We start from the raw sequence: 144,179 nt of genomic DNA, 5'->3' as shown, positions 1-144,179 counted from the left end.
AATTTCCCATACAAAGCAGATGAGAGAGGCACCTGATGGATGAGATAAAAGGAGATCAGCTCCTGTTGCCATGGAGATGCTCCCTGCTCAGTGTTTCACACAGTGGTGTAGCTACCTGAGCAACCGAGTTAGCATCGATATAAGCTTACGGCTATCATGCTAACTCGGTTGCGCACACAAATGTGGCTTTGGCGAAAGTCGGCACTCTACCGAGTGTAGTTCTAGTTCTTGAAATGGATTAGCTGCAGCTCAGACAGGATCGAGCGATTTATTTTAATATCACTTCAACACCAATTCACCTTGAAACACGTGGTTTTGCACCATTGGAGTAAAGCAACCCAGAATAGCGTAAGAAAAATGAGCTGCTTGCTTTTTTGGGGGGGGGGTTTCACTCTGTTGGACTGTCAGTGACTTAGCTGCAAGACGTTATTAAAGGAGCAAGACTTTCCTGGCTCTCAAAAGACTTTGGCTGACTGTTTAATTTATGTTAACACTGCGGCAGTGCAACATAGAGAGAGTGGTACACATACGTCGACTGACATTCTCGGTCGGAGTCGTCCAAGTAGCGAGGATGTTCAAGGCTGCTTGCAGCTTTAATTTGATTTAAACACTTTTTTTTCTACTTGTTGCATTTATTTATGATTTTGTCAGCGTTTAACAAAATGCTGGGTCACTCCATCAGAATACACTGTACCTCCCAAGGTGATCGTCAAAATTTTTGACTGGAATCTCTTACATTAATATTTTCTTTAAAACATCCGTGGAAATGAAATCTATTCAAGCCCACATAACCTTCAACACTCTGCCTTTTCATTAGCCTGCATGTTGCCGACTGAAGCCATGTCCTTGTTATTTTCCGTCCTTCTCTGTCTTGTGTGTTCACACTGTGTGCTAAGAAGGTTGCTGTATGTCAGTATGCTGATGAGCCAGATGGTGGCAGTCTATGAATAATGCAGTTCTGCCTTCAGGCAGACAGGTCCAAACTGATCTGAGGTGAACTGAATGACACAGATTCAGGCTCATGCTGAGTGCTGGGGTCGATCACTCAGGGGTGAACGAGGCCAAGTAACACAAACACACTAATCAGCGCAGTCCATTAAATCGGGCCCCTGTAATTTGCAAGGAAAAAAGTTTAAAACATTTTTACATAAACATTTGAATAGCCCTTTCTATGTAAGTTTTTGTTAAAAAAAGATTTCTGATGAAATCTGCTAAATTAAGAATGCAATGGTTACACTTCAAGTTTACATTTCTGTAATATTAAAAGTTGCACATCTACAAAGAGTACAACTACAATCAAGGTGATTTAAACAATTATTTTCACTGTAAAATGTGTGGGAGGTCTTGCACTCAGTGGCTCTTTAGTTCAATAAATCAATATTTATTATATATAAATATATAACACTGACTTGTTAGTTATAATCCTGTTCTAATTATATTAATGAAAATCAGTCAATCATATGGCTCAACGTATTCAGGTCAAATTGACCAAGGAAGACAACAGGTGTTATATTAAAACAAACATAAATGACCAAATATTGTCATAATTAGTTTAACTAGTAAAGATCATCGTGCAGTATACCATTAGTAGTATCGTAATGAAATTATCGGAAATTGTAGGTATGTCCCAAAAATGTCCCAAACAATTCTTAAATGAATGAATGAATGAATGAAGTCGAACTACACTCGGTAGAGTGTAGACCTTCACCAAGTTAGCATCGCTAGCATGTTAGCCGGTCATATCGATGCTAACTGGCCTGTCGGATAGCAACACCACTGTGTGAAACCCTGAGCAGCGAGCGTCTCCATGGCAACATACGCTGATCTCCTTTCATCTCCTCCGTGAGGTGCCTCGGTCATCCACTTTGTATGGGACAATTTTTTGCAGTTCTTTGGGGATTTATTTGAAAACAGTTACCCGTTAATGTCCTAAAATCTAATTGATCGGTTCTTGGATGATGGCAAGTAATCACTGAAGATTTCATGCAATTCGGTCGAGTAGTTTTTGCGAAAAGTGGGTCAAATACATATAAACAAACCAATAAATAAATAAATGAATAAATAAAGGCAGACAAATACATAGCCTTCCCTCAACTTTCATTGCTGAAGGTAATCAGCTTGAATTGATCCAAAGACATCAGGAGGATTACAAACTGCTCAGCAGGCTTGTTGAGCACCTCCTTTCTGCAGCATGGTTGTCAAAACAAAGAAACATCAGCGGTCCTACAACAGATCTACACATTGATCCACACTGTGATGCTGTGAATCACTTCACTCACAGAGAAAGAGAATTAAAACAATACATCATGGATTGGTTTAATCCATTCATCTATATTTAATAATGCTTGTACAGTCTGTAAAACTTAACTTTAACATAGAATTAAATTCAATGCTAAATCACACCACATTTGTCATTTAGAGAGGGATATTTGAACATTTGATCTCCTGCACGAGGTACCTCTGCCATCTGCTTTGTATGGGAGATTTCTTTTTGCCCTTTTTTACGAAAACCTGCACAAAAAGCACATCACAACGTGCAGCAAATCCAAGGAATGTAGAAGTAAAAATCATACTAGCTTATGTAGTGGTGTCTGGGGTGCTTTGGTGCCTAAAGTGCTTTGGTGCCTAGAGTGGTTTAGTGCCTAGAAAGCTTTATAGGAATAAGCTGTAAGATATAAACAAAGTAATAAATCTGTCAAATCTGTTGGGCACCTGTAACAGGGTGATGGCACAGCTGCCTATGTTGTTGCCTATGTGCTGTATCCATGGTTATGTTTTGGCATAGCTGCTTTTGTTTTGTATTGTATCCATGGCAGTGTTGTTTTTTTTTTTAAATGGGACTCTCTGCCAAAGGGTTCTAATCGTGTCATAAGCAGGTTTGGAAGAAAGGCCAAAAAAGCTGAGTGACCCTCAGGGAGTACGACACCATTAAATCACCCAAAAAAGGAAAAAACCCAGGGGAGGGGCTTTCCAAAATAAATAAAGGCAGGATGCAAAAGAAAATAGAACAGTGTATTTAAGGCAGAATCAAACGCTGTGTAGTCAGTCTTGGACTCGTCGAAGACTCTGAGTTTTGCCTGTACTTGGGAATAAAACTCATTTGCATCAAAGTCCAGCTTCTCATCTGATTTTTGCTTTGAGGATCAGTTATTTTCCAGTAGTGTTGGAGAATTAGAGACAAATGCTCATGGGATCATCTATCAAAACATCTGGTTGGTACCATGACAAGAATAGATTTCCAAATAAATCACAAATAAAATGCAAAAGCAGATGGGAGAGGCACCTCTTTTGGGAGATCAAAGGAGAACAAAGGAGATCAAAGGAATAAGTGTCTGTTGCCACGGAGCTGCATAGGGGAGAGGCAGGCACACAGAATTTCCTCTGGAATTTTTCTAGTTTAAATTAATTTTCAGTTAAGTCAGCTTGGTTCAGTATAGCAGGAAACAGTCAGACAATATGAAAACGTCAGCTCTACTCTTCCTGATCTGCCTTCTGATTGGCTGTCAGTCAGCACCTTCACACTTAAGGTAGATTTTTATCCTACGCACTGCTTGATAGTTGATCGAAGACGGCTGCCGTTAAAAGCAGCTCATCACAGGGCAAACACAGAGAGACACACTCACAGTAACACTGAGTAAACTGGGAGTAAACTGGTTTGTGGGAGAGATCATGCAAACTCCAAAAACTCAGACTCATTAACTTTTGATTGTGAAGCAACAGAGCTAACCACTACCCCACTGTACAGACTGATGCTCAGTGTTGCCAGATTGGGTGATTTTCTGTCAAACTAGGCTTGTTTTGAACATACTGGACGGGAGAAATTGCCATTATACGTCTAAAAAGTGTCAATTGGAACATTTCACTTGTATTATTACTTAATCTCTATAGAAAACACACAAAATTGTCTTCAGTAGCCATAGTTTTTCTACTTTTGTATTCAAACTTGATATGTGAATTATATGGAGCTTTTATGAGGATCAAAGATTTGAGTTGCTACTAATTATATCAATCTAATCTAAACAATATCTTAAAGCAATTTGTTAATTCTTTCAGCTGAATCTCTAACAACATTACTGAGAAGATCCAATCGATTTATTTTTGCTAATAAGGTAATCAAACTATTTAGAAACAGTTGATTAAATGACTTATTGTGTGCCTGTGAAGATAAAAAATATAAAATTCCTTTGCAGGAGTGAAAGTAATTAATTAGCAATACTCACATTATTATATTCAAGATTTGAACATCTGTACATTACAGGTGTACAAATATGAGCTTTTCTCCCCAAATATTTTAAGGAAAAGTTGCATCAATTCAGCACTTAAAGTCCAGTATCTACATAACTAATGCAGTCTCAGTTTTTGCAGCCCATAAGGTAATTCCAATAACAGACAGAATTCCTGATTTATATGAATTTATTTCCCAGATGAATAATTTTATATTTTATTGCTTGTTTTGAATTGAGTACAATATAAGCGATACAACAGTGTTTGTAGATGAGTCCAAATATTCAATTCTCTTGTCATCTGTTAGTGCTGCTGATGATCAGTAATTTCTATGATAATGTCAGTAGGTCAGATTTATCTCATCTTACAGATCAAATGACTACACAGAAGAGTTAAAACTCCTGTTTGACCCGGATCTCTTCAGACAAGATAGAAAACATCTCAGCCTGTTTGATGGTAAGACGATGACCTCTCTCTGCTCGTGAAGGTTGAGGCGACAGAATTTAGGATGTCAATCGTGTAATGATTGTTTTTGGACACCAGACCACGACCTGGCTGAGCTTTCTATTGTTGCAGCTTATGGCCAGAAGCCCCGCCCACTTCCTTTCCTACCTGACGGTGGAAATCCATATCGACCCGACCTGGAGGAGGAATACTACTGAGGAGCAGCACATGTTTGCCTCCAATGGGAAATAAATGAGTTGTGCATCCATCCATCCATCCATTTATTCATTTTCTCACACTTACTCGTTTCCTGGTGGCGGGGGTGGCAGTCTGAGCACCGTCACCCAGATCACATTGCACCGATTAAGAACCTGCAGGTGGTGAGCCCACTGGAAGGTGGCGCCCAGTGTGGGACATGAACCCACTACCTGGAGTATGCGAGTCTCTTGCTCTGCCAAGTTGGCAAGTTGGTGGCTCTTTCAAAAAGATACTCCTAATTATACACTGGAACAAATCAACTTGGATGCAAATAAAGTGTGGGGGGGGGGGGGGGGGGGGGGGAGCCAGACTTAATTAAGTCTTGCTTACCTGGTTTGCAGCTGCAGAAAGAGTAGAATATCCAAGACAAGTGAAGTTTGTAATAAATTTTGACTTTACTAATGTCATTCCACCGAAAACTTTAGAGGGGAGATTTGAGATGATCCAGAGAAAAGGCCGCCGCAGGTCAAATGAAATGTCAACGTAAATGTTTAGGTGGAAGTTAGGTGGAACTTGATCAAACCAAAATACAAATAAAATCAACAACGTGACTTTAGCAGGTAAAAACTGCTGCATTTAGTCATCTGAGAGTTTTACTCAGGTGTCCTTCATCAGGCCTTAAATGACTGCACACACACACACACACACACACACACACACACACACACACACACACACACACACACACACACACACACACACACACACACACACACACACACACACACACACACACACACACACACACACACACACACACAGCAAAAGAGAGGAGGCAACAAACGAACATCACAGAATCAAGAATATACATGAACTTATTTCATGTTTGTTCAGTTAAATGAGCCTTAAATGAGTTCAGTGTTAATCAAATTAACAACTAACATATAGATATAAGTGATGCTGCCATGAAATCCAAACTAGCCTCAAAGCAAGTCTGTCTGCATGAGTGCGTAAACACACCCATACCAGCTTTAGCTTTACATTTCACTGTATTTCTCACTAGGTTTCATTCAAATTGGCTTTCAGTTGAAATTGTCATAAATTTCAGTAGTAATAGTTTGGTTTTGAACAATATCAAAGTTTCATCATGCATACTCTGCACCACAACAAGAAAAGAACTTTCAAGTTTAAACTTAAAGGTTATTATGGCATTATTTTACCGGTCTGACCCGCTAAAGATGAAATTCAGCCCTTCGGCTTTATAAAATGTGTTTGACACTCCTGAATTAGAGGCTTGTAAAGTATAAGACTGCTGAAACAGTAAAAAGAAAAAACACAAATATGTCCTTCAACCAGGTCAGATGTTACACCTTAGCCTATTTTCTAATCTCAATATGTCCTTATTACACTTCCACTTGACTTTCTTCACAAATAAAAGTGACAGGAAAAGTATTTCATTATTGGCTGTTTATGACATGATTGAAGTAGCATTAATTAAAAAATGTGAAAATATAATAATTGCAGCCAATGAGATTAAACTTCAACTTAATGAAAGTTTTTTCTTCAGTTTTTGTGTCGTTGGCTTATCTAATGGAAAGGCAAACTTATAATTCAAGCACACATTTCGTAGCAGTCAATTATGGGTTGTAGTATTTCTGTTGTTTTTTTTACAATTTTACTAAATTAATTGCAAGTTACTGGCTTTATTCAATTCAAAATGGCCAAAATATTATGTTATTGGCCATGATTACATTATTTGAAGTATTCCCAAAATTATTCACTTCTGTGTGTGTAGGTGTGTGTGTGTGTGTGTGTGTGCGTGTGTGTGTTCACACATACAAACTGGTACAGTAATCACAGGACACTGTGCAATTTGCATAAAATTTTTAAATCAAGAATAATTCACAGCTAATAAAAAAAAAAAATTCCCTCAAAAGAATAATTCACATACTACAGGTTGAATCAATACATTGTAATATTTATAATTACAGATATTAAATTATCTATTTATATATGTCATGTCTGTACACCCTATGTATAGCCCCCACGGCAGTCTGCTCTCGAGAAGGGGATTGATATAAAAGTGAGATGGAAACATCATGGCTTCGGGCAACGACACGCGGACTCACTTTTTTTGTTTCGCTCAAGACGTCGACTTTTAAAGGACAAACTGGGGGAAGTGGCTGAATAGAAAATATCCACATCCTTCATTTATTTATTAATCTTTCTTTCACAGACATTTCATCCTCTATTAAATATAGATCAGGTAAATAATCTGTTAAACTCAGCGTTAGCGATAGATGATGATGATGACGATGGAGGAAGAACACTTTGCGTTTCACTGCAGAGCAGCTTAGCTGCACCCATGCTGGCGTTGAGACTTTATGCAGATTAGAGATCACGTATATTTTATTCTGAGCCAAGTTCTGGTTGCAAACGTTCAATTACAAAAAGCTTATTGTCGCCATTATTTTGGCGAGTCAGGTCTGCAATGATCAGTTAACACATTGATTCACCTGCAGCCAAATCAGAGGCAATTCAGTAGTGTGTCTTTGGATCATGGCAGTAAGCTGGAGAAAACAAAAAAAAACCTCAAAAGGCACAGGGAGAACACGCAAACTTCACCGCTTAAATGTGGTTAAAAACGATCCTGAAGTTGTGAAAAGTCTCATTTAGATTTTTAATGATTTTTGCAGTTAAGAAATGAAACTTCATTGTTTCTGCTCTTGCAAACTTGCAGCTACGTCTAATGTGTTAAAATAGAAAGTTCCGTGATTTGGCTTTGTTGTAGTTGGGGTGAAATTAATAACTAAGCATGCATTATTTAAAAAAATAATAATGACCAACACAATATATTCTTATTTTGCGAAAGTAATCAAAAACTACAAGCCGAGTTCCAGGTTAATTTTTCACCTGATTTTCAGTGTGGGACTGGTTATGCTGGGAGCATACCTACAAATATAGCAAAATGTGCGGTAAATTCTGGAGAAGAATGACTTTTCTTTTAAAGATTTGCGAAACCGTTTACGCAAAAACTCTCCAAGAACTGCAGAAATATTCCCATTCAAAAAATTTTTTTGCGAAAAACACTCAAATCGTCACTCTTAATGCCGTGAGGCATTGACACACCACAAACTACAGACTTTATTTACATTTTTGAAAGGTTTCCGCACCTATCCACAAGAATCTACCTGCTCTGAGCTTATCAAAATCTGCATGTCAAAAGATATATAAAATCAGGAAAAAAACCTCTAAAATCGAAAGGTGAAAGTAGTATTATTGTATGAGTAGGTGTGTGTTCTAGCATTTGACTTTACTGTAATATTATGGCAAATCATGCACCATGTGGCAGTCCACAGCTATTGTTAGTGGCACAGAGTCCATTTAGTCTTGGATTTTGATCGAACTGTTCAGAACCAACTGTATTGGTGAATTTTTGTTTCGCGTAAAAAGAGAAAAGCTAAATATTTTCACAGTATGGGTACAACTAAGCCCATTCAGTGCAGTGAAACATACAAGTCACAGCAAAACACTCCTATATTCTTCATTTTGCATTCAAACTTGACACACACTCGATGGCGATCCCTTTAAAGGTTGAGAAGATGTTCGGTGACGAAGGTTACAATGATCCGATGAAAAAGAGGCACTACTAGTGAAGGTCTGAAGACACCAGAGTTTTTTGTTTGTTTGTTTTTGTTGTTGTGGTTCGTTTTAAACTTTTGCTCCCCTGTTAGCACCTGTACTCACTGTACCAAGGATCGGCCTTGTTACCTTTTCTCTGCTACACTGAGAGCGTGTTTCATTTATCTGACCTCGAAACTATGAGGAGCAAGTTTGTAAAACCTGAAGGAGATTCTGTGTGTCGGACGTCATCCTCCACCAACCAACAGCCTAACCGGTCTTATCCCAGATAGACGCTTCTCAGTTAGACGCTTCTCAGTTAGACGCTATATATATATATATATACTGAATTTTTGGTTTTCACTATCTGTAAGCCATAATCAACATTTCAAGAAGTAAAAGCTTGAAATATTTCACCCTATGTGTCATGAGCCTATGTCATATATGGGTTCAACTTTCTCCAATGAGTGACAAAAAATATTGAAAATTTTCATGTTCAACTTTTTGGAGATGTACCTGTACATGTGTATATATATATATTTACAACATATGTTTTTAGTCTTTTCTGTGAAGGTTTGCATCGGACATCGGGACCCGCCTTTTTTTCTTCCCCCCCGTCGGCTGTGATTTCAAACCAATGTTGAGCTACTTTTTCAAAGGAACTGTGTGTTTTTATGTGTAAAAATAAATAAGCATTCATCTTAGGTCACTGAAATGTTACAAATAATGAACTTATTATGATAAGGCATCTATCTGGGATAACACCGCCTAACCGAGCTTTTCCGTTTCCCCCACACCTGAAGAGTTAAAAGGAAGTGTGTCTGGTTTCACACCCGGGAATAAAGGACTGAGGCTTTTCTGGGCGTGTGGCAGGGGCTGGTTAACTTAGCACTATGGTACCGACAGTAAAACACCTGAAAGGTGAAATCCACACTTTTATCTTTCTTTTCTTTGCTCTGAGACGTGATGAACTTTGCATTTCAGTCGATCACTGAATAGTTGTGGTTCACTTCATGTTTTATAGACCTACAGGTGATTGGCAGACGGTGGCATTACCACACTGCGCACAGGTAGCATTAGCATTAACTAAAAAAAAAAATGATTGGGTGGAGGTTATAGCACAGGAGGTTCACCTCCTGGTAGTCCTCTGGCTGGTTTATACTAATGCTAAAGCTTCATTATTTCTTTTAATGTATTTCGTTTATTGATATATTTCCTAAGTCTTTGTAAAGTTTTTCTGTGTTTCCTTCATTTCTTTTATTTCCTTGTAAAACAGTGTAAATTGCCTTGTGTTTGAATGGTGCTCCATAAATAAATTCGCTTCGCCTTGCCTTGCCTATTGCAGGGCCAGAAATTAAAAAAAGAGGTCAATGTGAATCCAGAAGAAGTGATCAAACAAGTAAAGTGAAGCATCTAAAGACGATAACGATGCTACACGATCCACTTCTGCAACTATGACGATGAGGAGGAAGTCAATGCTGACCTGAAGATGGCGCCAAAGCTCTGTACTATGATGAACGGAAACAATGGGTGATCCGAATAGTCCCTCTTATCTCCTTTCCTCTCTACTTTTCCTCAACCCCAGGAAGTGTTTAAGTGGCGGCCATGATGAGGAGCGTTGGAATTCTCTATAAGCTCAGGAAAGGAGGCTCAACGCTTCCTATAGCCTCCTTTAGCCGAGGAAACACTGATGCATTCTTTACCAAAGGAGACCAGATCATGCTGCCCCACAATTCCTTGCGGCGACAACATTTAAAGGGACCCGCTCATCCGAGTGTTCAGGGAAACTCGAAATAATATACCTTGAACAACTTTAAATAATCTAAAACCCAGATCCCAACTATGACTGTTATGTGGAAGTTGTAAAACAAACACAGTAAAGTGTTTGTGCAGCCTGTTCTCAGTTTGATTGGTTATTTATTCACCTGGCAGCCGTTTCACTTTAGTTCCTTGTAGCCTGGTAGCCTCTTTTCCTTTTATTTACATTCAAACCTTGTGATATTTGAGATTCTATCAGCATTTAGAGCCACAGGGGAAAGTGGTAGAAATGCACTTTTCAGAAATGTTTTGTTTTTTCACCACGGCAGACGTCGCTGACCTTCGCCGCCGTCAAGTCACCTAGTGGAAGTGCAGCGCGATCGTCAAAACAATGTGATCACCTTTCACTAACTCCTCAAGGAAGTCTCCTAACACCTTTCCTTAACCCCGTGACGTCCTCCACGGGGTTAAGGAGAAGTGGATAGGAAGGGAGATAGGAGGGACTATTCGGACACCCCCAGAATGGAACAGTGCTTGAATCACAAAAAGTAAAACTGCATGACTCAGTGATCCTTCACTAAAACTAATCACCTGCAATCTTCTTATTTTAAGTTTCGTGGCAGTCTTTCCTAAATCTTTCCACACGAGTAATGCGGATACTTTAAACCTTTACTTTCCATGGTGCCAAGCATCCTAAAGGACTCCAGAAATGCAGAGAACATCACTTCAGCTTCAAAACAGTTTTCACGGGTGGATTTCTGTTTGTTTGCCATTAAAACAATGTGGACATCACCTTTCTGTCATAAAAAGATAATACTCACTGCTCCTAACATGGATGTTTTTTGTTTTTTTTTGTTGTTTTTTTAAATGTCACTTAATGTACATTGCAGTGTGAGGATGTTCTATGGAATATACACCTCCTTCACACTCACACCCAATGTACGTCATGACAAAAGCAACTCAGGCGGATCACAGCTGCTGCGTTTCTTCTCTCCAGTGCAAGTAAGTACAAGGTAGTGCAGTTCAGTCGCTCTCCCGGGCCCCGACCAAGCTACAGGATAACTCACGCTGCTGACAAGATGCAATGTTTGTGCTATTTACCGGCCGCCCACGCTCTCCACCCCCACACTTCATGCCATTTTTGCATATTTTCATCCCGTAAAGACTCTCCTCTTTTGGCTTGTTTCCATCGTCTCCTCCGGCTGCACAAAGCTCTCACCACATCCCATTCCTCATACTTCGTCTTCCAACATGTTACCTTTAAATACATTTTTTTCTGCCTTTTAAATTTTAGATTTGTGAGACCTTCATGCAACATTATATTATTATACAGTGGACTGTACAGGGCTGTGGTTAAAGGCAGGGCTATTCCAGGTATATGTCCTCTGTCGGGCACGAGTACTCCACAAACTCTTTGTAGTACAACTGGAAGGCTTTCCTGAAAGACATAAAAAAAACAAAAAATACAGTTATTTTACTGGAAATTACTAGACTTCAGAGTATTTTCTACTTGATGGGTTACTTTTTATTGGACACAAACCGGCTTTCAGTGCAGAGATTTTAAAACTTAACCAAATGGAACTCAAACGTGGAGGTGTTTTTATCGACGGTTTTGTTTTCTGCATTTAAATTGAAAGAGAATAAATAAATACCCAAGCAAATAACTAAGCCACCACCAAACCAAACTACCACCCAAGCAATATAACGTATTGCTATGTGTATGTGTGGATAGATAGATAGATAGATAGATAGATAGATAGATAGATAGATAGATAGATAGATAGATAGATAGATAGATAGATAGATAGATAGATAGATAGATAGATAGATAGATGGGGAGCGGACCCGGTAAGAACAGACACCCTGTACTGGGGGGACACGTCACTGTGCATGGACACATATTTAACTGTTAACACACCTTAACGAGCGACAACCTGCCTGACGTGAACAACGCAAATTTGAAGCTGATCGGACACTGAAACGGCCAAAATACTTGGGCTGGACCTGATTTTTGGAATATTCAGACATTGTCGTGACAGGAGATTCGTTTTGAGATCTAAATAATCGCCGCTTCCCCGCAGCACGGTGCTGCGCTGTGTGAAGCACCTCTCCGTCAGCCCCTCCATGATTTCCACATTGTGTGTCTGCAGACTGTGCGCAGGTCGCGGGTGCTACATGATTGCCTCCATACCACACTCCTGGTTCACTTCCATGCGCGTTCCATAACATAACGTAACTATCCCTAAAATATCTCCACTTCTGCTGCCCGGCGTTCTCCACCTTTCCTAAAGTAGTTTCTGTTGCACTTCGGGAGTTCTGAGTCGTCTGGTTCTTTATTTGCTTTTAAATTGTGATTGTTCAGACGGGGAGAAGGAGGATCTCCTCACACAAGCGCCCAGTGGGCTCTGGGCGCACAGGTCGCGCAGTCACAAAATTTGGGCTGTGCGGTCGACCGCAGACGGTCGGAGTGGACCCGAGCCCACAAGGGCGTATGACGATTTTGACGTCGAGCTTACTCTGCGCACACAAAGGTTTCACCTTCCCTTAACAGCAGAGAACATAAGAGCCGTGGGCCACAACCGACCCACAAGAATCTCTAATCTGGTCCCAGAAATCCACCAAGCAAGGAGGTTAGATAGGATTTATACGAGTTGTTTTTTTTAACATTTCATTGTATTTTGCACCAGAATGTTTCATTAAATTTGACTTTATGTTGAGATTGTAATAATTTTCAGTACTGTTGGAGTATTTTAACTTGATGTAGACTGCCATTCACAGTTTAAGACAATGGGTTTGCATTCTGCCATGGTTTTCCCTCCATTTTCTACCATGTGGCTTCACTGATACTCGGGAACAATAGGTGTTGATGCGCAAACAAGTACCCACTGCATTCTGGGAAACAGGATCCGCCTCAGAGGACAGGAGTCCATTGTGATTGGCCGGAGTGGTCGAGGGGTCAAGGGTTACAGGGAGGACCCAGACAAGAGGAAGTCCGCCTCTCTTTCATTCAAGAGTCTGTGTTTGTTTTTGAATCACTCGCTTTCAGAGCCTTAAGTTGGTGAGAGCGCGGCTCTCTGTGCTCTGTGCAGCTGAGCATGTGGTGAGAATGTCTTTGTTTGACAAATAATTGTGTTAATCCGTAACAATCTCAGATCTGTTGTTTCCATAGTCAGCCACAGTTGTAGAACATCCAGAGAAAACAGAGATAAAAATAATATCTAATAATAATATCTTGATCTTGCAAAAATGTGGACAATGTCATCACATACACTGTGTGCTACAACAAAGAAAAACTTTCAAGTCTAAATTTAAAAGTTATTATAGCATTTTTTTTACCAGTCTGATCCACTCAGGATGAAACTGGACAGTAATGCGGTCCCTGAAGTAAATTAAATCTTATTTAATAATTATTTTGTACACATCTTATATTCATGTATATGTATTGTATACATGCCTGTATTGGTTCAGTTATGGGCTTTTAAATAACCATAACACATTTGGTGTTTGGTTGTTCAATATGAAAGACTTTTTTTAGTTTGGAGCATAACTAGTAAATCGATTGGTATTTTATAGTATTTCTAAAGAATTCAATATAGTATTTAACATGGTATTTATAGTATGTTATCTGTGTTGTCAAGTTCTAGGATATTACACTCCCAGTATTTCCCTTTAAATTTCCTAAAACCTAAATAACTGATAAAAATCTACATTAAATATCTCAGAACAGAAAATGAATGGAGACATAATCCAACTCACCCCACTGACTCTGCGAGAGGCTTCGTGGAGTTTTCAGACACAAAGACGTGGCAGGCAAATCTCTGGTCCGCCGGGTGCTTCGTGATAAAACCAAAATACCTGCAGAGACAGAGACAGGAAGCACATCGTGACTGACACCAAGAACAAACATCACAAAAATCAACGATGCTTCATTTTGCAGTTAGTGGTGCAGAAGTTCGCTTCCTGTTAGTTGAATGAGGAGTCCATCAGTGTTCAGGGTTGAACGCCATGTTGGACCTCCTGAAAGTCCTTTCTTCACATTGGGTGGAGGATTGGAATTTATTGTTTGTTACGTCACTCCCACAGTCCAGGCGGTCCAGACCCGCTTGAGAGGAACCTTCCTGGGTGTCTATTTTTAAAGTTGGTCCATGTACTTCACTTGGAGGCTCTTTCCTTCACCTTTCTGTCTCTTCTGTTTAGGTTAGTTCCATTAAACGTCTTTTGCAGAGTTTCTTTTATCGCCACCGACCTTGAGCTGCTTTGTGACAGATTGGAGATAATTGAAACCTTTTTGGTTTCAAGGTTAATGTCATCTTTTCATTTTTACAGTAAAGATTGTGTGGTGATCAGGAGTTGCACCTAAGTATTAGTTGCATCTGTCAAAATGTGTGTCATGAAGAGAGGAAAAAAAACACATGAAGAATATCAAAGATACATTTATTTGTCTACCATTTACGTAACAAGAATGTATTTTTAAAAAATTGCTTCACTAATCTGCAAAGATTATTTAGTAATTATTTCTTCTTTTTTTTTTTTTTTGGAATAGACACAAAAAAAGTGTTTCACTTAATGTTAATCAAGGGAAAGGGAGGTTTTTCAGGAGTACTCTAGTGGCATTCTGTTGCCATACAGTGACATCTAGTGTTCCCAGAGGGTATATACTGGAATATCTTTACATATAATGTGGATCTTAACGGAAAAGGCAACCTATAGTATGAATAATACAGTAAATTGACATGTAAGCATTGTTTTAAGGTTTGTGATGTTTGCTTGCAGTCTAGTCAAGCTTCCCTTTATTAGATGTAAATAGGAAGTTAAAGGAGATCGGCTCATTCTGGTAAAATCATGTGCAGCACTCTTAAAAATGGAAACACATCGTGGTAGCTACCATAACATGGCCCTCACAATCACGTGACAGTTTGCTACACCTCTGTGAGAAAAATTATATTAGTGGTTTGTTAGTATGACAATTTAAGTTATATTAAATTCCACAGAAACCTAAACCATGGTGCATAAATAATAACTGTCTGTTTTTCATTTATTGTCCACTAGATGGATTCATTTTTGTGCAATTGTGGAGGTCAGACCCAAAGAAAGATACTATTTCTTTAAAAACAAAAAAACTATTCTTTCTTTGTCTTTTTCAATGAACAGCGGCAAAATGTACAAAAAAACCCCACCCATTACTATTCTTCAGATGTTTTTACTCTAAACTGTAGTGAGATGTTTGACATCTTGGTTGAAAGCAGTGTTTCATACTTACTTGCTATTTTTGGGATGATACCCGCAGAAAGAGACGTTCTTTAATTGGAAAAAGTGACTGCACTCGTTACTCTGTGGATAAGACACACAAAAACCAAAAATACCTGTAAATATGCTTTTAGGGCATGTTGTCATTTATCTATGCTACAATACATTGTGTTTTTCTATAATAAATATCACTGAGAACATAATTTTCTTATAAAAGCGAGAGGGGATGAGCCCGCTCTTAAAGATTTTTTAAAACAACTTTCACGCTAACTCGTAATTCATGGTTTAATTCAGGCAAGGCAAGGCAAGGCAAGGCAAATTTATTTATAGAGCACCATTCAAACACAAGGCACAGTGCTTTACAAAGAAAAAAAATAAATTAAAGAAATACAGAATAAAGAAATACATTAAAGCTTTAGAAGAAATGAAAGACATATATTAAAACAAATAATGAAGAAAAGTATAATAAAAAGGTAAGAGATTTATTAAGATTAGTTTACTAAGTAAGTAGAGTCTATTTATTCTGTGCATATAGGAATGTTTTAAGTCCTGATTCAAAAGAAGTGAGTGTGTCAGCAGTCTTCAGGAAGTTTGTTCCACAGGTGAGGAGGTAGGAACTAAAAGCTGCTTCACCTTGTTTGTTCCTGACTGGAGGAACAGTGAGTACACTTCTTCCTGAGGACCTCAGAGGTCTGGAGGTTTTATATTCTACAAGTAAATCTGAGATGTATTTAGGCCCGAGACCATTCAAAGCTTTATAGAGCAGAAGGAAGATTTTGAAGTCAATCCTTTGGCACACAGGCAGCCAGTGCTGGGATTGGAGCACGGGGGTAATGTGCTCCACCCTCTTTGTGTTGGTGTAATGTGCTCCACCCTCTTTGTGTTGGTGAGGACTCTGGCTGCAGCGTTCTGGATGAGTTGTAGTTGTCTGACAGATTTTTTACTGAGGCCTGTAAACACACCGTTACAATAATCCAACCTACTGAAGATAAATGCATGAACAAGTTTCTCAGAATCTTGTTGCTCAGAAATCTCTGATTCTTGCAATATTTTTCAGATGGTAGGAAGCTGAGCCCCCGGCTAGCTCAGTTGGTAGATCATGAGACTCAAGGTAGTGGGTTTGTGTCCCACGCCAGGCACCCTCTTCCCGTGGGTTCACCACCCGCAGGAAAGGTTCTTAATCGGTGCAATGTGATCTGGGTGACGGTGCATAGACTGCCACCCCCGTGACCCGGAAACGGATAAGTTGGAGAAAATGGATGGATGGATGGATGGATGGATGGATGGATGGATGGATGGATGGATGGATGGATAGTAAGCTGATTTTGTTATTGTCTTAATGTGGCTGTTGAATTTCAGGTTTGAGTCCAGAACTCCACCCAGATTTCTGGCCTGATTTAATGTCCTGAGTGACCTGGAGTCAAGATGAACTCTGGGTTGAGTTGTAAAAATTTCTGACACGTCCACTCATTAATTTCATTTATGCATTTACTCAGCTGGTATAAGGGGTCGTGGTCATTCACTGACACTGATATATAGAGCTGTGTGTCGTCTGCGTAATTATGATAAGAGATGTTGTAATGTTCCATGATCTGAGCCAGCGGGAGCATGGAGATGTTAAATAAAAGGGGCCCAAGGATGGAGCTTTGAGGAACCCCACAAGTGATTTTAATTTGCTCAGATTCATAATCATCTATTGACACAGAATAGTCGCCATCTTGCAAGTAGGATTTAAACCAACTTAGTGCAGTGCCAGAAGTTCCCAACCATTGTTCCAGTGGGTCCAGCAGGATGCTGTGGTCAACTGTGTGGAAAGCAGCACTAAGATCCAGTAACACTAAAACTGAGACTCTGGAACTGTCACTACTCATGTAGATGTCATTCAGCACTTTAATCAGAGTGTTTCAGTGCTCTGACCTCAATCCAGACTGGAAAACATTGAGCTCATTGTTTTGAGCCATAAAAGCATTAAGTTGTGTAAAAACCACCTTTTCAATTAGCTTCCTTAAGAAAGGTTTGATATGGGCCTGGAGTTACTAATTACTGAAGCATCCAGATTACTCTTTTTTAAAAGAGGTTTGATACCGGCTGTCTTTAGAGTAGGGATGTCCCGATCACACTTTTTTGCCCCCGATACCGATCCGATTTTTCAGAAATGAGTATCGGCCGATACCGATACTTTCCCGATCCGATACTCACATTGCTATTGCAAATATACTCAATAGTCTATTTTTGGAGCAACTAAGATGTCTGAAGCTAAAAGCACTATTAGCAGAAGCTTTGTTTAGCTAGAAATTATTGTAAAACTCACTTATTGAATCAAAATTCTTCCCTTTCTCTTTAGTTGTTGTTGTAAACTGAGGGTACATCCACACGACGAAAAAACGATCTTTTTCCTCCCTGGCCTTCTCCCAAAAAAACTCCCGTCCACACCTCACTACACGGCTCAACACGAGGCTTCAGGGCATGTAGTACACATGCCAGACCTTTAGGGGCGCTGTGACTCACCAAACACAATAAAAACGCAGAAGAAGACAGACCACATAGAAATTTAGAAGTAGACTTCTGCACTTAAACACATAAACCACTATATATAACTCTAGTTTTATAGGTCTATGGCCCCGCTCCGCCAGCTTCTAGCTTCTGCAGCTCGACCGGAGCTTCTAGTCCCTGATTGTTGTGGTTATTAGGGGACGTTGCGGACCGCGTTTTTTTATTCATTAATTTTTTTTAGTTCGGCGGGGTGATCGGCTAGATTTGCCGATCCCCGATCACTCACAAATCACTAATATCGGCCCCGATCCAATATCTACCGATCGGATCGGGACATCCCTACTTTAGAGTTTTAGGAAAAACACCCATCTGAAGAGAGCTGTTGACTCTCTGTAGTACATCTGGAGCTAGACAGATAAAAACATCTTTAAAAAACTTTGTGGGCAGAGTGTGGAGGCTGCATGTTGTGGGTTTGAGGTGTTGAACGATGTGGGTTAGTGCTGCTCAGTCTAACAGGTGAAAATCTGCCAGATTAGACAGAATATCTTTGTGTGGAGGTTCAGATGTTACAATCGTAATGCCCGAGGTTGACTGACAGACTCTCAGTCTGATCTTTGTAATTGTATGGGTGAAATAGGATGAAAATCATTATAAGATGCGTCTGATAACAGTTCAGGAGGGACTGATGTTGAGGGATTGATCAGTCTGTCCACGACACTAAACACAGTACGGGTATTATTACTGTGTTTGTTGATCTCAGAGAAGAAAGACTGTCTGGCCCTTTTTAATTCTAGCTTCTACACGCCAAGCCTTTCTTTGTAGATGTCATAATGAAGGTGGAGCTTAGATTTTCTCCACCTGCACTCTGCCTGTCTACACTCTCTTTTTTGGCCTTAACCAGTCTATTATTCCTCCATGGGGCTTTTCTCCTATCACACTCTACTTTAGCTCTGACTGGCGCTATGGTATCAATGAGGTTTATAACTTTATAGCTGAAGCTCTCTACAAGGTGGCTGATAGAAGCTGCAGCAGAGCTGCATGCTGGAGAATGTCTGGCTGAAGACTCAGCGTGTGTTTTCATCAATGTGACGTTTTCTGATCAGCTCTGTTTTACTTCTACTGCTGTCTGCTGAGATACAGACTTTAAATGAAACAAGGTCATGGTCAGAAACAGCCACACCTTTCACCACAACCTCACAAATGTTTAGGCTTTTGGAAAGAACCAAGTCGAAGATGTGTCCCTGGTTGTGTGTGGAATTTGTCACATGCTGGAAAAGTCCAACATTTTCTAGGCTGTTCAGAAGTTCCTTCCTCTCAAAGGTAGTTATATTTAGTCGTGGATGTGAAATGATGATGCTGTACTACTCGGCCTTACTTCCTAATAGAAATATTTTTTGGGGGAAAAAATAATAATAGTTTTTCTATTTCTTACATTGTCATTTAGACTGATCCAGGTTGCGAGGATTGAAAAACAAAACAAAAACAAAACAAAGCCAAACTCTGGTCTTGGAATGTTTCCTGTCAAGTTCTCCAGCATCAAAGTTTCATCAAGGCGCTTTCCCAGCGAGTCGTCATTCAACATGAAAACAAACTGGAAGTTCACTCTCGGAATGTTTGAACTCTTCAAACCTCAAACCGAAAGCAGGCTGTTTGTTCCAAAAGGCTGTTTGTTCTCTCCACCTTTCAGGCCTCACAGAAAAAGGGTTTTCCACCTTTTTAAAGACAAAAACAAAGACAAGCAGGATTCTTACTCTGTCGCAGGCGTAATAATCCTCCTGAACTGCCAGCTTGACGCCTTTCACACTGATTTCCAGGATGCAGGAGGAAGGTGGGTTATACTTGACTGTCATCCTTCTGTTGGTGGCGATCTGGAGGAGGAATCACAGAAGATGAGTGAAACTACAACTTTATGTCAAACATAAGTGCTGTGCGCCCAAACTGGTTCGCAAGAAACTCCAAACCGGCTAAATCACCAAGCAAATGGTAAACATTTCTTGGAAAACATAAATTTTTTTAAAACAATAAGAATTTCGTTTCCGGACTATTGAGCGCACCTGAATATAAGTCAAAACAGCAAAATTAAAAAAAAAAAAAAAAAAAAAAAATAGAAAGAAAGTGGGAGTTACGTGATGGCCTCGAAGGCATCAGCCATGTCATTGTTCAAACCGTGTGGAGAATGTAGAGGCTTATGATCTGGAAACTATGGTAAATGTTTGTTTTTTGTGAAAATATGAACATTTTCATCACGTACTGTATGCTTTGGCCCACAACAACAATAACAAAAACCTTTTAAGTTCAAATTTAAAGGTTATTCTGCCACTATTTTACCTGTCTGGATAAAATGAGTTTGACCCCCCCTGTTGTAGATAATTACATGAGATGAATTCTACTGCTTCTTATACTGAAAAGCAAGTATAACACTCCCAATCCTTTGCCACTAGGGGTCTCTAAACCAAAACCTCCACATAAGACGTGACTTGGCGAGGTTACTTGGTTGCAATGAATCATGGGAGTTGCTGTGTGGGCTGTTAAAAATTCTATTTATAGCATTTCTACACAACAATGATATTATTTAGTTCCCTGCGCTGCTATACTGACCCTGCATGATGGAGCAGTGGTTTGACTCCAGGCTCTTTTGTGTGCCTGTGGATCTTTTTTTTCTCACAGTATACAGTTTGAGGTGTGTTTGAGGTTGATTGCTGACTCTTTTTAAACCTTATTTATCCTTTTATACATGTATTGCACTTTTTTAATGCATTTTATTAGTCCCTTTTAGACTTTCAACCTCTTACATAATCAAAATGTAGCACAATGTGGCATATGTTTATAATGGTTTAAAATATATTCATACTTAATAAACATAATCTCTCTGTGATCTCTCTGCATGCGGTGATGTTGAGTTTTGGCACTTTGGGGGCGAGCATTGCATAGACGGCCTCGTAATCCCCTCTCCTTTCCGATTGGTCACTTTAATCGTGAGTGTTTCCCGGTCAGAGGTACAGTAGGGACTATCAAGGCTGAGCAAGTAAAGGCCCCTGCATATTCCCAGAAGAACCCAAAGAAAAAGAAGAAAAGTAGGGATGTGACGTCAGCCAGCCGCCGGAAAAGAAAAGTCCATACTCCGTGAAGAAGCTGTCGAACTCGCAGGCCACACCCCCTCACGGCAGGCACACATCTGTGAAGCGGCCTTTTAACTTTTCAACTGCACAGCTTATTTCTCGCTTCCATCGTTTTCAGAAATACATTTCTCTGAACGGTTTCAGTAATAAAAGAGAAAGGTTTTGTCTGAGCCGCAATGTTGGTCTGGTTTTTACTGCAGGAGCTGACAGCTTGGAGTGATGCGTTCAGGTGCATCACGTAAAGCCGCCCACCGACATATTAACGAGCTGAGGCTCCGCTCATACAGTAGCGATTTCACATGCTACACATGATTAAAATGGGACTCATTAGTGAGCTGGAACACGCAAACAGTGACTTTTAAAGTGACCAATCAGAAAGGAGAGGGGATTACAAGGCTGTCTATGCAATGCTCGCCCCCAAAGTGCCAAAAGTCAACGTCACCGCGCAGAGAGATCACAGGTGTCACAGCGCATGAGCAGAAAGGCACCGCACACGCGCATAAATACACCGCGTGTGCAGAAAGGGGTCTAACTGTGATCGATGATAGTTTTTATGCGCTTGTGTTTTTGGCACTAATTTGACGCCATAGCTGATCTTCACAGCGCAGCACCGTGCTGCGGGGAAGCTGCAATTATTCACATCTCAAAACGAATCTCCTGACACCACCACGACGTCTGAACATTCCAATCATCGGGTCCAGCCCAAGTATTTTGGCCGTTTTAGTGTCACTCAGCTTGAAATTTGCCAGGAAAACCTGTCCGTTGGCTGCATCAGGCAGGTTGTCCTCATTAAGGTGTGTTAACAGTTAAATATGTGTCCATGCACAGTGACGTGTCCAGTACAGGGTGTCCACTCTTACCGGGTCCGCTCCTCAGAGGTTCTACTATATTAGTAGTTTTTTTTTTGTGACATTATCTAGAGAGCCTTGTTTTTTTTTGTGATGGGGTCGGTGTGAATGAGCTTTTGCTTTAACCTCCACCCTTTCGACTGATTAGTTGGGCAATATAGTGTTTGTTCCGTTTTGTTTTCTGAACACCGCCAAAATGAAAAAATACATATTTAAATTCACAAGCACGGGCGGGCACTTACAACTTCATTGTTTTTAACAATGGCGATAATGTCGATTCTGATTATCTGATTCTAATATTTTCAATCCGGTTTGAATATGACTGTTTGTTATCATTTAACCTCTGAATTACTGGTGGCTGCTTCATGAGGGACCCTGCCTCCACCAATCCAGACTTGGTGACCTTAAAGTTCATCGCTCAAAACAGTTGGTTAATTATATTAGCCAACACTAATTAATAGGCTTTGCTCCCTCTCTCTCGCTCTCCATTTCCCCTCTAAGTGGCTTTAGGAAGTGAGCAGTGAATATCAACGTGAGCGTCGTACCTTCTGCATAGCCGCACACAGAACGTCATTTCCTTTGTGGTAGGGAACTTGAACAGAGCCCAGGAACTTCAGCCGATATCTGTCCATCCATTCACTGCTCTTCACTGCACAGAAATAGAGAGATAATTTAAAACACACACACACACACACACACACACACACACACACACACACACACACACACACACACACACACACACACACACACACACACACACACACACACACACACAAGAAATCAGACTAAGTTTATTTATTGTGGGAATACTGATCAAAGTTCAATGAAAACAAACTGCAGGGGATAATATTGTGCAGCGCTCAGACAAAGCCGGAGGACTTAGAGTGAGATTTTGTGCGAAAAAGGTGTCATTGAACAAAAGGACTCATAATAACTAAAACCAACTGATTTAGAAAGCGCTGGAGCAGAAATCGTGTTGGCTTTGGAGGGAACGAGGTGTGAGGGGATTGTTGCTCGGGGTAAGAAAGGCTTTCCCAAAATCAGTTTTCTCTCAACAAATCACAACCACAATGAAGACATACAGTGCAACTTTTAAAATCCTATGAATTGAGATATTGGTGAAGTTTGATGGACGCCGGTTTTCTTAAACGAGCTGTTTTTGGCCTATGATCCACACGAGGCGGGGTTTCAGGAGCCTGAAAACTGGTTGTTTTTTTAACACGGGTCCCACAGTGGGGAAATTCTAAAAACCCCGGCATGTGCCGTTCAAACCCAGAGGTTAGGACAGCAAACACAACTATCTGTGGAAAAAATATGACGTAGTCGCCTCCTTCTTCCCCCCACAGCGGTCAGTAATGTCATCAAATAACAGCAACAATCACGGACGACAAGCTTCTCCAGTCGAGCTGCAGAAGCTACCGACGCCAGCAGCAGGAGGAGCTATAGACCTATAGAACTCAGAGTTATATAGAAGTTCATGAGCAGGAGTCTACTCTAAATTTCTATGTGCTCCATCTCTTCTTCTGCATTTCTGGTGTGATTTTGGTGAGTCACAGCGCCCCTAAAGGCCTGGCATGTGTACTACATGCCCTGAAGCCTCGTGTTGAGCCGTGTTTATAGTGAACTGTGGACAGAACTTTTTTTGAGAACCCCGGTGAGAAAAAAAGGCTCGTGTGGATGTGGCCTGAATCTGATAGTTGAATACAATCTTACATAATCCCAATACACATAAAAATACAAACAAAATGTGGATGTAAAGCGAGAAATATTCCATTCAAAATCTCTTCACTTCATTTTTCTTTTTGGTGTTTTCTTGCAAACATGAACTAAAACTCATCACTAAATCTCTCAGATGTCATTTGAAAACATCCTCATTGTAATGAAATCCACAGTCACGCTTTACGCGTGTTTCGATGTGCTTCTCTCAGCTTATTTGAACAAACTTTGTAGGTCCTGTCTCATATAATGTGAAATGGTGATTGTTAAGTCACAATGCGAGACGTTATTACCGTCAACTGTTAAGTTGTGTGATCAGACAATGCTATATTGAGTTCAGCGGCGCCGCAACGGGGGAGGCAACACAGGCAATTACCTAGGGCCCCAAGCTGAAGGGTGCCCCGAGGGACGGCTGACATCAGTCAATTTCAATGACAAAATAATGTAACTGCTTTGAGACGCTGCAACGACAGCACATCAAAAATCCCCCGCATGGGGCCCTTTCCAAGTAGCCACTGGCTAGTTGCCAGTAGGGGGCCCCGATAGACGGCAGACATCAGCGACACAACTTGAAACCCCCTGGACACATTACAATGACACATCGGGAACCTCCCTAACGGGGCCCCACTGCTACCCTGCATCAACGTGCAGTCCTTGTTAAACACACCAAAAAAAATGAAGCGGACATATCCCTCAGGGCACATGAAAAGAAAAGAAAAGAAAAGAAAAACAAGAAGAGGATGAAAAGAAATAATGTGACAGTGGTAAGTGAGAATGTGTAAGCTGTGTGTGTTACATTATAAAAGAGTTATTCCCTGTTAGTCCTAGGCACTTTGTCCCAAACTCCCAGTCATCCACCACCATCACCAGAAAAGTTAACTGCACATTTAAGTCTGTGTAAAGTGAATTCAGCCATTTTCTTCTAAACACATTCATAAAATGTGTATTTATGTATATATTAATCCTTCAAATTTAACAGTGTGGTTAACAACACACTTCTGTGATATGACAAACTTATTTCTTCTTACTCTACACCAATTTTAACGGCTTTATTTTAAGAAGTAGTCCAGCTTTGCTTACACAGTATGTCATAAGTCTTGTGTACATACATTCATAGCCACACAATAAGTTCGTCCTTTGCTGCCAATGATATTTTCTCCCAGAATAAAGTGTTTGTTGTCAAATGCTAAAACTGACACCAGCATCAATCCTGCTGTCAGTTTACTCTAGAGTCTAGATTGTGGCTCATTTGTATTTAGGATTGAACGATAATATAGTAATACTGTATATCTATACATTTTCTGCTATAGCCTAAATGTTACATTAAATAAAATGATAACATGAAGCATTAAAGTTGTTACAGCAAATGAATGTTCATTAATTATTCCATACACATCTCAAATGTTGAGTGATTTTGCAGCATGCACAGTTCTTTACTTTACTTTATGCAAGCCAACCAAAGACATTGCACTCTTTTCTTTTTTCTTTCTCCAGGTGCTTTGTTGAAGTTTTTTGGACCACAACAACAGCAGCAGCAGCAGCAGCAGCAGCAGACCTCTATCCATGAAAGCAGAGCAATCGAAGCATTGCATTGCGTCTCCTCTTGACTCTTCCTGTCTCTGTTGCCTCTGGTGAGAGGAGCTCTTCTGCTTTGAAGCTCATCAAAACGTATTTGAGGTCAACCATATGCCAGGAGAGGCTCACAGGACGAGCACTGATTTGCATAGAGAGGGATGTTCGGAGGTCCTTACATATGGAAGACATTGTGGCTGCATTTGCAGAAGCCAAGGCTGGCAAGCAGCAGTTTAAAAAAACTAAACCTTGCACTACAAGTGGACTATAGATATAAGACCAAGGTGTCACGGTTCTTACTTTCCACTTCAGTTCCTTGTTTTTTTGCTTGGTTGCATTTTTCTCATACATAATTTTGCACATTTCAGTTGTGTTTGTTTTTCTGGCATTTATAAATTGTGTGTGAAGTTTGCATTAGGTTTAGATAATTATGTAATTTATTATTTATTTTATATGTTAATTATTTAATAAAGTATTTCTTTACTGACCCGTCGTCCTGGGCTTCATTCATCATCATTCTGGGGCCGAGAGGCCCCATAGTCCTTCTTGCCGTGGGCCCCCAGGGGGTCTAGAAATGCCCCTGATTGAGTTTAATGTCTTTTTTTTGGCTTTTGTTTATTATTAGTTGATTATGAGTTATTATATCTAACTGAAAATTACTCGTCGGATTAGAATCAGTGATTCTAAACTGGATTTTTTTATTTTATTCTCTGCAGCCTTCTATTTATCCGAGCACGTTTAGATAAGGTTGGATAAGACTAAGATGGGTAAATGCAGTCTTGATTCATTGGTTGATGGTTTGGTTTTCCTCTTTATATATTCCTCTTTTCACCCCTCTTTGGGGTGAATGTCCTGTTTAGATTTTATGTCTTTGTTTAATGTAATTTCCGGACTATTGAGCGCACCTGAATATAAGCGGCACCCACCAAATTCGAAAAGGAAAAAAAAGTGCGGAGTTACGTGATGCACCTGAACGCATCACCCCTGTATTGGTGGCATGAAGCTCGTTAATTCGTAAAAAATCCAGAAATTAGCCAAGTCTTTTTTTTTTTTAAAGTGTGTGAAAAAAGTAGTGGCTTATAGTAAATTACATGAATTGTTCCAGCCTCCTGATCACTGTCGAGCGTTATTCATTCATGCATAGTGGCCATGACAAACAGCACAAATGATATAAAAGCAAACAAAAAAATGACAAATTCCACAGTCCACAGTGAATTTGATGGATTTTCATTTCCACTTCCACTAAACAATTTTTGCCATAATTAAGCTCAAACATTTTCCAAATGTGAGCAGTGCCCGTACCTTTGTAGTTCTCTGTGTCTTTGGTCACCTCGATAGCGTAGTATGCCGGGAAGATCCCTCGAGCCCCGGTCCGCATGTTGTAGCCCTCGTACCAATAGTCGTCTGCTTGGACCTCCACCAGCAGTGGGTCGTCCACCTCCAGCTCCAGCTCGTCGTCGTGTCGGGGGACGAACCTGGCCAACGGAGCAGCTCGTCAGCATGTTTGCGCTGCAGACTAACTCAGGTGTTTGGTGTACATTTTTAAAGTTGACAACAAACACTTTACATCACTTTCTAATGGTGATACAGATCCAAATGTCTCTGATGAGAAACTGGAAACTCTGCATGGAAAATGTCCCAGAACATCATATGATCTGCTGTTCTGAGACTTTGTTTACACATGACAGCTCTGTGTTTCACGTTTTTTTCACTGGATTAAAGAATCAGTGTGCCTTTAACGACAGCACTAAAATCCCCCTACCAATTGGAGCATGTCTGTTTTCTGCCATTGAACACATAACTAAACCTACTCTTACTTTTCAATCAACAAGATGATATGTGCTTCCAACGGTTTTTAACCATTTCAACAGTTTTAAGCTGCACGCTCTTTTGCAGTTTAAGTATTTCAGCAATGAGGCTGTCATTGTTTGATGTTCATGGCACAGAAATAATATATATACACTCAAAATCCATAAAGCAGCATAAAGGTACATTTTTTTACAGTTTAAAACTAAGAGGTTTTTTTTCATATATAACAAGTTTGGAAAAAAAAAACCAACATGGACCAAGCATGCAGAGACTTGTATACCTTTGTCAAAGTATACAACTTGGCAACGGGAGTATGGCAGTTTTCTGCCATTGCAAACATAACATTACCTACTTTCTATGTGAATAATTTATCATGGCATAAAAAATGTAAAAAACGAAGAAAAAAAATCATTTCTCTTGTAAATGTTGGAACAACAGCCAGTTTTCTGGTAGTTAACAGTGAATTATAATCATTATGAACTTAATATGGGCTTATTTTGATGAATAAATGGACATCATCATTGCAACATTATGTAGTTTTGGCAACTGGGGAATATTTTGATTCTCACTTTTATGAATAAGGGAAAAAAACATTTTTTTCCTATATTAAATGCAACTTGAGAAGTTTACCAAATCCAGAATTAGTGACAGATAAGCAAAACGATAAAATCTGCATTCATGCCAACATTGTGAAACATTTGGTCGATGTAGAAAGACTAGTTTTTATACAAACCTTAACAAAGCTACACAAACTGGTTAAAGTTGGTGTTTGACTGTTTGAAAAGACGATAAACACCTCGGGTCCAGTTGAAGTCCCCTTTTCATTATTAATAGATAAATAACAAATTTAGGCAAATTAATAATTTTTCATTAATAAATAATTTTTGATAATTTATTAACTTTTAAGTAATTACTCAATTACTTTAAGAGTTGTTAATGAGTAAATGACCATTTACTTCCATTAATAATGAAAATATTTCATAAATTACTTCAGTGATTCATTACTTTCAGTAATCTATTACTTACAGTAATGTAACGCTAATAACCAACCATAAATCCCAACAATGCAATACAATTAAATACAATAATAACACACTAACACTGTAGAGAATGTTGTAATAGTGCAATGAGTTTAAACCTTTTCATTGTCCCAGGAGGACTCCTGTGTTGCCTCTAAGAGAGGCCATGGAAGTGGTACTATTTGTATATTTTATATTTAATCAGATTAAAACAACTTCCAATTCCTTAGATATCAACTGTACAATGACGTGCATGAGGAAGTTCACCTGTAGACCGCTCTGTGGCTCTGACCCTTCTCCTCTCCGTTTATCACACAGGAATATAAGCCGAAGGACTCTGCACCTTGATCACAGAGAAGAAAGGAAGAGAGTCAACATTGTGCAGGGAAAAATATTAATGACGCAGACTTCACACTGCAACAAAAGCATATTATTAGCAAACAGAAAATGCAATTAAGGCGCACTGAGCCTATTCTAATGTAATCTTTATGATCTACGTGTCGCGCTTAAATTAGTCGTGAAAACAGATGAGCGCTGTGTATTTCTACCCGCGCTCCCCTGAGACTTTCACTCCTGCACTCTCCTGATAAAACTACTGTGGCGATTCTAATGAATCTGAAATGTATGGTCACCGTAAGAGGAAATAACCACATGTATTCACAAACTTCGGATAGTTTATCCACATTAAAAAAAAAAACATTTCGAGGGTCAAAGAACAACTGGCTGTATTTGCTATCACTTTCCCAAAGTGGTAAACGGATGAATGAAGGAAAATGCCCCAATTCACTCAACTGGGAGTTCAAGTCTGTACAATGAGAGCACAAAGATACAGTTTAGGAAATAAGCTCTTTCTCATCAGCATTAGGGCATCTACAGAAAATCTCACATTTTGACATATTTTGGATATTAAGCCTTTCAGCCCTTTCACATTTTTATCCTACTAAAGACAGTTTGTTCCACTGTGTGATGGGAATCATACAGCCTGAAAGCCGTCATGTCTGTCCCTTTAGACCTGTCATCATGTCCTAACTGAGACAAAGCTTCCACACACAGTTCATACCAGAGGTCTGTAACCTGCAGCTTTGGAGCCACGCGTGGCTCTTCAGCCCCCTGTAGCGGCTCCCTGACGCTCTCAGAAAACTTGGAAATCAAAATTTTGCTTACATTTATATTTTATTCCCATACCACACTCATTTGTCCACGGTATACAGTATTTACCTTTGCCAATGAAAGTTGGCCGAGAAGGTTATGTTTTTGTCTGTGTGTATTTATTTCCTGGTTTGTATGTATGGATTTGACCAACTTTTCGCTAAAACTTCTCACCCGGACGGCATTCAGAGATGATTTGGCATCACAAGGACCAATCGATCAGACTTTGGGATGTTAACGGCAAACCGTTTCAGAATAAATCCCAAAAAACTGTGAAAAATGTTCCCATACAAAGCAGATGAGAGACGCACCTCATGGAGATCAAAAGAGATCCACATCTGTTGCCATGGAGACGCTCCCCGCTCAATGCTTCACACAGTGATGTTGCTACCTGACCTACCTAGTTAGCATTGATATGAGCTAACGGCTATCATGCTAGCGATGCTAACTCGGTATCGCAAACAAATGTGGCGTTGGCGAAGGCCTGTGCTCTACCGAGTGTAGTTCTAGTTAGTTTTGCAGTCTGTTGAAAATAAATGGAAAAAAAGCTCATCTTATACACGTCTGACTTTCTGTTGCTTTAATCCGGTTGTACCAAACCGTACCGAACTGTACCGAACCATACCGAACTGTACCGAACCGTACTGAGCTGTACCAAACCGTACCGAACTGTACCAAACCATACTGAACTGTACCGAACCATACCGAACTGTACCAAACCATACTGAGCTGTACCATACCATGACATATGTGCACCGTTCCACCCTTATAAGCTACACATTTTTAGCAGTGCTCCTCATTTCAACACTCTGAGACGGCATGTTTTTCGCAGCTTTTCGAACAGCCAGTTTGAAAAAAAACGTTGACCAAGCATGCAGCGGATACTTCTAAAAATACACAATCAAGCCTGAACAATTCCTTTAAGTCACATTTGAATTTACAAATGTAGTCTCAAATGTAAACGGGCGAATTTAAACACGAAGGCATAAATAAATTACCTCCTGGATGGGGATTTAATTATTCTGAGCCACGCTTGCTTTTAAAAAGGCTTTTTCAAAATGTGTTTGGAAAAGAAAAGGGAGACTTAGCGGGTAAATTAGGGAGCAGTTTTTGACCTTAAAGTTCAGCGTCCTGCTGTGTTTGTGCTGCTGTCAGGACGCTGATTAAAAAAAAGATAGATCAAGAAAGCAGCAAATCCTGAAGGTTCTCTGTAGAAACTGTAAAAACACCTAAAACACGCTGAATTAAACTACTACTCTCTGTTCCTTGCAAAACCTTACATTTCTCTTCCACTTTTAAAATCAGTTTAAAGTCAAACTGAAGTGAGTTGTGGTGCAGAGGATCTCGCTGGCCCCAGTTAAAGCAGTCATGTGGATGATTACTGAGGGTTTTTTTCTCCGTGGTTTTGCTTCATCAGCCACCTTTTTCAAGCCTCTAACTCCACGCTGCCAATTTGGCCAGACAGCTTTCACTGCAATGCTTTCGTCTGTTTGAGAGGAATTATAGAACACAAAAGACCTTCATTGTTAATGCGCTCTCTGGATATGACAAAAACATAAATAAAAATATAAGAGGTTAGGTTTATAGATGACCAAGTAAAATTTGTAATAATTTTAATAGAGGTGAATTCATTTTACATTTCCCACCTTGAAATAAACTCAGTAAAACTGTTTTTGAGTAGTTTAGGCCCGATTTCACGACGATCCAAGTCAAAATGTGTCGTTTTTCGAGTTTTTATTTCACAGCAACGTTTTGAAAACGATGTTCAAGTCGGAGCCTTTGCGAAAAGTTGCGTTTTCAGTGGCTCGGATGTGTTTATTACAACATACCCCCTGCATAACACCTGACATGGGCGACCAGTTATCGTCCCAAAAGTGGCATATGTAAACAATAACAGGCGGGTTTATGACATACAAGATATTTTAATAGTGGTTTGTCGAGAGTGAGGATCGTCACTACCGGTCAGTAAACGACGAAGGTCTTTCACTTCTTCACCTCACTGCCACAGACAGTGGCAATTATTCACTGAATGTTAAATAATCAGGCTCTATACAACTGAGGCCCCGTTTACATGACAACGAACTTACGCGTATCCGCAAAACTTTCTTCACTTTTGGGAGGTCCGTTAACACAACACTGGTGTGCGGATCCACTGTATCCATGAAGTTTTCTTACCGACTCCGACGGTGGAATAATTCTTTCACTGTCGCTCTTCCCTCCTGCAGACATGCCGGAGGCTCTGGAGCGCTGTTACTGCACAGGCGCATCTCTCCCCCTCCCTCCCTTCCTGCTTGTGCACTTGTAAACAAACATGGTGGACCCGTAGTGGTGTACCTCACGGTCCGTATTATAATATTATCGTCCATATCAGTAGTTTTATAGTTGAGACTCAACCCTGAGAGCATGCAATGCATCATCAGTCCATATGGATGTCGGGTTCTCGCCATTTTCTTCACGTTTTGTTCTCTGCACACATGTCTGTGTGGTTTCATTAGAAAATCAAGCAACAGCGCCCTCCCATGGCCCGGCATACTAACTGCATTGTTGTCAGTGTGCCCGCTGCTGCAGTGTAAATGCACTCTAAATGACATTGAAAGCCATACTACTCAGACTGATGGTTCTATAAAGTCAGAACTCTGCATATATGCGCCGATTAAGTAATATTATAACAGTCTGTGGGGAAACGGGTCCAAATGGCTTTTTGAGTGTAGAAGGTTGCCGAACCCTGGTCTAAGAAATGTGGTAAATGAATGAAAATACACTGAAAAAAGATGTGAAAGGTATTCTACACGTAAATCTGGAGTGTTATCTTTTTACATGCACTTTTGATCATTCCATCAACTGACCATTATTCAACAGGACTTACTGGAGGAGCTGGAGCGTCCATTCATGAAGACATTCAGGAACTTCTTGGAGAAGTGGAGGTCGGCCTCAGGGGTGGAGTCTTCGGAGAGGCAGGCCGTGGCCTCTCGTCGAACTCCTCCCATCCGAGCGTCCTGCTCATCCTCGTCGTTCTCGTCGTCCTCCTCCCCGATGGCCGACTCGTACGGCGAGGACACACAGTTGTCGTAGACGGTGGCCGAGTCGCTGTCGTCGCTGAAGCCTTGGTAACACTGCCGGAGGCTGATGAGCTCCAGCTGGGCATGTTCGTCCACCACCAGCGTGTATTTGACCGAGTCATACGAAAGGCCGCTGGCCTCCGAGCTCATGGAAGTCCTCGTCGGGACAGATCTGCCGCCACCGCCGCCGCCGCCGTCTTCTCCCTTCCCTCCCCCCTTTCTCATCCTTCCGTCCATTATAATCCTGTCCACGTCCTCGTCGCAGTAGCTGTCGTCCGTGGCGTCGACGTACTCCACCGATGAGCCGCCTCTCAGCATGACGCCGGCTCCCGTCCCCGCCCCCTTCAGGCTGAGGTCCAGAGCCAGAGAGGAGCGAGCGGAGATTGCCATGCTGGGCGGCATGATGAGGGCCTCCATGCAGGAGGCGTACGATGGCGGCTGCACATAGACTTCGTCCTCCTCGTAGATGGAAGCGTTGGTTCGGTCTGGCAGAGGCTGGTAAGGAGGCGGACCTTCGGTGTCGGAGCTGATGGACATGCGGCCCTGCTCAGTCTGCTGGGAGAGGAACGGCCGGTCCTGTGTGCCGGCGGGTTCGAGGGTGTCCGCCGAACGCTGCACGGGAGTCAGATAGATCTCCTCCGTGGGTTCTAGATGAATGTCCGTGTGGTACCGGATCCTCTCCCGGTAGTGCCCTCCGCTATCCACCTTTCCTGTCGGGTAGAGGGGAGCTGGTGTGTAGTTCTGCGGCGCAGGCGGCTTCTCCTGGAGTTTGGACCGGGTGGAGGCCGCCGTGGACGGGCCTTGCGAGTGTCCCGACGTGTGCCCGTGTCTGCAGGGGGCGTCGGTGGACGTCCCGCGGTCTTTGGTCTGCGCTCCCCCGCCCTGCAGCTTGTCCTCGTCACTCAGGCAGCGGTGCTCCCGCGGAGGCGTCAGGTCACCTGCGGGGTGAGCCCAGGCGAGCGCGCACACACAGACACACGCAGACACACACACACAGACACACACGCACACACACACAGACACGCACACACACACGCAGTAAACACCCATGACGCAGGGACGCAGGCATGAGCGACAAACGGAGGAGAGAGACGACATGGTGGCGAGCGCACAGACAAACAAGTAAAGGACAATCAGAAGACAGAGGAGTACAAATGGTTAGGTAACGCATGTCGGGATTATACGGCTCAATCCCCCCATTACTCATCAAATACCAAGCGCTGCCAGGGGAAGGTGATTGACATGTTACGTCATAATCCACTGCCAGGAAAACCATGTATGATGTTTTCACTGTAGACCATGCGGCAGCGACGTCGGAAAGCAGACCCAATGCTCACTAACAGGTGAAGCAGACTTAAAGCAGACTTAACTGTTTGAGTCCGTTTAAACCCATAAAGGGCTGTAAAAACACCCATTAACCCTTCACACCGCAGTCACTGAAATACATGGAAATGGAGAATTTGAAAATTTTCATTCGTGCAAATGAGTGGATTGTGTTGTTTGTGTGGCATTTGTTTTATTCGTCTAAATGTTCATTTTCTTTCTTTCCTTTTCTGTCTGAATGTTCAAAATAAAGATTCATTCACCTTTGCAGAGTTCGCAGAGAAGGTTGTGTTTTCGCATGTGTGTATTCATGCACATCCTGAATTGTTCTTGCAGGGGGATGATTCATTTGTTTCTATTGAGTGATTGACTAATATGACAATTTTTTTCTTTTTACAATTTTGTACAAGGCAGAAGTCAAGAGCGCATAAATGATTAAAAAAAATTATAATTAACACGCTAGACAAACGTCTTCATTTCTGACTGTTGATGAGAAATTCCCACCTAAATGCAGTGTTTAGATTTATTGCTCATCATATCAAAACGTTTTTATTCAGACTGGCTTTTAACACACAGTAATATGGTGACATTTTACTTTATTTTATTTTTGATATAGTGCATGTTTTTACTCTTGTTCTCTTTTTGACTTCTTTCTTTCTCATTTTACTGTCTGATTTTATTGGAAAGCACTTTGGTCCCCTTTAGTTTTGTAAAGGGCTTTCTAAAAAAAATGTTGATTGATCAAATAGTTATTGCGCAATGCTCAACAACATTTCTGAGTGTTTACATGCCATCCTGCAGGGTTTATCAATCAAAAATGACATTGAAAATGTTTTAAATAAAAGAATAAAACTCTAGTTGTGAACCTGAAAATGACAAGTTTGTACCCGATGTATCACTTAACCTGATTTAAGTGTAAATATTGCTAAATAGTTATCCTGCAGACTGTACAGATGTAGCTATAAGTGATATTACACATTATGGCGCTGACAAGATGTATTTTCTGTTTAGCATTTGGCAAAAATTTCAGCTTAATCTGTGGCTGGTAAAGATTTATATCCTGGTGTCTTCTGAAATGTTTTAAATATAGATGTCTTTTGCATATGTGAAGGGTTTTAAGGTTTCATGACCCACCAAAGATACATTTAGGGGTATAAAAACCTCAATCAATGCAAAGCACATATATCAGTGTCGCAGGGTAAAAATTAATCGGAATGTAGGTTAATTTATAGGTGCAGTTATAAGATCGCTGTGACCTGTTGTGTTTATCTCAGTCACACAGCATTAGCATATTATAGCCCAGGGGTGGGCACTCCTGGTCCTCGAGGGCCGCAGTCCTGCATGTTTTCTATGTCTCCCGGCTCAAACACACCTGAGTTGTCATGATGAGGCTCTGCAGAAGGTTTGATAACGAGCCAATAATTGCTGTCAGCTGTGTTGATGTGAGGACACATAGAAACCGTGCAGGGCTGCGGCCCTCCAGACCAGGAGGTCCTACCCCTGATGTAGCCAGATAGGTGAAGCTTCTCATGATTAACTGAGTGAGGCGTTAAATACAAAGTGGGGTAATAATCCTATTTACTAGTGAAGACAGTGAGGCTTTTCTTTGTGGATTTAGATTTGGAAGTCAGACTCATGGAGGATCTGCGGGAAGAAACTACATTAATTTGCTTTTTTTGACCAGTGATCTTTGTTTTAATGTCAGACTTTATTTTAGTTATTCATCCATGCAAAATAGGGTCATTCGAGGCCGGAGCTGATCTCATTTGACTGTGGGTGACGGCAGGGTGAATACTGCACAGGTCGTATCCTATTACATCTTAATATTATTGTTCAAGCGTTTGGGTCTCACATAAAAGGGTTGCATATATAGCTCAAAATTTAGCAACTTCTTACGTTTAAAGCTTTACACTTTTGCATTACGAATTATTTTAGTTTGAATTGGCTTTATATTTCACACTACACACATTGCATAACGCCTGGGGGATTCAAAAAGTGGGAGGTTGAGTTCCCCCTCACAGAGATTAAACATAATGCCAGAAATTTAGTCTCATGCCAAGTTTTAAATTACTCTTGTGTTTACAGATTTACAACAGATTTTCAGATTATGGGATTTTATAGTTAACAGCGATAAAATGTATGACTCTATCAAGCTTCTAAACAGAAATCGTGTTTGTCTTTTAATACAGTCTGTTGTTGCATGCATTGGTTTGCACTTATTTCACAATTACAACTCATCTCCTCTATAATTCTGTCATATTTACTTTTATAAATGTGTGTGTCAACAAAATATAGAATAGTAATATTCCCCAATGTATCGATTAGGTTCAGGATTCACTTAGTCGTTCTTGTTATCTTGATTTCCTCTTTAATATATGAAGAAGAAACAGGTTTTTCCTCTTCCTCGACGTCCACAGTGAAAACAGTAGCAATGAGCTCTGGCAGCACCCGGTTACTCACACTGGGTTCAGCATATTGGACAAAGCAGCTAATCTAAGCTTCCACACCGATTCTCAGGATCAGGAAGACAGGGTGCCAAGATCAATACACGTCACACACACACACAGAGGAACAATAATCTGGTCTGCACACACATTAGGAAATATCCAGATGGTTCAAGTCAAAGGGAGGTGAACTCACCTGTTTTGAGAGGCGACGACGAACCCGAAACCTTCTCCTGCCAGCTGTACTTCTTCCCCAGTGAGTTGTTGTTCAGTGTGTCCTGAAGGGAGGGAAGCAGGAGGAAGTGATGACAAGTAAAGTACAGCGAGAAAAAAAACCCCAACGTGTGATTCGATTCAGTCAGTGTGTTCTGGATCCTGAAAAGCACACAACGTTTGTGTATCTTTCTCTCGCTCTGAGCTGCCACACACACACACACACACACACACACACACACACACACACACACACACACACACACACACACACACACACACACACACACACACACACACACACAACACACACACTTTTTATTCAGCTGAATGAGCAGGGATTCTTTTGTCCGTGCTCCGTGGTGTGCATTTAAAGGGACCAGACGCTTCACCAAAGCTATACCGAGAAACACACACACACACACACACACACACACAATTATATATGCTTACAGGGATAAAAAGGAATAATTTATGAAGGATTTTCGATCTAGTAATTGCCCATAATAAATCATCAAGACATCTTTCTTTTTTAACCTAAAGACATGAATGACGGTAATGTGAGACAGATTTAAAAGTTAGCCTGAATAGCTATTATTATATTATATTATATTATATTATATTATATTATATTATTATATCAACTTACTATTATTATTTTTCCCTCAGGCTGTTAGCCTGCTGAACCTAGAAAAATAGACCCAGCAAATGACCTTGGTACTGTTTATTTGCATTAGTCAACACTGGCGGAAATATGTGATCTATTTATCTGTTATCTTCCGTGTGCCTTCATTTTCTTTAATATTATTAATGTCATATAGTGTGCTACTTTCATTATTGTGTCTTCTAGATTTTTATTTTTATTCTTGCATCCCATAAAAACTGTTGATTCGGTGCGGGACATGTACTTAAACCATTTCACTGCACATTATGCTATGAATAATTGTTGTGTGTGATGAATAAAAGACTTGACTTGGAATAAAACAGTAAGCAAACTGTAAAAAAAAAAAAGGGGGATCTTCGTTTTGGCTTTGAAAACCTCCACAGGTGGACTTTTCCTGAAAGCTGGTGCTTGAGGCACTGACCGCTGTCGTTCACATATTCCACATTCACTATCTTTCATCTGCCTTTTGGGAAGAAACGTACCGAGATGCAGAACCAGATGAGACGGTGCAATTTAATTTATTATTTTCTAGCTGAGCTAAAAGACTTTGAAATCTGATCCTGAGCAGCGAGGCCAGCACAGGGGGTAACGTTCTCATATTTACTCACTCCGGTCTGAACGAGAGCTGCTGCAGTCTGTACAACCTCCACATCTCAAAAAAGTAATATTTTTTTGGGGGGGGGCAAATCTGATAGGAGCTCGCTGCAATAATCAGTGTGAGACATGATAAAAGCTTGAATTAAAATCTCAGTGTCTAAATGTCACAGAATATGTTTAATCTAGAATAAGAAAGACAACAATTAACTTTATTCAGAAAGAGAGAAAAAAGACACGCAAGATATTTTGCAAAACGCTGTACATTATGTTGACGTGTCATTATATTAATGTTTAATACTCGTTGAAAGAGTTGTGGGTGTTTTTGAAGCGTGTAAAGTACTTATTTACTTTTGTTATTTAAATTGGTAAGCTTTTAAAATCAGTGCACAATAACAGCAATATTATTTACATAAAATCAAATGTGTAAAACTGAAAAAGATAAATTAAATCATGTATTTGTAGCCCAAAAGAATCTTTAAATTAAATAAACATGAGTCTAACATGAGTTCTGTGTGTGTGTGTGTGTGTGTGTGTGTGTGTGTGTGTGTGTGTGTGTGTGTGTGTGTGTGTGTGTGTGTGTGTGTGTGTGTGTGTGTGTGTGTGTGTGTGTGTGTGTGTATATAGATATAGATATATATAAATAAGCCAGCCTACATGTGACCTGCATTAGATTTATATCTAAATATTGTGTCACAACTGAGTTTTACTCTGACATACGCTCAAGCACAGTTTTTAATACACTTTCATATCTGTATTTTCAAGATAAAAGCTTGAAGGAGGCGCAGTGTTACATTGAGGAGTGTAAATCGACAGAATACAGGAATGTTTCACTTGTTACGCAAAGTCGAAACAGGAAATTACATATCTTGTCACACACAAGCAACATTTATCTCAATGATGAGGTATCTATGGCAATGTAGTGTTTTTTGTGACGATAATCAATTTACTGTTTTTACCAAATCTGGTCACTCGCAGGAAAAAGGGTTAAAACTTATCAAACACAAAACAGCATTTTGTGAATCAGGGCTGCATATAAGATGGCCTCAGAGGAAAAACAGAGATTATTTCTCCATGTCTGGATGAGACGAGGCCAAAATGAAAAAGAAAAGGCAGATTTTAACATGCTGGAAGGAGAACTGGAAACTCCTGTGACGACAATGACTCCAAAAATAAGATGTTGTCCTTCCTCCTCCTCCTCTTCTTGTCCACCCACCACACATGACTCACTTTCCATCGACGTGGACCGGGCTTAGATGGAGCCGTTGCCATGGTAACGTGTGAATCAGCAGGTGGGAAACAGCAGCGTTGAGCTGCGTTTTCCGCCGAAGTGACAAAAAGATCGCTGCTCGGGGCACCAAATTATAAAGTGTGAGAGGATTAATAACTGAGATTTACATGGATGTGAGTCTACGATCTCCACAATTAAATAGGAGAGCGAAATAACATCACACAATATTTATACTCAACAAAAACATAAACGCAACGCTTTTGTTTTTGCACCATTTTTCATGAGCTGAACTCAAAGATCTAAAACATTTTCTATAAACACAAGAGACCTATTTCTCTCAAATATTGTTCACAAATCTGTCTAAATCTGTGTTAAGGCCTCTTCATACTCCATAAGAACAAGACGAAAGTTCGGCAGTGCGGGGTCCTGTTTTAACAAAATGACGTAATTTCCTTCGGCCAGTTCCCTCTGGCCGAACAAATTAGTTTGGGCTGTGCCAACCACCCTGGCCGAACTGTGTAGGAGCCGCACTGCCGAAACTTCTGCACTGCCGTGTGCTGCGCATGCGTGTTCTAGTTCGCTCATGACTATCGATAATATTTTAATCATATTCAGCTTGTAACATCGCTACTGTACGAGCGCCGCAGCTCGTTAAAATGTCGGAGTGTAGGCTGACGTGATGCACCTGAACGCATCACGAACAGCTGTCAGCTCATGCAGTTAAAACTGGACTAACATGGCGCTCGGACAAAAACTTTTTTATAACTGAAAAAGTTCAGAGAAATGTATTTCTGAAAGCACTGGAGACCAGAAATAAACTGTGCTGTTGAAAAGTTTAAACGCCGCTTCACAGACTTGTGCCTGCTGCGAGGGGGCGTGGCCTGCGAGTTCGGCAGCTTCTTATCGGAGTATGAACAGTCCTGCCGAAAAAGCTTTTTTTTTCAGTAGCTGGCTGACGTCACTGCCGAATTTTCTTCTTGTTCTTATGGGTTCAAAAAGGGAGTATGCAGGGGCCTTTAGTGAGCACTTCTCCTTTGCTGAGATAATCCATCCCTCCTCACAGGTGCGGCATATCAAGATGCTGATTAGACAGCATGAATACTGCACAGGTGTGCCTTAGGGTGGCCACAATAAAAGGCCACTCTGAAATGTGCAGTTTGATCACACAGCACAATGCCACAGATATCGCAGGTTTTGAGGGAGTGTACACTTGGCATGCGGACTGCAGGAATGTCCACCAGAGCTGTTGCCCGTGAACTGAATGTTCATTTCTCTACTATAAGCCGTCTCCAAAGGCTTTTCAGAGAATTTGGCAGTACATCCAACTGGCCTCACAACCGCAGACCACACCGGCCCAGGACCTCCACATCCCGCATGATCAGCTCCATGATCGTCTGAGACCAGCCACCCGGACAGCTGCTGCAACACTTGGTTTGCATAACCAAAGAATTTCTGCACAAACGGTCTCAGGGAAGCTCATCTGCACGCTCGTCGTCCTCATCAAGGTTTCGACGTGACTGCAGTTTTCGTCGTAGCCGACTTCAGTGGGCAAATGCTCACATTCGATGGCACGTTTGTGTAAATAGAGTTCAGCTGAGTTCAGATAAAATGAGAAAATGAGTTCAGCTTATGAAAAATGGGAGCAAAAACAAAAGTGTTGCGTTTAATTGTTTTGTTCAGTGTGTATACATGGGCGCTCATCTTCCTACACAATCTGCTAAAGCTGCACAATATTAGGAGAACCTGAGATTAGCGACGATGACGCTTTAGTTTAACGGCAATTTTTTTGTAAATCAATTGTAATTAAATTCTCTTGTATTTAAAATTCTGTTATTTGGAATCTGCAGAGCATGAATGCACAGTGCATGGAAAAATTATTTATCCCTGTTCAGTTAATCTTTTTACAAATGTTTATTATGCGCGTTGATGTTGCGATAAAGATAATTTATCTGGTGAAACATAATGCCATGTTTCACCAGATAATATACTTAAAAGCATGTGACGCTGTATAAAAGGGAAAGAAATCATCCATTACGTGTGTAAAATTGCAATATGTCTGTGTATCTATGGGCTACTTTGTGTAGAGGAAATTAAAATTCCTACCAATAATACTAGTTGTATAAAATATGTAGGGATTTCTTACCTCACAATAATCACTTGGTACCATTTATGTAGTGCAGTCCACACACGGAGTACCATTTATGTTGCGTTTTGGTAGTTTGACTATCGATAATGATTAATAATTGTCAAAGATAGTTATTAATTATGTTATTGAAACTTTAATCTGATCTGTATCAGATACCTCGGGAGCACCACCTGATGATAGCCAATTCAGTTATATCAGTCTCATAAAATACACTAAATAGTTAACTTGGAATTTTAATTAATAGTTAAATTAATTACAATTACCACAATTAACAGTAAAGCTTGAAGGATTTTGGAGTTCTTGACACAGAAGAGGTCGACATTTCATTCACCTTTGTGCTCATTAATAAGACAGCAAGTATGATTCCAAAAATTATATTTGTTCACAATGAAAACAAATAAAAACACAGATTCTAACTGCCTATATACAGCTTGGTGTGTCCAGGTGCACTCGGTAAACGCGGTTAGATAAACCCACACACCTAGTCACAAGTTCGCAACCAAACTGCTAACTTTTGCCGCCGGATACAGTCACCAGATTTCTAACTGCATGCTCCAACATAAAGTTAAAACTCAAGCATTCAGAACCACGTCGACAAAGCTGTCCGGTCGTCAGGTGACCCCGGGAAGCATCTTCCTATTGCCACGGCAACTCGGCTTTGTGCCGCCATTTAGTCTCTGAGACAACCCCACACCAGCCGCCATCTTGGATGAGTTTCCCAACTCATCGATCACCCGGTGGACATTCGAGGTCATTTCACCCATTCACCCTCATCACCCTAAACCTCCTGAAGTCTGCCTCCACCTGGTGGACGTTCGAGGACATTACATCCACACTCAGACTCCACACACACACACACACACACACACACACACTCTTTGTACATAGTGTTTGCTGTTTAGTAGATTAGATCTCCATGTTAGATGACGTTTGCTACTTGGATGTGTTGATTTATGAGATGATTGTTAATAAACGCCTGTTAGCTGAATCGAACGATCCCTAGTGATTATTGTGTTTGTACTGTTGACATTCGCTTGTGTGTAACAGTCTGTGCTCGGATCTCCCGCCTTCCCTTTTATTTAAGATTGTTATATTTGGACACAGAAATATTTACGAACTTTTCCAACGAGACTGATATTTTGGTAATTAGCTATTCCCAGATTCTCTGGTGGTGCCCCTTTTATTATTAATGAATAATCAACAAATTTATTCAAATTAAACATTTTTTATTAATACATTATTTTTGACAATTTATTAACTTTTAACTTATTAACTGAGTAAATGACAGTTTACTTCCATTAATAATTAAAATTTTTCATACTTCCAGTGATTTACTACTTTCAGTAATCTATTACTTACAGTAATTTAATGCTTATAACTAACCATAAATCCCAACATATGTTTCTTAAATCTTAAAGTGAGTGAAGGCAGTGCTAATCTAATCTGCCTGTTCCGTCTATTCAATAAAGTTTTGTTATGAGAGATTGTGAGATTATCAAATGTAAATGTATTGCTTTTAAACAGAAAAGCAGCAGTGATCCAGAGATTATCAGTGTCACAAGGAGTTTTATTAGGACTAATAAAACTTGCAGACTGAATTATGCAGAGCTACATGTGTCTTTTGATTTTTTCAGTTTGTTTATCCACTTACTTTGAAACAGTCACCATGAGATTTCTCTTTTTTCTCTATTTCTTTTTAGAGCTCTCACTCAGTATTGAAAAATCTATCTAAATCTAATCTAAAATCAAAGATCTTACAAAATCTCAGCCTTCACTGTCATCACTGGGTATTTTGGATGAGTGTCTAATTTATCTGAGTACTAGACAGGAAACCGCCACAAAAAGGAAAAAGTGACTATCCTCTTTATTATCTTTCAGTGAGGCTACAAATTACTTAAAAAAAAAAAAAAGGCACCTTAAGGATATTTTGAAAAGTAAAACGATTGTAAATTGTGCGAAGCCACGTCAATAATGTAGATTGTTTTCATTATATTAATGTTGTTGTTTTTTTATGTCTGCAGCAATCTCATCAATCAATGATTAATCTATTCTATACATTGCTACTTTTTAAAGTTCCTTAAGCAGTGATCATAGCAAAACACAAGTCCCCTTCAATTGATGAATTTATCTTAATAATATGCAGTTGTTTTTCTTTACCTTTGCAGTTCATGCAAAGATAATATCAAAGGAATCCTTCAGATTTGTTTCCCTGAGCTGCAGAAGGAACGTTAACAACTTCCCAGTAGACCGGAAGACCTCCCAAGAATAAAACAAAACGTTTGAGAGCAATTATTTCCTTTACATGATCCTGTTCTGACAGCTCAGACCACACACACACACACACACACACACACACACACACACACACACACACACACACACACACACACACACACACACACACACACACACACACACACACACACACAGAGTATAGTGGGGATGTTTCCACCTCATGGAGGCTGCGTAAAGAACAAAGCGCGGATATTTAGAGTGGCTCGGTTGATCATGTTGACAGGCTGCCCTGCAGCGGACTGCATGTATGTTCGAGTCTTGGACAATTCAGCGGCTTACTTGCATAAGACACTTCAAGGTATGGGTGAGAATGTGATATTTGTGTGAACATGAAAAAAATCTTGAATAATGAAAATGCACGGATTTTCTCTGGAAATGCATTAGTATTATGGTAAAAAAAAAAAAAAGGTCTACTTCCACATGAAAGCAACAAAAATGGTCCTTTTTAATCCTTCATTGTATTTTTTTGATGATTTATGCCCTCAAACATGTAAAATTTTGAATTTTTCCCCGACAAAATTTTCGGTACTTGAAAACTAAAGTGTGTATGTTCTTCAAATCAACTTAAAATAAGTATTAATATTGGTTGTTTTTTTTATTAACAATTTTTGGTGGTTGAGTCTAGCACATATACATAATTAAGTATTCAGTTTTACAATGAGTAAAGTCCTGGTTGTCCAGTAGAGTTTGTTGGGGTCAGCGTTTGTTCAGAATATGCAAATTACCATTGTGATAAGCTACCAGAAGGTTCTGAACCACATTCATCAATCCACATGATCTCCAACATGGCTGCTGGTTTGAGGTCATTCCCCTCTTGGTGTAAGGAGTGATAAAATATCTAATCACATTTTTCCAGTTATTTTCTCTCCAAGTCAAAGCTAATATTGGTTTATTGATAACTATTAACAATTTAAGGAATTCCAGCTCAAAGTCTGTCTTTGATGAGACCACATATAAAGGCTACAACAAGTTTATATTATTTAGGCCCAATTTGTTGATCACAACGCTGATTGAGGTTGTTGTTTTTTTTTGCATTTTGGCGTATTTCACCTAACTATGTATGCTGGTGCTGACCTGAACTCCATTGGGCTCATGGGGACTCATGTCATTGTGGGGACATAAATTAAGGAAGTCTTCAGGAAATCAATGGGAATTATGTGAAGGCCTGGTTTAGGGTCCGGCTATGGTTGAGGTTGGGTTGAGGTTAAAGTAAAGGTTAGGGTTCAGTAAATAGGTCCAGAGCAAGCGTGCAATGAATTGTTACTTTTCCATTTCCAGCTGAAAATTTGTGTGAAATCAACTCTGTGTCCCGGATTAGGTTAAGACGGACGGGATTTTTTACTTGGATCCTGATTACAAACGCCCTTTAGTAAAATTCTGTAACTTCCAAACCAATACAAGATTTTGACTTTATTTTTAGATTCCTGAGAAAATTTTGCATAAGGATCAACTTTCAAACGAGAAACTTGATTTTTCACCCAAATATCACACTTATCTTAGGCTACTCAAAGTTTGAAGCTCGTCATAAGGGTATTTAGCAGATATGCATTTACTGTGAGTACTTCTATGCAAACTGAGATATGAAACTGTCTATTTGTTTGCAAAATGCAGTGAAATGTTGAAAGAACTTAGTTGTTGGATTATGCACGTTTTTACAAACTCACCTTGACAGCATGACGTTGAGGTTAGTTTGCATTTTTTGCGAGGGGGTAGCCATCATTTATGACAGCATCACTGATCCCTCAGCTCGGGTCTCATTGTTGTGTTCTTGCTGCAAAACCTGTACGATTTCCTTGGTGGTTTGGCCAGACTGGAGCCTCTTGCCGGCCGGTTTTGACCCGTGGACCTTATGTTTGACACCCCTGATTAAATCTGTTCCTCTTAAAAAACACATTTATGCCATCAATTAAAAAAAGTTATTAAGGTACGGTGACAATTCCTGTTTTCATGGGTTTTATGAGCTGGAAGCCCAAATTATGTCAAAATAAACAAATAAATACTTGAAATCGTTTGAATTGTGGGCCCTGAATCTGTAATCTATGAAAGTTTAACTTTTTGAATGGCATTATGGAAAGAAATAAACTTTTCTATGATATTCAATTTTTCTTGAAAGGGTCTGTATATAGAAGTTTATGAGCAGGAGTCTACTTCTAAATTTCTATGTGCTCTGTCTTCTTCTGTGTTTTTTGGTGTGTTTGGTGAGTCACAGCACCCCTAAAGGCCTGGCATGTGTACTACATGCCCTGAAGCCTCGTGCTGAGCCGTGTTCATAGTGACTTATGGACAGAATGTTTTTTGAGAACCTCAGGGAGAAAAAAGATTGTTTTGGCTAAGATTTAATTTATTTGAATCAACCAAGGGTCACAAGACCACAAGAAAAATACACAGGCAGCTCATCTAATCCAAAGATTTTTTTTTTTCATTGATAATTGAGATGGTTTCGGTTCTACAGTTACTCTGTTCCTGTTTATATTTACTGACTTAAACTGTTTTCTACTTGATATTCTATATAATTGATCCTGATGAGCACAGCATGAACCCGTTGACCTGCATTAAAGGGCCAGTAGAAGCCAGTGGAGCTAAAAGCATAAGGTGTAGCCACAAATGAGCTGCCAGATGTCTGCCAGCTTAAACTTTTCAACCTACAAAGGTCACACAATTTAAAAGACTGATTGAATTAATTTCTTTTGAGAAAAAAAAAGAGGACCTTAAACTCTACATCTGTCTTTCTTATAGCAACACTGTCTATAAGTGCTGCGAGGCAACATATGTTGAAGTCCAAGCTTCAAAGCCCTTTAGCTGACCTGGTAACTGTTACAGGTGGAAGGAAAGCAGATAGAAAGAGGGAGAAGGAAGACACTCAACGGCCAAGGGCTCCTGGTGAAAGGTAAACACACTGCATGGTCGCTGTACCATGATGTGTGTGTGTGTGAATAAGAGACCAAAATTTGTAAAAATCTGAAAATTCAATATGCTCTATAAGTGCAGCACAACTATTAAATTGTGTTTTGGGAAAGACATTTGTTCACATCAAGGGACTGAGCTTCATTTCAAAGAGGTACAGTTTAACAGGCACACATTGAAATGATTTGGGGGATAATGGTTTGTTTCACTGTTAAAGTTAGTAAAGGTGCTATTTTCAGTCATTAATATTTGATAAAGCCAGTTTTAAAGCCTAAAACTGACCAAAATCACAGTTATTTCAGAATGTACAGTGGAAATCTACTACTTTAATGTTTGCTTTACAGGTCCTATCGCGCCCAACTATTGTAGGTGTTACTTGAAGGAAATGGGCAAAACACTACAATATATGTGGGATTGAGGCCCTGTTTACACAACAACTTTTTCCAATGAAAACCGAAAACCTTCATTGCTGGTTTGGGTGTCCATGTACATCGGTGCTCAGAGCCTGTGCACACCCATTGTTGATGTTTATAGCGTATTATTTCTGCACGGAAGTGTGTTTGGTTTCATTACAAAAACAATAAACGAGGCCACTTTGTGCCCTGGCGTGCTAACTTCACTGTTTTCAGCTTTTCTGCCATTTCTGTGGAAATCCTTTTCAAAACGTTGCGTGAACACGAAGGTTTTCTAAAATGAAAATGCAAAAACAATGCGTTTTAACTTAGAACGTTGTCAACGGGGCCTCAAACAGGCATAGACAATGTCATGCAATTGGTGCAGTTTGGTAAAAATGAGTTACCAAACATGACGGCCTCCCACTTAAACGGCTAAATAGTCCACATGTACCTCAAATAGTAAAATAGAAAGAGTCTAGGATTATATTAAAAGTGATGGATTATAGATTTCTGGTGTAGTTTACATGGGTCAGGTACAGAGAATTGTATTGTAGATTGAGGATTGAGATGTTTTAAACAGTCGTAGTTTAAGAGTCTGGATCTTCTTTGAAGAATCCATGTTGGTTTTTAAAGGAATCTGGTCAGGTCTGAAAAAGAAAGCATGTCCAAGTGTGTTTGAAAGAGCTAGTCCAGTAGAGAATATCTGGGTTGCTTTTTAAATATCCATGTCAAGTCCACTTTTGAGAATCTGAGAGTCTGTCTGTGAAAAAGTCTGGTTGGGAGAGTCCTGGGAGATTTTGTGTGGGGTTTTCAAGTTCTCACTTTGAAGTGTTTTCTCCACGTTGGCATGCTTGTTGTGGTGATTTCTGTTTTTGAATTGAAGATGAGCATGAATGTGTGTGAGATCGCCTCTCTGTATTAACCCACCCTTCATCCAAAGTCGTCTGGGATTGGCTTCAGCCTCCAGCCACAATAATTTGGATGAAGCACGTTAAGGAGGCGACTGGCAAAGATGGATGTCGCTTTCCATTAAATCGGTTGGACCTCCATTCGGAGCGATGCCACATTTCAGGATTGATTCATAATGATTCATTTGAAAGGAAAAGCCGATAACGATGACGTTCACATTTAAGAAAACAGAGCGAGATGCAGTGTTCGAGTACGGACATGAGCAGATTGTGTTTGTATGTATCCCCTAACATTGAGCCTTCAAAAACTTCAAAAAAAATGACAAAATGTCCTCCGGCTCGTGTTTTATCTTATACATGGACACACACACACACACACACACACACACACACACACACACACACACACACACACACACACACGACAGCCTTCAAGCACAAACCGAGACGAGCACCGAGGAAAACAACAATCTGGGTCCTCACAATTGAGACTATTGTTCTGCTGGAAAACACGTCCTGTCAGAGACAGGATTGTAGTGAGTCCAGTGGTGATGTCACGCCGCTCGTTTACTCATCATGCCACTTTAAAATGTGATGCTTGTGAGTGAGAGGAGCACAGAGACGAGCAGAAAGAGACGAATGTATTCCACCACTAAAAGATCAAAGTCAGTTCCACCCCCCAAAAAATATTATCAATATTCTGCCAGAAACTGCCGCTGTGTGTGTGTGTGTGTGTGTGTGTGTGTGTGTGTGTGTGTGTGTGTGTGTGTGTGTGAAGATGGTAAATACCTGTGTGCGTGGCACAATAGGGAAGAGGTTAAGGGTCGTGGGTCTCTTAGGCCGATAGGTATCCATTGTAACAGGTGCCACGGGGTCCTTGGTGACTTGCGGCAGAGCGACGGCGGACGCCTTAGACGACTCTTTGTCACCACGGTAACAGTCAGCACCGTCGATGAGCTCCAAATGCAGCATCTCTGCCTGGAGCTGGCCGACAGCTCCGAGCTCTGCCCTCCCCGACATGCTATTGGTTCCCCGCCTCACATGGCCCTGCAGGGATTGGAGGGAGCCGGCGTCAGGCAGGGAGACGGAAACACAGAGAGAGATAGGGAGAAAGCGACAGGGAGAGAGAGCATGTGTGGACGAGATGAGGAGACTGAGCCAGCCAATTAGAGGCGGCTCTGTCTCCAGCCTGTAACACTTTCACTGCCAGTAGAGTGCCTGCAGCTCGGTAGAGACACTATATCTGGCATCGGCATCGACACATGACAACAGTCACAAGCAGTGAGTAAGTGTGAAGGAAAAACCCTTCTGTGGTGTTTATCAGTGTTGCTTTCTCTCCCAGTGGTCAGATGTTTTCTAATGATGGCTGAGGATCGGTATCGTCTTCGCCAAGCTAGATGCTAAGACTGAACACTCGATGTCTCGATTTGATCAGACATTGTGTTTGTGTTTTCCATTTGGAATTTGAATTTATTGTAAGGAAAGCCCCTTGAGATGCAACATCTCGTTTACAAGGGGGAACTAAGGAACACAGAACATAAAGACACAGAACATAAAACAGTTGACATGCAGCTTCACTAGCCAGCTCAATACATAATAAGTGTAACTCTGGACAACAATAAGACAGACATAAAACACCGGACAATCTTGCTCACACAACCCACTCCCTCAATGATATCAGTGAACCTTTATATACTGTCAGTAAGAATAAAAATACCGCAAATTGCATATCACATGGAAAAAAATTAAAAACAAAACAATTTGTCACAAACATAAACAATCAGTCTTGAGGTGAGTATATAGGGAAGACCTAAAGAGTCCATTAGAGGTTATAGACTTCAGTGTAACAGGTAAGTGATTCCAGTCATTGGGGGCCTTGAAAGAGAAAGACCTCCGACCGGCCTCCTTGTCAGCCGAAGGAACATTGTAGGATAAATATTGAGAACTTCTGAGAGAATAAGTTGATGTGGATGGAATTAGTAAACATTTTGAGTATGGGGGTACATTAAAGTATACACATTTGAAAATAAATTGCAACCAGTGACACTGTCGTCTTTCATCAGGCTGTAACCAGTTCAGTTGATCATATAATATACGGTGGTGCGTTCTATAGGGGCACTTTAATATAAATCTACAGAGTATTAAAGAGGACTTTAAGTGGTTTAAGATATTTATCGTATGTATTTTGGTAGACTATGTCAGCATAGTCAATAATAGGTGAGATTAATTGAGTAATGATTTTCTTTCTTATTTGTTGAGTAAAGCAGATAGATGATCGATAAAGAGGCATTAGACATGAGTATGTGCGTTTAATTATATAATCAATATGTGGTTTAAAATTTAGTTCTGGATCAAGCCAGACACCTAAGTATTTGATGGCAGTTTCTCTTGTCATTAAGGAGCCATTATCAAAAATAATGTTTAAATTGGCCGAGCGAAGACGATGGCGTGTACCAAAAGAGCACATAGGTTGATTTTTTCAAATTCAATTTTAACAAATTCAGATTGATCCAGTTTTGAACTGAGTTAAAGTCCTCCTGTAAAAGGTGTTGTAGCTGAGAGAGGTTTGTACTCGAGAAGTAGACAACAGTGTCATCGGCATACAGATGAGTATGACAGTTTTTACACATTTGAGGAAGGTCGTTGATGAAGATGGAAAATAAAAGTGGGCCAAGAGTAGAGCCCTGTGGCACACCTTTTTCTCCAAGGCAGTGACTAGACTGAGTACCTTTAAAAGCAACAAATTGACATCTATTGTGAAGATAAGCATTAAACCATAAGAGAGCATTCCTGCTCAGGCCTATTGATTTGTCGAAGGCGAAGGCTTTTGAGAGGTGAAGAAATATAGCACCTGTGTACTGATTTTGATCACAGGAAGAGAAAACATCATTAGTAAATTTAAGTAAAGCTGTGGTTGTGGCGTAACCAGAGCGGAAACCTGATTGATGAGTAGATAGAATGTCAAATAGATTCAAATAGTTTTGTAGTTGATGAAAAATTATTTTCTCAAACATTTTGGTTATAGAACATAAAATAGAGCTAGGGCGGTAGTTGGACAATCTGTTTGATCACCTCCTTTGAAAATTGGAGTTACTCTTGCAGTTTTCCAGATGCTTGGGATGGAGCATGTGTTAAGAGACAAATTAAATAAGTCAGTTAGTGGGTATATTAGTACACTAGCTCCGAGTTTTAGAAATTTAACATCTAGACCACCAGGACCAGCACTGCTATGATTTTTAAGTTCACTTATTGCTTGAATTACATCTGATAGGGAAATTTGATTGAATGAGAATGATGCATCGGGGACGACATCATCCGGTGGTCTTAAGGAGTTTGTGTAATCAGTGTGCTGTGCACTGCTAATGGATGAGAAGTATTGGTTAAAGGCTTCAGAGATCTGATGAGGATCTGAAATTATTTTGTTGTCAACTATGACATGGTCAGCTGTGTTTCCTTTTGATCTATCAAGAAGCTGATCCAGGTGATTCCAGAATTGTTTAGGATTACTATAGTTCTGAGCAAAAGCTTCCAGGTAATGTTTTGATTTAGCATTTCTAGTTTGTGTTTTGGATTGATTTCTAAGTTTTCGGTATAAATCCCAATCTGCTGGGTCTTCTTATATTTTGCCCAAGCTTGGTCTCGTTGTTTAAAGAGAGTAATTAAATCAGCGCTAATCCATGGGAGATGTCTTCCTTTAACACGAACGGTTCTAAATGGAGCATGTTTGTCCATAACTTCAAGCAGTTCTGAGTAAAAAAAATCCCAAGCGTCTGTAACGTCAGGGATCAGCTGAAACCGAGTCCAGTTAATATTCGCAAGGTCATTTAAAAACAGATCAGGATGAATATTTTTAGTTTGTCTTACATTAATGTATTTAGGTGGTAGTTTAGGTACTTTGATCTTCCATACACAGTACACTACTGAGTGGTCACTAAAGCTGTCAGATAGCACACCAGATGAGAGTATTCTGTCTGGGTGTGTTACTAGTATCCAGTCTATCAGAGTAGAGGAACGTTGGATGTTTTGTTTTGATCTCCAAGGAACGACTGTCGCGTACACAAGATTGTTGCTTGACTCATAAGCTTCATTAATAGTAAGATATCATCGGGAATCATCAGAGTTGTGAATCTGTGTTACTGACTTTTTTTTTTTTTTGGGTGAAAGCAACTAGCAAAGTTGCTTGAGCAATATTATTTGAAGTTCAATACATTTATTTGACAAAATATAAATAAGAACTGTAAGCAAGCCAGAATTAATTCAAACTACCAACTTTTCACCTATTATCCCATAACGGTTTATAAAATTGGCAACATTAGGGTCGCCTCAAAAAATGTCCAAAATGTAAATGTTAAATGAAATCTCAATTTGACCTACTGAGAGAAAGACTTTTTTTTTTTTTTTTTTTTTAATTCAACCAAGGACGTAAATAACTGTAAGGGGTTGGAAAATGCAAATACAAAATTAAATGAAAATAATAATCCAATAATTTTCAAGTCAAGATGTTTCGCGCAAAGAAGAACATTCTTCGCGAGAAACAAAGCTATATAATACTACACTAAATATATTTGGACATATCAATTCAAAATAAATGTAAAAGTACATTGTACAGGATTTATTTTCTCCAAGAAATCCTGAAATCTCATCCATGGACGAGTTGTCCGGGGCTGCAGTTTTGTGGATGAGTTGTCCTACAATCATCAGCAACTTGCGGGCCACGACAGACAGCTGTGGGTTGGTCCCTGCTCGACTGGACCACCACTGCAGTGGGCAGTCTGTTTGGCTGATGGTGGATTCAGCTTTGTACAAAGTCAGGGCCCTGTTACAAAGGGCTTCCTCATCTGAATCAGAGTCTGAAGACAAAGAAGAGAAAAGAGGCTCTTTTTCCTTGCTGGCTCCTGTGTGGTGGTGGCATCTTTACGCCGTTCCTGCAGCAGAGCCTCAAGGCTGGTCCAAACCTCTTCTCGCTCTCCCTTTGAAAGACACTTTAAATCCTTAAAGCGTGGGTCGAGCACAGCAGCCATCTTGAGCCATTCACGGTTGGAACAAGTCCTTTGTGAAGGCAGCCTTGAATTTCACCATGTAGACTGTGTCCTCATCCATGGTGCGGTACAGGTGGCAGAAAGCAGGTAAAACCGCTGAACATGAGACATATGTCTCACCTCCAAGGAGCTCAGTCACAAATCTGCAGAGGACAGTTCTGTAAAAAAATTATTAATCTTCAAAATAACAGTCAATTATAGAGAAACGATAACAATAAATCCCTTTAAAAATATTTTTTACTTTCCTGCATGTCTCGAGGAGAGTTACCAGCTTTTGGAGTTTTTTTCGGCTCTGATGGAGTCAACATGACCAGCTTGTGCTTCTGTCTGTCCTTACATGCTACCACTGTCCGCGAGTGTCTGCATGTGTACAGGGTATGCTTGACGTCAAAATCATCATCCGCCTCCGTGCGCGAGTGTCCACGCCAACCCCTCTGCGGTTGACCGCACGCAGCACAAATTTTGTGATCGTGCGACCTGTGCACAACTGTGCGAGCCGACTGCACATGCGCCAGTCTCCGTGCTGAATTCTCCGTTCCTTGCTCTAGTCATGTTAAGCGGTCGCACATCATACCGGTCCTGGAGGCTAGAAACTCACCAAATTTGGCATGCTCATTAACACTGGATACCATTATAAGAATTAACCCCCAGAATGCTAAAATGTCTCTCTCGCTCCACCTAGAAAAAACCAAAACAGCCACCACGGCCCGTAGGAATGTTGTAGAGAGATCAAACCAAAACTCAATTGTTCGTCTCATCGAGACCCAAAAATTCTCGCACTCAAACCTCGGACCTAAATCCAACAGGAAGTCCTTTCAAAGTACGATATTCTACCAAAAACGTCCCTCAACCTCTGAAGGAGAATTACATTTCACCCCCTAAACATGCTAAAAGACTCACCAAATTTGGCACGCTCATTAACACTGGATAACATTATGAGAAAATTTAAAAATTAACCCCCAGAGTGCCATAATGTACTCTCTAGTGCCACATACAAACACTACAACGGCCACCAAAAACACTTAAACGGCGACCACGGCCCGTAGGAATGTCGTAGCGAGATCAAATCAAAACTCAATTATTCATCTCATGGAGCCCTACAAATCACATGCTGGGACCCCTGACCTAAATCAGACAGGAATTCCACAATTTGCCTTTTAAGATAAGATTTGTAAACACTAGGTACTCTGAGCATGAATATCATATCACCTTCAAAAACCTATGAAATGATAGAGGAGACTCTCCTCCTCAATAATTCTGTTCAACTTTTCGACTAATCCAGCGTTTTTTTTAAATCAGCCATCAAAGCTCCGAACACCGGAAGCCACCATCTCGTCCACGTGGCTTTCAACAGACATTTCACCAACTGAACATGGTCACAGGTTGATGAAACTACACCAATACGTAGGTAAAGGTCTTTTGCTTTGAATGACGGGATACTTTTGTCTTTATTTTAAACGGCGACGTACAGAAACAACAGCCCAAGACTTTTTTTTCCACACCTTCAAAAGAATTGTACGCACGGTGAGTACAGGATTCCGGCTGGTGGCGCCACTGATCCTTAAAGCCTGTTTTATTCTTGATGCGTCCGCGAGCTCTGTACAGCTCCGTGCAGCCGAATTACTTCATTTTTGCCGCCATGCCCCACCGTGCGGCCCTGTTCAAGCGGACGTCACCGCTCCATGCGCCTCCAACTTTTTCTGACGACAGGAGAACCTCTGAGCTGCTAAGAAGGACACCCTGTACTGAGCAGACACGTCACTGTGCACGGACACATATTTAACTGTTAACACACCGTGATGAGGGGTCATCGCAATCCCTCTTGACGTCCACCTGGTGGACGCATCAAGTCATTGCGCTCTCCATCTGCGCGCCGCTGCACGCCCCTAGTGGTTGTCACGGTCACAACACTGACCCGCCAACGTCTGCCTCCACCACACCCACTCACATTGACCCGTCGACGTCTGCCTCCACTTCGTGGACGTTCAACGTCATTACACCCATCACCCTCATCACTCCTGACCACACACACACACACACACACACACACACACACACACACACACACACACACACTCTTTGTACATAGTGTTTGCTGTTTAATAGATTAGATCTTCGTGTTAGATTTCGTTTGCTACTTGAATGTGTTGATTTATGAGATGATTTCAGAATTATTTATGAATTAATACATTTTGTTAATAAACGCCTGTTAGCTGAATTGAACGATTCTTGGTGATTATTGTGTATTTATTGTTGACAATTCACTGGTTTGTAACAGTCTGTGCTCGGATCTCACACCTTCCCATTTTATTTAAGATTGTTATATTTTCACAAAGAAATACTAACCAACTTAAATAAACCTTTTTTCGAACGAGACTGACATTTTGGTAATTAGCTATTTCTACTTTATCTGGTGGTGCCCCAATATATTATTGATAGATAAAAACTATTTTATTCAAATGAATAATTTTTCATTAATAAATTATTTTTGATAATTTATTAACTTTTAAGTAATTACTCAATCACTTTAGATTACGGTCATTTACTCATTAACAACTTCTAACGTTTAGAAGTTGTTAATGAGTAAATGACCGTTTACTTCCATTAATAATTGAAATTTTTCCTAAATTACTTCCAGTGATTTATTACTTTCAATAATCTATTACTTACAGTAATTTAATGCTAATAACCAACCATGAATCCCAACACAGCCAGTGAGCAGAGCAGCAGCAGGGAAACACTTGTGGAGTCATTTAGTAAAGCACAGATAAGGCTTCATGGATCAGGAATCTCCGCAGGTTGGATCGGAAATTCGAGATCTGTGAATTACGTTGATATCGGAACCCGATCCCGGATCGGACCCATCCCTAAAAACCACTAGCCCGTTCAGGCAAGGTGGGCAGATGATTCACTTGCCCGAGCAAAGCTTTTACTAGCACCGGACATTCGGACAAGCCTTGATGTCGAGCCCTGCTGTTTTCTTCTCGTCTGTTTTTGCGCCAGAATATTTGCTGTGACGTGATGACGTCGCACCCGTACGCACGCGGCCCCGAGGCGATCTAGCTCCGAGAACGCAACCGAGTCAAAGCATATAAAATTTAATACCTGATAGAATCGCAATCAAGACCGTTTTAATACTTTTAAGGACCTTAATGTTCCCACAATTGATTGATCAGCTTTTAATACTTTTTAAGACCCCGCGGACACCCTGCCTTATCTTCTACCACTAATATTGGTCTAATGTCCAGAGCAATCCATTTAGCGAGTGAATTTGTGAGTTTAACAGACATTGACTAACTAATTTTGGTCCTGAAGCCAGTCATTTGCTCGAGTTTGGGCTGCAAACGCCTCTTGTTTGTACCCGTACCAGAGCCACTAGCGCAAGTAGCTCCGGTGGTTTCTGTGCTTGCTCCGACATGCTTTCCATTGAGATAGTATCGGAGGGTTGAATTGCTTCGGTGGTATGCAAACTCTTTTCATGCACAGTTTCCACAAGAACACGCTTTTATCAAGGCTACCGTCATATCGCTTCTTGAAAGTAAAATTTCATTCCATTGGCCCTATCAGTGCGCTTTCATCTGAGTCCTCCATTTTGGTTGTGAGGAGCCACACCTAGCACCAGCTCCGGATCCTTCCTGACACACGTGTGGGGGACTCCAGTCCCTTCCTTGTTTACACATCAAGAGGCTATTGTCGGAGTATCAATGAAACTAATATGGTACAAAATGGAGGGAAAAATACATGGTCGAATGCAAAGTTTTTGTCTCTGTAACAGTGAAGCTAAAATGGCAGACTCCATAGAAGAATTCAAGTTAAAATGATCTGACAGTAGAGTCCTGACATGTGAAGTCTGAATCAGGAATCTGCCTGAGCATCACACCCAGCAAGGGGATCCTGCAGACACTGCAGTCCCATGGAAATCCTCCTCCCCCGATGCTCTCAGCCAGTCACTGATTGGGTGAGGCCCCAGAGTTCGACACCTTTGAATTCCCCCCCACTTCAACAAAAAGCATTTGGAGAGACTATCTAAAGCTTTGCTCCTGCTTGTTGACGGAGGAGGTGGGTTGCTGGAAGCAGCTAACACCAGAGGCCTGCAACCAAAGGCCTCAACTCCTCTTCTGATCCGACCACGAGGGTCAAAGCTTCCCCCAGATCCAGAGACCAGCACCCAGCGTCTGATCTCCCATCAACCAGGGAAAACCAACCAGTTTCCTCAGGACAAGACCTGGGAAACGACACCTCACAGAACCTCTTTGTGTTTTCCTCAACAAGCAGGAAAATAACCGCAGCCCTGAGCGACCAGCTTCTCCGGTCTGGACAAGGGAAAAACCAGGACACTGCAAAGAAAGACTCTCCTGAATCATCAACTTTGTCTTCTTCTCCTCCTGCTAAACACAGCCAACCACAGTAAGCAGGAGATGCTAACTGCTACAGGAGCCAGCAGCTTCTCTCAGCCTGGACAAGAACCAAACTCCTTCCTGAAAGACTTCAAGGAAGTGGTAACAAACTGGGCAATGGACCTTTAACAGAGACACACAGGAAGCAACGCTAAAGACTAGCTTCCTTGTTCTATTGTTCTCCAGCACACGGTCGAAGAACGAGGACCGCCTTCCTGCTCTGTGGTAGCCCTCATTCTGAATGTAGTTTCTTGTGATTCACCATCTTGTTTTGTAGTTCCCACACACACACACACACACACACTCCCTCCACCTCTCTCTTTTTCTCTCCACACACACACACACACACACACACACACACACACCCACACACACACACACACACACACACACACACACCATGCTGTATATAAGTAGTTAGAATCTGTGTTTTTAATTGTTTTCATTGTAAATAAATATATAATAATAAATATTTTTGGAATCATACTTGCTGTCTTATTAATGAGCACAAAGGTGAATGAAACGTCGACCTCTTCTGTGTCAAGAACTCCAAAATCCTTCAAGCTTTACTGTTAATTGTGGGAATTGTAATTAATTTAACTATTAATTCAAATTCCTAATGAACTGTTTAGTGTATCTTATGAGACTTATATAACTGAATTGGATATCATTTCCTATTACACAGGTGGTCCTCCCGAGGTATCTGATACAGATCAGATTAAATATTCAATAACATAATTAATAACTATCTTTGATGATTATTAATCATTATCGATAGCCAAACTGCCATAACGCAATATAAGTGGTACCCCGTGCCTGAACTCACTACATAAATGGTACCACGTAATCCTTATGAGGTAAGCAATCCCTACACTGAGGAGAGTTGTTAAATTCTGTGATGACATTTATAGTGACCGTCTCCGACAGTCCTGCTGAATCAGAACAACTAACAGCACGAGCATCATTAGAAAGTCAGGGGGCACTGGGCCACTACAGTCTGCTTCTCTTACTGTCACCATGACTGAAGCCCCACCTACAAACACTTGGTTTGAAGGTTTACCTTTGTGAGGACACTGACTTTCAACCAACATTTTCGATAACTCCTGTCCAAAAACACTGCTTTTCCCGTCTGAAGTCTCAAACTGGGTAGTCAAACAAAAAGCAGGCCAAAAAGGCTTTTTTTTTTTTTTTTTTTTTTTTTTTTTACATGGTCATCGTTCTATATAGCGTGTAGCTGTTTCAACCGGTCCTCATGAAGGCAGGTGAAGACGTCCATACACACAAACGGTAAAACTCCATCTGTAGTCACATGTAACCATTGCAGGAGTGGGACTCATTCTCAGCCCTGGAGTTTCATCCCTCAGACCGGCCCACTTTAAATCACGAACTATTAAAATCATGTAATTATGATCTTGAAAATGTGAAATTCATAGCACTATTCCGTAAAGCCTTGTAATTCAGTGTATCCTTTGAAGATATTTCCATTTTATTGCAAGTAAGGGTTGCTTCATAATGAAAATTTAGTTCAACACAAGTGCGCCATTATACAATACATCTTTTTTTTAAATATAATTTCAGAATCAAAGGGTCAAAGTGCTCTTGACTCTGTTTTTAATTAAATGTACTATTGAGAAACTTCTCATATAATAGAAGTACTGCTTGATTGTTCACACACTGTTCCAAGAGCTCAGCTGTTCCTTCCATAGTGACAGGATCAATCTGACAATTTGGGTTTCTGACACTAAATCACTTTTTAAAAATGTTCTAAATTCTCAGCACAAATCTCCCTTTTTACAAAGTTCAGCTCAGTTTCATTAATGTAGAGCTGAATCATCTACAATCTCAGGGCATTTCTCATATGAAGCAGGTCTCCATCCTACTCTTCATTATATTGAATATAATAATCTGATCTATCCTGAGATCAGTCCGACCTGCTTGGTGCTGCTGGATCTGCTTTCTGAGGAACCAAAAGACAAGGTTTCCCATTGCATCATACTATTATTCAAATTCTATAATTTCATGTTATATAACACAAAGCCACAGAATTCATCGACTTGATAATCAAATTGAACAGTGGTTTGGAGGCAAAGTTAAACATCTCACCCGTTCCATCGTCATTTGTTGTTTCTATCCGTGAAGCTGGTTTTAATAAAAAAGTTGCCCATCTTAGCTGATTTTATTGCCTCTGTTTCCAGAATTTCTTCTTTTTTAATTCTAACCTTCTCTGCTGCACCTTCTTCTTTCTATCTATCATTCAAACCCGCTGAACAAGTGCACGGACGTGTTACGTCATCAGGGTGCGTCTGCAAAAAAAGAAGCTGAGAGTGGTAAACTTTAAATAAAGTTCATTTAAAAAAGGAGAAGCTGCCAGTGGAGGGAGGCGGGGGCGGCCCAGGAACAGCGGGAACAGCATGCTGTGGAAAAAACAAAACTCCGGTCGAAAAAAGAAAAGAAAAAGTGAACACCGTCCCTCGCGGCCCAAACATCATACCGGCCCACCTGGAATTGTCCTGGTCCTCCCGATTAGCCACTCCGGGCCTGCATGTAACTGCTTTGACATTTAAACCAGAGTTACTGTTAAGACTATTATAGTCTTTAGCTGTGCCCCGGCTTCACATACAAACAAACAGCACAGAAACAACTATGCATTTAAAATACACACACACACACACACACACACACACACACACACACACACACACACACACACACACACACACACACACACACACACACACACACACACACACACACACACACATTAACTTTTTATTGGGCTGCGAGGGGTTGCTGTTGGAAATTTATATGATAAAATCACACACACTTGTGCAGAGAACAATATGTTGTAAACATTAACAATGTACACGGACATTCGTATGGACAGACGACCAAGTTGGACTGCTATTACAGGTGACTGTCAAAATAAAACTACCAATCTTCATTGTATGCTCTTCTCTCACATTGAGTACTGTTTTACTGTATGGTTATTTGTTGGCATCACTGCAGTAAAACCTGTAGAACAGCTGTAGAGAAATCTTGTTTTGTTTCATAAAGAATGATGTGTAATTTTTCAGTCTGTGTTCAGGGATGACCTGTGTCAGCACTCTTGGAACCCCTGTGCTGTACTTTTGGTGTCAATGCAGTCTCAAAACAATTCAGCCGTTAAGACGGCGCTGTCTGACTTCATAGTTAGACAAACTCCTGGAGAATCATGCAAAGGTTGTACTGTGCCATTGTCTCTTCTTGCAAGAATAATGTAATAAAATTGTCTTAAAGTTTTTCCAAATCGCTCTCAATCTGATTTCTGTGTATTCTGTCTCCCTGAGGTTTTTTACACGGTAATTCTCCTGACAACTTGTTCCTTTGAGCCAGATTCCAACATCCCTCTCACCACCAGGATTGGGACTGAAACATGCACGGGGAAAAGGCCAGTCTGGTCTTTCCTAGAGAGAAGTCCTCCAACTGAATGGTTGCAAGAGGCCGGTTTCCACTGGAAGAGAGAAGGTGACAGAATCCAAACAAAAGTCAACAAACGTAGACAGATCCAGGATCAGCTTTGGTGAGTGAGTTCTCTTTTGTGTGAAAGATCCTCTTGTGTGAAAGGGACTATGTCGGATATCCGTCCATAGTGCTTAGTAACGTGGCCAAGGGTGCTAAAAGCGTATACAAGGTTATTCCAAGGCTAAAAATATTGTGTCATACTTGTCCTTACTACTGTATAGGCCAGAGTCACTGTAAGAAGACTACAGGAATAGAAAGACTTCGTCCCGGACGTTAAAGGTTCCAAATGTTGAGGAACAACACGCATGAATGAGAACTGGGTGAATGTGATTTCTTAAGTTTTTTTGGTACTAAAGTTGGGTGGTATATACAGTCTGAAGAATGCAACAGTCTGGTGAAGTCAATGGGTCGCAGGCTTAATGCAGTTATTGCAAGTTAGGGTTATGCCACCAAATATTAAATGGTATTCACTTTAAGTTAATTTAACAATGTCTGTTCCAATACTTTTTCTCACTTGAAAAGTGGGTGGGTTCAAACAAAAGGTGCTCTGTCCTGACTTGTTTAACACATCTATATGTAAATACCATGAAATAAATGCTGGAATTCAGAAATTGTGTCTCATCTTCATGTTTTGATCTGAAACCCAAATGTCTTCAGTATGCAACAAAAACAAAGGAATGGACCTGGCTGTTCCAATACTTTTGGAGGGGACTGTATCTCGCTGTGTCTCTATGTCGCAGTGGTCTATAAGATTAATTAATCTACATGTATTGTTAGTGGAGTGGTCTATAAGATTAATTAATCCACGTGTATTGTTAGTGCAGTGGTCTAAGATTAATTAATCTACGTGTATTGTTAGTGCAGTGGTCTATAAGATTAATTAATCTACGTGTATTGTTAGTGGAGTGGTCTATAAGATTAATTCATCTACCTGTATTGTTAGTGGAGTGTCGTCCTTTAATGAACCCAGTTTGATCTGGGTGTAATGATGTGTGGTGTAATTTTTTCCAGGCTGCTTGCTCATGTTTTACTAATTATTTTAAGATCTACATTGATTAGTGATATCGGGCGGTAGCTAGATGGTAGTGTGGGATCTTTATCCGGTTTTAGAAGAAGACTGATATTTGCACAGTTCATATGTTGGGGGAGAGTTGAAGATTCTTTAATCTCCTCAATTATTCCCAAAGAAATAGGTGAGAGTAAAGACCATAATTCTTTGTAAAATGCAGCGCGGTATCCATCAGGTCCTGGAGCTTTACCATCAGGTCTTGGGGCTTTTCCATCAGGTCCTGGGACTTTACCATCAGGTCCTGGAGCTTTACCATCAGGTCCTGGGACTTTACCATCAGGTCCTGGGACTTTACCATCAGGTCCTGGAGCTTTACCATCAGGCATGTGGTGGAGAGCTTCATGCAGTTCCTCTTCTGAGATGGAAGCTTCTAGGCCTTGGATCTGTTCGTCTGTTAATTTTGTGAGGTCAACTGTGCTCAGAAAGTCTATATCAGATTGTGAAGGGTCAATTTGTGAAGAGCAAAGGTTTTTGTAAAATTCTTGAGTTTGGACTGAGGGGATTGTAAATTTTTCTTTATATCGTTTTAGTTGATTGGCTAGGAATTTGCTGGATTTATTGCCATGTTCAAAGTTCTCCCAGCGCAGTCTGTGCTGTTGAAATTGTGTTTTTTGTTCAATTGTTTTATTCAAATCCATTTTTAAGTTCCTTAATTCCATCAATAGGCGGTCGTCTTTGCAGGCAGCATGAGCTGTCTCCATGGTCTTTTTCCTTTATTTTTTCCCTTTTGGTCTTGTATGAGGAGTAAGAAATGATTTTGCCTCACATGACAACTTTAGCTGTCTCCCAGAGGACACAGGGAGATCACTGATTTACTCACCAGAAAGTAATCTAACTGTGAATAGGATTGGTGCACTGCTGAGTAGAAGGTGTACTCTTTAAGAGTGGGATGAGTGGTACGCCAAGCGTCGCAAAGACCATAGTCACTCATGTACTGCTGGACTATGTCTGTGGATTCCCAGTGTCGGTGTTTGCTGCTTTACTAACTCTGTCTACTTGTGGATTGAGGGCTGTGTTAAGGTCTCCTCCCACTATCAGTGTTTTATCAGAGTGTGTTGAGAGGGTGGTGAAGAAGTTATGATAGAAGGAGGGTCATCAACATTTGGACCATAGATGTTTACGATACACATCTCTATGTTCTGCAGAGAGATGTGAGTAATTATAAATCTTCCCTCTGGATCTGTGATTGTGTCTTTGCAAGAGAATTGTATTTTATTAAATTAATATAGCTACGCCTCTCTGCTTGGAGTTAAAACAAGCTGAGTATGTGTGAGGGAATTGTGATGAAATCAGTTTGTGATGTCCTGCAGTAGGTGTGTGTGTCTCTTGTAACAAGACAATGTCTGCTGGTAGTTTGTTTAAGTGTTCGAAAACTTTTTGTCTTTTTATTTGCGTGTCCATTCCTCGTACATTCCAGGTGACAAACCTGAACATGTTCCTACACTCATCTTCTAGTTTTCTAATGCTGTGTGTGTGTGTGTGTGTGCTTGTGTCCACGTGTGTGTGTGTGTGTGTGTGTGTGTGTGTGTGTGTGAGTGTGTGTATGTGCGTGTGTGTGTGTCCGCATGTGTGTGTGTGTGCGTGTGAGTGAGTGCGTGCAACAGTGACTTCACGAGAACGACACCGCACCACCCAGCGTCACGGTAAACGGACAACTCGTCTACAAAACTGCAACCCCGGACAACTCGTCAATGCGATTCTGGACAACTCGACCTCGACTATTTTTTTCAGCATTATTGATTTGAATAATTAGATATCAAAGTATTTTTGACACATTTGGAAGGATTATTAAGTGTATTTGACACCAAAACATAAGATTTTAAGTATATTTAACACAAAAGCATAAACATTGGAAGCTTCCCAGAGCGGAAACTCAACGGGGCCCACCGTGCACTGGCTTAGGATGTTAGGGCGTTCAGAACCGGTCCGACAAAGTTGTTCGGTCGTCACATGACCTCGGGAAGCGTCTTTCCGTCGCTACAGCAACAGCTCTGCGTAGGTGACCTCCATTTTGGCTCTGCCGGACTGGTGAAACAGAGCCATAATAATCTTTAAATTTAAAGTTTAGGGTTTTTCTTTGTCGTGGTGTGGAGTATACTGTGCATGATGAAAATGTCTATATTTTGGTGAAATCAAACATTTACCACTGAAAATCACTATAATCTCAACATAAAGCCAATGCTTGAAATACATTCTGGTGCAAAATACAGCAAATTGCCCAAGAAACGTCTCCTATAGCTGTTGCATTATGGGTGTTTTTACAGATTCACCCTCGCAGCACGGCTTTGAGGCTAATGCTTGTTTGCTATCTTTATGACAGCATCACTGATATCTCAGCTCAGGTCTCAGTGTTGTGTTGGGGATGCTACTCTTAAAGAATCTGTTAAAAAAAAGATCAATGGAACAATTTAACAGAATGAAGGCATAAAGAAATGTTTTTTTTCCCTCACTACTTTTAGCTTATTAATTTATCGTTTAATAGTTTGAAGACATTTTTCACAAAATTGTGTTGACGGGAAAAACCTCTGGTAAAACAGCCACATGCAAACGGCGTAGCACTGTGGATGGTGTCAGCCATCAAAATAAAAAATTTTGAATAGCATGCTGTGAATTCTGAAAGGATGTAAATGGTTAAAAGTGGATCATTCAACAAGTATTACAAAAAAAAAGTGTGATGAATCAGATCTCATAAATCTCTACTATCAAGCTTATTTCATGCAAATATTCAGAAGTGAGCCAACAATGTGCAAACTGCATTTTTAAATGGAAAGCAAAGTTAAAACCATGAATCTGAAGACTGTACTTGCAGCTAAAGTTTGTCCGAATAACATAAAATATCTGGATCTGCTGCAGCTTTGCTTGCAGAGAAACTCAAATGCATTCTCCTTCATTCTTATCCAGTTTTCGCTGCCCTTGTGTCCACTCCACATGAACTCTTCTTCAGCTGTACAGAACATCCCGGATGTCGTGTCGACTTTCTTTCTGCCGTCCTCTTTCCTCATGCAGGTGGAAAAGAGCCGAGACTATAATCTTAAAGCATCACAAAGCAGCTGCAGAGTGGGTGTTTTAGCTGCGAGCAGCACTTAGTGAATGTTTTACGAGTATAAATAGCAGTAGTAAAAAGGATTTTTTTTTAAAAATCCCTGTGATGTAATTTTTCTTTTACTACGAGCTCGTCCGTCTGCCGCCCATCTGCCTTTAATTCCTGTGAAATATTGTGATCGTTGCAGTGAGAAAATTCAAATATATTTTTGTTTATAAAACCTGCTGCTAAAGTCATCATAGTGTTCATGAGTCAATACACACTGTAATGTACTTTGGTTTTTGCAGATATTTTTCTTGTGACGTTTTCTTTCCTGGGCTTATAAAAGAATGTGGAAGCAGAAAGGTTAAAGGGAAAGTAATGAAGAAAAACAATAAAGGTGAAGAAAGAGATGATACGGAGGCGTGAATAAAGCATCTCTGTCTCAGATCTGGCTGCTAAACAAGAAAATATATTATTTCCACCTCATCGCCACCCTCCACTTGCACCATCCAGACTCCTCCGCAAAGGTTAAAATGCTTTAACATTGAATTTGTACGCATTTTTATGATTAAAATAAAGCTAAAAGGTGCTATTTGTTTGTTTTGGGTTTTTTTTTTAGGGTCAGAAACAGAATGATCAATTTTTAATTCTTTTTAAATGACGAATGAATAAACTTTCAAGAACTAATTATGTTCAAAAACAAGGTTCAAGTTGAAAAATCTATTCAGTCTGATAAGAAAGATAGCTTAGTTATTTGCATACCTTTACTTTAGTGATTCACAAATGCTCATCAATGCCGTAAATAATATATATAATATTTTGCTACAAATTGCCAAACTGGAATTTTTGCTTGTTATCTGAAGGAATAGTGTGTTTTTGTCCTATTTATCGACAACAAAACAATTCATTCATCTTCTCCCGCTTCTCCGTTTCCAGGTCGTGGGGGTGGCAGTCTGAGCACTGTCACCCAGATCACATTGCACCGATTAACAACTGCGGAAGGTTCTTAATCGGTGGCGCCTGGCGTGGGACATGAACCCACTACCTTGAGATTGCAAGTCTCATGCTCTACCATCTGAGCTCGACTCGACTGAGAATAATACACTTCTTTTATCTGCCCCTTTACATCAGACAATTAGTTAACGGTAAATATTATAAATATACAACAAACAGAATGACTGTGAAGAGGCTATTCCCACTCATATCACAGTTTTCTCCCTTTAGACACTTTTTATATTCTTCACCCATTTTACAGAAATGCACTGTTCCATTGATTCGGACCGAAATCTTGGTTTTGAAGATAAACCAACAACTTGCCTGCTCGATCCAATCCCGACTAAACTATTTAAAGACATTTTCCCCATGATTAGTACATCAATACTAGATCAGATAAACCTCTCCTTAAAAACAGGATATTTACCACAAACCTTTGAGCTTGTTGTTATTCAAACCCTTCTCAAAACCCCCACCCTTGATGCAAGCTCCCGAGCAAGTTACAGGCCAACATCTAACCTCCATTTATTTCTCAAATCCTAGAAAACATTGTTGTGAGGCAGCTATGTGACTATTTATGTACTAATGACCTATTTGAGTCTTTCCAGTCAGATTTTAGAGTTCATCATAGCACAGAGATGCTCTGGTCAAAGATACTAAGGTCTCCTGTGGAGTGAAGATCCTCCTGCTCCAACGACCAACATTCTGCATCCCTACCCGAACCAGGATTTGAATACCCTCCCCCTCACCTGACTCAGGGTCTTGATCCCGACCCTACCTCAACCAGTGTTTTGAGACCCTCCTCCAATCTGTCTGTCTGTTCTATCCTTTCCTCTCCTCTATCATCTGTTTTATTTGGTGCTATATAAATAAAGTTGAATCGAATTGAATCTCTGTTCCTTTAAGTTATAGCTACTTTGTCTTTTTGCAAATCTCTTCTAGATATTGACTTGTAAAGTTCCTTTATGAGCTTTATACATAATTTGGAGAATACTATAATCTACTATGTTGGGAAATTTCAACAATTTTAACAGAATTAATGCGTTTTAATTGACTTTCTTAGCAATATGTTGCTGTGTTTTTCTTTTACATTGCGTTTTGATAGTCTTGTTAGCTTTGTCTCAATATAAATGTCTGTGTTTGTGAGTGTTTCTTATATTTCCATGTAAACAGACATTGTTTTCAAAACATCAGGGGCCTAAATAGAACAGCACATTTGCAGGCAGTTTATCAGAAGCTCCAGAGAAGATAAAGACACTGCTAACCTGCACTTACATAAGATCACTGACATGAGCGAGGTTATATTTAGACTCCCCAGAAAAAAAACTGCTGCTTCTTCCCTCTAAAACTATCCTACAGCTGAATAATAAACCTTTTCCATGCAGTTGGCATCGTCTTCTGAGAACAATCAGACTCAGCGGCACATGAGGTTTGTTGTTGTTGTGTTATGTTTGACAGTCAAGGAGGATTTCTTTGGATTTCTGTGAAGCCCCTGCAAGTGTATGAGTCATCAGCATTCACATTCACACACACACACACACACACACACACACACACACACACACACACACATCACAGAGTGTACACATTCAACAATGCGCGCTATAATTAGCTCCCTGGATACGGAGCCAAGAAAGAGCCATAAAAGTGAAGTGGCTTTTATTACTAAAAATATCCGTAGTTGTAATCTCCCGCTCGGCAAGAACGCATCCTTGTTAAAAACATCACGTCGATGTCAATCCATCTTCCAAAAATGAAGAAAACAACGTCTCATCTGTTCCTTAAATGTCAGTGAGAAAAATCCCTCAACCGTCCTGTTGCCAAGGTTACAGCTGAGCTGAATAGGAGACGAAGAGGAGGAGGAGGAGGAGGAGGAGGTTGTGATGGTTTTCACTGAGGGGAAAAAAAAGAAGCCGGGGAGATCTGACAGAATAATAAATTTCTCCCTCAGTAATACTCCATCTCTCCCTTTTCCCTCCTGACACACTCACTCCAGTTTTAATAATGACCAGATCATATCCATGCTGAGAAAACTGGAGAGAAACAGGCGAGCCGGTGGGTTCAAAGAGCCTGAATACAGCCAAGAGTAAGACTCCTGCCTGATTACAATAAACACTGAAACTCTCCGGGGTAATCCCACTGAAACGATGATATACAGTACAGTATATGAAGTATTTGACTTATTTCTGAAACAAATGCTTGGATTATATTGGGGTGGGTCTCCCTTTAAGCCTGTTTTCAAATAAATTTTGTGCTGAACAAAGCTATAGATTCTTTTTCTGACTTATAATCTTCCATAAATAAGACAAACTTTAATCAATAGTTGTAAAAATGCATAATGAAATTTAAAAAAACTTGAAAGAAAAGGTTCTACTGAGCATGTACAGAACTATTTCCTGTGGAGATGCACATGCGCAGTAGCAGCCGTTCCCATGGAGACAAAGTTAAAGTATTTTCAAAAAGTTCTACATTGAGAGCCCAAAAAGTTCAAAAACAGAGAGTGGTTAACCTTCATTCACGAAGGTTGCAGGTTCAATTCCCCATCTCCCTCATCCACATGTCAAAGTGTCCTTGCATGTTAGCCACCTCCACTGGTGTGTGAATGTGATTAAAAGTGGGAAACGCTTTGGAAATATATATAAGTGAAAACGCTCAGACCACAGTCAAAAGTTTGAGTAATGTATAGTCATGTATTTTCAACATTGACCCCAAAACATACTCCGTATAAAAATCCCATTGCATCAATCCATGCAACGCCAGCACCTATCATGTGCTCGTGACTAAATGCTGGGTTGGCTTCAGATCAGCGCAGTCCACTGCTGTGTCACACATCAACAGTCAAATTGAACTGAATGTTTAAAGTGTAAAACACAATGTTTTTTTCCTTCGTTACCTTTATATCGGGGCCGTTGCAGTTGAGGCTCATCCCACACTCGTCTGTGATCTCTGTGATCTCCGACAGGTCGTCATCTTCAAACTCATCCAGGCTGATGTCGTGGGTCAACCTGTGTGAGAGAGGAGATCCCGTATTTAAATATATCAGGAAAGAATTGAAGATAAACGCAGTTTGTTTAGAATGTAAGGAAACAAGTTGACTTTAAAAAGACATCTGATATCAACAGGGAGATTATTCTCTGTTATTATTGATTTGAAAAGACCTGCAGACCTGATGGTTTGAGTTTTCAGGGACCAGTAAATTATGAGCAGGTTTTAAATGGTTGAAAAGATCAAACAGATTAAGACAAAGCCATTCACTATGAAGTAGGTGAGCTACAGAAATCTGCTGTGGCTTGAACAGGTGGCAAACACAGAGGGGCCAGCAGTGTGGCTCATATTTAATCACCCCGGATAGGAATTAGGGTCTATAGTTACTTTAACCCTTTAATTACCAATTTGATGAATCTTATCAGACAGACGTACTGCAAAAATCCTTTAGGCCACTTTAATTACTAAGTATCTGGATGAGAAGAAGTACTTATTGAGGCACCATAACTGCTCTCGGAGTTATGAGAAGTACAAATGCAAAAAAATACTTCCATCAGCAAAAAGGAATAAAAAGCAGTAACAGTCGTCATGTTACGGTCCTGCGTTGACCTGCGCTGTATCTTTGAAAAAAAAAGACATTTAACTTCATATCGGCAGGACTGATCACAAGCAGGACACACACACACACACACACACACACACACACACACACACACACACACACACACACAACTCTCACTCAGTGACAGGCTGCTGGTGGAGCATTAGCAGCATGAAACACACACACACACACACACACACACACATTGAGGAAGCAAAGGAAAACAGTCGCAGATGGTCGATCAGTTTACCAGCTTCCTGTTGAAGAAAACCATCATCACAGGGTTCAGCTCAGACTGAACAAACCCTTTAAATTTCCATCCCTTCCTTCTAATGTCAACATATGTAAATATCGAGATGGAAGTGGTTCCTAAAAAGAGCCTCTGTGAGAGAAAAGCCCTTTGCGTTTATCACCGGGGAGAGGACATGTCCTTTTGCCGTAAAAGAGACAAGGACAACAGTGAGGTAGCGCAAAGCTGCTGAGAAAATGTGTCGGCCCTCCGGCTACATTCGCTTCAGGCGGCACTTCCGAAAGCAGATCAATTCAACTTTATTTATATAGCACCAAATACAACACAGTAATTTCTAGGTGCTTTAACCCAACGAATCCACATGAGCAAGCAGATTTATTTGCGACTGCGGAAAGGAAAAACTCCTTCTAACAGGAAGAAACCTTTGCAGAAACCAGACTTAGAGTTGGCAAAGCGTGAGATAATGCAAAGAGAATATAATCCTTTTTATTTTCCTCCGGAACCTTTGTGATATCTGATTTGTGAAAACATTACAGCAAAGCTAAACGATGGTGAACAAACACACGAGGCAGCTCAAGGAGTTCAGCAGGGCAGTATGATATCAGGTTAACATGCAATATGCAGTAATCGAGTACTGCGATGACAATATGATTTCCTATGAATAGAAAATGTACGTGGATTATTTTAATGTCTTTGAGATTAGTTCTTCCAAATCTTCCAAAAGATGTATCTCTTGGACAAATTTTACAACAGCTGTGACTGGGTGTTTTTTTGTGGGTTTTTTTTTATCCATTATGAAGTTAAATCTGTTGTTTTCAGTCATTTTTCTTTTTTTTTTGAGCTTCTGACTTCCAGCAGACTAGAATTTGAGCTTTTTATGATTTTGTTGTTTGTTTTTTTAAATTCAGATCAATTAATCAGATTTAGTTTATAATTTGAAAATTCAAAGTGCATAGCAGCATCATTTATTGCTGTTCAGATATGTACATTGCACAACTTGACATCGCAAAAGCAATGAATTTGACATATAATGTGCAGCCATAATATATAATCCATTCTTAATGTTGTTGATAAGTAACTAAATGTATTTTTGTATACAGAATGTAAAAAAAACCTGCACTATTAAAGCTGAATCAAGCACACTGTCTCATGTAGGCCAAAGAACATATACTCAATCAAAAAGTCACTTCTTTTTTCAGGTAAACGCCTTAACTCAAGTTTTTTTTAAACAATCGTCTCTATTGACCAAATTAGGGATACATTTGCAATATATTGTGCAGTCCTAATAAGCGATTTCCCCGGTCTGGGAAAGTGTCTTGTTATGGTTTATTCTCAAATATGCAATTAGAATTTTGACAATCTGACAAGGCCTGGGACCTTCCTGTAATCCCAACAAGATCCCAGACCTGCCCCTCTTTTTTCATCCCGACAAAGAACACAAGGTTGTTCTCTCAAAAGAAAGCCTGGATATCACTCCAGGGCCAGTCAGGGGAAACGTGGTGTCCTGCTGTCTGTGGCAATATTCAATTCATTTCCAGTAAACAATGCTTCACTTTCCCCGCCTGCAATTACGTCCGCCTGTTATCTCTTCGCGCTGCAGTCTTGTGGGCACAGCAGAGTCTGAGCAGGGAAATGTTATTAGAGGATGACAGCGATCACACAGAAGCCAGCTGTCAGAGAAACCTGCTTAACCCGGAGAGTTCAGATGGGTGAGGTTAGTATCAGGTCAGAAAAGGAAGCAGTACAAACAATTTTTGTTCAATCTGGACAATGTGGGATTTTTTTCACGGAGTAGGGGGCAGCGTCACGGAGGTCTGAATCGTCTGCAACAGCGTGGAGGAGCTGCACAATTCACAGTGCTTTACAAAGAAGTGAAAGAAATGAAAGAAATATTGAAATATAGTAATAAAAGAAATACGTCATAAAAGTTTTAAAAACAGCATAAAAAGTAGAATAAATAAGGGAAGAGATTTATTAAGATACATTTAATAAAGTAAGTAAAATCTATTGTTTATTCGAAAGCCTGTGCAAATAAGAATGTTTTAAGTCCTGATTTAAAAGAAGTGTGTGTCAGCAGTCTGCAGGTGTTCAGGAAGTTTGTTCCACAGGTGGGGAGCGTAGGAACTAAAAGCTGCTTCACCTTGTTTGTTTCTGACTGGAGGAACAGTGAGTAAACCTCTTCCTGAGGACCTCAGAGGTCTGGAGGTTTGATCTTCTACAAGTAAATCTGAGATGGATTTAGGCCCGAGACCATTCAAAGCTTTATAGAGCAGAAGATTTTGAAGTCAATCCTTTGGCACACAGGCAGCCAGTGCAGGGATTGGAACACGGGGGTAATGTGCTCCACCCTCTTTGTGTTGGTGTAATGTGCTCCACCCTCTTTGTGTTGGTGTAATGTGCTCCACCCTCTTTGTGTTGGTGAGGACTCTGGCTGCAGCGTTCTGGATGAGCTGTAGTTGTCTGACAGATTTTTTTACTTAAGGCCTGTAAACACACCGTTACAATAATCCAACCTACTGAAAATAAATGCATGAACGAGAATCTTGCGTCAGAAATCCTTTAATTCTTGCAATATTTTTCAGATGGTAGTGTTGTGGATATTTTGTTGTTGGTGCTGTTTGGAATAAAGTGTTAAAACAAGGTCTTTCTCTCAGGAGTATTTTATTTGAGATCTCATAAGACCACAGAAAGTTGGTTCATTTCTTCATTTGTCATGATATACAGTCATGATATGTGAAGTCTGACTCAGGAATCTGCCTGAGCATCACACCCAGCAGGGGGTCCTGTTGCCACTGCACCCCCGTACATGCAAATCCTCCCCCCTTTCTGCTCGTAGGAGACTGACTACCCCCATGCACTCAGCCAGTCACTGATTGGTTGACGCTCCCAGGATTCCCCCACCTTACCAAAAGCCTTTTGGAGAGATTCTCTCTAAAAAGCTTTGATCCTGCTCTTTGACGGAGGAGGTGGGCTGTAAAGAAAGATGCGCCTGAATCATCATCTTTGTCTTCTTCTCCTGCTGAACACAGCCAACCACAGTTAGCAGGAGATGCTAACTGCTACAGGAGCAGCAGCTTCTCTCAGTCTGGACAAAAACCAAACTCCTTCAGAGACCTCAAGGAAGTGGTAACAACCAACTGGGCAAATACCTGAGATTAGTTAAACCTGATGCTCTGCATAGAACTGGTTAACTTTGATGAAGATGTGTTGATTCTATTACAGTGACTGAGTTCTATTGATCATGATATTAGATTCTATTACAGTGACTGAGTTCTATTGATCGGGATATTAGTAGTTATCAACCTGTAAACCAACGTTAGCTCTGCCACACACACACACAGGGTCTGCATGCTAATCTTTACTTTACTAACTTGTTAACTCACAATCCTCCACATTTCACATCAAAGACAACATCACACAGTAACTGAACACCGTCTGACGACTCCAGATGTTTTACAAAACAATCACATTCACAGAAACTCATTCTAGAAATGTTCCTTTAACAGAGACACACAGGAAGCAACGCTAAAGACGAGCTTCATGTTCTATTGTTCTCCAGCACCTGGTGGAGACTGAGGACGGCCTTCCTGCTCTCTGAGAACCTCCATTCTGGATGTAGTTTCTTGTGATCTGCCATCTTGTTTTGTAGTTCAATCACACGTCTCACATACATACACTACTTTCACCTCTCTCTCTTTTTCTCTCACCCTCACACACACACACACACCAAGCTGTCTATACGTAGTGGGAATCTGTGTTTTATTTGTTTTCATTATAAATAAATATAATTTTTGGAATCATACTTGGTGTCTTATTAATGAGCACAAAGGTGAATGAAATGTCGACTTCTTCTGTGTCAAAAACTCCAAAATCCTTCAAGCTTTACTGTTAATTCTGGTAATTGTAATTAATTTAACTATTAATTCAATTTCCAAATCAACTGTTTAGTATATCTTATGAGACTGATATAACTGAATTGGCTATCATTTCCAGTTAAACAGGTGGTGCTCCCGAGGTATCTGATACAAATCAGATTAAATTTTCAATAACATAATTAATAACTATCCTTGATAATTATTAATCATTATCGATAGCCAAACTGCCAAAACGCAACATAAATGTACCTAGTGATCCTTATGAGGTATGAAATCCCTACAGGCCCCAAGAGACACACCATGAAAGCAGAGTCACACAAAGAGTCTGTTTCAGAGTGAGTGGCCAAAAATGGTACACTAAGACTTTTGAGCAGGAGAGTAGGGGTTTGAAGCAGAACAATTGAACTGTTGATTTTTCGTAACAACAGGCCATTAACCTTGGTTGCCAGGGAGATAAGGCTTTGCTGGGAAGGGAGTGAATGGAAAGCTTAAAGCCAGGGAAATAGAAACCTGTGACAACGGAATATAATGCAGCTTTCACAAGGCAGTTAGGTTCACAAGGACCATTAAGAGAGTATAAGCACAAAATATAATGACTATAAGCACAAGATATAATTTTACCACAACAGTAGTAAGCTGATTTTGCTATTGTCTTAATATGACTGTTGAATTTCAGGTCCATCCATCCATCCATCCATTGTCCACCGCTTATCCGGGGCCGGGTCGCGGAGGCAGCAGTCTAAGCTTGGTCTGCCTCGTGGCCTCCTCCCGGAGGGACATGCCCGGAACACCTCCATAGGGAGGTGTCCGGGAGGAATCCCAAACAGATGCCCGAGCCACCTCAGCTGGCTCCTCTGGATGTGGAGGAGCAGCAACTCTACTCCGAGCTCCACCCTTGTGACTGAGTTCCTCACCCTATCTCCAAGGGTGTGCCCAGCCACCCTACGGGGGAAACTTATTTCAGCCGCTTGTATCCGGGATCTCGTTCTTCACCACGGCAGACCGATACAGCGACCGCATAACTGCAGACGCTGCACCGATCCGCCTGTCGATCTCACGCTCCATCTTCCCCCCACTCGTGAACAAGACCCCGAGATACTTGAACTCCTCCACTTGAGACAACGGCTCTCCACCGACCTGAAGAGGGAAAGCCACCTTTTTCCAGTCGAGAACCATGGCCTCGGATTTAGAGGTGCTATTCCTCATCCCAGTTGCTTCACACTCGGCTGCAAACTGCGCCAGCTCACGCTGAAGGTCCAGGTTTGATGAAGCCACCAGGACCACATCATCTGCAAAAAGCAGAGACGAGATACTGTGGCCACCAAACCGGATCCCATCCGGTCCCTGGCTGTGCCTAGAATTTCTGTCCATAAGTTATGAACAGAACTGGTGACAAAGGACAGCCCTGCCGGAGGCCAACGTGCACTGGGAACAGGTCCGACTTAATGCCGGCAATTCGAACGAAACTTCTGCTCCGGGCGTACAGGGACCAGACAGTCCTTGGCAAAGGGTCCCGGACGCCATACTCCCGGAGCACCCCCCACAGGACGTCCCGAGGGACACGGTCGAACGCCTTCTCCAGATCCACAAAACAAATGTGGAATGGTTGGGCGAACTCCCATGAACCCTCGAGCACCTGGTGGAGAGTATAGAGCCGGATCCTCCTCTCCAGTACCCTGGAATAGACTTTCCCGGGGAGGCTGAGGAGTGCGATCCCCCTGTAGCTGGAACACACCCTCCGATCCCCTTTCATAAAAAGAGGGACCACCACCCCGGTCTGCCACTCCAGAGGTACTGTCCCCGACCGCCATGCGATGTTGCAGAGACATGTCAGCCATGACAGTCCCTGAACATCCAGAGACTTAAGGAACTCAGGGCGGATCTCATCCACTCCCGGTGCCTTGCCACCGAGGAGCTTAGCAACTACCTTGGTGACTTCAGCTTGGGTAATGGAAAAGTCTACCTCTGCCTCTGCTTCATCAGCGGAAGACGTGATGGTGGGATTGAGGAGATCCTCAAAGTATTCCTTCCACCGCCCGTCGACATCTCCAGTTGAGGTCAACAGCTCCCCACGTCCACTGTAAACAGTGTTGGTGAAAAACTGCTTCCCCCTGTTGTGGCTTTTGCTGTTGTGTTGTGGCTTTTGCTGGTGTGTTGTGGCTTATGTTGTTGTGTTGTGGCTTTTGCTGGTGTGTTGTGGCTTTTGTTGTTGTGTTGCAACTCTTTGTTGTTGTGTTGGGGCTTTTGTTGTGTTGCGACTTTTGCGTTTGTATTGTGGCTATTGTTGGTGTGTTGTGGCTTTTGTTGGTGTGTTGTGGCTTTTGTTGGTGTGTTGTGGCTTTTGTTGGTGTGTTGTGTTGTTGGCCCTTCTGGGCCACTGTAGTAAGTATGGTATAAACAAAGTAATAAATCTGTCAAATCTGTTGGGCACCTGAGTGTTGGAAGGACTGCCTAGGTTTGTGCTGTATCCTTGGTTATGTTTTGGTATAAGTGCTTTTGTTTGTATTGTATCCATGGCAATGTTTTTAAAACAAATGGGACTTTCTACTCAGTGGTTCTCATCGTGTCAGGAAAGAAGGCGAAATAAGGCATGGGTATGACATAATACACGGGTAAACACCTAATAAATCAAGGTGGATGCTGAGTGACCCTTAGGGAACACAACACCATTAAATCACCCAAAAAAGGGAAAAATCCAGGGGAGGGACTTCCCAAAGGGGACTTTCAAAAACACGAGTGGTTCCAAATGTGTGATGGGCGTTCCAAAAATAAAAGACAGGATGCATAAGCTAATAGCACAGACCAGAGAAGTGTATATAAGGCAGAATCAAACGCTATATAGTCAATCTTGGACCGGTTCAAGACTGAGTTTTGCCTGTTTTTGGGAAAAAAAACTAATTTGCATCCAAGTCTAGCTTCAAAACTTGATTATTTCAATCAAAGATCTTAGGTCAAATTTACGCAACAAAGTTTTCAAGTGAGAACACAAAACTTTCATTGCATTTTGGGTGACCGTTTACATGGCAATGATACTCGGAACTAATGAAAACGTACCTTTTCAAAGACGGTTCGGGAGAAAACACAACTTTCCTGAATTGCTGCTGTGCCAGGGCAATAAGAGGGTGTCAGCTGATTTTAAATTGTCCCAAGGTGTGAATGTGAGTGTGTGTGATTGTCTGTTTCTATGTGTTTGCATTCTGAACTGATGATCTGTTAGTGGTGTATACTGCCTTCACCTTGAACTGGCTCCAACTTCCCTCGATCTTTAGTTAAATAAAGACTTATAGATGGATGGATGGATGACACATTTATGGACCTGACCTTGAAAAGATAGAGCAAAAGAAAATAAAGAAAAAAAAAACTGTCACCATATAAAAAAACAAGTGCTAAATGTCTATGTCTGATTAGCCAGTTTTCGTAAGTGTGACTCCACAAGGACAAAAAGAGGATAAGAGCTTACAGGGTAATAAATAAGAAGGTGAGAGGAGTCTTTACTGTAGTGTAGATTAAACCCTGAACACGCACGTGAAGGCAGCGGACAGTGAGAAGATGGAGGGAGGGCAAAATGAGGTGTGGGGAGATAAACTGCCCGGACAGGACAGCGTGACCCTGCCGCTGTAGTGAACTGCAGTTAAGAAGAAAAGCAGCCGAGTGGAAAATACAGAACAAAGGACATTGTCACACACCAAGGCTCAGACACGACAGAACAGAGGGGAGGACGAACTGCATGGAGCTCGTTCACGTCAAACACGTCAGTCTGCAAGTTATCACATGACAAATGTAGAGCGAGACTGTTGAGAAATGTCTGTGAAGAGCCAGAACAAAGAGAGAAAGAAACAATAGCTTTAACCTTTATAATCCAGAGTAACAGTCCAACAGAAAATATGTTAATTATTTTTAACTTTAGTGACATGAGGATTGAGAAAATCTTCAAATATCCAAATTACAAAAATTGTCGGGATAATTCATAACAAATTAAAAAAATACAAAGTAAAAGATTACGAAAAAAGAAATTCATTGGGAAAAAAAACTAAAACAAGACAAGCATACAAAAGTTGGAAAGAAAGAAAGTAAGAAAGAAAGAAGTTGTCGCCTATATCATCTAATAGAATAAAACATTAAAATACACCAAAAGTAATTGAGATAATTTACAATAGCAAAAGGGTAACAAAATCTTGTGATTCTTCATAAAGACAGAAAAAAGCTCCAGCATAAAGCTAAAGCTACATAATCACTCAAAAATAAATCCGTGTAGCAACAAGAATCCAGAGAAAAACTTTAGGATTAGACATCTTCTGATAAATGTCAGTATTTCATAGTGTAAAATAAAACATCTTCCATGGAACTACTTCCAGACTTCTTTAGTCATGTATTTATTAATTCTGAGTTCACTCTGAATAAATAACAAATAAAATACATACCAATCAAACATTAAAAACATTTTTTATAAAATTCTGGTCTACACACGTGTATTCTGTAGTTTATCTAAAAGTTTCAGACTTTAAGTGACAAAAACCTCAAGAAACTATTATGTACTGTGTTCAGATACAACATAAAAGTGTTTCTCCACATAAAGTTTTTAACGTGAAACGTGAAAAAGAAACATCAGAAATATCTACACTTTTTCTATATTATACTATTTCTTCTACTATTATACTGCAGAGATTTAAGAATAATAATCCATCAAACTTGTATGGTGCGTTCTTGTGAACAAAAAGCCGCTTCACATAGCAGAAACACACTTTAAGAAAAATAAATAAATAGAGAAAGTAAAAATACAATTGAAATGAAGAGGTGAAGGGAACAAGTTTGAACAGGTGGGTTTTGAGGCACGTTTAATATCAATTTAATGGCGTTATTTAACATCTTCTAGCTCCGTTTCACGTATGTATTCATATATATATGTATTTTTAAAGAGACATGTAAAGAAATACAATTAGGGCAAGTAAATATGATATCGTGTAACAGTGTAAATATGTTGTAAATTCTTGTTAAAATTGGGGCGCAACCACTATTTCTAAATGTGTTTTATTTTGAAAATCCGAGCGGAAGCTGTTGGTCACTACGTTCTCCGCCGAGTCGTTTAATGTCTCCGCTCTCTCGTTCACTCAGCCACGTGTTCATCACATAAGGTGTTTTATTGTACACCAAAAGTGCCACAACTCCTGTATTTTGTCACACATAGCGATTCTGTGAAGGCGTGTTGCAGATTGAGTTTCTGTGTTTTTGCTGCACTACAACATGAACGTAAAAACCGCACGGTCAGCTAGTCTATAGCCAGCTGCCAGTGTGGGTGATTTATACACCTGGTCTTATCTCCCTGTGTGATTCTTGTTTAGAGTGAACTCCAGACCGACTTTAACCCAATGTATGGTGGTTGTTTTGTGTCACATCTATACAGGTATGTGTTGTTGTAATGTATGTTAGTACGAGATGTGTATGTTTAAGAAGATAAACAGTGTTAATGTTAATGTTGTAGAAAAAAAAAAGGAGCTTTTCATATTAGAGCTTTCATGTCATTGCTTCATATAGTAATATTGTGAATCTTTAAAATGCCACTATACGATCACACTCACACTCACACTCACTCACTCACGCTCCAGACCGACTGTAACCCAGTGTATGGTGGTTGTTTTGTGTACCATCTATAAAGATTAAACTAAGTGAAAGCTCCAACTACCCTGTCTCCTGGAAATGCTTACAAACAACTTGCAGTGCAAAGTGGGAAAGGTCACAATGGTGCCGTGACTCGTCGACTCTGCAAGCCTGTGGTTCTTCAGCTGATCTGGGACTACTTTGCTGCTGCTGTTCTTTTCTGTGTATGGGAGCAGGTAGATGTGTTGTTGGACTGATATTTGATGTTACTGGAGCACTAACGGCCTGACTTTCGGTCTCTGTTTAATATTTTGCTCAGAACCAACTGCCATTTTGTTAGCAGTAGCACTTATTTAACTGCTTCACTCATTTTCTGTGCTGCTGTTTGTTCTTGGCGTATTTTTGCCTTTTTTTTAAGTGTCACCTTTTTCACAGTTTGTTCAAAATGAATAGTTCTCCAACGGGATCAGGAACTCCATTTGGGGGTGGCAGAGGGAGAGGCGTTCTATCGACACCTTAGACTTTGCAGTTTGATATTCCTGTTCGGGGACGTGGCAGTAGGGTGGGGAGTAGTTCACTCTCATCGGGTTTTCCTTTAGTTAGTGGAGTCGAAGCCACTCCTATGAGCCACTCTGTGGGCGTTTCTCAGGACACCAGCTCCATTAATACGAGCCCCACCCCCATCACTGCAGATATTGCTAGTCAGTTCGGTGTCGTTATTCAATAGGTAGGTCAGCAGGTGGCACAGAGCATCATTGCTCACCTTAGTCCATCTGCTAGTACTCCAGTAACTGTGCCTACGTCCTCACCGCCGATGATGACTTTCCTGCTTCACGTGCCCTTAATGCCTCCCATGTCCAGTGTGTGCCTCACAGGAAGCAAAGGGACCCCCCATTGCTTCAGAGGAGACAGCTCGATCCTGTCTCGGTGCGTGAATGGGAGGACCTCAACTTTACTAAGAAAGGAAACGTGGGACCTGAGGAGCTGGCAGCTACTGGAACCTGCTGGCTCCGTCAGCTGATGTTGCTGATGATGACACCTTCCGGTTCCTATCTGTGCTCTCGGACACTGAGAAATGGAAGGGTGGACCCATGCCTGACAGGATCGGCACAGTCAAGCTAAGACAGAGTGTAATGCTCAAACTCGTGTGGGGCAAGCTCCCTGTCTCTGCACCTGTGTCGGCTGGAACCACTGTCATTGTTGAGCCAACACAATCAAGATTGAGACACATATATACATATATATATATATATATATATATATATATATATATTAGGGATGTCCCGAGCCGATCGGTAGATATCGGATCATGGCTGATATTAGGGATTTGTGAGTGATCGGGGATCGGCAAATCCAGACGGTCACCCCGCCGATCTGAAAAAAAAAATAAAAATAACGCGGTCCGCAACGTCCCCTAATAACCACAACAATCAGGGACTAGAAGCTCCGGTCGAGCTGCAGAAGCTAGAAGCAGGCGGAGCGGGGCCATAGACCTATAAAACTAGAGTTATATATAGTGGTTTATGTGTTTATGTGCAGGAGTCTACTTCTAAATTTCTATGTGGTCTGTCTTCTTCTGCTTTTTTATTGTGTTTGGTGAGTCACAGCGCCCCTAAAGGCCTGGCATGTGTACTACATGCCCTGAGGCCTCGTGTTGAGCCGTGTTCATAGTGAGGTGTGGACGGTTTTTTGGGAGAAGGCCAGGGAGGAAAAAGATTGTTTTTTCGTTGTGTGGATGTACCCTCAGTTTACAACAACAACTAAAGAGAAAGGGAAGAATTTTGATTCAATAAGTGAGTTTTACAGTAATTTCTAGCTAAACAAAGCTTCTGCTAATAGTGCTTTTAGCTTCAGACATCTTAGTTGCTGCAAAAATTATAGTATATTTGCAATAGCAATGTGAGTATCGGATCGGGAAAGTATCGGAATCGGCCGATACTCAATTCTGAAAAATCGGATCCGTATCGGGGGCAAAAAAGTGTGATCGGGACATCCCTAATATATATATATATATAAGCCCCCAGTTGTTTAATGTCTCCGCTGGCAGTGAACTCCAGACCGACTTCAACCCAGTGTATGGTGGTTGTTTTGTGTCCCATCTATACAGATTAAACTAAGTGAAAGCTTCAACTACCCCGTCTCCTGGAAATGCTTACAAACAACATGCAGTGCAAAGCGGGAAAGGTCACAATCGCATAATATATTTATGTATGTGTGTGTGTGTGTGTGTGTGTGTGTGTGTGTGTGTGTGTGTGTGTGTGTGTGTGTGTGTGTGTGTGTGTGTGTGTGTGTGTGTGTGTGTGTATGTATGTCAGACACACGCAGATATGGTAGATATCAAATTATTAATTCCCCTCGAAACACCCAGCATCAACAGCCTTTATCGATTGTTGTGTATCCTACTACAAACACTAACATTACAGCTGTTTCTTCCTCGTAGGACAGTATTTCTGCCCCGCATACACGCTGGGTAATCGATGCCGGCTGACTCAGCAGACTGACTTGAGCTGCTCAGGTCAGGGATCCCTGTCACACCTCTACTGTGTCATCATCGCTGAAAATCAGACACAGTAAGTTAAGCCGGGACATAGTAACGGCAACATCACTGTACCCTCGTGGTACCCGAAATACCAACAACACACCCCAGACGTCTCATTATCACCTTCATCCAGTACTGACTCGCCTACACCAGGAACAACAGGGTTATTGATCATCTGTATAATTTCGTGTGTAAACTTGGATTTGCATCTCAAAAACGGCATGATCTGCAATATTACAAACACTTACACAGATGATGTTGTGGTCTTTGAACTTTAAATATTTGCACTTTCTCTTGCACTAAATTTACATCACTTGTACCTGGACGGCTTTTTTTGTTTGTTTGTCCACGTACTCCGTGATCTGGAACACTCACATACTGGGCGGGCATCTCGGCCAATTGGGCTCTATCTGATTGGCCAAATAAGTTGACAATCAGACAATCAAGTAATTTATTGCAGTTCAGTAAGCCTTTCACGATGTCCATATTGTGATAATTTCGAAGCTCAAATAGAAGTACAAGGATCAACAATTTTTTTTTTTAAATAAATTGTGAAATATCGAACTGAGAAAAGACAGCAAAGAGTTTAGAAACAAAAAACTCTCATTCATCTTTTATACCTGCTTTTTTCCACTCAGGCTTGTGGTGAACTGAAGCCAATTCCAGCTAATTCTTGCTGAAGAGCAGAGGAACCATTAGTGGTGTATTAATCAATACCAGCGCAAACCAAGACAAACCCATAGTCACACATTTATCTATACATGCCAGCAGTATAAGAACCAAAAATGCACTTAGATTGAAGGATGGAGGTACAGGAGCCAAAGTAAATCCATGCATGCAAAGGGAGAACATACAAACTCATAATAATAAGAACTTGAATCCAGTATCAAACTGAGGTCTGCCAACGCCCACTGCCAGCCCAAAACTAAAAATATGTCAAATGGTTTGGCCATCATAAAACCTGGGATCGATTAGTATTTTTTTTATGTATATTTCTGGTTTTGCAATTTCTTTTCTAAGTCAGTGTGGTACAGTACTGTGATTCGTATGTAGAGAGTTTGATTAAGGTGTATTTAATGTGTGGATTGATGTGCATGTCACTGTGAGCACATCTATGTTTTTATATATAATAAAGAAGTATATAATTGTATAGCACATACATATACATATTCTGGGGTCCTGATGTGCAAGTTCAAGTCCAATTGGCTGTTGTGTGAGTGTTTGCTTCAGTGGATATTTTTACCAGATAAACACCCGTCCTGTCCCTCAAATCCTGGCCAGGGTCAAGAGGTATGATGTACTGATTCAAGAATACATGAAGTATTATGAGTTTTGTCTTTCTTTATATTCATTTTCTATCTGTGCTTTTTCGTAACCATAACCTCACCCACATAAACGAGAGCATTATCTTATGATTCTGGAGTTGTGGGAAATCTTTACAATCAAAGTGACAATAAATCAGAAGCAATGTGGTTCCTACGGAGGCAATCTAACAGTAAAACAGAAAGCAGAACAGCTCCAGGGAATCCAAGTCAGCTGCCAAACAAATCAGCAAATATCAAATCTTCTCAACGAGAAGTCAGAGGCCATAAGTTCACCGTGTCCAGACTGGTTTAAAAATGTGAACGTGATATTTTGTGGCTCTGATCCTCATGTGGGATCCTTTTCCTGCATTATCTGGCACAAAAGTAAATGCGACCGTCGACAAACGGGGTCTACCTGGACACGACTTGCATTACGGGCAAAGCGTACAAGAGTCAAGTCAAGTTAAGTCAAGTCGCCTTTATTTACAGAACAATTTAAAACAACTGCTTGTGCAAGTGCTTCACATAATAGACAAAATCAAAATTACAATAGGAGAGTAAAAACAGTGAAACACAGTAAAACAAACAATAAGACTAACAACAATAAAACCAGGCACAGAGTCTCAAACATGGTTAAAAGCCAAGGAATCAAAATAGGTCTTAAGATTAGTTTTAAAAGTGGACAGTGGGGGGGGATTGTCTGACGGGCAGTGGTAGCTCATTCCACAACAGAGGGGCTGCAACAGAAAAGGACCTATCCCCTCTGAGCTTTGGTTTGGACCTCAGTACCTCCAGAAGAAGCTGATCAGCTGACCGGAGGCACCGAGCAGCGGTGTAGGGGTGGAGCAGCTCAGAGAGGTAGGGCGGGGCCAGACCATTCAGAGATTTAAAAACAAATAAAAGAATCTTAAAACGAATTCTAAAATGCAGAGGCAGCCAGTGGAGAGAAGCCAGAATGGGCGTTATGTGCTCCCTCTTACCTGCTCCAGGTAGAAGGCGGGCTGCAGCGTTCTGGTCTAACCGGAGACGTGTGAGGGAGGACTGGCTGATTTCAACATAAAGTGCATTACAGTAATCCAGCTGGGATGTAATAAAAGCATGGATTACTGTTTCAAAGTGCTGCTGTGCCAGAGTGGTCTTCACCTTCTGAGGTGGAAGAAGCTGGACTTAACCACTGCCCTCATCTGAGAGTCCATTTTAAAATCACTGTCCATTCTAAAACCTAGGTTTAAAACCACTGGCTTCACATGTAGGGCCAGGGGACCCAGGTCGAAAAGAGAGGGTTCACAGGAGCCACTGGGCCCGAACACCATCACCTGACACCACAAGAGTCTGACACTTTATGAAAGTTGGTGATCCTGATTGCGATTTGTTCGTCTCTTTGGCCACATTCACAAACCTACAGCAGTTTGCGGTTTAGCTCTGCAGGATTAATGTTTACCTTTGTACCAGGAAGGATTTGGGACAAACTGCAGTCTCATTCTGACAGTGGGGGGTGACGGGGCCACCTGCTGTCATGCTCGTGTCTCCCGGCCTGCATCTCTGCTGGTGCTAATGAAGGACAGCATGACCTCCTGTTAAGGGCATGATCGTCTCAGCCCGCTCATTAGTCTCTCTCCGAATCCTCCAACTCGCAATGCGGCTGTATGTATCGACTTACTTCCATGCGAATGTTTGGTTTGTTTTGTTTACAAGTAGCAGACACCCAGGGTCAAATCTAGGTAACGCTGTACGTCCCCCCGCAGACGCAGAAGTTGTTATAGCACCTGCGATCACGAGTGACTTCTGGGGAAAAAAGGTCACACCTCCCAGGATTAGAAAAAGCTGAATAATAGGGAGATAATGTGGAAAAGCTGCTAATTGTAGACCCGAACGCCTCCAGAAAAAAAAGACTGATAACAAATGAGCCTTAATTTGTGCAGCATTTGCAAATGCATTGGTAGGAATAGAGAAACTGGGCTACCCACACAACTATGCATATTTTTGCACATCCATGGGACTCAAGGGACAAGCATCTGTGTTGTGCTCTCATAGTCACTCTCCATTCACTTTCTGCATTTACCCGGACCAGCACATCTTTTCTTCTCGCTAATAAATTTTCAAATTTCTTTGCTCCGAGGAAGAGATTACAAGACGACAGGCGACAGGTCAACCGCCAGCTTTGCCCTCCTGCAAGGACACCAAGAGCCTCCTGCTCCGGAACATCCCACCGGAACCAACCAACATCCAGGTAAACAACCACAGACATTCGCTGTATGAAAACAAACCCACAGCAGTTCTTCTGCACATCTGACATAAAATACATACAGCAAGCATAGGATGTGAGCCGAGTCCTCCACCCACCCCCCACCCCGTGCCTTCTCTGTTCTTGTTGTTGATCACCATCAACCTGCAGACCCCCTCCCCTTCCACTTTAGACACACGGCCATATGCAGCCGCTCTCCTTCAAGGACATGCCAGACATGCCAGAAGAGACGTTAGCTCTTACACAAGGTCACACACAGGATAAAAGAAGCACAGAAAGAATCAGAAATAGTGAGAGCGAGAGAGAGAGAGAGAGAGAGAGAGAGAGAGAGAGAGAGAGAGAGAGAGAGAGAGAGAGCGAGAGAGAGAGAGAGAGAGAGAGAAGCCCTACCATTTCTCCCACTGGTCCTCCATCCAGCCCTCTCCTCCTTCCCCTCCCGAGTCCATGCTGTAAGTGAGGAGGGCATCCACAGCCAAGGCTAGAGGAGGAGGAGATGTAGCAAGGAGGGTTGGAATGAGTGAAGGAGGGTGGGAGAGACAGAGAGGGAGGAGCGAGCAGGAAGAGGAGAGGGGAGGAGGGGCGCAGCTTGTCCGGGTCGATGGGAGAGGCGTCCGATCCGTTCGTCCGCAGGGGGAACACGGAAGGACTGAGGGAAATCTTATTTTTATTAAGCTCTCGCTCTCTCTCTCTCTCTCTCTCTCTCTCTCTCTCTCTCTCTCTCTCTCTCTCTCTCTCGCTCTCTCTCTCTCTCTCTCTCTCGTTTACTCTGTCCTGTGTGCATCAGATTTACTATGCCACTGCAGGAAAGTGCTGGTGGTAGCAGATCACTAACACCGTGGGAAGCCCAAGCAGGAAAACAGCACGAGAGCTCGCTCTGTCGCTCTCTCTCTCTCTCTCTCTCTCTCTCTCTCTCTCTCTCTCTCTATCTCTCTCTCTCTCTCTCGCTCTCTCGCTCTCTCTGCAAAGCCTTGTCATTTGTGAGGCTGATTAATCATGGAAGGCTCCACATTTTTCTCTTCCTCTCCTTTCATTCATCTCAAAAGAAAATTCGGGGCGTATAGTCTTCCATCACATAAGAACCGCTCTCTCCAAAGGAGGCTAATGCTGAGGTTTGGCAGCAACAACAAATCTTGACATGGCAGCAAGAAGGCAATCTGCTTTTAAATCTACATGTTGTGAGTGATTTATGAGCGTGAAAATAAGTGGACGACTTGTACACAACATGAACAAATCTTGCAGCACAAACACATTAACATCTTGTCGTCAAGGGTTCGTATTTATCATAAAACTATATCGCTATACTAACCCTCGTGCAGCGTTAAAAAAAAACTTCCTTTGGTGGCGTTCGTGGCTGTTTTCATCCACTAACTTTGACAGCTGTAAAAATATATCAGAAGAATATCTTTTTCAAGTTTTTTTTTTTTGCATAAATCTGTTAATCAACCCAAGTCCTGATCAAAACTACCAAATATTTGTTTAAAATAAATAAATATATTGAATTAACCCTTTAAATGCCAATTTAGAAGATGAGGTCACTGATTTTGGGAGGGGAAAAACACAAAATTACCTATTTTCAATATAATAAATGATCAGAGACAAGAAATGTATTACATGTTATCACAGTCTTGGATATGTCACAGATTAGTTATATAATTGACTTTGAAGCATATTTAGTTTTTGTGCAGGATCAGATTAAAAAAAAAAAAACTCCCTTTGGTGGTGTTGGTGGCTGTTTTCATCCACTAACATTGACTGCTGTAAAAATATATCGGATGAATATCTTTTTGCATAAATCTGTTAATCAACCTCAGTCCTGATCAAAACTACCAAGTATTAAAAATATATATTTTTTAAATTAACCCTTAAATGCCAATTTAGAAAATAAAGGCACTGATACTGGAAAGAATACACACAAAATGACCCATTTTCAATATAAAATGTGATCAGACATTGGAATTGTTTTACATGTTATTACAGTCGTGGATATGTCAAAGACTAGTAATGTAATTAACTTTGAAGCATATTTAGTTTTTGTGCAGCATCAGATTTTCAAAAAAACTCCCTTTGGTGGTGTTCGTGGCTGTTTTCATCCACTAACTTTACAGCTGTAAAAATATATCGGATAAATATATTTTTTTTAAATTTTTGGTAGTTTTGATTAGGACCAAGATTGATGAACAGATTTGTGCAAAAAAATTTGAAAGAAATATTTATCTAATATATTCTACAGCGGTAAAGTTAGTGGATGAAAACAGCCACGAACGGCACCAAAGGGAGTAAATTTGCCGACAGGGTATTATTGACCGAGCGAAAATTTAGAAATTATATGTAAAAGTAAGCTTCCTCAGCAAAAATGATGCCATTTGAGCCAATACAGGGAAAGTTAAGGTGAAATTAAGTGGAAAAAGTGACCCCTAGTGGACGTTTTTGCCCTGAATGCCACACAAGGGCTAAACAACAAGATTTGATTAATTGGTTAACATATCAAACTCTGCCTCTTCACTAAGCAACAATAAAAATATTATTCGGTCAAACCAATTTTAGTTGTGCTTGTTGTTTGGTGGTCAGTGATGGTATGTTTTTATATGCAAGTCACTTGACAAGCCCGATGTCACTGAATAGCAACAGCGTGCTGCGAGAGTAACACAGAAAAACAAAAACCTCCATCGCTGTGACTTAAAGTGAATAAAATATCACCCCAAAAAATATGCTTTTATAGTAAAAATTGCATTAAATAAGACATTTTTGAAATTACTGTGTAAGAGTGTGTGAAATCGGATTGTGCACTTCTAAAAAATGTGTGTTGTTACGCAATTATATCAGTCATGCTCTTCAGGCTCATGTTTAAAATAATAAATAGGACAAATTAAAAAAAAAATTTCTTTATAGGTGTTTTTGTGAAAATGAATCATAGAATGATAGATGTGTCTTATATGCCAGTGTGACCGAGGTAAGATTTTCTCCTGTTCTTTACAGACATGATTACAGTTTTTCTCGATTGATAAGACACTAAATTCCATTTCTCGATAAGAAGACTCCATTGGAACACACTTCTCAATCATAGCACACATTTTTCAAAAAGTGAAGACGAGGAAGCAGAATTCGGACTCTGTTCCAACACAACTGTCCCAATTAAGACACAACAGGTCAAAGCTGAAAACACTTTTTTCCATTGAACTGCACCTATAAAACCTGCCGGGAAACAGCATCAGATGGTCAGAATGGATGTCCGATGCATCATCACCCTGAATCATTCATCGGATGCGTTTGTGTTTAAGTTGTCATTTTTAAGGACTGTATAATTTTTTTTATACTTCATGTGAAAACACTGAGAGGAGAGTGTTTTGTATTTAGCAGCGATCTGACATCAGAATCGTGTCCTACTTTTGCTTTTTGTGTACTAATTTTGACAATAAAGTGCGCTTTTGACACAAGTGTGCAGTGCTTAGCGAATTGTGTCCTAATAAAGAAAATAAGGTGCAGTGTTTTGGGAAATGTGGGTGATTTTTCAGGAACAGTGTCTTGTCCATAGAGAAAAACTGTAATACTCAGGAGCGACTTATTGCGTCTATAGTATATCAACCCTGCTGCTTCTTCCTGGTCTGGGACGATAACACAGCCCATCGGGACAAACATTCTTACAATTGACTAAGTTCAAGGTTTAAAAGCTTCAGTGAGTTAATACAAATTGACAAAATATATACTGTAGTTGAGTCTAGAATATACTGTGTGAAAAGCAGAACGCTAACCCGCAATGTGATGCAAGGTTTTGTGAATCAGCAGCTTTTAAGAAGTGATCATTGATAAAATCCGGAAAAATGTTTAATGTACTTCATGATACTTTGAGCTTAATTTTCAGATCATTTTCAACCAGTCTAGAGAAAAAACCAGGAACATCCCCGATCAATACCAATCACAGCAATATTTAGACTTATGTAATATAAGGTGTATAAACCCAGTCGTCACTAATTCTTGGGGTAAATTATACATCGCATATTTAAATTGATGTCAACTAATTTGGTCATCGGTTAGTTGGTTAATAGCTTTATAGCAAACAGTCTGTTCTGGCAGCTGCCACAGTGTGGCAGTAATGAGCCACCTGTGACTGTAATCTACCAGCACGGCGGGAGAAGCAGCCAACAGCCAGAATATGGCAGAGGCGGCTGCCAAAAGGTCCAAGAAACAGGAGAAAAGAGATGCCAGGAGAGAAAACTTTATTAAAAAAGTCATCCAAAGTGTTGGAGCACTTCACAATAAATCTAAATCCACAAAAAAGACAAGTGGAACTGTAAACTGAGACACGGTTGAGATAGCAGTTTATATTTGTCCAGTTATTGCTCGTTAAGCATTGATTAAGGTCATTGTGTTGGTTTTGAGTTGTTGTTTTATTAGAAATTATTTATATAAAATGCTGTAAAATGCACAATTGTCTTGTGTTCTAGTTTGTATTCATGTATATATATTCCTAATAACTTACCTGAGTATAAAAAAGGCTCAATAAAAATGTTTGTTTAAAAAATACACCATAATACGATTAATCAAATAAACACAAAAAATAATTGTAATAATACAGTCAATTCCGGGCTCTTGAGGTGCAGACTATAAACCGCACCCACCATATTTAAAAGGAAAAAAACCAGAAAGTTCTATTTTACGTTATGCACCTGAACGCATCACCCATGTATCGGAGACATGAAGCTTGTTAACCAGCAGAAATCCATAAATCTGCCGCGTTGCTGTTTAAGCCACAGGATTCAAAGCATGTGAAAAAAGTAGCAGCTTATATTCTGGAAATTAAGGTAAAAGTAATAATAGTTGCAGCCCTACTGTAGTCATCCTGTAAAGCCATAAGATGGCGCTGTGCTCTTGTCATACAGCCACCCATGCATCAATAAAGAGAAGAGTAGGACAGAAACATTCAAGCGCCTTTAAATTGTCGTTTTGCATCTTATACGCTTTTCCAACATCTGCTGCATTTAGCAAACTGAATACGTCTCCACAGATATAAATTCACCTTGATTCTCTCCCGGTGGATAAAAGACATCCGGGTAATTCTGCTTTTAAAGAGCCTCTGAGAGTCTCTATTCCCCCTCCAAATCCTCAAAGCCTCTGAAAAGGGCAGCTGCAGTGACTCAGGGGAAAAAAGCAACACTTTGTGATCTGCTTCACCTTCGTCAGCTCCTCTCTCACACTCCTCCTCTCTCGCCTCCCACACTGAGAATCCATTAGCCCCGACGCGTCTCGTCAGCAGAGGCGCATCAGTTTGGAAGTGAAAAGATGAAAAGAAGAAGGTGTGTCAATGATTTATCCAGCGAATAAAGAGCGAGATGCTGCAAATGTGTGCCTCCTACATTCAGATTGGTCACAGTGATGGACATTTTAATATGTATTGCTTGGAATATTTGAGCCAGAATTCGTGCAGACGAGAGTATGACGGTTAAAGCTGACATTCACCTTAATCTAATCTACTCAGCATGACTGTATTTTTAGTAAATGAACAGCCACCTTGAATCACAACGAGCAAGATTGCAAGTCCCTGCCAAAATCAGCGACGGCAAATAAGATCCTGCAGGGATGAAAATGAGCTGCATATGCAGTTATTTGTGTAAATGTTTAAAATGTATTGATCTCTGCATGCATGCGTGGCTTCATTGCAAAAACAACCAACAGCACACGCTAACGGCTCGGCACGCTACGCTAACGGCTCGGCACGCTAACGGCTCGGCACGCTAACGGCTCGGCACGCTAACGGCTCGGCACGCTACGCTAACGGCTCGGCACGCTAACGGCTCGGCACGCTAACGCCATCATTTTCAGTGTTTCTGCCATAAAGACCAACTAAATGCTTAAAACATGGAAACGTCAAACTTTTCTGAAACGAAACGGCAAAAACAATGAATTTTCACTTGAGACGTCGTGTAAACGGGGAATTATCACAAAGCCCCTGATTAGACTTTTTTGAGTCATGTTTTTTTTTTTTTTCCCCATAATGCACCTCAGAAATCTTTATACTGAAACAAGATTCCTCATTATGCCAATATCGGTCTGTACGAGTAGTGAAAAACATCCCTTTAACCAGCGTTTGCCAAATGTTTCATGGAGGATTTATATAATGCAGAGTTTGTTAGCATGATGTAATAAAAAAAATCCAATTCAATTCAACTTTATTTATATAGCACAAAATACAACACAGTCAATTCTAGGTGCAGTCCGAACTGTAAGTTAACCAACAGAAGCTACTGTTTTCTTCCTAAATGAGAAATTAAACATCTCTTTGCTTTAGATTCAAGCAACGCACCCTCATTACTGCAAAAGATCCGACTCAGATTGACTCAGATCCGAGTAGCAACCCCTCATTTCTTTGTTGACGCTCCTTAAATATTTCAGCTTCCTGCAAATTGGGTCAAATTCAAAAATGCACCGAATCAAAGCGTCCCTCATATTCCAGTGGCTGAAAACCTCCACACTAGAAAATCCACACAGGTTGGGGGAAGATGGAGGCTTCGGCCGCTGTTTTCACAGGGAGGTGATTGAGGAAAACCAGTCGGTATGTGGCCACTGTGGAGCCGAGCCAACCCCCGAGCTGCTGGATCATCGGACTTACCTCCAGTAAACCACAACACTGAAATATCGATCACCTTAATCATTTTAAAAAACATGGAACTCTTGATTCAAGGAAAGAATTCTGATATTAGACAGGGGTTTTAAATGCTATACAGTTTTCACTGCTGTTATTGTAATGCCGTTCTCATGGGAGACGCATGGAAGGAGAAGTGATGTGAACAGTGTTAAACCAGGGATGCTTTTATGTGTTTGTATAAAATAAAAGCTAAATTGAAAAATATTTGATTAAGTTTCAGAAAAAAAAAAAAAGAAAATTGTATAAGAGGGGAATGGTGACAGTTAATTAGAGAAAATAGCGATTAGGGACATGATTAGAGTTTAAAAATAATCTGTACTGCACATTTGAACGCAGGAAATCTGATTATGTTAGAGTTGCAGTTACAGTTCGGTATAGGCAGCAGGCCTGTGGCCGCTCTCTCTGTGCACGTTATATCTCTGTGTCGGCTGTTGTTGTTGTTGTTGTTGCCGGCATGTTGATTTGTCCCGTAGCATTCGCCCTTTATAATCGGGATAAATAAATGAAATGTTGTAATCTCAAACTGTAAGGTTAAACACTTAAAATAGGATGATTTAGGTGTTGGTCAATCATAAATGAAAATGTGTTGGACTGATTCCTTTATTTTGCCATCTTGGGAAGTGTCTTGGTTTCTTTCTTTGCAGGATGTCGGGATTGTTCCAGAGGGGGTGAGTTTGCAGGGGATGAGTGAAGATCCATTCATTTAAAGAAATTCCCACCAAGATGTCAGCGACGTGTTTATATTGATGCTTTTAAAGCAGCTGTGCTTTTTGATGACAGGACTGAAGAAGGGAAGATCTCTGACTTGGAGATCTTCACACAAGGTTTTTTCAATGTCTATCCAGCCTTCATCTAAGGATTTCTGATTAATCCATTTTACAACATAAAGTAGTTTATTGGCCAGATAATAATTATAAAAGTTTGGGAGTTCTAAGCCACCTTGGTCCTTGGTGTTCTGTAGTGTTTTTAAACTTATACGTGATGGTTTGTTTTTCCATAAGAAGTTTGAGACGTGAGAATCAAGAGTGTTAAAGGGGACATATCATGCTAAATCCACTTTTTTAGCCCTTAAATGCATTTTGTTGTATATTTAGAGTGTTTAGAAGTACAGAAAAGTTCAAAGTAGTCTCTTCAGGTGCTCCGTTGATATCTTTATATTCTGTTTTGGTCATATTTTGCGATCGGTTTCGATTTTTCTATTCTCTATTACGTTTTTTGAACAATGACGTCACAGTATTCTCAGCGGAACTGCCAAATTAGGACATCGACGTTTCGAGCAATCCGCCATTTTTGTTTCTCGCTGCGATTTTGTAGTCCAACCGAAGTTACGAGAGGATAAGTCGAAATGTTCGGTTGTTGGATGTAGTAACCCACAAGCTTCGTTACACCGTCTCCCAGCATCAGAACCTTTTCGAAGTGCCTGGTTGAGTTTTATTTTTCACAGAAATGTACCCACATCTGTGGGTAAGGTCATTTTTGTGTGCGCGAATCACTTTAAGGACGACTGCTTCAGCAACCTCCGCCAGTATAAAGAAGGATTTGCCGAAAGACTTGGTCTGATTGAGCGGTCAGTTCCTTCTATCTATGGAGACGACGAACAGAGCACTTCGGTAAGCTGTATATAACGCTAAAAAGTGTGATGATAAGACGTCCCTGTCATTGTTTTGTTAGCATTAGCAGTTGCACCGTCTTCATATGTTAGCGCTGTGTGCTCGTTTTAGATTATAATGTAACTTCTGTGTTAAATAGTCGTTGTAATACAGGCAGTATTGTAGTAGTGGGCATGGATGGAGAAGTTAGTGTAAATATAGTAACACACCATTGCGTTACATCCATATGAAGACGTTGTTCTGAAGGTGCATCATCGTCATTTTCATCTCGCTCCGCCGGGTCCGACTCTGGCTCCAACATGTATGGCTGGATGGACAAATCTTCCGTTGTTGACATTTTGTAAATAATGTGTGAATATAAAGTTTCTGCGCCGCTAGATAATTGTATCTGTTCTATCAAACTACAAAGATGGCCGAACAGGGTGGCGTTGAACCGAGTGTCACCTCTGCAACCTGGAGAGGAGGCGGGGTATGAAGTGTCTCATTTGCATTTGAAGAGACCGCCCCAAAACGAGTTGCTCTCAGAAGCACATCAGAAAAGGGGTTGAAAAGGGGCCTGTGGAGCTCTAATAATGAGGAATTCAGACCCAAGCATTGCAGTTTCGCGTTGTATAGACCACAACTGTATGATTTATATGTAAAAAGGAAGGATTTAAAAGCATGATATGTCTCCTTTAAAGCAGGTTTTTGGTGGTTTTGTTGGGATCATTGAGAAGATGTAGTTAATTTTAGGCAAGACCATCATTTTGATTGTTGCTACTCTCCCCATAAGTGAAATAGGGAGTGTCCTCCATCGAGTGAGGTCCTCCTCTATTGCTTTAATAAGGGGTTGTAGTTTAAATGCACCAAGTCTGAGGGTTTGGCTGAGATGTTAATGCTGAGGTATTTGATGTTCCCTGGTTTTAGTGGGGTGTTAGGTGTGTGCTGCTGAAATATAGAGTTAATAGTCAAGACAACTGATTTATTGCTTTAATTTATTAGATACAAAATTATTCCATTCATTTATTTAATGTAGCATACTTATAGAAAGTATTGAGAGGAAATGGAAGAAGTTTGCAGATGGACATTGGGACGCTGTCCTCTCCTTTTAGAGCAGCAACATGATGGAGCCCATGACAAAAATATGTAAAGTGTTTATTTACACACAATGTGACATTTATGTACAATGAACATTTAATATTACATAGAAAATAATTGTTAGATATTCACCTATTACATATTTATTTATTGTGACACATTTATCTATTATTACATATTATATGACATATTCTCTTCCAGCACTTCATTTATTAGATTTTTCTCTCTCAGTTCCTCCAGAAGACCCCCCACTGTGCTCTTTGCCCTCCGTTCTCCATCTTTTCATTCCTCTTCTCTCTTCTCAGACTCTCCACCTCGGCCATGGCTTCACTGAGTCTGGCTGTCAAAGCATCAGGACATGTGGGCAGTGCATAGGAGAGGTCCTAGTGGGAAAAAAAGGATTTACATGTTCAGAGTCCTCTGTTATCACATTAATTCACTGCTTGTGCAACGTGCAATTAATTGATCTGCTATCCTAATCAATATATATAATAATAATAATGTTTGTGTACATGTCAGTATGTCTAAAAGGAGTGAGGTGTGACATGTTGCTCAGCTGTTTGAGCACAGCCAGACAGAACTTCCTACTGGGATCAGACTGAGGTTCTCCTGCTGGAACAGGCGGGGAACAGTACACTGACTGGTTCTGAGCAACTCATTTCTTTTGAAATGTATGATTCTACCCACTGCAACTAAAATAGTCTCCGTTAGATGAACCGAATAGACGTTGATATTGTTGTTGTTGTTTGAGGGCGAGCTTAAGCCAGGGAATAGAGAGCATTTCCCACGGCTCCAGCTCATCTATGTCCCAAGTTAATGTTATATGAGCTAAACACAACGACAACAATAAAATGTTTTTCCTACCTGTGGAAGGTAATCCCACGCAGTCCATTGTCCTTATTTTGCCTGTTTGTACAACCAAAAGCAGAACAGTGACGTGGTATTGTTGCTGAAGTCCTGACAAATGCCCCTCACAAGATGGCGGACGCACTGACGTATGTTCCTGCCAGTCGGTGAGGCGTCTTGTGTATATGTCTATGGTTCGCCCCCCCCCCCCCCTCCCCCCATGTGCACCGACTGCGCATGCGCCAGAGCCTACTGGGCGCTTGTGTGAGGAGATCCTCCATCTCCCCGTCTGAACAATCACAATTTAAAAGCAAATAAAGAGCCTGACGGCTCAGAACTTCTGAAGTGAAACATAAACTACTTTAGGAAAGGTGGAGAACGCCGGGCAGCAGAAGTGGAGATAGTTTCGGGATAGTTACGTTATGGAATGTGCATTGAAGTCGGCCCAGAGTGTTGTATGGATGCAATCATGAATCACCCGCGGCCCGCGCACAGTCTGCGGACACGCAGTGCAGAAAGTAGTGCAGCACCGTGCTGCGGGGAAGCAGCGAATATTCAGCTCTCAAAACTAATCCGTGCTTACCGGGGCTGCTCCTCAGAGGTTCTACTCTATATGGATATTGGTTTAAGTATGTGATTGTACACATGTGAAGTGCTATATGCCTGAAATGAATTAAACATAAAAAAAAAATCGAGATTTTGTTCTGATTGATAACTTGCCTATTGTCTTGTATGTTATATATGGGTTTATAATGTATTCATATTATTTTTCAACTTATTAAAATTGCTGAGTAGTGTACAATCTGCTTGTACATCATATATTTGTGTGTGTGTGTGTGTGTGTGTGTGTGTGTGTGTGTGTGTGTGTGTGTGTGTGTGTGTGTGTGTGTGTGTGTGTGTGTGTGTGTGTGTGTGTGTTCTATAAATTACCTATCATATATTACAAATCAGAACATAGTGGGCTAAAGAATAAGAATTGTTTAGCCCACTATGAATATTAAAATACGTCAAACCATGTGTCCAGTCTCAGTATGACGTTTGCAGGAAAAAAAAACACGTGAAAATCAGTTGAGTATTCAAGCGAGGCTCGACACTCCATTGCTCCGGCCAAACAGGGACTATTGGCGCCACCGCCAGTGCCAATAGATAGCGGTCGATGCGGCGTCTACTCTTTATAATGTCTCTGGATGCACAGAGCTCAGAGCTGAAAGCTGAGGGAGAGCAGCATTCAGACATGAAAATGACCCAAAAAACTTTGATGGAGACCTGCGAAAGGATACTTTGGGACTTTTGATTCATGGACACATATTTGTGAATATCAACAGTTTCTGGTGAGTTTTGGCTCCTTAATCAAACGTTTTCCTCACGGTGCGTGTTGCTGTCATGGCCATGCTGCAGTAGACGAATGCTCCCGCAAAGCTGAGCTAACTTTGAAAATTAATGTTTTCACTGAGCCTTTATTTTCACCTTTTTGTTAAAAGTCTTGTGTTGATGTGCTTTTTGTTATGTGGAGAAATGAGTTTTGTTTGATGATATGAAGAGTGAGAGTGATGTTGCTGCTTCAGCACTTTGTAAGGCCTCTGTTATACTGTAAGCAGCCAACAGCAAACACTGTCTGATACACATACACCAATACATCTGTTTGCAATGAGAAGCTCTTTATTGATTTCTTTTCACAAAATTTGATGATGACGTCCGTCCGTTCATTCATCCCTCCATCCATTCATCCCTCCATCCATTCATCCCTCCATCCATTCATCCCTCCATCCATTCATCCCTCCATCCATACCACTCAATCCTGTGAACATTATGATCAGGTGTGTTGAGGCATGGAGACATATTAAAACATGAAGGATTCCTGAGTTAGACTATCCATGTCTAGTGAACAGCATAAAGAAAATGATAAAGCCACTTGGATAAAGGTCAAGATGTCATCAAATACATAGTTAGGTCCATCAATATTTAGAAATGGTGTGTTCTGATTTTGATTCAGTACATTACCACAATGAATTGTGAATGAAAAGATTCAGATGCAGCTGAATTGCAGACTTTCAGTGGGTTGAAAAAAAAAAGCTTGCATACCAATGTGAGGAACGAAAGCATTGTTTTTTTACCACAATCCCTTCATTTCAGGGGCTCAAAACGGCAATTAAAAGCACTTCTGACACCATATTCCATGTTGCTTTAATTATTTTTGTATTTAGTCGTCCCCAATGCATTAGATTGCTCCATTTAGGGAGCTTTGGTGATGCTCATTTAAAACTGACCCTGGCACCCCGAACTAGCGCCTGGTTCTACCTGTGGAGTCAGGACGTGGTGAGTGGAACATGTATGATCACATCAGATCTACAGTCTTTATTCTGTCGTGTCCCACTAGAACTGATATGGACACAATTACGTCGCCTTGACGATCGTTGTTGGTGTCTTGTCTTCAGGTTGACTGAATCTGGGCCGTAGTTGCTGGGTTGATCGTCAACCCCCCCAAAATCTGTGGGGTCTGACCTCTAACGCTCCCGTGAACACTCTGTCATACTCTTCTTCTTTTAAAAAAAAGTCTTCAACTTCCGCTGAACAGTGTGAAATGTCAGAAAATATTTCTGTTTCTTGACTTTTCTGTGTGTTGAGCCTGGCTGCTGGAGCCTGGTACTCCTCTGACGTCACGGCAAGATGGAGGAGGTTGAAAGACCTCGATGGGCGGAGAGCGAGAATCAGGACTTTTATTTCACTCGTTTTTTCGAAGGTTTTCCCTTGCAGATGATAGCGGTATGACAAAAAATGTTTGAGAATAAATATACTCTTATTTTGTATTGCTTTTTTTTCAAAAATGTTTTGGCGTCATAAGCTCTTTAAATAATTGAAAATAATATGTTCGTTTCTAGAACTTGGTCGACTGCCCGAGGTGCTGGGTTTACTCATTTTCAATGCTCTGCCAGGCCTTCACACGGTGGACTTCAGTTGGTTTGTCTTCCTTTCAGACTAAAGTTGAACGAGAAACGACAAGAAATGCTTCCTTAATTGGGCTGATATCAGGTACCTCATGTAGAAAGGGTGTGTACGCACAGAAACGTGGCATATATCTTTTTGTCACGGCAGTTCGGTGTATTAAGAGCACAATATCACGTGGAAGTGGGTGGTGCTTGACGCCAACTACACAGGTTTCTACAGCTGTTGATGCTTTGGCAATACTAAGACGTGAAGCTGGAAACAAATAAATGTGATGTGCTGATGATGAACTGGTCAACATAAAAGTGCAATTTGAAGAGAGAGCAGTTTTTTTTTTTTTTTTTATGGAATTGGAGCTATTGACTGCAAACACAAATGTAATTAACCAACAGTGTGCGTGGCTTCTTGGTGAGTAAATGTCGTCGTTTAATTTTCTTATAGGACAATGTGCGTAATGTGCATTGAGCATGTATGCCCCCACCAAATAGCATCATTACTAGTGAGTGGTTAAAGGTCGTCGCTTGACGTTTCTTCTCGTTAAACTACAGCTTCAGATCTTTCTAACACGCCCCCCATTGGCCCAGCGTGCAAAGCACTAATGTTAATAACTCTGTGCGTGAAGTGTGAAATGTCTTCCCTCAGCCTCACCTTGGCGCGCTTCTGTATTAATCTGAATAGTGTGTTATCACGTGTCCACTGAAAAAAGAAAATCAACTCCCACTGAGGGATAACTGATCGAGGAAAAACTACGAGTCAGCCAAAGAATCAAACTGCCGCCTTCTGCATGACAGGAAACAATTCCACCGCTGCATCAGTGCCTCCAGTGTAACAAAGAATCTTACAAGGCTTTTGACACGGCGTCACTCAGTTTGATCTGTTTGATAAAACCTTCGGCTCATATTGCGCTCCACTGAAGGAACATGACATGGAGGGGGGGGCTTGTCTCTTCCTCTTACAGTGTCCGGGATGAACCAGCACCCCCCCCCCCCCTCCCCCTCCCCCAACAGAAACAAAACAACACGTAGACCTGTCATCCAATTCGAATGTGGATACCCTCAAATGAACGCTGAGAGTCTGCACTTCATGTCCATGGACATTATATCACAACTGGAATAAAATTGGAGTAAATATTTATGGACCTTAATGTATGACCAAGTAGAGTTGACCGGTTTCAATTGTTTTGAGACGAGACACCTCCAGCCTGGACATGAGAAGATGCATAGTTATGTAATACACAGTTTACTAAGACATTCTGCTATCGAGAAACAGTAAAATAACACTAAAGAATAGTACACTGTACAAATTGTTCTCAAAATTCATGGTTGGTCTGCAAATGATAAGTACATAAATATAATGTTCTTTTAATCACTTTTCAATGTTCAATCGGCCAAGGCTTCAAACTTCAGTTGATTTGCTGCGTTTCATTTCTCTGAAGGAAAAAAGAAAAGAAATATTTCAGAAAACACATTGGAGATTTACCTGAAAAGCCAAAAGATTTACTTTTCACAATATTCCTGTGTATAACCCTACAGTTTGCATCTTTTAAAACAATGATAGTGTTTTTAGTGTTTGTCTGTATTTGTTTTTTTTTTTTATACATTTCCTCCTCAAAAACTCAAAAGTTCAATAGAGGTACTCCACACTGTAAAATGAGTATTTGGCCTATAGTTGAACTAAAGTCGTTTCACAATTTGATATCATTCAGTTTTGTAGTTTTGTTATGGCAATCCTCTAACTTTGTTGCATTAATTTAGTTAACGTTTTCATGTTGGTTTATTTTATTTTTGTCCTCAATTTGATCTATATGGCCTGGTGTCCCGGCTGCTCGGGACCTGCTGGAGGACCACTAACAGAAACACCTGCGCTCGGTCAGCGAGCACCGAATCACCAGCAGAATCGGGTCTAACATGGTGAGTCGGGTCTCTCACATGGTGAGTCAGGTCTAACATGGTGAGTCAGGTCTAACATGGTGAGTCGGGTGGCTAACATGGTGAGTCAGGTCTAACATGGTGAGTCAGGTCTAACATGGTGAGTCGGGTGGCTAACATGGTGAGTCAGGTCTAACATGGTGAGTCAGGTCTAACATGGTGAGTCGGGTCTAACATGGTGAGTCAGGTCTAACATGGTGAGTCGGGTGGCTAACATGGTGAGTCGGGTCTAACATGGTGAGTCAGGTCTAACATGTTGAGTCGGGTGGCTAACATGGTGAGTCGGGTGGCTAACATGGTGAGTCGGGTCTCTAACATGGTGAGTCGGGTCTCTAACATGGTGAGTCGGGTCTCTAACATGGTGAGTCAGGTCTAACATGGTGAGTCGGGTCTGGTGAGTCAGGTCTAACATGGTGAGTCAGGTCTAACATGGTGAGTCGGGTGGCTAACATGGTGAGTCGGGTCTAACATGGTGAGTCAGGTCTAACATGGTGAGTCGGGTCTCTAACATGGTGAGTCGGGTCTCTAACATGGTGAGTCAGGTCTAACATGGTGAGTCGGGTCTGGTGAGTCAGGTCTAACATGGTGAGTCAGGTCTAACATGGTGAGTCGGGTGGCTAACATGGTGAGTCGGGTGGCTAACATGGTGAGTCGGGTCTAACATGGTGAGTCGGGTCTCTAACATGGTGAGTCAGGTCTAACATGGTGAGTCGGGTCTGGTGAGTCAGGTCTAACATGGTGAGTCAGGTCTAACATGGTGAGTCGGGTGGCTAACATGGTCAGTCAGGTCTAACATGATGAGTCGGGTCTAACATGGTGAGTTGGGTCTCTAACATGGTGAGTCAGGTCTAATGTGGTGAGTCAGGTCTAACATGGTGAGTCGGGTCTCTCAGATGATGAGTTGGGGTCTAACATGGTGACTCGGGTCTCTAACATGGTGAGTCAGGTCTCTAACATGGTGAGTCGGGTCTAACATGGTGAGCCAGGCCCGACCAATTATTATGTTTAAGGGACAATTACATTTTCACACAGGGTCAAGGAGCTTTGAAAAGTTTTTTTCCTTAATAAATAAAATCATAATTTAAAAACTGCATTTTGGGTTTGCTTGGGTTAGCTTTGACTGATATTTCCTTTTTTGATGATCTCCCAGAAAAAAATAGGAATTTGAGAATAGTTTTTCACGACACTGTACGTAATAGGGACTAGTGTTCTGGAGGAAAATTCATGTGAAATGACCTCAACATACTTTGTTCAGAAACGTGACTTACCGTAGCTCCTCCTGCAACCGAGACAGTTTGTCATGCAGGCGATCATTCTTCACGGCGATGGGATTGTTTGGAACAAACCAGGCTGCAATAAACTTACAGACCACCACAACATGCTGTAAAAATGAACAAGGATACATATTCAAATTATTTTGTGTTAAAAAGTGGAACATACTTTCACTGACCTCTTCATTACAAACCTCAAAAAGGATGATAAAGGCGAAACGCACGGCCAACACCAACCAGAACTGAGAAGTAAGGGAGTAGTCCACATCACTCCTGTAGTCTCTGTAACTACATGCGTAACAAAATTAGTGCTTTGTTCTTTTAGTCTCAAAAATGTGATAAGCTGATCGGGAAAACATTCCAAATAACCAATAATAATAATAACAACCAATATTTCCAGCCTTAATCTCTTATCCTGGTTTTGTGCAATACCCCTCAGCAACAACAACAACAACATATATATATATATATGTAATTTATGAAAAATTTAAATTATTAATGTAAGTAAACAGTCATTTACTCATTAACAACTCCTAAAGTAATCGAGTAATTACTTCAATAATGTATTAATAAAAAAAATTTAATTTGCATAAATTTGTTATTTATGTATTAATAATAAATTGGGGCACCACCAGATAAACTGGAAATAGCTAATACCAAAAATATCAGTCTCATTTGTAAAAGGTTTATTTAAGTGAGTTAATTTTTCTACGTAAAATATAACAATCTTAAATAAAAGGGAAGGTGTGAGATCTGAGCACAGAGTGTTACAAACCAGTGAATTGTCAACAATAAATACACAATAATCACCAAGAAGCGTACAATTCAGCTAACAGGCGTTTATTAACAAAAAATTTTTTATTAATTCATAACTAATTCTGAAATCATTTCATAAATCAAAGCATTTTAAAACATGTGCTGGATATTTTTACTTTGTTTTGTTGAAGTGCATGAGAAAATAAAAAAGTGCACAATTAAAAAAAAAATCTCAACATTGTATTCAACTTTTTTTTTGAGGTGCATAATGGCTCGAATATTTTTATAAAGAGTGCAATCAGGTGTAAGAAATTTAATACTAAAAACATAGTTACATGGGCCTTGTCTTGTACATTTGTGTGCAGTTACATACTCCATTTGTCAAGGCACATTCAAAATTGGCATGATGCAGAGTTTGCGTTATTTAATAGTGAGGATGGCTTGCACTAAATTAGTTGTTGCCCTGTGTTGATGTCGAGAAAACCAAGGATTTTTCAGATCCGTCACAATAATCATAAGTGTGTGAGACGTTGTCCTCTATGCTGAAATGTCCCTGTGTGTGTGTGTGAGTGAGTGAGTGAGTGAGTGAGTGAGTGAGTGAGTGAGTGAGTGAGTGAGTGAGTGAGTGAGTGAGTGAGTGAGTGAGTGAGAGAGAGAGAGAGAGAGAGAGAGAGAGAGAGAGAGAGAGAGAGAGAGAGAGAGAGAGAGAGAGAGAACTGAGCAAAGTAAGTCTTCTTACCAGCACTCTGTGACATTGTGTATGATGTCCTCCGTCTTCATCTGATCTATGTTAAAGTCCAGTTGAACTGCTGGGTGACTCATGAAGGCCTTAGAGAGAGTGTCATTAATGTAACCCTGCATGCAGCTGCAACGACAGCAAAAGGGGCATATTCAGGCAACACTGAAATGAAGTTGTTTACATTTTATAAGGTGTCTTTACCTGCTGAAATATGACTAACAGTGTATTAGTAGTTCCATTCGCACATGGGCCATAACGGTAACGATAGACGAGGCGAGGAATGAAGTCTGATGTGACGCCAATGACTAGGCCATTTGCAATGACTGCTAACACACCAATGGCTTCCAACACATTTGTCCAAATACCTGCAAACACAAGAAAGTAAAATAATACACATTCAATATCAGCACACACATATTTGTTTAAAATGTTTCTGTCAGAAATGTCATGTGATGTAGGAGTTTACAATGGTAACAAGATCCCTGCTTCACTGCGGGATTGAAGGCCTTTGTGGTATTTTTTTGTTTTCCTTGTGGGCTTCTTCCAGGTACTCTAGTTTCCTTCCACAGTCCAAAAGCATGTTTGAAAAATCCAACTATACTAGAGTAATATCACTGATGACCTGTGTGGACAGTATTGAGCAGAGTAATACCACTAATGGAGGCCCCACCGGAGCAGAATTCAAAATGGCCGACAATATGGCGGCGTACACGGTTGCCACCATACCCACAGAAATGACGCAAGAGGCTGTCAGTAGGGGGAAGTTGTGTTACTTCCGGGAATGACGCAAGGGGGAAGGCCATTCTATTCTGGGGATGCACCGACACCACTTTTTTTCAAATAAAGTAGTGTATTGGTAATTGCGTGTGCTCACCGATATCGATACAGAGTACTTAGGCCAATACACACATTTATTTTTTTCCACAGATGTTATTTAAACAACATTCCCACGTTGTGATGTACTGACATCCAAAATTTGTTATTTAATGGCACTGCCACATATACTGTAAGAAAACATTTCAATAAAACCTTTGTTATCAGAGTGTGTGTGTGTGTGTGTGTGTGTGTGTGTGTGTGTGTGTGTGTGTGTGTGTGTGTGTGTGTGTGTGTGTGTGTGTGTGTGTGTGTGTGTGCGCGACCCCTTTAACAGTGGTTGGGTACGCCCCCTTGACCAGTATGCGTGACGTAGCGAGCATGCATATGCAGAGTGGGTCTAGCAAGAAGCTCTACATAAAAGTAATTGGCAAATAAATACAACATGTTTTCAATCTCAAAAACCGGCTGTGAGGCGAGAGAGTTAACCCTGAAGCTGAGGACAGCTTCGGCCCCGGAGGAGAAGACGGTCTCCCCTGCGTCTTCCGACCACGGTCTGGTGACCGGCGCAGGCAGGGTTAACACTTTGTAAAAAACTGAGAACAAACATTTACCAAAAGTGCTTTCAATAAAACTTTGTCAGAAACTGCAGGGTTTCCTCTACATTCATTTAGGAGTGACGGGCCGCCCGGGGTGTGGGTGCGCTCAGTGGAACAGACCAAACACAGACTGTGTTTTTGCTGCTAAAGCCAGTTTAAGTAGCGGCAGCTCCATTTCAGAGAAGCAAACCTCCAACTGTCATTTGGATGGTCAATTTTCGAAAAAGACGGCAGAAAAAATAGCGCACAGCCCACTCAAAGCCCTTTAAAATTTGCAGTGACGTGCCGTAAACCATGCGCTGCCGTAAAGTCTTATCGGTGGCAGTTTTATGAGTATGAGTACGAGCCGATACCCGATACTGGAATCGGTGCACCTCTAATATATTCCTAAAAGTTTATTATTTCTTCGCACATTTCCTGAATTGCCTTCTTGTCTATGTATCAGCCAGCACTAATAAGAAAGGGATGGTAAGAGGAGTTATATCAGTATTAATGGGAGTAGGACTAGTTATCTAGTTATGTTAGGAGCAATGAAAGAATTCACAGTTTTAGCTGCTCTATGTTTATATTGCTCCTTCTATCCTGTTCCATGTGTTGGTTTATTAAAAAGTGTAATTGTCATGCCCTACTCCTCAGTGGCCTCATAGGGGCGCTGTTGGCCAACACTTGGGTTTTCCTCTTCTGTCTCCCCTTCCCCTTGCTGTGTTTGAGGAAGTGGAGACTCTGGGGTCATTAATGACCTGATTCGGTTCAGCTGCTTCACCGGGTGGAGCTCCTTTCTCCTGATCATCTGCACTTCTTAAACGGGTGGCTGACTCCACTCGGCGCTGGATCCGAGCGCTCTAACAACCGGCATAGCGCCCCTATCGCTGCGTCCTGATCAGCCCTGACTCCAGCCCCAGCAGCTTCTCCCGCCGCCCTGCAACTCAGCCTCGACCGTCCGCCGCTCGAGCCCGGTGGTAACTCAACCAAGACTTAAGAGTTAAGACTTTCACTTTTAGTTTCGTTCTTGTCCTACTCCTACTCCTTCTCCTCTACTTTTATAATAAACTCTCTGTAAGAGTACCCGACTGTTTTATCCGCACCTGAGCCTCAGAAACACCACAACAGTAAATTCTTGCTCCTTTAACTTTTACTGTGTTAAAAGATTTTTGTGTCGACATTGACACGTACTGGTAATTTTGTCATACCATATTAATGAATGTATACAACGTGGTTGGGATTGCTGTGATTTTATCAGTGCATCAACATGAGAAAGATTAATGGTTATGAGTGAATTTATTTTTTTAACTTTACAACGTGCATACAAGACAATGATGCCGAAAAGACACTCGAAACAATATTTACAAATCGTGTGTGTGTAAAATATCTGGAAGGGGTGGGAGAAGAACAAATACAAAAAAAAACAACTATTGACAAAGGAAAAAAGCAGATAAATAACCGAGATAGGTCTACACACAAATGTAATGAAATTATGACGTGTGTGTGTGTGTATATATATATATATAGCCCTGGCTTCCCGAGAGAAAGAGGGGCCCAACCGGGCATGCATTTGAATATTTTAAAAAGCTTTTTGACGTATTAGGAATTTATATGCTGATATATACAGATGTAGGTAGATGAGTGTTGATCTGTGTATTTTTAAATGCATTTATGTCAAGTTAAACTGTGCTATATAGTTAGTTTTCAGTACCCGGTGTCTGTTTTTAGTACTTTTAAACTCTTGTATTTTGATATGCTGTCTTATTTTTGAAAATCTTTTCAATAAAAAAAAAAAAAATAGTGGTATTGTGCATTTCTATGGTTGTCCTCCCACCAATGGTGACACTGTGGTGCTTCGGAATAAAATGGCGGCCATATTGGCGCCATTTTGACTGCTGCATCGGAGACTCTTGCACTATTGACCAGTGATGGCAGTGTAGCTCATGTGTGACCACAGAAAAGAAGAAACAGGAATAAGGATCCTGAAGGTAGGAACTTTTATTGTAACCTCTCAAAAATGTTGCCCACTTTAAAAAAAATAAATAAATCAACTCATATAAAAACAAAACTCACCTATGTCATTGGTCTTTCTGGGGATCAGCCGTCGTTCCAGACGAACCATCTTTATAGCATCCAAACGAATTTCAAAAATGTTATTGATGAGAGCCAGAAGGGGTGCGAGAGGAAATGCTGCCACGAATATGGTGGTAAAACTGAACTGAACCACTGGAGAGGGAAAAAAAATAAACAGTCACAAGCAACATAAAAGCATCCAAATTTCATGTGCCAAAACTGATTGAGAACAAAAACATGTGACCACCACTGGAAAAATTCGCCATTGGTCACGTGACCGTGACCCCCCCACCCCCCCACCAAGGGGCCCCTGGCCCCCACCTCGGGAGCTGCATCCCTGCAGCTCACCACCAGGGGAATCCACCAACTCTGCCACACCCATGGTCTGGAAACCTGAGACCAGCCCAAGGAGATTGGCTGAGACGCAGCCGGAGCGCACCAGGGGTTGGACCATGATGCACAACTATAAAAGTCCAACACACGAAAATTCAAGCATCTCCAAGACGGACTCGCGTTGATCCAGACGCAGAACTTCGTATGGGGACACAAAGGGCCGCGTGTTGACTCACACGGACTGGGCCCGAACACTTCCCGCAGGACGAGCTGGAAAACCGTGGAAACGTACTTTGTTTCTTTTCTTTTCCTTCAACGGGACCCACACAGTTGCACGCCAACTTCGCTCCCCTCCAGCCGCGCAGCTTCCCCGTGCCTGCTAACATGAAGCTCGCTTCTGCACCCACTGGACTCGAAAGACCTGCCCGGTGTGGCAAATCAAAGGATTTCCTCCAGCAACGGAGGCTCGTTCCACCCACCTTCTGACCCAATAAGAGAGCTGTGTCTGGGCAGAATAGGTAGAATGATGTTCTGTTATTGCTGTGTGTTTATTTTTATGCTTGTGAGACTCTGGGATGCTGACCCAGCTCCTGTTGATAACTGCTGGACTCTCGTGTTAGCAGAACCGCTCCAGAACTCTTCTCTCCTTTTCTCTCTTTCATTAACCCGTTTGCGCGTGTCCGCTGCCGCTCGGCTTATCTTCTCCAGATAAGCTCACATAGCCACATTAGCATCCGAACTGCTAACTTGTGCCACTAAAGACCGATCACCAGAGTTCTGACTGCATGCTCCGACATCCAGTTAGAACTCCGGCTCAGAACCAGACTGACGGCGTCGTCCGGTCGTCACGTGACCTCGAAAAGCGTCTCAATCGCCACGGTAACGCTGCTTTGCGGAGCGCAACGTTCGAGGTCATTACACCCACTCACATTGACCCGCGGACATCTGCCTCCACCTGGTGGACGTTCGTGGTCATTATACCCATCACTCAGCACTCCAGACCCCCCCCCCCCCCCCACACACACACACACACACACACTCTTTGTACATAGTGTTTGCTGTTTAATAGATTAGATCTCTGTGTTAGATGTCGTTTGCTGCTTAAATGTGTTGATTTATGAGATTTCAGATGTATTCATGAATTAATACATTTTGTTAATAAACACTGTTAGCTGAATTGAACGCTTCTTGGTGATTATTGTGTATTGTTGACAATTCACTGGTTTGTAACAGTCTGTGCTCGGATCTCACACCTTCTTTTTTATTTAAGGTTGTAATATTTTACACAGAAATATTAACTAACTTAAACTTTTTAGAAACGAGACTGATATTTTGGTATTAGCTATTTTTAGTTTATCTGGTGGTGCCCCATTTATTTAAATTTGATCAATAAATTTTTGATAATTTGTTCATTTTTAAGTAATTACTCGATTATTTTAGGAGTTATTGAGTAAATGACTGTTTACTTCATTAATAATTTAAATCTTTCAGAAATTACTTCCAGAGATTTATTATTTTCAGTAATCTATAAGTAATAGAACGTAATTCAACACTAATAACCAACAATAAATCCCAACATAATGGTGCCCCCGTGTGAGAATGTTTTAAAACCAGTATTGTCACGATATCTGCATAATTTATCCAGAATTGTCTTTTTAGTTGTCCAACCAATAACTTTGTTTCTTCCTAGTTTTTCGAAGAACACGTTACAGGATTGCTAAGCAAAGTCAGTTGTGTTTAAGAAGTGGTTAGAGCAGGGTCTCAAACTCACGGCCCGCGGGCCGCAAATGGCCCGCGAGACGATATTTTGTGGCCCGCACCTTGCCGCGAAAGTGAGAATAAACATTGTGACGTTGTGACTACTTACTTGGGCAAGTTCATGTACTTTAAAGGTTTGTTGGCTGGCGGCATGGGACAAAACACATCTTTTGCGAGTAGTATCAGTTCAGTGGACAATAGTTTTGCTTTTACGGTAGACAACATTGAGAATTGGCTTGATAAGTACATCTCTTCCACTACTCAATCCGTAAAAGTTGAGCTTTTATTATGACATCACCCAATAGGCAAACCATGGCAGCATCACACCCCACACAAAACCCTATCAAAGCCTATCTGCTTGAAAATGGCTATATTGACACCAACTGCCAGCAAGCGGGAGTCCCAGGTTTCCCAGGGTGTGTAGAGCATGCTAAAATGATTTGGGACCAGATTGAAAAGGCCAAGCGGGAGAGGACAGATCTACACATCATCTGGCTTGACCAAGCCAACACCTCTGAATCAGATTCACACCAGCTGATCAACTATGCCATGGAGTTCTTCTACATGCCCCCCTGCATACAGAACCTGATCACAGCCTACTTCAGTGACCTGCAAATGTTATTTGCCCTCCAAGATTTTACCACCGGGTAGCAGGAACTACAAGTAGGAATTGTTATGGGTTGCACCATTTCCCAAATCTTGTTCGTGGCAGCCTTTGAGATCATTCTCATTGGAGCAAGACAAATGGTCGGAGGGATCAAACTCCCACTGGGCAGAGAATACCCTCGCTGAGGAGCTACATTGACAACGTCACCAACCTCTTTCAGACAGCACCATGCACATCACGACTGTTAAAAAGGATGGACGAACTGATGGATTGGGCAAGAATGAAGATCAAGTCCACCAAGTCATGTTCCCTGTCAATCAGAAGGGGAGTCAAGGTTGATTCCACCACCTTTGTTGTCGGGGGAGAGGAAATCCACCTCCTGTCCGAGCAGCGAACAGACGGCCTGTCCAACATCGACCAAAGCCAACTGCCTGGGTGCTACCAGTTCAGTCTCTATAGGAGGGTGATGCAGCCGCTGAAAATGAGTGAGATCCTCTCATCCACCGCAAGCAACATGGACAGAACAGCCAACTCTTTCAACCGAAAGTGGTTGGGCCTACCACTGTGTCTCTCTGGGAAAAACAAGCTCCAACTTTCACTGCAGTCCATAAGGCAGGGATATATGCAGGAGAAGTCCAGGCTGGTCCTTGAGCTGAGAGAATCCACTGATCAGTCAGTAAGGGATGCTAACATCAAAGACAACTTCAGTTCCCCACGGAGATCACCACCACATCCCTCCATCCTAACATCGTTGCTTCGTCGGCAAACGAAACGCATCGAGCTCACAATCCCACAAGAGGAAAGGATTGAGGCCACGTTAGAGCGAAAGAAGGCCAAGAACGCCAAGCTGGCTATTGAGTGTCGTGAGGCTGGCTGGAACACCACCATCTTTACCATTGAGGTGGGATGTCAAGTCTTTGTAGGGCGGTCAACCATTCGCCTCTTGTGGGACATAGGAGTGACTGGAGGGAAGCTGACGAAAGCAGAGAAATAATTGATCACCAGGTGCTGAAAGACAGGTGCTGGGGAAAGACCAACTAACCCCAACAACAGCCGCAGGGGGTAACACCCATCAGCTGCAGGGAGTGATAGGGAGATGTCCCTGTCACTGCCCCGCCACCAGGAAATGTTCCAGGATTAAAGGGGCAAAACATCGGTCAATGGTGGTTCCTGGCTGATGACCCTGCAGCTGACCCATGGGCACTGGAGGAGGTGTGACAGGCAGAGATGCCCAGCAGGAAGCTACACTTACCTGTATGTTTACTGCTTCAATTATGATCAAGAACGTTGCTTTTAATCTGCTTTTTGTTTTTTAAATAAATCAACTTTTTCTCATTTGATTGAAGGTAAGGCAGCTTATTTTTGAGATATTTTGAGAAATACAGGTGCTTACTGAAATAATGTAGGGAATGTTCAAATCCCTGGCTGCCAACAAAATTCAAATAGGGAAACACGACTAAATACACAATGTACACACACATCACACCGTAATGTTCCTGTTTCTGTAAACCTACCCATCTCCAGAAATTCATTGAAGAGGCTGAACGCATCACTATTGGCCAGGTGATAGTTACGCAACCAGTCTCGCAGTTTGCATATATCACACGGATCAACTTGTCCATGTGCATCTCGGCAGGTCTTCCTGTAACAGTAACCACACTTCCTCTCCAGCTTCTTCGCAGTACTTTTGTTCAGGCAGCTTTTTAACCAACTGAAACACATGTAAATTCAGGATATCACACACTGCCCGACTCTGTTTGTGTAGTTGACAGAATGACACAATTCAACAAATTCATTGCATGGATGTTTTCTCTTTTTTGTCTTTCCCAAAGTTATCTGCATCTGGGAATTCATACAATTGACACAAAGGAAGAAATGAGACATTACTGATAACCCTGTTTTTTTCCACCGATAAATATTTTGGTCTTGTTCATGCATTTTATGACTGTTAAAGAAGTCAATTATTTTGTCTTCACAAAATTAATATAAAATTGGGTGTGTTGCTGTGGATCTGAATAGTGGTGTTTCAGTTAGCATTGTTGTTTCATAAAGAAGACATTTTTGTTTTGATTTGAAGCTCAGACAATTTTCAATATGGATTTCACATGTTTTATTTGATTGTCTGCAGCTACGGACGTTTCCTTCCACAGTCCCAAGACCAGTTGGATGGATGGATGGATGGATGGATGGATGGATGGATGGATGGGTAAATGAGTGGATGGATGCTCCAGTTGTCACTGTCTCCTTAGCTAGCATTTTCTTAGGTGAGACGTAATATAGATCACACACTGTGTGTCTATGGTCCATAATGTAGATTAAGTTGAGAGTGATGCTCAAGGACACATGAAGTTATTGAGACGTTGACATGTTTTGTTGTGGTTCACTGCTGTTGGCGTTTGTTTCAATAAATTGTTTGAAATAAGGTAATAAATGTTGATGTTCTACTTAAATGTCCTACTTTCATGATATATCACAGGAGCATGAACTTTTTATGTTTTAAAATTCACCTGAAAGTCAAATTCAAAAATTGTTTTAAGTCATGTATGTATTTGTCCTTGCAAGAGAAATGAAATTGAGAACAAAGCCTACTCACGGCACAGTGAACTCGAAGATGTTGTTGAGAGTTTGCTTGAGCAGCATGATCACAGCCATCTGAATGAAGAGGTCTGTCAGGCACCCACTAGGATGACACTAGAAAACAAGCACAACACAACACTGTTCAGGCAGCCGCCCAGCACCCACCCTGTGTAACTTAAACTAAGGGAATTGTTATACCTCTTCCAATCTAAATCCTGCAATCCGCACATAGTTTCCTGGATGTCCATTTATCCTGTAACAAGACAGCATCACAGGATCAACTTCACAGGAGCTGCTGAAATCTCTCTCTCCCACATTGTATTATTATTGTCATTTATGATTAATAATATTTTCCAAAATTATTAAATCACAGCAACTGACTGTCAAAATAAAGAGACGACTGGAGCCTTTACACATTCTGAATATACTGCCATGTGAAAAAAATAGGACACCCGACAAAAGCCTACTTTTTTTGTTTTGTTCTTTTACATATTTGGAAATATGGATATGTAATGTCAATTTTAACAATGAAGAACTATACATAAACTATTAAAACTGCTTTTAAAAAAGTTGTTTAAAATGTAAATAATAAAAATAATTAATTTCTGGTGGGGAATAAATTAGGACCCCATCACACAGTTGTATCACATCAGGTGCACATGATCAGAACATCGTAACGGCGCAATTTGAAGAAGACTGGCCTTATTTAAACCTCAGAAATGTAGTTTGCTGTGCTCCTGACCTGAACAGAGAGTGAACACCATGGTGAGATCTAAAGAGCTGCCTGAGGTCATCAGAAAGAAGATTGTAGCAGCTTCTGAATCTGCTAAGTGATTTAAAAAGATCTCAAAATAATTTGAAATCAGGCATTGCACTGTCTGGAAAATAGTCTCCAAACAGCTGCCAACATACCCAGATCTGACTGTCCAAGCAAGTTCACCCCATTCAACCAGAACACAAGATGCTAAGAGAATCTCCAAAACCCTAAAATGTAGTCTCGGGACTCAGCCACAGGGCGGAACACTAGCTGTTGGTGGGTAGGGTATCCTAACTTTTCCCTCAGTTAGAATCTGCGTTTTTGTTGGTATCTCTTGGTTAATGAGTAACACAAGGTCATTTTTTGTTATTTACCTGCTATTAAATCACTTTCTTTTCCAGAGATGAATAAAAACAAGATAAGACATCAATACGTGACAATTTCTTGAAAATTCATGAAAAATTCCTGTGAATTTTTTTTTCACGTGACTATCTTGAAAGACATTGTGTTCTATGTCAGCTACATACTTTATACTGTATGGACATTGTTAAATGCATGAAAACCTAAGAATGGTTACATCTGAGCTGCATATGACGGTCACATAGTACCTGCCCAGAAAGAACGCCACATAGAAGAGAGAGGAGAAGAGAGTGAAGAACTGGAACGTGAACATCTTGACTGTGAAGCTCCTCTCTGTGGCTGCAAGTGAGTTGGTCTTCTCTGAATACACATACACAAAAACACAAATATGAATGCACAGGGAAGAACTGCCCACATTGATCTAGTTTATAAGGCAATAACAGAACTCAGTTTCTACACACGTGAGCAAAAACATTTCCACTGCCTGCCACTCCCTGGAGCAGCAGCACTGTGACTCCGGAGCAGCACAATACCCAGTGGAGTAATATCAAGGCAGAAAGTTTCACCTTAAAAAGTTACCTAATGGCTGAAGTAAAAGTCATTAGCTTTACTTTGTAAAGCCGAATTTAATGACCACAGAAGGAATTCTGCAGCAAAACAGCAGGTTGCCATGTTGGCTGACTGGCATCCACCAAACTGCTAAAGCTGGAGGAAATACTTTCAGGTAAAATATTAACTTCTGCTCTTTCTCTCTTTCCCTGGCTCTCCTGTATACTGTGTGTGTGTGTGTGTGTGTGTGTGTGTGTGTGTGTGTGTGTGTGTGTGTGTGTGTGTGTGTGTGTGTGTGTGTGTGTGTGTGTGTGTGTGTGTGTGTGTGTGTGTGTGTGTGTTTTGCTGCAGAATTTCTTCTGTGGTCATTAAATTCGCTAATGACTTTCACTTTCTCAGTTAACTTTTTAAAGTGAAACTTTCAGCCTTAACATTATTCCACTGGGTGTTGTGCTGCTCTGGAGTCACAGTGCTGCGCCCAGAGACACTGCACATGCTGCTGCTCCAGGAGGGAGTGAAAAAAAAAAAAAACGTAAGTAAACAAACTTCGTTAATTACGTTTTTTAACAAATTAAACGTTTCAAATCAATTAATTCAATTAACGTGTTATTTTTGACAGCACTAGTAAAAAGTAAACAAAATTATTGTATTCACATAAACAAACCAGACAATATTTTCAGTCAAGAAACAAAATAACTAATTTTGAATTTACCTGCAGCTCATTTATTGATAAAATCGTGTAAATATGGTCAGATAGAAATAGTTTTTATACAAACTGTTTTATCACATTTAAGTGAGAATTTGAAGAAATTGTTAGTGAAATTGTGACTGAGTTTAAAATATTCTGACCACACCAACTGGTGCACCTGAGCTGTTCCCTATTAACTTAATTGGTTGCAAAATTCTCCAACTGTTTTGTGAGTATTAGTCAGCTTTATACCCTTTTGTGTTTCTTAAATAATATTTTCTACAATTATTGCAATTAAATTAAAATCAAACTGATATTTTTGTGAAAAGACAAAAGGTCTTACTTTCAACATGTACTCTCTGCTGTATTGTGAATAAAATGCACAGCAAAATACTGCATTCTGTCCTATTCCAAACCTTTCAAATAGGTATTGTGATCACACTATTGAAATTAATGCTGATATTTGGATCATCAGGCCATCTAAGTAAATAATCAAGTCAAATGGAACCTACCAATGTCACACAGCTTGAGCGACACCCATCTGTTGACCTGCACCAATAACATAGAAACACAAAGGGATATAAGAAACACATGTGCAGACAAGAGCAGGGATCTGCTCATGTCTGTATAAAACATCAGTGTATCACGAGGCCACAGGAGAACCTTTCTCTTGTCAATTTCTTTTGTACTATATAACAAGAACAATAATTACACAGAAAGAACACCAACTCCTGGCCGAGGTGGAAGAGGACAAAAACAGTGAGGTGGGAGGGATTATCTCGGCAAAGGAAAAGTGCTCACTCACACAAATTTAGACAAATCTGTCAACAATATTTGGCATACATAGAAAAAGCCTTCGATCTTTGAGTTCAGCTCATGAAAAATGGGAGCAAAAACAAAAGCGTTGCATTTATATTTTTGTTCAGTGTATATGAACATATACTAGATATACCTCCTACTTCCATATTGCTATAATAACCTCTAAATTTACACTTGAAAGTTTTGCTTTGTTGTGGTCACCGTGTATATAATGAAATTGTATATATTTTTGTGCTTTTTCCGTGCGCTAGGCTCCGCTCTGACCGTCTGCGGTCGACCGCGCGATCTGTGCGCGCAGACTACGCATGCGCCAGAGTCTACTGGACGCTTGTGTGAGGAGATCCTCCGTCTCCCCGTCTGAACAATCATAATTCAAAAGCAAATAAAAAGCCAGAGGTTCAGAACTCCTGAAGTGAAACATAAACTACTTGAGAGAAGGTGAGAACGCCGGGTAGCAGAAGTGGAGATATCTTCGGGATCGTTACGTTACTTTATGGAACGTGCATGGAAGTGAGCCCAGAGTGGAGTATGGATGCAATCACGTGCACACCCGTGGCCTGAATATTCCAATAATCAGGTCCAGCCCAAGTGTCTGCTCAGCTTGAAATTTGCATATAAAACGTGTCCGTTGTCCCCGTCAGGCAGGTCGTCCGCTCATTAAGGTGTGTTAACAGTTAAATATGTGTCCGTGCACAGTGACGTGTCCGCCCAGTACAGGTTGTCCCTCTCACTGGGTCCGCTCGTTAGAGGTTCCACTGTATTCACAACCCTTCAGTTGCCATTTTAAAGCAATACGTGAATTTCACTGTATTCTTTAAATGTACAATATTTAAATAATTAAATAAATAAATGAAGTAAGTTAAGAGAATAACTCTGAAGAGTTTGAAAGAAGTTTGAAGAGAAAAACACACAGAAAAGACAAACATAAAAACCCGCAGGAACAAACAAGGCTCCACAATTCTTCCTCACATCCAAATACACATCTAATGTATGCACGATAACTATCTTTAACTTCACTTCTTACTTGGAGTTTACTGATCTGAGGAATTGGTCACTGCTGAAACCAAAATAAGCCCTCGTACTGCTCCCATTTCTTTTGACTAAACCACGACATTATGTTTTGCTCTAAGCTTTTTGCCCTCTAACTCACCATCATGGACACATCCTCAGTGACTTGAATGTAATATGGATGTTCCTGTACACAATGCCTAACTGTAATTCTGCCTTAGCGACAGAAGAAGTACCCGTACCCGTACACATTCTAACATTATCTTATGACCCAGTTTATACAAAGTTTAACCCGGCAGTCAATTATTTTTACCTCATTTGATGGGTAATAAAATTCAGTCAGTGTGAAGGTGTTTCATACACATTGGAAGCAAGGGTCAGGTGACCTATTAATCTCAGCCTTTTCAAAAGTGTGGTCAGTTTCAGAGTGAAAGTAGTTCAGCTGGAACATTTTATTTGAAACATTTCCTGATAGGCGAGTTGAAGTTTCCATACCCGGGTCATGATCTGAATGGTGACATAATGCAGCACAGCGCCGAGCATCACAGCCACAGTGTTGGCGTGGTCTTTTAAGAATTCCCACTGACATTCAGACATCAGCGGGGCTGCCACCACTCGAAACACCACCAGAGCATGAGCCAAACCGATAATCAGCATTAACTGCAACAAAACACAGTGTTGATTTTTTTTATTGTTGTATGATCGTTAGTAAATATTTGTTGTAAGTGGAGACAGCCTGAAAATAGATAACGACATAATAAAGTACACGAAATTAACAAAACACAAAAAAATCTCAGAGTTAATATAGTCTTAAATGGAGAGAGACTGACAAGGTGAATTTCTTTCAGATCTGATGTATAAACCATAACGTTACCAGAGCTTAGATGTATTCAAACAATTTCATACAAAGGATTACATTTTACCATCACATTTTCTCTGATTAGAAGCAAATTCCATTTTGAAATAATCTTTAGAGATGAGCATGTATCTTACCATGAGTGTGACCAGGATCAGGACGACAGTACTGCGCAGGTATGAATGTCTAAACTGTTTAGGTTTACAGTTTGGATCGTTGACTATTTCCATAATCAGCTCTTCCTGTTGAGAGACAGACAAACACATAAGCACATACTATTTATGGTTTAATTTAGATTCCCTCTACCAAAAATCTTTAAACTCTAATTCCCATAAAAGGTATGGCTTCTGCACAGAGAATAAACCAAAACTAGACCGTCACCACTCATTTCCACTAATTTCAACCTGCAGTTTCTTAAATCCATCACACCAAAGTCATATGTTTACAACCAAACCAGAATCTGTATCCATCAAACTGTTTATGTTTCCTGACTGACGTCATCTTGGAAAACCGGCCGCAAGGATTTCTGGGATATTAAAGATGGCGTAACGGCAGCTTGAGCCAGAATATCAACATTTGACCGATTCAGGGTGAAAAAAATACAGACTTTCTCAAAGAAAGAGTCTTCCAGCCATGACAATAGTCTGAAATGTTGTGAAACTTTCACTTGAAAACGCCATCTAAACACAGCTTGAGATGTGGAAGACGCTGTACTTCAAACAAGTGTTGAAAGTCTTAATTTTGAACATTTTCATTTGTAAGTGAGAATTTAAAAGAGATAAGGTAAACATGCTGTCACTCATAAAAGGGACATGGCCAAACAATGTTCCTTCCAACACTATATACAGTTCACATCGTTTTTATTCCTGAGTTTACGTGAAACATTTGCCCAACTTTGTGTGTATAATTCACTGAACTGAGCTTGTGTGAATCAACATTCAAAAAGACATCTCACCACAAAATGTACATTACTAAAAGGGATAACTTTGAGTTATGTACATTCAGATTCATATTTTCATCAAGTCAGTGACACAACACGGCCTGTTAGAGAAAAAGAAGACTGTACCTCCTCCTCACACCAGTCGTAGACTTTCCATTTTGAAACGTGTCTGGCTCTGTGTCTCTTCCAAAGCTCAAGGAACAGTGTGGCTGAAAAGTCAGAGAAAATACATCCAATACAACAATTCCGTTTACAGCCAACAGTAGTTGAGCTCCAATACACAGCTGATGAGAGACTCACCCCAAATTGCCATAAACATAGCAAAAGCCACGGTCCCCTCGTTGTCAAACAGGTGGCTGGCCTGTTTTGATGCAAACACAGCATATATCAATGTTGTGGCCAAGTCACTGCTTTCCAAGTCTAAAGCAAGTCTCAAGTCTTTGCATTCAAGTCCCAACTCAAGACCGCTAAATCAGAGTGGAGTCAAAATGAAGACCCTCAGGATGGTGTTGCAGGCAGTTCAGTGTCCGGGGTGCAGATCTCTTCTTTGATGTAATATGAGTGGGATTACGCCAGCGATCAGTAATGAGCATGGCGAGCCCACACCCTCTACCTCGTACCACTGTCAGTGCAATCGCAATCAGCCCAGACCGTCTTAAAACTGTCCGATGGTAGCATTCTCTTCAGGAATGTTGTAGTGCAGCCATGTTTCAGTGAAGCACATTAAATAAGACTCCCGGTACTCCCTCTGACTCTGGGTCAGTGCTGTCAGCTCATTCATGTTGCATTCCCCACAACTAGCGATGGGCAACACTGCTGGAAACTCCTCTTCTGTTTTCTCAGTTGTTGCAATGTTCGCCCTCGGCATGTCGCAGGGGTTTTATTCCTCCTCTGGGAGGTTCCAAGCTGTTGCAGAGTTTTGCCAGCTTCAGGGTGACAGTCTGTTTTTCCCTCGTGGGAACAAGCTGGCCAGTCATCGGGACATATACAAGGACAGGGAGGCCAACCAGTCACAAAACTGACGGTGGTACTACAAAGAAGCGCATCATGTGGGCTCACAAACAATATCCTTCTCACCCAAACACGAAACGACATAAAGTGAAAATACATAGATAATGTACGACATGTCTCCATGTGGAAAAGTTAGACAACAGTCACAAGGTGTGGATTTACAGCATTAACAGGAATAATTTCTCCCTCAGCCACACTGATGTTCAGGGACCGTCTGAAAACTGTAAAACCACTGCAACAGTGAAGACAGACACTCCAAACCATATATCAGTAACAGACCAAGTGTTGCAGTGTGATCAAGTGAAGCTGCAGTGATTCTGGTGACACGGTGAATACCAGTCACGTTATCAGGTATTTCGGTGGTTTCTGTCTTCACTGTTGCAGCGGTTTGTAATTTGCAGACGGTCCCTGCACTCGAGTCACAGCGGCTGCTCATAGAGAACAATGTTGTTTCTGCTGCTGCAAAGACGGAGACTTTGGACAGAATGAGCTGGTAGCAGACACCAAAAACGCAGAAGACAGAGCACATAGAAATTTAGATGTAGACTCCCTGCTCTTAGACTTCTATATCCGAGTTACATAGGTCTATGGACAAGCTCCTCCTGCTGCTAGCGTCAGTAGCTTCTGCAGCTCACCTGGAGCATGTAGCCCACGATTGTTGTGGTTATTAGATGACATCACAGACCGGGGTGAGGGGGGTGATGACATCATCGTTTTTCCACAGATGATCGTCTTTGCCATCGACACCTCACAGCTGAGCCCAGGTTTTAGAATTTCCCCACTCTGGGACCCGTGTTCAAGAAAAAAACGTTTCCGGGCTTCTAAAACGCCGTCTCCTGCGGATGATCAGCCAAAAACGGCTCGTTTATGTGAACTGGCGTTCTCGTGTGGACAGCCCCTCAGTTAATGGATCTTAGAGCTGCACACTGAGAGGCAAAGAGCTGCATGCAGCTCGCGAACCGCGGGTCGGTAACTGCTGTACAAAGTGGAAAGGTGGTCCGTTGACCATAATGCATGATTGAAAAAGGAAAGAGCGGAGGAAAGTGCTCACCAACACACTGGGAAGAAAGAGACCAAAAGTGATGAAAACCAGTTTAAATATAGCAAAAAGAGAGAATACAATCTGGAGTGGACGCAACAGGTGGCAGACATCTTGCTGTTAACCAGTAGTAATCACAGTGATCACCAGCAGACGAAACCAATCACAGAAAAATGATGCTGGGATTCTCACACTTTAATGTCCATTAATTACTTACAAGGAAAATAATGTATTTAAAAAGCAGGTACAATTAACTGTGCCTTATTTTGTAGTTACGACATTGAAAATCTCTCAGTGCCCCTGAAAAAATTTCCAATATACTGATCATACCACTGCAGAGGAGAAAGAAAATAGACACCTCATTGTCTGACGACTGCAGTACATCTACTTCTATTGAGAAAAGGTCTTTACACAGTTAAGTTATTCAGAACTGGCTGAATTTACAACACACTTTGACCTGGTTTGGTTTGTTACAAACAACAGTAACTACCGTAATTTATATATATATAAGTCGCTACTTTCTTCACACGCTTCGAACCCTGCGGCTCATACAATGACGCGGCTCATTTATGGATTTTTACGGGTTAACGGGCTTCATGCCACCAGATTCTATTTCCACAGGTAGATACATGCTGTTTTCAGCGCCTCATTTTCTACAAAACTTGCCCTAAAAGCGATATTTCTGCTCTTCGTGACCTCAACTTGTACTGCTTTCCGTGGTCCAGAACTCCAGTGGCTGACGGATATGATTTATGCGTTCAGGTGCATCACGTAACGCCACCCTGCTGCTCTCCATGGCTGAGAAATCTACCTCCTCAGATTCACAATCAGCCAACACCCGGTGGAGTTGCACTTTTTATTGTTTTCATTGATGTTCATATGACTTCCAGACAAGACATCCATGCAATGTCCTGGAAATTCATACCTAAAGTTTTGGCTCAGTGGGATAGAAAAGTAGGCTTGTACAACCCCTGGCAAAAAATGATGGAATCACCAGTCTTGGAGGTTGTTCATTCAGTTATTTAATTTTGTAGAAAAAAAATTGTGGTAGTCAATAACAATCATTTTTACCCTCTGCTTGATCGAAAAAAGCAATTGTTATTGACTACCACAATTTTCTTTTCTTGATTTCTTTTAGTGCATCTTAAAGCCAGGAAGTTGCCATTTTAAATGACTTTCGTTTTGTGGCATGTCTGTCATCTGCTTTTTTTTTCTACAAACTTAAACGACTGAATGAACAACCTCCAAGACTGCTGATTCCATCATTTTTGCCAGGGGTTGTATAACGATGCCCGCCTGAAAGCCGCGGTATAGTTCGCATAATGGATAAAACCCTCTGTGATTCTCTCTCTCTCTCTCTCTCTCTCTCTCTCTCTCTCTCTCTCTCTCTCTCTCTCTCTCTCTCTCTCTCTCTCTCTCTCTCTCTCTCTCTCTCTCTCTCTCTCTCTCTCTCTCTCTCTCTCTCTCTCTCTCTCTCTCTCTCTCTCTCTCTCTCTCTCTCTCTCTCTCTCTCTCTCTCTCTCTCTCTCTCTCTCTCTCTCTCTCTCTCTCTCTCTCTCTCTCTCTCTCTCTCTCTCTCTCTCTCTCTCTCTCTGATGAAAATATGAACAATCCCGCAGTGAAATTCCCGCCATTACAACGTAGACACTTGCAGCTTATAGTCAAGTATGGCCTATATATCTACTTTTTTCCTTTTTAAATTTTGCGGGTGTGGCCTATATTCAGGTGCGCTCAATAGTCTGGAAAATATGGTAATGTGTGCTTGAGGAGGCTGAATAACACAAAGAGGTACTTCTTTATCCCAATTATTATGCTGTAGAATGAAAGCCACATTTTTAGTCACAAAAGGTTTCCAACAATTACATGACTGTTGTTTATCACAAACCAAGTGAAAACTATTGAATGCATCATATTGGCACATCACTACATCTGAAAAGAGTTACCGTCGGACCAAAATATACTGATCTTCAAAATGCAAAAGCTTTATTAGTGAAGAACAGGTGAGTTATTTGATGTTTTACCTTTGCATAGGAGCAGGTGTCTGACAGTTTCCACACTTTACAGCTCTTGTCACAGCGAGGACACATTATGATGTTGGACTGACACACTTCTTTGCTGGGTCCCATGCACAAACACACAAACAAAAACAAAGTTCAGATAATGAATTAGCTGTCGCCAGGTTATAATCTCTTTCCAAAATAAATCTGTCCCAGCTATGTTGGAAATGTCATCTCACTCTGTAAATGTAGGGGTTCCATGTCATGTAGGCGCCCTCCCATTGAACGCTGGTACTGTTTGCTGTTAAGATCAATCTACATGTCCAGAATCGTTAACAAATATTAGAAATATTAACTGGGGCTTTTATTTTAGTTCTCTGGGATCCCACCTACTTTCAAAAGAAAGTGCTCAACAAGTCTTGATCAGTCGTATGCCGGCATTATCACCTGTGGTTGGATTTTAGGTTGCCAATGAAAGGCATTCTATTCTATTCTATTTTAGGTTCAAGTCCTCATGAATCTTTTGAGTTTTTAAAAAAATTCATCTCTATTTTTGTTTTATCAGGCTCAGTGTGCCAATTTAGATAGAGGATTGTTAGTTAGCATGCAGAGGCTTTGCCTGAGTGAAGCATGAAGAACATCTACTAACCATCCAATAGCAACCAATCAACTCCAGGTCAAATGGAGAGAGGTATGCAAACCAAGAAAATATCGCTTTCCTTGTGTGGTAATAACTGTGCTTATATGTGCGAGCTAAAGTCCTGTGTTCTCATCATGGTGCCATTCTGTTGGCTGTCGGTCTGAGGTCTGAGCACGAAAGTGGTGCTATGACATCATTGGCAGTCATGGCTTTGCAGAATTGTGTCAGACTCTTAAGTCCTGGTGTCGTTAGTAGCAGGAGCAACCTCAAGTTTACCTCTTTTGTTAAAAGTTTTTTCCACTAATGTGGATTTTACTGGAGGGCTTTGTATTTCTGCTGGGAGGTCTAGACTGGCCATTGGTACGTGCAGAGAACTGGATTTAACACAAGGTCTTTGGCTCTTGTTATGAGGATGTTCATACATTACAAAGGTTTTTAACTTTTACACACACACACACGCACACACGCACACACGCACGCACGCACGCACGCACACGCACACGCACACGCACACACGCACACACACGGCTGACTTACATCAGTGGGTTGGTGTTAAAAAATGCAAGTCCATACAGGAACACTACAACTCCCAAAGCAGCAGCTGGAACCAGGAGTTTTGTGTACCATCCCAGCCACAAGTAGTACAGCGCAATCTTCTCCCCAAAGTAATACCTACAGGATGGAAATGAAAAGGCAAACAACAGAGGTATGTCAGCCTAGCAGTGATTACAAAACCTCACCTTTCTGTTCTCACCTTTTATGACAGCGAAACAAGAAGGAAAACATTAATGTACTGAAGGCTCCCTCAGTGTTTTCTTCCTGTTGTCACATCTACAATCCAAGATGCTTATTAGATATAGTCCCAGTGTCTTTGAGACACAGCTCATTCATGATTTGCCTGTGGATGATCCTCCATATCGCTCTGTCGGAATTTTGGGTAAATTAGCTGACTAGACTGTGACTTGATGAGTCAACAATATTGGACTTTTTCATAGTATTCACATTTTCTGAGATACTGGAAATTTCATTCACTGTAAGCAACAATCATCAATATCAAAAATAACTAGAGCGTCTCTCGGTAGAGCGCAGACCTTCGCCAACGCCATATTTGTTTGCAGAACCGAGGTAGCATCGCTAGCATGATAGCTGTTAGCTCATATCGAAGCCAACTAGGTAGGTTAGGTTGTCACTATGGTAACAGCTCAGCTACCAGGTTATGGAGAAGCTGCAAGGTTTTCTGGGGGATGTATTAGTGTCGTTATTACTAGAACATTTACTGTAGTGTGATGAGATGAAAGGAGATAAATGGGACATTTGTTCACAGTTTTTGGGGATTTATTCAGAAACAGTTAGCCGTTAAAGTCCCAAAATCGAATGGATTGATCCTTGCGTGTGGAATGAATCTACATAATGTATCAAGTTGCTTCTTTTGAATTGAATCACTCACATAAATCAAGTTTTCATGGATATTCTGATTCATTGAGATGCACCTGTATAAAGAAGAAGGCACTCAATAATTAAAACCATTCCTAAAGTTAATATACCATCTTCATAATATCATCTTCTTCATCAGATCGTAAACCAGAACGATCCAGAACCTTGCATTAGACAGCTTTAGACATAGAATTCAAAATAGAATTGTGAGAATGTCTCTGAAGATATTGGGTAAAATGAAGATTCAACGCTCAATGTTGGATAATCATGTTTCACTTTACTATTACACTTCTTTGCTTTAGATGTGGACCAGACCAGACCAGACCAGACCAGACCAGACCAGACCAGACAAGACAAGACAAGACAAGACAAGACAAGACAAGACAAGACAAGACAAGACAAGACAAGACAAGACAAGACAAGACAAGACAAGACAAGACCAGACCAGACCAGACCAGACCAGACCAGACCAGACCAGACCAGACCAGACCAGACCAGACCAGACCAGACAAGACAAGACAAGACAAGACAAGACAAGACAAGACAAGACAAGACCAGACCAGACCAGACCAGACCAGACCAGACAGACTTACTTGACATCGTTGACTGGTTGTCCAGTAAAAAGTGCTGACCACCGAGCCCAATTCTTCTTCAGTTCTTTCTGCTTTTTTCTCTGTGAATGACGAGAAATTAAAATGTAAACAAAATAGTTTATCTTTGGTGCAACATAACTGGCAGTTTAGGATGACCTTACAATTATTATGATAAAGATGCATGCAAATACCTCGTCCCAAAAAAAGAAAGGAAAAACAGTTAAACAAGCTGAGCGATTGTTTCTAGTTACGTTTGTCAGACATGAAATCAGTTGTGAAACTACTTATGCTGTTGGCATAACTTGGGTTACAAAGTTGTTTCTCTGGAAGGATCCTCTGGAAGGAGATCGTGTGGTGGAGGGATTATAGTTGGAAATACTGTACTTTAAAAATCTGGTCCCACCAAGCAAGGAAGTTTTAAAGGATTTATACAAATTTATTTTGACATTTCATTGTATTTTGCACCAGAATGTTACATTAAAATTTACTTGATTTTCAGGAACTGTTTGATCTTGTAAAAATATAGAGAATTTCATTACAGACACTGAACACAAAGAAAAACTTTAAAGTGTCAATTTCAAGGTTATTATAGCAATGGAGGAGGAGAACAGAGCAAGAGGAGGAGTGGGAGGAGGAGCAGGAGGGGAAGGAGGAGGGATGATCTGGAGGAGGAGCAGGAAGAGGAGGAGGAGGAGGAGCAGGAGATGGCATGCTTTTTAATGCTAATGCTAAGCTAGTTAGCTTAGCAGAGTAGCATGTGAGATAAGACCAGAGTCCAGGTCAGGGACACCTGGGGAGTATCCTTTGTGATTTTCAGGCGAATAACATTTAAAGGGGCCAGAAACCGCGATTGGGCCGACCCCGACGGGCCAGGGATCGAGGTCCCGTCCAACGCTGCTTGCAGCTTTAACTTCGCTTGTGTTCACCATTTCATCATAAATTTTTAAGTGGAGGCATTTCTTATATCTTGTTCGGAATGAACAAGATTTAGTAATATTTGTGTGATCATGTAATCACAATTTCGAAACCACTTGGTTCTAAACAGATTTCTCTCACCTGGACCCCATCTGTCACAATCATCTTTTTGCCCCACCGAGGTTAGACAATACCTTCGCTTTGTGGAAAAGACCTGTGCTCGTATTCACGAAGCGTCTCAGAGTCTCTCAGAGAGCTCCTAACTTTCCTAGCAAGGAATCTTAGCTTAAAAGTGATTCAGGAAGTGTCTAAGAGTAACTCTGAGCGAGGAGTTGACGGGAACTTTTATCTTAGTGAGGAGGAGTGGTTGACCCCGTTGCTATGTATGATGCAGTCTGCTGAAAGCTGATTGGTTGTCAGAGAAAGGAAGACAGAACAAAGCACTCTGTGTTCTTTGTAATAAATGGAGAGTAAAATTAACCCATCAAATATCTTCTGCTGTATTAAAAATGTGCAATCACAAAAATTACTTTGTCAATGATGATGAAACTTAGAAAATCTTATTTAATTTGTACACAGCTTAAAAATGATTGAACTTGCCTCGTTCACATGCTGATTATTATATTGATGTGATTATTGTTACCCTTTCTGTCCACGCTGGTTATTTTTACCACTTAATGTATTCAATATTAATGGTGGACGCGGACGCAGGCGTCACCAATTCCTGTGATTTACGACCAATGTTGGGCTGTGAAAGGACCGTAATGGTCAAACTGATCACTCTGCTGACCGAGGGTTGGGACAGACCCCAGTCATCACCAGTACACCGCTGCAGCTTCCCTGTGGCCAGGCATCGCAGTGTTGTGATCACCTTCATATCGGGCATTATTGCATTGATTCGCTGTGTGGGAGAAATAAGCTCATCCCTGATGAGGTTGAGGACAAAGGTTTTTATTGAGGTGTGTGGGTTTTATGTTGTTTAGGCTATAAACAGTGAGTCACAGCTGGCAACCCTGGTGCTGACCGGCGTGGTGTCCATGTTTATGTCTAACAACAGTGTCTTCTAGGCTCTTGGGCCTGAACCCGTTGGGTCCCATCACGTTTACACGGCAGTCTGATGGAGGTTGCCTTTAAAATGTAATAATGGGTTCAGCAGTTTTCTGAACCCTCTCAGAGGCACTATTCTTAAATCTTCAACTGAACCCAACGCCTATTCAGCCATCTTTGGAATAGTGCCAACAGACCAGCGGATTATGAATAAAGTTTAAGATATTGCATAGAGGACAGCTATCAAAAGTGAAACTATCAGTTTTATTTGCCTGTGACTGTTTTTAGAGTTGTGCAAATATTGTCAATTTAGAAAGGACAAATTCCCCAATAAAATAAAAAAACAAAAAAAACAAGTTGCACTTTTATTATATAAAGTTTAGACTAAACAGGTACAATTCAGTGTTAATTATTAGTATCATACAGAAGTTTTAAGACTATTTTCTATACAGCACTAGTCTTTAAGTAAAACTTCCTTGATATTAGGTTGTAAATCATCCCACTAAAAAATACATAAATAAAATTGAAACTCACCTCATGAGGGCAGAACATGGTTTCAAATACATCCTTCACCAGCAGTTCCTTTAGGTTCTCTGTCAAATTCAGATAAAAATGGTCAAAACTGAAAGATGGTCAATTTATTTCCCCATATCACATTTTTATGTTTAAACACGTTTATCAGATTCACTCACTGCTTTATCTGAACCTGTGATTGCATAGCAAGAGTGTTTTGGGGAAAACCTGCTCTGCTGAGGAGGGACGACACTTTGGATGGTGTGGTTCTTCTATCAAGGAATACGGCCAAGTTTAGTACACCTTCAAATCGTCAACTATCTAGAGTCCAGATCAGGAGTCCCGACCGGGAGTCAAAAAGACAGTTGGGCACTTGGTCGAGTGCATACCTTCGCCAAAGCCACATTTGTCACCATGGAAACCAATTGATTACAAGGTTAATTGAGCCACCACACCATGGCTTCCATCATTTGTCATGGTTGTTTGAATCTCTTCATGTTGTCACTGTTTTACACTGATGTACAAACATTTTACAATTTCCATTTGACCTCCCCTGACCTTTGACCCCAACCGCTAACCAGGGTAATGACATCACTGCACCATGTGGCATGTCAGAGGATAGGGAATTAAAACAGAACATTTTGGCATTGTTTTGACATCAATCAGATTAAAACTGACCACGTTAGGACGTAAATATTTTTTTTTTTACATTTTGACCTAGAATTTCACCTTTGACCCAATAGCTCTCAAACTTTAATGGAATCATTCATGGATGAAGACAAATCATCCCCGAAAATTTCATGAAATTCAAGTCGTTTTTTGTGAAACGTTGGTAAATGACATACAAACCAATAAATAAATGCACATCGACAAAAACATAACCTTCGCTCAAGATTCTCTCTCTATCCCCCGAGAATCAGTGATCATCATGGGGGTCATTTTATGTATGTATGTATGTATGTATGTATATATGTAAGAGCGATGATGATGATAGACACAAAGGAATGAAAAACAGGACAGTGTTGTTGGTTTTTCTGAGTTTGCATGATCAGCAAGTTGATTTCACCATTAATTTATGGATAATTTGCCTTTATCTTTGCAACATAAACATAAGTCTTTTTGGCGATGGTCAGTATGAGTAATAAAAAAAAGTTCAAAATGATAGGACAGATGTACGTTTGTTGAAGTATGCCGCAAACAGGGGTATGGATATGTGTGTGTGTATGGTCCAATCTCCCTCAATCTTTACACGTTACATGAGTCCACATCTGATCACAGTATTATTATTATTATTATTATTTTACTTTCTCGTACTACACAACCTGCTGCATTTCTGATGGCCTAAACCAGCTCAAACCATTGTAAACATTTCCACACACTTCAGAAGTGGGGAAACATTTCATATTTGATGGTCATTGCGCATGTGTCTGACAACATGGCTCAATAGCGCCCCCATTGTTTTGGCATTTGAAACACCTACTACGGGCAACACGTTTTACACGTTTCCAAGAAATATGTTAGATATATGCAGCACGTCACGCCACACAAAAGTGTCTTAACACCCATACTCCTAACCCAACAGGAGGTCCGCCATTTTGCGTTATGCGTGAAACAACAATCCTCCTGAGGGGGAAATCCTAGAGATCTGAAATCTGGCCTTCATGATGAAAACACATCAAAATAAAATGATAATCTCAAATGGCGTGGTCATGGCGCTCCAATGAATATCTGATGGTTCGCCATGAAACAGGGAGCGATGTGTAACTCTGCTCTACATGCTGCAATCTGCCTGAAACTTCACACGCCATCACAGTGCTGCCATGAACACATCCATATGCTGAAGTTCATTCATGGTCATGGTGCCACCTATTGGTCAGAGGAAGTTTTCAGGAATTATATTTTCACATCCCATGGCCTTAGACTTTGTGATCTGGTCCTTGACATTGTTTGGGATATGAAGCACATCAAGACACACAAAGTCTAAAACTAACAGGAAGTCTGCCATTTCGCCTTAACTGTCAAATTCTCTGTTAAATGTTGAACTCCTCCTACACTATTTGGTTGTAGTGATTTATTTTTCTAGCCATCAAAATATGTCCCTTGGGAAAGATTATCACATTATCAAATGTTGTTCCTGCTTGTGGAAAAATGTGGCGGAAGCATAAAATGAGTTCATGTCACTTTATTCAGGTAATCACACTCACCTCCTGTGTTGATGAAGGTCTGATGAAGTATGAAGTGAACAATTCGGATCCTGAAAGAAGAATATGAAGTTTAATTGTTGCTGATCTCCTGCCCCCATTACACTGAAATCAATGTGGTAATAAAATTGTGGCAGAGAGGTGAGGCAGCGCACCCAGGGTTGGGGAGTAATGGACTACATGTAATGGCGTTACGTAATTAGGATGCAAATTTTTTTTAACTGTAATCCATCACAGTACATAAAAAAGAGGCTGTTAACCTCTCTGCACAATGCAAATGATGCCTCCCAGCCGACAAAGTGCTGTCAACATCTAACCTGATGAAACATCTCCAGGAAACAACCTGCTCACTTGTTCTGATACACACCTGGACTCTGTCAACTCGTTTTATTAGCTCGCTAACCTGTCAGTAACCTGCCAGTACAATTACTAGTGTGGATGGTAGTAAGCCATTCCCAATACGTTTAGAAGATCTCATGTCTTAAGTATTAATTGGGGCTAAACGCGCCATAATTAATTTTTTTAAGTGTGCTCATTGACTCAGTAGCGGGTCCAGTGGGTTGTTCAGTTATGATCAATCAGTGATTTATGCTGCCAGATACAGCCTCTCAAACATTTATATTTAGTCTGGAAAAAAAAACAAACAACATTAAAACCAACGAATGAGAGAGAGAGAGAGAGAGAGAGAGAGAGAGAGAGAGAGAGAGAGAGAGAGAGAGAGAGAGAGAGAGAGAGAGAGAGAGAGAGAGAGAGAGAGAGACAGAGAGAGAGAGAGAGAGAGAGAGAGAGAGAGCAATCTTATACACAGCAATTTGTGTATGCTGTGTATAAGATTTGTCAATACACTGAGCAGATGACGCATTCTATTCTTTCTTGTCTTTAGTTTTTATGTTTGCTGGTGGAGTAATCCAAAAGTAACTAAAAGTACTCTGGTACGTTACTTTTTTTATATTAGTACTTAGAGTAAGTTACTGATTCCTTTTTTTGACAGGTAACTTGTAATTGAAACGGATTACCTGATGCCCATCAGGTGCTTAATCACCTCTGCCCATAAAGGAGGAGCCGCCCAGAGACTCAGGGTGCATCCAAATAGTCCCTCCTGTCTCCTTTCCTATCTACTTTTCCTTAACCCCGTGGATGACGTCACAGGGTTAAGGAAAGGTGTTAGGAGGCTTCCTAAAGGCTTTAGGGAAAGGAGATCACGTTGTGACCGTCGGACTGCACTTTCAGTAGGTGACTTAATAATCTGATGGCGGCGCAGGTTAGTGACATCAGCCATGGTGAAAAAACTATAAATGGACTACAAAAAGCGCATTTCCAACACTTTCCCCTGTGTCTTTAACTACTGCTATAATCTCAAATATCACAGGTTAGAATTGAAATGAAAGGGAAAGAGGCTCCAGGCTGCAAGGAACAAAAGTGAAACGGCTGCCAGGTGAATAAATAACCAATGCAAACTGAGAATAGGCTGCTAAAAAAGTTTGTTTTAAAACATCCACATAACATTCATAGTTGGGATATGGGTTTTACATTATTTAATGTTGTTTAGGGCATATTATTGCATTGGGAATCTAACATGATCATTGTTGAGTCATTGTGAGTTTCCCTGAACGGTTGGGTGAGTGGGTCCCTTTAAATGTTGTCACCGCAAAGAATTGTGGGGCAGCATAATTTCGTCACCTTTGGTAAAGGATGCGGCAGTGTTTCCTATGCTCAATGGGGTTATAAAGGAAGCTTGAGTCTCCTTTCCTTAGTTTATAGAGAATTCAATCATTCCTTATCATGGCCGCCACTCAAGCACTTCCGGGGGTTAAAGAAAAAGAGATGGGAAAAGAGATAGGAGGGACTATTCAGACGCACCCTCAGAGTGACAGGCGGAGACACAGACACAGGAGGACAGCCTGAAGAGGTTGTGTGTCTGTGTGTGTTTTCTGTTTGTTTTCATTTAATTTAATAAAAGAATGGTGCCCCTGTGGGTGGACCCGAGGGTGGCAAGCTTCACTGCCGCACTGGCTTCTTGTCAGGCCTACAGAGCATGGAGGAGTGCCCCGGCAGCAGCGGCCATCTAGAAGACAGCAGAGGACATGTTGGCTCAGCTGCTCATTGACACCACCCGGCTGCAGTGGGAGCAGGCTGAGCAGGACCAGCAGCTGATAGAGGCGCTCCTGCTGCAAAAGGGGAGGCAGGGCCACCTGCTAGAGTTGCTGCTGTCCCGGTGGGGGGGGGGGGGGGGTGCGCTGGAGGACCATTCTAACCCCGTGCTGGTGGTGGCGTCCCGTTACCCGGAAGGGCAGGAGGTGTGGGCAGCGAGTGCGGCATGGTCGTTCCCTGCACCATAGAGGAGAGCCATCTGGTCCCGGCTCCGGCTCCGGCTCCGGCTCCGGCTCCGGCTCCGGTTCCGGCTCCAGTCCTGGCTCATCGGAAAAAGGCAGGTCCTCGACAGGACGGCACGGAGGCGCTCCCGGTGCACACCAGGCAGGAGTCCAGCCAACGGGCGGAGGTGGTGGCAGAGTCCAGGAAGGCGGAGACAAGCCAGAGGGCGGCGGCGGAGGCTGAGTCCTGGAGGGCAGAGACGAGCCAGAGGGCGGAGGCCGAGCCCTGGAGGGCAGTTTCGAGCCAGAGGGCGGAGGCCGAGCCCTGGAGGGCAGTTTCGAGCCAGAGGGCGGAGGCCGAGCCCTGGAGGGCAGTTTCGAGCCAGAGGGCGGAGGCGACAGCCGAGTCCAGGAGGGTGGAGACGAGCCGGTGGGCGGAGGCAACGGCCGAGTCCAGGAAGGTGGAGTCAAGCCAGTGAGCAGAGACGACGGCCAAGTCCAGGAGGGCGGGGACAAGACCGGGGGCCAAAATCTGGCAGTGGGGATATGTGGCAGAGAGGTGAGGCAGCGCACCTGATTCACATCAGGTGCGCTGCCTCACCTCTCTAGGCAGCTCCAGACACAGAGGTGACAGGCGGAGCCACAGACACAGAAGGAGAGCCTGAAAGATGCCGTGTGTCTGTGTGTGTTTTGAGTTCATTTTCAAACACAATTGCCACAATAATGCTTTTTTATTTTGCAATATCGCTGTAAAAATACTGACATACAGAAAGTTTGGTAACTAGCAGAGCTAAGTTTAGAATAACTGCACAAATTGGAATTTCCATAGAAGGAATGGAATCCTGGTGTGTGTGTGTGTGTGTGTGTGTGTGTGTGTGTGTGTGTGTGTGTGTGTGTGTGTGTGTGTGTGTGTGTGTGTGTGTGTGTGTGTGTGTGTGTGTGTGTGTGTGTGTGTGTGTGTGTGTGTGTGTGTGTGTGTGTGTGTGTGTGTGTGACAGAGAAAGAGACCTGTTCGCTTGAGTTACTTCTCCGTTATGGTCTCCACACCAGTTGCACGAGTCAGAGACCTTCAGCAGGTACTGGTAGTTGTCAAACATCTCTTGGGGAGCTCGCAAGCCGAAGAACACTTTGTCTTCATGTGTGATTCTCTGACAACCAACAGACATGTCAGTAGGTAATTGCTCAATTGTTATTACACAATGATTTTAACTTGGATTGGTTTGAAGAAACTTACTGTGATTTTGATGTTTTTCTTTTCTAACTGCTGGAGGAAAGCGTTCTGTCTCTGAGCCTTCTGGTCCTGGTCGTCATCAAGCTTCTCAGCCACCAGTACGTAGTCGTATGTCCTCTGGGGAAGCTGCCCAAGGATAAAGCAAAGAAAACACATGATAGGTACTCTATTTTCCAGTGGATATGTCTCACTCATGGATAAGTCACATTTGTTTTCCATGTCGAGATGTAACTGCACCATTGATTAAACAAGAAACCAAAAATATTCCTATCAGTGCCAACAATGTAGTCCTACAAATGACTGTGGTGCCACAGCGCCGCTTGCTGGTATGAATGAAGTACAGTGCAGAAAAATGTTCCTTCAAGAGCCTTCAGTCCGAATTCAGGGCAAAGAAACCCATAGTTACAAATAAATCTGGTGTCACCAAGAGCAAAATCTAACTGTAATTTTATGTATGTATGTATGTATGTATGTATGTATGTATGTATGTATGTATGTATGTATGTATGTATGTATGTATGTATGTATGCGGGTGCGGTCTGTGAAGCCTGGCCCTCAGTCATCGGACATCATGGGATTGGGAGGATGAACGAGAATGGTCAAAGACTCCTCGAGCTGTGCTCCTTCCACAACCTCGTAGTAACAAACACCTTTTTTGAACACAAGGACCGACTTAAAGTACTCTGGTGTCATCCAAGATCCAAACACTGGCACCAACTGGACATGATCCTAACCAGGAAGAGAGACCTGAACAACGTAAAGAACACGCAAGATGCACCACTCCAAGACCAAGAGTCTTCCACGCATCAATGCCAGCCGAGTCATTTAGATTAATGTCACTGGTTGTACTTGTAAATGACGCGTACCATGCGCGGTAGTTCTCAGGTCTATCATCAAACTGGTACAGCCCTGAGTTTGTGAGATCTCGTCTGGCTAAATACTGCGCCAAGGGGTCTATGGCAGCAGTCTGCTTACGTGGAGAAAAAGGCGGAGCATGCACATTAAAATGTCTGGGGGTATAAGCCTGGATGTTTTGATACGTGTCTCTGTCTGATTTTGTATCATATGTCCTTTTATTCTCCTTTTTCACTTTAGTTACAATAGCCTTGTATGTATACTCGTTTTCGTCACAGTCTCTTTGTGACAATGTCTCATGTATTTCAGGCTCATACTTATGGCTGTTGTGTGATTGGTTTTCAACTTGATCAAGAGGAGGAAGAGAACTTTGTTTTTGAGCATTTTGAGCTTGGACATAATCACGAGCCCCCGGCGAGCTCAGTTGGTAGAGCATGAGACTGACAATCTCAAGGTAGAGGGTTCATGTCCCACGCCGGGCGTCACCTTCCCGTGGGCTCACCACCTGCAGGAAAGGTTCTTAATTGGTGCAATGTGATCTGGGTGACGGTCCTTGGACTGCCACCCCCCGTGACCCGGATAAGCGGGAGACAATGGATGGATGGATGGACAAAATCAGGAGTATGTTGCATTTTGTCTTCCTGCTCTTCATCTTTCACTTCATCATATAATTGTAAGTCTGTCATTTCCAAAACTTGAGCTTCACGTGCTGCCGCATCAGCTTCACACTGAACCTTTAATGTCTCAATAAAATTATATGTTTTGATCATTCTTATTGAGCGGTTTGTGAATAACAAATTAATTTGTTTCAGAATTATTTGTTATTTCTTGTAGGATTATTTATCATTCGAGTTAAAGTAAAATAGTTAGCTATTTGTTTGAGATTTTCAAATTCTTTTGTCAGACCAATTAACATTAAAATCCCCTATTAAAATAATTTCTTTGGTTGCGTCACAGTGATTAAGGAGAAGTTCAAGCTATTCGAAAAAAAAACTACTTTTGCACTCGGTTTTCGATATATACATACTATATTAAAAGACATTGCAGGAGAGAGTGATATACTGTATGTACCCTGACACATTCCAAAGTAATTTCACTGGGTAATTCAATCATTGTGCATTTAAGAGTGCTCTTAACATACATTAACACTCCACCTCCCCTTCCTTGGTCTCTGTCCTTTCTGAATACATTATACCCAGGCATGTTAATAACAGCCTCAGGTGAGCAACGAGATAGCCATGTCTCTGTGAGTCCCCCTGAAAAACCATATTTGAACCACACAGCATTTAGGCATCATACTTCTTATATCAAGATGACCAACCAAATAGTCCCTTCAGTTTAGACAGGTGCCGAAACCCGGGATCCTTCTTGGTTTTAAATAATTCTGATGTTCGGCTTTAATTTTAGAAATCCTCTTTCTTCCACCCAACGACAAGGAGCTCCTAATTTAAGGTAAGCAGAAAACTTTTTCTAAATTTCTGCCAGACCTAAGTCTGTCTGTCGTTTGGGTGGACAGAGGAGGTCACATGTAATGTTGAATCACAATTACACACATAGGGCTGGAAAATAAGCGTCTGAAAACTAGAATCATTTGGCTAAATCAGGACTCCCGTACAAGCGGAGGGTGCCATAAATTTTTAGGAAATCCTGTTCAGGGAACAGGTTGGTCTGGGACCGCCGGTGTAGGACGCCGAAGATAGTCAGGGACTATACGCGTTTGGAACGCGAAGGGTCTGGGACCCTAGGTAGTCAGGGACTCGCCTTGAATGAGATAAATAAGAAAAGGATCCGAAGAAAGAAGTGAAATGAAATCAGCATCTCCATAAAGCTTGTCAGGAGAAGGAAGCATTAGGTGCTCTGAAGTTTCCTGCTAGACGGCTGCGTTGACTGTGGACTTCATAAAACCCAGTGGAGCGACAGCAGCAGAGGACATGGCAGCACAAATCATCACAGACTGAGGAAACTTCACACTGGACTTCAAGCAACCTGGATTCTGAGCCTCTCCACTCTTCCTCCAGACTCTGGGACCTTGATTTACAAATAATATGCAAAATTTACTTCCATCTGAAAACAACAGTCCAGTTCTTTTTCTCCACAGTCCAGGTAAGACGCTTCTGATGTTGTCTCTTGTTCAGGAGTGTCTCGACATGAGGAATGCGACATTTGTACCCCATGTCTAGGATTGGTCTGTACATTCTGGCTCCTGATGTCCTGACTCCAGCCTCAGTCCACTCCTTGTGAAGCTCCCAGTGTTGCCAGATCACATTGACAGTTTCCAGCCCAATCATGTCTTAGAACCCGCCCGTTCTAATAAAAACCAGCCCAAACCACGGAGTTGCCAGACACCTGCGCAAACCCACAAAATCATAACACATGCAAAATAAAACACACCCAGAGCTTCATATCTGCATCAAATAACCACAATTGAATGATAGATAAATAGGTTTTTGCAAATTACAACCAACAAGAGTGCAGTAAATCAACCATAGGCTACACAAACTGCAAAATGAACCATCCTGGCGCCAGGCCCTGATTAGTAATAATTCCACCTGCATGTAAAAATGTGCACTTTTAAGCCATGTAGGACTCATGTATTTCATTATTTACATCACAAATGACCTGTATGAGGACTAGATGCAAAACAATTTCAAACAAAGTTAAATTACGCACATGCAGAGCGCATCTCTCTCCCTCCCTGTCTCCCTCCCTCCCTCTCTCTCTCCCTCCCTCCCTCCCTCCCTTCTCTCTTTTTCTTCTCCTCTCCGCTTTCCACACCTGTGGTGCTGAAAGACGCACAACGACCTGGCCGCACAGCAGCTGATTGGGTTTTTAATTCAATGAGCAAATGCCACAGAATAAGCAGGCTACAGTTACCAAAATCAGTCCCAGAGCAAATGAGCTGATGTGACATAACTATCATCTTAACTTTACGCAGAATCAGCGTCTTTCCATTAACTTCAACAATGTTGAGAACTTGAAGAACTATTTATAGTCACTGGAAGCCAGAACAGCTGGCTAATACATGGATGAATCAAATCATTTAGGATATATTCAATTATTTATTTAGGCTACTTATTAGGGTGAGAGAGAGAGAGAGAGAGAGAGAGAGAGAGAGAGAGAGAGAGAGAGAGAGAGAGGCTGTTTTCACAATATTAAAAACTCACTAATTGTGGACAAAAGCAGCCCAAATTTTAATAACCGGCCCAATGTATTTTTTCCCCGCCTGACATAAACAAAAACAGCCCAATTGGGCAGAAAACCGCCAAATCTGGCAACACTGGAAGCTCCCCCAAATTCTTGAATGCATTTTGCTTGACAATCCTCTCAAGGTTGTGGTCATTCCTTTTGCTGGTGCACCTTTTCCTCCCACACTTTTTCCTTCCACTCAACTTTCTCTGAACATGCTTGGATCCAGCACTCTGTGGACAACCAGCTTCTTTACCAAGGACCTTTTGTGGCTGAGCCTCCTTGTGGCGGGTGTCAATGACTGTCTCCTGGACATCTGTCAAGTCAGCAGTCTTCCCCATGATTGTGTCGCCTCCTGACCTGGACTGAGACCATTTAAAGGCTCAGGAAACCTTTGCAGGTGTTTTAGGTTAATTAGCTGATGAGGGTGAGACACCATTACTTTCCAAAACGGAACTTTTCCACAACATTCAAAGTTTCTGAAGCACTGAACTTTGAGCTTTCACCGTCTGTAGAAATAAAGGCTTGAAATATTTCACTCAGCTTATATCATATATGGGTTTGACTTTCTGGAATGAGTGACAAAACATATTGAACATTTTCATGATATTCTATTGTTTTGGTTGTACCTATAGTTATAACTTCAGGGGAAAGTTACAGTTAAAAACTCAAAGTCCACACCACCCAAACAACACCACCCAGACAACACCATCCGTGGTGTGAAATTATGGAATAATCTATGTACAGTGATTAAACAATTACCAAATTTAATATAGTTTCAAAAATGTATAAAGAGCTCATTCTGGCAGGGTACGGGGTTTTGCCATGAGAACAAGGGATCGTGGGCTATGGTGTTTGCTGCGTGGTCAATTGGTGGAGGGGAAATAATTTCTCTGTAAAAATCGTCACTGTTTTTGTTATTTGGGTGTAGGAAAAAAACAACAATGATGTAAATTAAGAAAAATAAAAAATATATATTTTGTGTGATTTCCAATGATAAAGATGTAAAGGGGTAGGATGAAAGAAATCACACTTCTTCCTACTCCCTTTGTGAACGTGTAGCGCACGTATTGTCAAATTGGAGTGTGTGTCGAGTGATCTCTGGCTCATTCATTTGGATATTTGGACGTGTTGAACTATTCAAGCTTGTGCCTTCACCCACGTGTTATTCAGCCATTTAGCCTGTAGCGACCGTCTCAGTGAATTAGTGTCGCTTCCACAGGTTTTATACCGTTGGAAATTTTGAGTGCATTTTCATCTAAAAGACTGACGGACCAGACGGGGTGAGGAGAAAAAAAATGTTGGACCAAGAATAATGGACTGTGATTGGACCAGGAGCCGGAGACCAGGTTTAGCCCAGAAGATGCCAGATGTGACGGAGTACAGTGCCTTAAGCAGAGAAGGAGCCCGATCGGTATTTGTACAAAATACCAGGTATTTGCAACACTTGTTAAAAAATACTTGCGTAAACTTCAATCAGTTCAGATCCATTTCATTACTCTGTGGCAGATTGGAACATGCAGAGGTCAGGAGAAAACCTTACAGATGAGTGTCTCCAAATTCCGCCGGTAGCCTACTACCGAGTTCGGATTCACGTAAAATCAAACTGTACCACGTTTCGGTGAGGAATAGGAGTACATGGAGTTAGTTTTAATTTGAACATTATTTAGAAAAAACACTGCATAGTTGTAGTTCAGGGTTTTTCATGTTGAAGAAATTTGTGAAACAACTGCGATATTACAATACAAGCAGTTGTTTGTTTTGATATAGTTGTTAAAGTTTACATGTTGAGAAATATGTTCAATTGAAAATGTTTGAGATTATTAAACAAATGAACATTTATTACCATATAAACACACAAAAGTACTGACAATTGGCACCGCTGAGTACTTGTCTTGATTCCCAGGTACCGAGGATCGGTACCGTATCAGTTAAGATGTGGAAGGTTCCCATCCCTATGTGGGCGATCGTGGCTCAGTGGTAGAGTCGGTCGTCCAATAACCGAAAAGCCAGGTTGGCAGTTCGAATCCCACTCTATCAAAACAGTCTACCATTGCCTGGTATGAATGGTGAATTGATGTTGGTCGGAGGGGCCGTTGGCGCAAAATGGCAGCCACGCCTCTATCAGCATGCCCCAGGGCAGCTGTGGTATCACTGGTGGGACTGGTGGGACTGGTGGGACTGGTGTTAATGAGTAATGGTCTCTGTACGCGCTTTGTGTCAGCTCAAAAAAATCGCTATATAAATCCAAGCCATTATTATCGTACTATACACTTTTGTGTACATTGTATGCAAGCAATTTTCAGATGTGTATCTCCTATTTTATATATTTTTTGTTTTGGAAATAAAAATTTGGGCAAGGTTCTTGTGTGTCATCACTTTCACTGTTTTCATTGTCCCCAAACGACTGTGGAGTCTTTTTTTATGAATGAACCACGTGTGACCTTTTACCTTTCATTGGAAATCAGCTGGAAACGTCCCTGATGTCCAATGGTTTATCTGTTGTGGCTTGTCCAGTGATCTCGTCACATTTCATCAACAATGGTGAACTAAAATGCTAATAAACTGCAAACAAACCTGAAGCCAAACAGAGACTTGGTGCCGACTTGACAGTTTGTCAGAAAGCGCTGTTGGGATTTACAGTTGGTCATGAGCATTAAATTACTGTATGTAATAGATTACTGAAAGTAATGAATCACTGGAAATAACTTAGAAAATATTGTTGATTACTCATTAACAATTCCGAAAGCAATTGATTACTTAGTTTGTCATCTTAAATGGTGCTTGGCTGCATATTTGCTGCTGCTGTTTGGAGGAGGAATCTGGACTGAGTCACTGTTACGGGAGCTGCAGCATGGAGCAGCATGGAGCAGCATGGAGCAGCATGGAGCAGCATGGAGCAGCATGGAGCAGCATGGAGCAGCACGGAGTAGTATGGAGCAGCACGGAGCAGCACGGAGCAGTATGGAGCAGCACGGAGCAGCATGGAGCAGCATGGAGCAGCATGCAGCATGGAGCAGCATGGAGCAGCATGGAGCAGCATGGAGCAGCACGGAGCAGCACGGAGCAGCATGGAGCAGCGTTTGAGCGTTGTCAGAGCCACGTCAGAGTGGAGAATCACCACAAGCACGTGTGTCCAGTGCAAGGAGGTAGGAGGAGGAGGTAGTGCTACACAATAAATGGCTATATAGAAATTTGTGTGCACTTGTCTCATCAGAAATAGGTGCAATTCCCATGCATTGGTTGTGGGTCACAAACAATCCTTTGTCATTGACTCTGTACTGAACTTTTGGCTGCCATAAACTTATGTTTACTTCCTGGTTGCCATCGGTGACGTCGGAGCGTCGTCTGACGTCACCATTAACTCTGGCGTGTCCACCACTGACGGCGGGAAATAAAGACGGAAAATCGGGTGGTTGAACTGACTGCTAAAGCGCGTGCTGCTGAATGTGAAAGGCAGCCAACAGACAGAAAGGCTGAGCTGAGTCCAGCAGAACAAAATCAGCGGGGAAATGCATAAAAACTTGTTGGATTTTATGTCACCTGATGAAAGAGAAAAACATGAAACTTTGTTCAAGGCAAAAACGTTGTCCAACAAGGGCTGTATTTCTGAGGTACAGCTGGAGGTGTCAAACAACGAAGGTATTAACACGATAAAAATGACGAGGTTGATCCAAATGACAGCATTTCCAATGTTGTGAGTATAAAACCCAGCACCTCTTCTGCTTCAATAAGAGCACCCGCTTTAACTCAGCTTATTGAAACATTGGCACGCTACACTGCCCCCTGGTGTTCCGACAAGGTGCAGACTAGGGATGAGCATCGAAAACTGGTTCTGACTGAGAACCGGTTCCAATTGATCAATTCCATCTGAATCGTAAACCTTATATGTGTTCGATTCTTCTTAACGATTCATTTCCAGCACGACGTCAAGTCGCGTTGCGGTACGTTGCATTACGTCACACTGTGCGACGCAGACCTCCTTCAACCAGGAGAAAACATGGAGGAAGAAGGTCTAAAGTGGGAGACGATAAACATCAAAATAATACGATACGTTAATACATGTTCCACTCACCCTGTCCTGAATCCACAGAGTCCACAGCCTCTCGCCTCACAGCCACAAGGTCCAAGGTAAAACAAAAAAAGGTCTCGGTGCAAATCCCGGCAGGAGCCTTTCTGTGTGGAGTTTTCATGTTCTCTCCGTGTTCTCTCCTACTAATGAGGGACTTTTAATAAATGAACTCTGCCGTCAATCTGTCCCGTGTAGTGAACATCTGCTCCAACGAGCCGACAGCGTAGACATATGCTAGTAGATCTTCTAATATGTGTGAGCCCCTAGTTATCACAGTATAAAACGCTCTACTAGAGTATCTCTACTGTGTTGACATACACAATTTATTAGAGGTCTACTACTGTATGTCTATGTATTAGATCATTCTGTGTTGAAAATCCCTTCACAAAAAGCACCAACACAATATGAAAACAGCATTCCCTGCAGACCGCGAGAACTCGTTCCTCCTGCTACGTCACTTCCTCATTCCTCTCCAGGCTCCGACCTCCCAGAGAGGGTTCGCTTGTCAACAGCGCACAATTTGAAAAAGTGTAAATTCCAGAAGGCATCCGATGAAGGAAAATACACATTTGACTGTTCTTTTTTAAAGGAAAAATTATAATTCAAGTTTCATCTTAGGAAAAAATTGAATTGTTCCTTTTGGTGCAGAAGATTGTATAACTACCTTTTGTCCCCTCAAAACGATACTCAGGAATTGTTAGAAGAATTGATAAAATCTTATCAATTCCCACCCCTAGTAATCTACCTGTTAATTCTCCTTTATAAAAATAATAATAATATATATATATATAAAAAATAATAATAATAATAATAATAAAAAAAAAAAATAAATCGATAAGAGAATCGATAAAGAATTGAATCGTTAAACGGAATCGAAAATGGAATCGGAAAAATCGTATCAATTCCCATCCCTAGTGCAGACACTCTTCTCCATAACAGGAGAGGAAGAGCTGGACGCTGCGGTTCAGAATGAGAAGGTTTCCACTGTGTCACACAGAACGGAGGCTCACAGCTTTTCCCAGACAGCAGCAGCAACGTTCACGTTGGTCCCCGACCCACTGTTGATGTCACCCACCTATGTTGTTCACAACCTCGCCTGCATTTCAACCATACGCTCTGTGGTGGTGAGTCTGGGTGTCAGTGACATTTTTGCGCGGCTCGGTGCGCTGCATACGTCGGCCAAAATTTCTTAGACGTGGGTGAAACGTGTTGTCCGTTTTAGATGTTACAAATGTGAAACCAAGGTAGGGGGCGCTATGGAGCCAATTTTGCCAGACACATGCGCGCTGAATATAAAATTCAAAATGGCTCGCCAGTTCTGACGTGTGTACATTTTCACGATTAAAGCACGTTTAGCAGCAGTTGGTGCAGTCGCATTAGAAAGTAAAATAATAATATTATCAATACTACTACTACTACCAATTATAATAATAATAATAATAATAATAACCTCTTGCGTTCCAATAGGGTCTCGCTCTGCTCGGGCTCAGACCCTAATAATAATGTGGGGTGTATCAAAGAGGACAAATGTGCAAAAAAGGAAGCACGGTTTTGATTTGAGGAGTTTTACAAAGCTCCACCAGTCATCGTGCTCAGTAGTTACAGTCCGACAGGGAATGTGATTTCTGGACCACCCTGGAAAAAGTCAGTGTGAATGAAAGACGCCCCCTGGTGTGAAAAACACTGTTAACATCGTTGTTTGCTCATTTTGGGTTTTTGTTTTTCTTCTCACTCCTGTAATCATGTTCAAATTTTATGTTTCCCCAAAACAGAATTAATTTGGAAAGTCATACATCAGGGATAACAAATGGCGTTGGAGTCACCTAAAAACCTCCTTTTTAAAAAGAAAACGATTGACCACACTTTAACAGGCACACAACAACAACACATATTGAAAATCAGGACACGTACTTAATACGGACAGTAGTGCAAACGAGTCGCTCAGTGAACCTGAACAAGAAACACACTCAGTGAAATGTTTCCACAGCAGATGTAAGTCTTTTTTTTTTAGTTTCAACTAAGGTCTAACGCAGGGGTGGGCATTCCTGGTCCTCGAGGGCCGCAGTCCTGCATGTTTCCCATGTTTCCCTGCTCAAACACACCTGAGTTGTCATGATGAGGCTCTGCAGGAAGCTTGATAAGGAGCCATTAATTGCTGTCAGCTGTGTTGACTGGAGGACACATAGAAACCGTGTAGGACTGCGGCCCTCCAGGACCAGGAATGCTCACCCCTGGTCTAACGGAATAAAACCCAAATGAACGGATCATAGAAAGATGACTGGACAGAAAGATTCTCAGTGCAACAGACACTGTACACATCCCGTACGCTCACCGACGATGGAGCTTTTTTTGTGATGTGATCATATACTGAGGGGTCAATGAAGATATATTTCACGTTTCATGTCTGCACACCATTATCCATTTGGAACGGAAACCACTTGTGAGGGCAAGAGAGTTGAGCGATTACTCACCATTTGTGGAAGAAGAGGCTCAGCACAGGAACGGCCTTCTGGCCTGTGGCACAACTCAATGTCTTCCTGACACACACAGAATAATCAACTTCACACCACTGAACACTACAACCTTTGATATTTACCTCGGGGATCACAGGGAGGAGTGAGCAATTAATCAATTCAACAACTATTTCACCTAATTCTTAATATGAATATTCAATGTTATATTGTTATTAATGTGTTGGTGTCTGCAGGGATGTTGGGGGGTGTATGTATGTTTTGAGCTGCAGAAACAGAGCATCACTAAAGTTCAATTACATTCTCAATAGAAAATGTGGAATTTTTAAAAAATATAAATCTGAAAGCTAAATAAGCTAAGTTTTAAAAATTGCTGTAAAGAAGTAGCTTTTTAATTCTAATGTCACGATTTGACACAAATAACACTTTGACTTAGTTAGCTCTCTAAATAACATCCAGGCAATTAGTCTGTGGAAAACTGGGAATTCTATCAATCTATCCGTCTCCTAAGCTCCACCAACAGTAACTATTGTATTACCCTTGTTTTCAAGTAACACAATGGTTAATTTAATGTTATTGTCTATTTAGTAGAAGCAACTAATAACTTTACTTTTTAAACATGGCGTGCCCAACATGGCCTATCATCTATCTGATATGAGGAAAATCAGGTGATCGATAAACAAGAGGTATTAACGATCACTGATTTGGAGTAGTACAACACTTTGTTGAACTTTGTTGTATTTCATAAATCCAACCACTGCTTATGTGTGGTCAGCGAGCAGCACATCGATGGTGGAGGAAAATAAATGAGGCTTGTGAATGTTTGGGGGAGACGAACAAAGGAAAGTGGTTTTGAAGTGTGGTGGAGTTGTTGGATAAACATATATTACTACTTAATAGTGAGTTTTGTGTGTGGCCTGTCCGAAGGCCAATGGGAGTAAAGAAAGGGCTGCTTACCTCCATGGCCCGGGGCTCCATGCTGAGGTGAGGTGGGAGTTCTGCTGGCGGTAAAACTAAAGTCCCTCCATCCAAAACAACACACTACCTGGCTTCTCCGAGTCAAACTTTGCTCCTGGATAACTTCCGCATGTTTACAGGTAAGCTGCAGGGCATGCAGGTACGTGCAGGATTGGGTGCGCCCGCTCACCTGTATTGTCTGACGTCACGAGGAACGCTGCGTTCAGAGTCCACAGTAAAGATAGGAAGAGTCACAACTGCTTCTCTGTTCTCTGGTGTCAGTTGGTTGCAGGTTTTGTGGATTATGGCGCCGCGAGGATTCAATTCCATAGTGCGCACGTACAGAAACACAGGTGGAAGCA

General features: G+C 41.2%; 2 protein-coding genes across 3 annotated transcripts; both read right to left on the bottom strand.

Annotated features, from left to right (window-relative positions):
- Window positions 1-11,110: 11,110 nt before the first annotated feature.
- LOC308128117 (C-Jun-amino-terminal kinase-interacting protein 1-like) lies at window positions 11,111-48,437 on the bottom strand. Its single transcript, XM_080493400.1, has 10 exons — window positions 48,186-48,437; window positions 36,243-36,324; window positions 32,087-33,217; window positions 28,339-28,414; window positions 26,546-26,718; window positions 22,498-22,601; window positions 19,737-19,853; window positions 15,506-15,576; window positions 14,002-14,100; window positions 11,111-11,683 (listed from the first exon to the last, which is right to left on the bottom strand). Exons 1-10 carry the CDS (start codon window positions 48,414-48,416, stop codon window positions 11,611-11,613), a joined length of 2,157 nt encoding a protein of 718 aa, XP_080349526.1. The 5' UTR covers window positions 48,417-48,437; the 3' UTR covers window positions 11,111-11,610.
- A 48,194-nt stretch (window positions 48,438-96,631) lies between these two features.
- Window positions 96,632-143,955, bottom strand: LOC308126009 (anoctamin-9-like). Of its 2 annotated transcripts, none has more exons than XM_080490083.1 (24): window positions 143,818-143,955; window positions 142,861-142,926; window positions 132,280-132,402; window positions 132,054-132,193; window positions 128,737-128,786; window positions 126,554-126,612; window positions 124,058-124,137; window positions 122,568-122,702; window positions 121,415-121,508; window positions 117,644-117,704; window positions 117,470-117,552; window positions 116,541-116,645; window positions 116,043-116,207; window positions 114,233-114,269; window positions 112,732-112,843; window positions 111,565-111,619; window positions 111,383-111,480; window positions 110,304-110,500; window positions 106,092-106,244; window positions 102,845-102,989; window positions 102,625-102,750; window positions 101,324-101,417; window positions 101,127-101,239; window positions 96,632-99,359 (listed from the first exon to the last, which is right to left on the bottom strand). In XM_080490083.1, exons 1-24 carry the CDS (start codon window positions 143,836-143,838, stop codon window positions 99,326-99,328), a joined length of 2,346 nt encoding a protein of 781 aa, XP_080346209.1. In that variant the 5' UTR covers window positions 143,839-143,955; the 3' UTR covers window positions 96,632-99,325. The 2 variants fall into 2 exon arrangements, 1 of the variants encoding a protein (XP_080346209.1); XR_013936412.1 differs by having other exon boundaries at window positions 98,275-99,359; window positions 102,826-102,989.
- Between the last annotated feature and the right edge of the window lie 224 nt (window positions 143,956-144,179).

This window comes from Lipophrys pholis (genome assembly GCF_963383615.2).
Source record: "Lipophrys pholis genome assembly, chromosome: 2".
Taxonomy (NCBI): Eukaryota; Metazoa; Chordata; class Actinopteri; order Blenniiformes; family Blenniidae; genus Lipophrys; species Lipophrys pholis.
The sequence above is the reverse complement of the archived record's forward strand: the minus strand, read 5'-3'. Positions and strand labels throughout refer to the sequence as shown.

What these genes read in the sequence shown, in the direction of transcription:
- LOC308126009 (XM_080490083.1), bottom strand. Translation starts at nt 143,838, where the DNA reads ATGGAGCCCCGGGCCATGGAG. An exon ending in ACGACTGGTGTGAGGAGGAG is followed by an intron (nt 116,646 to 117,469) that starts GTACAGTCTTCT and finishes GTCTCTCAACAG; the next exon opens with GAAGAGCTGATTATGGAAAT. An exon ending in CACAATGTCACAGAGTGCTG is followed by an intron (nt 101,418 to 102,624) that starts GTAAGAAGACTT and finishes TTACGCATGTAG; the next exon opens with TTACAGAGACTACAGGAGTG.
- LOC308128117 (XM_080493400.1), bottom strand. Translation starts at nt 48,416, where the DNA reads ATGTCGGGGAGGGCAGAGCTCGGAGCTGTCGGCCAGCTCCAGGCAGAG. An exon ending in GTCGTCGCCTCTCAAAACAG is followed by an intron (nt 33,218 to 36,242) that starts GTGAGTTCACCT and finishes CTCACCCCGCAG; the next exon opens with GTGACCTGACGCCTCCGCGG. An exon ending in TATCATCCCAAAAATAGCAA is followed by an intron (nt 14,101 to 15,505) that starts GTAAGTATGAAA and finishes CTGTCTCTGCAG; the next exon opens with GTATTTTGGTTTTATCACGA.